The sequence below is a fragment of the Heteronotia binoei genome, chromosome 17, assembly GCF_032191835.1.
Source record: "Heteronotia binoei isolate CCM8104 ecotype False Entrance Well chromosome 17, APGP_CSIRO_Hbin_v1, whole genome shotgun sequence".
NCBI lineage: Eukaryota > Metazoa > Chordata > Lepidosauria > Squamata > Gekkonidae > Heteronotia > Heteronotia binoei.
In genome coordinates this window covers 20392576-20514859 of record NC_083239.1, presented here as the reverse complement: position 1 = coordinate 20514859, position 122284 = coordinate 20392576, and the positions used below count along the sequence as shown (strand labels likewise).

The following is a 122284-nucleotide window of genomic DNA, read 5'->3' as shown; positions in this document are numbered from 1 at the left end:
GGAGGCTCAGCTAGCAGGACAACTGAGCAGTTAGCAAGCCTCCAGGAAGGCGTGGCTGCATTCAGTTTGGCAGGCTGCAAATCATACCAGCCTGGAAGTGGTCTTTGCTACAACCTTGTGAGGTTGGTCGGTGTAAAAAGAAAGATGGGAAACTTCAGATCCTTCACCCACCAGCAGAATTCATGTGAAGCCGTAAGGTTACCTAATAATGCATCAGACCACCCAGCCATCTCTCCTTAGCCCCTCAAACATCAATGTGACTCGCCCAGACCTAGATAGCCCAGGTAAGCCTGATCTCATCTGATCTGGGAAGCTAAGCAGTAGCTTCTGGCCAGTACGTGGGTGGGAGACCCCTTGGAATACCAACAGTTAGGAAGACAGGGACAGGCTTTATTCAGCCACCTCTCTGAATATCCTCCAGGCCCCCAATAGGGGTCAGTCACAGAGGTCGCCATGACTTCCAGGTGCGTGCACACACACACACGCACACACAAATAGAAGAATATCAAAATGAAAATAATATTAAAAAAAAAAGACAATGTGGCCTAAAGGTTAAAGTGCCAAGCTAGGCTTGGGCAGATCTTGGTTCAAACTCCCATTCTGCCACGACTCATACACTCTTTAGCCTACCTTACAGGGCTGCAGTGAAGACGAAATAAAAGAGCAGCGCAGGAGACCCTCTGCCCGGACAGAAGAGTAAGCTACTAAATAAACAGCCCTTTGCTATGGGAAGAGGCCAGAAATCGGAAGGGCGCCTTCCTGCTGAAGCCTGGACCACCCTCTCTCTTCCCTTACCTTCCAGCTGGATTTGCAGTCCCCTCGCCTGGCCAGCAGGATCTGGAAGGGCTCTCGCGGGGCGGAGCTTCCCAGTCGCTCCCGTCGTGCTGTGGCGGAGGGGGCGGCGTGCCTGCCACGGACTCCACCAGCAGCAGCCACAAGCCCGGCCACAACTGGCCCCGGCGAGGAGCCGCCCGCGTGCTGGAGCGCGGCTTGGGCGGGGGAGCGCCGCCGGGAACTGCGCGTGCCCCGGGCGAGGAGAGGAAGCGAGCTGCTGTTGCTAGCCCGGGACGGATGCGGGCTTAAGGTCGCCCGCCCGCGATGCGACCACTGTCGAGGGCCTGAGCGAATGGAAGGCACCGTAGACAATTTCGAGAAATGGGCAGCCCGAGGAAGGAGGTGGTGAAGAAAGCCCGAGGGCGAGCGAAAACGATGCTTGGAAGAGAAGCAGAGAAAGCGAATAGAGCACTGGCGACTCCTAACCAGCCTGAGATCTTAGGTTGCCAGCTCCAGATGGAGAAACTCCTGGAGGTTTGGGGGGTGAAACCTGGGGAGGGCAGAGTTTGGGGAGAGGAGGGGTCTCAGCGGGGTATAATACCACAGTCCACCCTTCAAAGCAGCCATTTTCTCCATCAGCTGGAGAACAGTTGTTATTCTGGGAGATTCAGGCCCTACTTGGAAGATAAACAAACACTAGATAACACACAGTATAAAGTTAAGCAAGCACAGAAATATACCTTGTCTCTAAATAATCAGCCATGCATTTTACTAGACGCAATGCTTATAAACTGTAATATTCTCTAGAGTATTGAACAATTTCATATCAGCATTGACGCAACCCTGCCTGGAGGATGGGAGCCCTAGCTTTGGGCCTGGGTTGATCTGGCCCAGGTTTCCTTGTTCTTCAGTTCCGTTGAGAAAGGCAGGGGCTTCACTCTCCAAAGCAAACCACGTTTGCTATGCAATGCTATGCAATCAAGGGGATGGAGACCTGCAAATTTTTGCATGCCTCCTCAGAAGTATATCAGGGTAACTGATTTTAGTCTAGGACTGCAAAGAAATAATACCTTCTAAGTTCATTGACTCCCACGGTGGGGATTGAACCTGTGACTTTCTTCATGACAAGTAGATGCTGTGCCACTGAGCCACAGCCCAGCCCAGTGCAAGCTCAAAAACTGAAAACTGCCATCCAGGCTGAAGCCCTCTCCAGCTTCAGAGAGCTGCAGCGGCTCTCCAGTGTGTTAGGCAGAGGTTTTTCACATCACATTTGAACTGGGGATTGAACTTGGGGTCTTCTGCATGCCAAACAGATGCTGTATCACTGAGCCATGACCCTCTCCTCTGCTTAGGATGACACTGTGAGTGTGTTTACTAGTTGTGATTTACTGTTTTTTTGTGCTGTGGCATATTTGCATTCTTTTAAGCTGCATTTTTATCACCTGTTAATTAAAAGAATGCTCCAGCTGCATCTTTTAAAATATTGGAAACAAATATTTTAATATAGAGTAGTTTAAAAAGAAGAAAAACAACTGCAGTGGGGCAAAGAAAACACACTGTCCTCAAGTGGAGATTTCAACACCTGAGAAAAGAAGACCATCTTTGCAGGCACTTTAAAATGAACCCACAAGCAGGCTGGGCAGGCATAGTGTGGCCTGGCTCCTCCAGAACCACAAGGTCTAATTTCTTGAAAAGGAGTGAATCAAACCAAGGCCTCTCCCCTGTGGTTCTCAAGGTTTGGGGAAGGAACTGAAGGCATCAAATTCAGCTCATCAGCCTCATGTGTCCACCCCACAGAATGCAAGCCACTGTAATGTGGGCGACAGGAGCAGAGACAGGTGACATCATCCCCATGAGGCTTTGCCTGAGCAATCATGCCCCATGAGTTGAAGAAATGAGCCTTTCCCACAATACATCAGAAGCCACAATTTAGTATTGCCAACTGACTAGAAAGAATTTGGCCTGGTGTAGTGGATGCAGTGAAAGTCTAGGATCCTGCATGACCCAGGGTTGAATCCCCACTCCTACCATGGAAGCTTGCTGGGTGACTTTGGGCCCATCACACACAAACTCAGCCTGGCCTACCTCACAGGGTTTTTTGAGAAAATGGCAGTGGGAGAATGATGTTCTGTTGCTCTGAGTCCCAACTTGGGATGAAAGTGGGCTTATAAATAAAATAAATGCAAATGTGTGCCTCCTCTTATGTGTTTGTGCCTGCAGCAGTCAGCATCTGAACCTTTGCGTAACCAGGAGTTACCCATAAGAATCATGCACGCTCAAATGTCTGCAAATTCTGTGAGACACAGGTTAAGGGGGGCGGGGGAGATGGCCATGCAAGGCCAAACTAGGGTTTGGTCTGAAACGTCACTTGGACTGGTTTTCAATGGTTTGAGCCCACCTTTCGGCATGTGCAGAGAACTACCACAATTCTCTGCAGCCCCACAGAAGTGGAGGGATCTCTCCCTCTTCTGCAGGCTGGAATGGCTGAGCCTTTCTACATGGCAACTGGGTGCTGGGCCAGCTCTTAATATAGCTCACATGGGTGCTCTTTCCCGAAAAGGAATATTTGTGTGTTATCTACACCTTGGTGGAAAAAGAGGCATGAAAGCTCTAGATCTGCATTTCACAGGAGAGAGCTCATCTCCGAAGGCAGGAGGACAGGAGGGTTGCCTTTTCTACTGACTCCATAACCTCTGCCTTTCACTTCCCAGGAGAACTGCAGTCCTAGACATGAACATCCATGTTGGCAGAAGCCTTTTAATAATCAGTTGCAGAGACAGTGGAAGGTTGCCCTTATTTCAGATCCTCACTGTCTCCTGGAATGGGTCTTGTTTTCATATCAACCAGGATAGCCAACCACTCCAGAGTATTAGTTGAGTTGGAATATTTCTGTTTTACTGACCTGTGATTGTCAGTTTGTAGCAGAAGGGTTAGAAGGGAACTAGGGCCAAAGGCCTTGGACCAATAGATGAAGGGTCTCCACCCCAGATGATCACTTGGGGCCCTGTTAATGCTTATCATATCCCTGTCTGTCCAGTCCAGAATGTCTGTTCCACCTTAAATGCAATGCAGCTGTGCAGCTGAAAAATATAATTTTGGAAATGGCCTGGCCAGATGCCCCAAGGCCCAGCTGGAGATATGTGACCAATGAGAACTCTTGCTACGTGGGACTTCTTATAGGAGCTGCAGTACTTCAGCAGCCCTCTCTAGACTGCCTGCTGGACATGGGATTTTAATGACCCTCCCCCTATCAGGGAGGAGCAGAAAGCAACCTTTCCCACACTAGTTGTGCAAACTAGCCTGGCCAGAGCTTTCTTACTCTGATAACTGCATTGGATTCCCCCTGAATACTGCTGTTCTTACATCCCAATCTGGGGACTGGGTTCAGGGATCTCTCCCATCTTTCCACAGTTCCAGATGGGTTAGTCTGTAGCAACAAAATAAAATTGGGGCTCACTTTAGTAGCACTATAAGGGCTATTGGGATTTATTCCAAGCAGAATTTTAGAAGCAATTCTGTTAGCCTCTTAGGCTGGGTTCCCCAACGAGCACCATGGTACCCATTAGTACTCTGCTTGGCACCTGTCAAGCTTTTCAGAAAGTGAGTGGGGCCACTGTAAGGCAGGGCATGTTATTGGCTGCCCTCATTCAAATGAAAGAGTTTTCCACTGGAGGGTGAGGACGATTAAGTACCTGGGTTTTCTTTTGTCAATGTGTGGTTCAATTTCCGCTTCAGGCTTTCCTTCTTCCCATTCCATTTGGCTCTACCTCCTGCAGAATCTATTTGGGACTTGGCTTCACTGTCTGTGAAAACTGATTTTGGGGTGGCGTTCAGCAGCCTCTCAACATTTCAAATGTGGCTGCAGGCTCTAAAAGGTTGGTGACCCCTGCTCTAAGGTGCTATTGGACTCCTGATTTGTTTTACATGCCCAAGAATCACTTTGCCGGATCTATGCAATGGTCTGTCTAGTCCAGTGATCTCCAGTGTGGCCCCATTGGCACCAATGTGCCCAACAGAGCTTCTCCTAGTGCCCACCCATGTGTTTGAGGAAGATGAATGGGGCCATTTCCTAGCAAGCCCTGCCCAGGAAAAACTCACAATTAATTCAGCTGCAAATTGACTGGGCAGCAAGACCAGGCTGCTGTCACCTAGCCGATGGTGGTGCCCACTACCCTCTCTCAAAAGTCATCTAAGCTAAGGACTTCACATGCAGAAACATAATGTACACATTGGCAAAGCAGCCCACAGGCATTTCTAAAACATGATCATGGGAAATGCTACTGGTTCACACATAAGATCAAGATGAATAGGATATGTAATTCAAAGAGTACTAAAGGTAACTGAAAAGCATCAAGCCACATTGAAATTCATAGGTGGCTGTTCTCATGAGTCAGCAGGTGGTGCTGGTGCTTTACTTTCCTGTGTTGCACAGGCAAGTGGGTAAAGGAAGGGATTTATTTTATATAAAAGTGCCCTGAAACCACCAAAGTGACCTTTCAACCCTGCCTCCATTTCATACTTGGGTGGAGGATCAATGTCCTTTCTCCACTGATACTAGAGTCGGGAAAAGGAGGAGTGCCAAGTGGGATAAATTACTTTACACTCTTTCTGGCTTGCATGTCCTTGCTGAAACTTCCTTTCAAAGAACAGGGTGTCTCCTCCTAGCTGGAGACAATAATACAGTTTTTTTTAAAAAGTATCTGGATAATTAAAGTTCCTGCTTTTTTTTAAATTCCAAGAGCTTTATTGTTCCAAGAATAAATAGCTTTTGTATATGCACGCACGCATACACGCACATATATATATACTCAATTGGAAGCCTGTGAGTCAGTTTGCAAACTGCCCCCAGAAACCTCTACTATGTCCCTGGTGAGGTTCAAGGAGTTGGGGGAAGAGGAGTCCAATTCAGAGGAGGAGAACCTGGATAGTGTCAAGGCCTTGACAGCCAAGCTGAAGCTGCAAACACGCCGTCCTTCCTACCTGGAGTGGAAGGCCCGGGTGCAGAGCCTGTCATGGAGAAACAGCTTGAAGGATGGGGCCCTCCGAACCTTGAAAGAAAAGCAAGCCAGAGAGGTGGAGGAGGAAAAGCCCCAGACCCAGGAGTCACTGAAGACCATCTGTGGGTTCCCCACCATTGACGATGCCTTGGAATGGCTCCGGGTAGAGTTGGTAAGTACTGATGGGACAGGGAAAAAAAGAATGTGTCCAAAAGAGAAATTATGGAATTCCCCTGCTCCAGACTCAAGAAGGTATGGAGCACCAGGCAGGAGAATCACTCCTGCTGATAAAGCCAAGCATCATCTATGTATATTCCTCACCTTGCTGGTGGTTAGCCAAAAGTTAGTTTCAGCTATGGCAAAGAGTCCCATGGCACTTCAATTAACACATTTATTGTGGCAGAGCCTTTTGTGAGCCAGAGGTTTATGCCCCAGTGCATTCAGTAGCATTTAAAATGCCACAAGACATTGTTCTTTTGGCTGCAGCAGATCAGCACAGCTATCCATGAGCTAGCCCCCTGGAATTTGTCTGTGCTGGAGTAGCTAAGAATCTGAGTCTGTGATTCAAATCTCACCGCAACCATGAACTCACAAAGTGGCTCTCTGCATCACTCAACCACCCCTTCCCCAATGTAGTCTGTGAAGAAATAATAATAATAATAAGCTACCTTATGGGGTTGTTGTGAAGACTGCTGAGCTATTGAACATGGAGTATTTTGATTATTCTAAAGCATTATATCCATTCTGACTGCAGTTACTGGTATTCTTTACAACAATTGTTTCTTGGGGTTGTCCTTGGTGGATGGGGTGAACAGTTGCCTCCAAACACTTCACAATCCCGACATTCGGCTTCACAACAGCCTTGCAGGCTGACAACCTTCTTCCTTTTACAGAAAGAATGATAAACCAACTTGTTCTGAAAGCTGCTAAAATTAAGCTGGGTGAGCATTTCTGAATGCATTTCTCAATTTTTAAAAAAATCAGCACTTACTGAAAAAGAAAGAGAAACAATGAATTAAAGTAAGCACACAGAGTATTGATTATCATAATGGAATTCTTAGGAAGGAATTAAAGCAGTTCTCAGTGTCCTCTGTTAATTTGTTGTTTTGTGTTTGCCACATTCATTTGATTTTGTTTATTTTAAACTTCTATGTTGCCTTTCCACCACATTCAAGGCTCCAAGGTGGCAAATATTGGAACATTTCCAGCAGTTCAATATTGAAAAAACAGTTAACATATATACACACATACTAGGGTTGCCAGCCTTCAGGAGGGACTGGAGATCTCCCACTTTCACTACTGATTTCCAGCTGGCAGAGATCAGCTCCCCTGGAGAAAATGGCTGCTTTGAAGGGTGGACTCTATGGTGTTGTACCATGCTGAGGCCCCTTCTCTCGCCAAACCCCACCATGGGTATCTGGGGCTCGGGAGGGGCTGTTTTTTGAGGAAGATGCACCAATTCTATGAGCCCCCAAAGAAGGGGCCCCTATCCTTCATTATTCCAAATGGAGGGAAGGCATTTAAAAGGAGCATGGTTCTTTTAACAGTGATGGCCAGAACTCCCTTCAGAGTTCAGTTGTCACACCCTTGCTCCTGACTCCACCCCCAAAGTCCCCTGGCTCCACCCCCAAAGTCCCCAGATATTTCTTGAGTTGGACTTTGCAACCCTATCTGGGCTGTCTAGCTCAGGGCCAACAAAGGCATAAAACCACACAAATGGGGAAGAAGGGCTAATGAGAGGTTAGTGAGGGAACGTCAAACAAAAGAAAAAAAGTCTTAATTGGCTTGACATTCCCAAATAAATTTTAAAGTTATTTATATACTTAAGTATTCTGTCATGCCTTAATGTGGTTTTGTTGTGGCAGGGTGAGGATTGGGAAAACATACCTTTCTGCCTAGAGCCAACCCTGGCACATAGCCCTTCCACCCTCACCTTCTTTTCCCTCTCTTCTCCAGCGGGAGATGAAGGCCCTGGACCACCAGCTGGCCCGGCAACTGATGGGCCTGCGTGGGCAGATTCACCGGCTGAAGGTGGAGCAGGCCTGCCACCAACACAAGGAGATGCTGGATGACGCCACCTTTGGGCTGGAGGACTGTGAAGAGGACTCTGACCTGTTGTGCAACATTCCACCAAAGGCTGCTTTTCTGCTCTCCATGCCCCTCAAACATATTGGGGTCACACGTATGAATATCAACTCACGCCGTTTCTCCCTCTGCTAAGAAGCTGTGTCCCCACCTAGGCTTGCTTTGGTCTGAACGTACTTTCATGAGGAACAGGCATCTTCCTGGGCCTAGACCAGCATTAGCCAAATTCCTGCAGCCTTGCTTGGGGTGACAAAATACCTTGACTCCGGCCTCCCCCCCCCCCCCACACCTCAACTGTAGGCTAGAGGCCAGCATTAAGTAGTGGGAGCAAGCTTTTTTATAGAGCTGCCATCTCCAGGTTGGGAAATACCTGGAGATTTTGGGGGTGAAGGGTGGATTTTGAGAGGGGAGTAGGGTTGCCAGCCTCCTGCTGGTAGCTGGAGATCTTCTGCTGTTACAATTGATCTCCAAGTGACAGATATCAGTTCACCTTGAGAAAATGGTCACTTTGGAAGGTGGACTGTATGGCATCATACTCCACTGAAGTTCCTCCCCTTCTGCAAATCCCACCCTCCTCAGTTTTCATTCCCCAAATCCCCAGGCATTTCCCAACCTGGAGCTGGCAACCCTAGCAGGGATGGCAAAGAGATAACAAGTCAGACGCCCACACTGGGTACATTACAGTGAGTAAGCCAACCTCTGCAGTAAGGCAGGCAAGTAAACAAACATGTGCTCTACTGCTGTGTTGTAAAAGATGGAATTCACTCTGGTATCTGGAAGGTTGTAAGTAAGGCAAATTTGGAGAAGGGTCAGCAGCTTCTAGGTCCAATGGGGAGTGTGCATGTTGGTGGCAGTGGCCTTTTTGCTTATTTGCTGCATTTCATTTTGTGCTTTCTTTTGCTGAGGCCATTTGATAACTTTGCAAGAGTCCCCAAGACAGCCAACAAGTGTCTTGCTTAAGCTGCTGGTAGTTGCCTTCTCAACCTGTAAGGTTGCTGCTGTACATTGAATTGTATGAGTTATGTTGTCCTTCTCCTTTTACAGAACTGTAGGGAATTTTGGCTGCAGCTTTACAGAATCCTGAAGGCTTAAATGATAACGTCTGTGTATTCACAAATATAGAGGGCAGTCAGTAGTGAGCAAGGAGACACACAGGCTGGGGGTGGTAGCGCTAAGACAGTCTTCAAAAACCACAGCAGCCCCCTAGACTAGTGGTTTGTCACAACTTTTTCTTTGGCCAGATTCAAATTGTGCAAACTGTTCTCTGCAGTTGGCCCTTACAGCTTATTACTCAGGATCTTGCCTTCTAAGGTGAGACTGTACAAAGCCCTAAAGAGAAGGCTCTTATACAAGTACTGTACAAAGCCCCTTATACAACACAGTTCCAACACTCACTGGAACTTTCCTGTCCATTTTTCTTCCAGCATCAGTTGGATTGCTAATTAAATTCCGAATATCCTAGTACTATCAGAGCAGCAGCTTGTGGGCACGTCTGCTTGTAATTTTTGCAGTCATATACCTATTAAAGCATGGTGTTTTGGAAGTACTGCTTGTTTCTAGCCTTCTTGACAAGACTGCAGCAGATTAAGCTGTGCCTCTTATTGGAAATGTAGTGGGTTGTCCTTTACCCTATATACAAACTTTTGTTCAGAGTTTCCATTTCCAAAACTGATCGTTGCACTGCATTCAATGTAACATCTTTCCTGCCCCATTTGAAGACTGGTGAGGGGTTGAACTACAATTTGACCTGGAAACGTAGAATTGTGCCTGGGATGATGAGGGCTGGTTCAACTGTTTTTGCTGCCCCGGTTGAGATTGTTGCAATGTGTGTGTATAATCATAGAAAAAAGGTTGCAACCCATGTGTATAACCTGTGATCACAATAATGAAATAAATTTCTAACCAAGAAATTAATATGAAAATTACAAAAGTGTTAAAGTGCTCATCATTTCACTCCGCATATACAGTTCCCATTAGAACAATATATTCTTGTGCAAAGTTGTAAAAAAATCTGTGTTGAATTGTATGAAGGAGAAACAGTTGTTTCTGGAGAAGCCGGATCTTGCAATACTTGGTGTTGGAAAATTCAAAGTGTTTGACTTGGAAGGTTTCTGACACTAAGTCTTGCAAGATCCAGTTTCTCCAGAAATAATTGTTTCTGCTTCATACAATTCAACCCAGATTTTTGTGACTTTGAACAAGAATATACTGTTTTAATGAGAACTGTATATGTGTGAGAAGAGTAGATTGGATTTATACCATACCCTTCACAGGGCGATTTACAATTTCCTTTCCCTCCTAGCAACAGAGACCCTGCGAGGTAGGTGGGACTGAGAGAGCTCTTTGGAGAACTGATCTCGAGAGAAAGCTCTGAGAGATTGTGACTGACCCAAGGTCACCCAGTAGCTGCATGTGAAGGAGTGGGGAATTGAAACCAGTTCTCCCAGATTAGAGTCTGTGCACTTAACCACTACACCAAACTGGCTGTGATGAGCACTTTAATGCTTTTGTAACTTTCATATGAATATATTGTGTCAACAGTTGATATATAAAAATTTGTTAGAAATTTATTTTGTTATTGTAATCACAGGTTATAAACACAGGTTGCAACCTTTTTTCTGTAGTTCTCTCTGTGGTTTTGGGCTGATACTGAGTTAGTCATGCAATGCACATGTACCATCCTACCCCACGCCCACATTTGATAGGACTAAGACAGCAAGGGCATTTGAGGTCAGAAAAGCTCAGAGTGGCCCAATAGATACACTGATATAGCTGTGGCCTCCCCTCACTGTAATTTGTGGATTAGGCTGGGAAAGCAGAATTGGAGCAGGTGCCAGTGCATCAAATGCTTTCTCCTCTGTACAGCTTGCTCAGTTTAATTCTACTCTTGAAGTCACTATTTCCCTGTTAGGAGATGCTACCTGTTACTGTTATGAAAGCTTACGTTCTAAATAAAAATTGGTTGGTCTTAAAGGTGCAACTTGACTCCTGCTTTATTTATCTGTTACTGTGTTACCTATTTGCAAGGGAAGGGTCCCTGATTCAAGCCCTGGCCAAAAAACAAACAAACCAGTTAAAGGATCTCAGGAGAGGTGCTAGGAATGAGCTCTCATTGCCCCAGACCCTGGAGTGCCACAGAGGAGGCAATACGGAACTCTGTGGGCCAGTTTAAGTTGACTGGCTCTGAAGCCGGCTTCCCCACCCTGCTATTAGCATTTTTAAAAGCCCTTTCAAACAGAATTTTCCCTTTAAAATGCCAACCTCCCTGGCAAATTGAGGCTGCAGAAACTGGCAGTTTGCATTTGATCAATGGATGGAAATGCATGGTACTTATCCTGTCTGTTTTTGAGTCCACATTCTGCTGCATTGGGACAAAACAATAGGATCTTTGGAAGAAGTTGGACATTTGCAAAATGGCATGGGAAAAAAGGGTTTCACCACCAATTCTGCATCCCTGACTCAGATCAGGTTCTTCCAGCAGCTGTTTAGCCCTTTAAAAAAAAAAACCCATAAGGGATCATATCTGAGATCTCCTACTTGTTGCTCTCCTTAGGTGTCTCCTGACTCATTCAGAAACAGTAGTGGGTGAGTTCCTCTGAGACAATCATTTTTTCTCTTGTGTGCTCTAAAAGAAACCCTTTGGAGAATACAGCTTACGCCTTCAAGGTTTACATGGCTGTCAGTAATTTGGAGGAGGCTGCCTTTGGGGCACCTCTTGGCTGATGGAGATATTTCTGGCACAAATATGGCCGCTGCTTCCATGTACTGAGTTTCATTTTGTAATAAAAATGAAAGCTCAGAGCCCCCTGGCTATTTATTCAGTTTGAAAAAGCGAGCCCTCCAGGTTTTAACTCCAGAGCATCAAGTGGAAGTAGATCAGGGGTCCCCAGCATTTTGCACCTATAGGAACCTTTGGAAATCTGACACGAGGAGGATGCATCCTGAAAATGGCTGCCACTGGAGGTGAAATCTACCACAAAATGCAGGGGTTGTTTTGTAGAAAAATTGGTGGTGGAGCTTGTAATGTACTGAGAACCGAGACGGTTTGAAGGCAACATGGTTTATTCAGTAGCACATCACAAGAGAGAGAGCACGCGGGCCGGGTCCCGCTTATATACATTACCCGGAACTGCCCCCTTGTCTGACCAGTTCAATCCTGGTCAGTCAAACTTCCCGCCGCAGATCTTGATGGGCGGGGTGTTTGGCGAGCTACATCCGGGGACCCACGGGTCGCCTTCTGTAGCGATCGCCATGCGGTATAATAGCTTTTGCTCAAGACACAACACTCCTCCCCCCCTAGCTCAGGACACATAATCCTGCAAGTAAGCGGGGGCTGTGCGCTCCCTAGTCGACCTCCTTGGGATCGCTAGTGGAGTCGGAGCGGTTACCAGGGCCACGACAGCCATGGCGGCCGGGGCGGCGGTTTCCCCGTGTGGAAGGAACGCTGGCCTATGATGGTCTGCGCCCTGCTGCTCGTCAGGTGTCCCTACTCTTGGGGAGTCGCCCTTGCTTCGGTCTGGCTCTACCGCCCGATCGACCGGAGCGGTCGGCAGGGGTGGGGCTGCTCTTGGCGTGGGCGTGGCCGTAGGTTCCTCCTCGCTCCGTATTGCAGCCGGCTCTTCCGGCAAGGTGCAGCGGCGCATTTGGTCTATATGCCTCTGCAAAATCCTGCCTTCCTCTGTTGATACATCGTAGTGGCGGGACCCTATTACTTGTACCACCCGGCCCACTACCCACTCAGGGCCGCTAGCATAGTTCCTCGCGTACACCGGATCCCCTGGGAAGAACCCCCTGGCCGCTTCTCTGATTTCTGGGGAAGTGCGGATGTCAGTGGCCCGGTCGGGGTGCAGCCGATCTAATCTTGTGATTAGCTTCCGCCCCATTAACAACTCGGCTGGGCTGACCCCAGTTACTGGATTGGGGGTTATCCTATTATCGAATAGGAAGGTGGCTAGGCAGTGGTCCCAGTCCCCCTGCACGATGCGGCCCAGGGCTTCTTTAGTGGTGCGCACCATCCGCTCTGCTTGGCCGTTGGTGGCCGGATGGAAGGGGGCGGACCGTATGTGCTGTATTAGGTATCTCTGCAAGAACTCCCGGAATTCCCGGGAGGTGACATTATCAGAGACGATGGTGTCGGGAATCCCGTGCGTGCTCAGGACCCTGCATAACGCCTGGATCGCCGCCGCCGTTGAGGTTGAAGCAACCGGAATGACTTTCAGCCACTTGGTGTACGCATCCACCAGGATGAAGAACATTTGGCCCTGAAAGGGCCCCGCAAAGTCGATGTGTAGCCTAGACCACGGATTCCTGTGTGCTTCCCGGCGATGAACGGGGGCGCTGGGGGGGTTCGGGTCGGGACTCCTTGTCAAGTCGGCTGACTCAATAACGAGACCTTTTCGATAAAAAGTTTCTAGTTTATTGATATCATTGTTTCCAACAGCTAAAAGATTGAGAGACTGAGGAACATACAGTAAAAGGTAATCATATAAGGTATCCTTCAAAGGAATTCTTTAGGGAGGGGGTACTATGCAGGGCACATTCACACATTGATGTTACAAATCGTTCTCAGGCCGGTTGGCCTTGGGCAAGGTGCCTCTCCCCCGGTGCCCAGTCTGAGAAGGCACTATAATCTCTTTCACATACTTCCATTTCAAAGCAACACTACATAACAAAGGAAGGGAGGGGGGAGGAAGGAGGGGTAGAGTTAGCAGCATTGGCATACAGTATGGCTTTTACCCAGAATGCTTTCCCCTGAACCAAAGATGACACACAGGCTTGGGCAGAGTTGAAGCAGACTTGACATGCTGCCCCCCCTAAGCCCCCGCCACCGCTTGTGGCTGCGGGAGAGGCGGATGGGTTTTAAAGTCCTGGACCTCAAGGCCCGAGCGGCCCTGCCCTCCCTTCGGCGGAAGGGGTGTGTGTGTTGTAGATGAAGGGTGCCAATCCAAACAACCAGGGTCTCAACGCAGTAAGCTGCAATGAAATACAGGGTGTACTTTACCAAGGGCAGGAGGTAGCTCTAGTTCCACAGTCACTGGGTTAATGACCCTTTTGATTTTAAAGGGCCCTATGTACTTATATGCCAGTTTCTTGGAAGGTTGGGGAAGAGGTAGGTTCTTGGTTGACAGGTACACTGAGTCCCCTACTTTGAAATCCCACGCAGGGACATGGGACTTGTCATATTGTTTTTTGTAAGTCTCTTTTGCCACCTCTAAGTTTTCCTGGATGGCCGGCCAACTCCGGCTCGGCCCTTGCCACCATTGCTCAAAAGTTGTGAGGGTTTCCTTTGCTTCCCCCCCCCCCCCGGGAGGAGGGGGATGGGCTTCCCCTCATACCCAAAGACAGTTGCAAAGGGAGACGCTTTGGTGGAGCTGTGCGCACTGTTGTTGTAGCAATACTCTGCAAAGGGGAGGAGGTCCACCCAGTCAGACTGGCGTTGATTAACAAAACACCTTAGGTACTGCTCCAGAACCCCGTTCACCCACTCCGTCTGTCCGTCAGTTTGCGGGTGGTAGGCGGAACTTAGACCCTGCTCCATGCCCACTAATTTACAAAACTCCCACCAGAAGGTGGCAACGAACTGCGGCCCGCGGTCGCTAATGACCTTGTCCGGGAATGAGTGTAGTTTTACCACGTGATCAAAGAAGAGGGCCGCAAGTTTCTTGGCTGTGGGTAACTGGGTGCAAGGAACAAAATGGGCTTGTTTCGAAAAAGTGTCCACCACCACAAGAATCACTGTTTTCCCTCGGGAGGGGGGAAGCTCCACTATGAAGTCCATAGAGACTATCGACCAGGGCCGCTTGGCGGTCTCCAGGGGCTGCAAAAGGCCTGGCGGCTTTCCCCCCCTCCTTTTTGCCATGATGTACACCGGGCAGCTAGTTACAAACTCCGATACGTCCCGCCGCAGGGACGGCCACCAGAACTGCCGGTTTACTAAATGAAGCGTTTTTACGTAGCCAAAATGCCCCGCCAGTTTGGAGGAATGACAGAGTTGTAAAATTTCCCTCCTGAGCCCGTTGGGACGTACAGTTTCTCCCCTTTGTACCAGAGCCCGTCTTTCCCCTTCTGCACCCCCTCGGGGCGGTCCATCCCCTCCCGCTCAGTCTCTGCGGCAATTCACTCGTGGCTAATTCCCTCCAGCTCCCTCCTCTTTTGGGATCGAGTGGTCGCCATGACCGCCACTTGGGAGGGAAAGATTAGAGAGTCTACTACTTCTTCCCGCTGACTCTCGTGTTGCGGGAGGCGGGAGAGGGCATCAACTAAGAAATTCTTTGTCCCCGGAATGTGCCTCAGGGTGAAATCAAATTTGGAAAAGAAACCCGCCCACTGGATCTGCTTTTCGCTCAGTTTTCTCTTCCCGGTTAGGGCTTCCAGAGTCTTGTGGTCCGTCCAGACCTCGAATGGTACCTTGGCCCCCTCTAGCCATGATCTCCAGGTTTTTAGGGCAAACATAACTGCGAACGCCTCCTTGTCCCACACTGACCAACTCCTTTGCTCATCGGAAAATTTCCGGGAGATGTACGCACATGGCCGTAGTTTCCCCTCCCCGTCCCTCTGCATGAGAATGGCTCCTATGGCCACGTTGGAGGCGTCACATTGAACCACGAAGGCCCTCTGCTCATCTGGGTGACTAAGGACCGGCTCACTAGTGAAAAGGCGCTTCAACTGATCGAATGCCGCCTGACACGCGGGAGTCCAGTTTAACCGCGCTCCCGGCCGTTTGGCTTCCGGCCCCTTCCCTTTCATCTTTAGGAGCTCGGTCAGTGGCAGTGCAATTTGGGCGAACCCCTCTATGAACGCCCTATAAAAATTTGCGAACCCGAGAAATGATTGTAGCTGTCTACGTGTTCTCGGGGGAGCCCACTAGAGCACTGCCTGTACTTTCGCGGGGTCCATGGCTAGCCCTTGCCCCGACACTTGGAAGCCTAGATAGTCTAGCTCGGTCCGATGAAACTCGCACTTGGAGAGCTTAGCATACAGTTGGTGCTCAAGCAGGGTGCTCAACACCTCTCTCACCAGTTTCACGTGGGATTGCTCATCTTGTGAATAAATAATGATGTCATTCAGGTACACCACCACCCCCTTGTACAGAAATTTTCGGAGCACCTCATTTATAAAGTTCATGAACACCCCCGGCGCCCCCTGCCACCCAAACGGCATGACCAGGTACTCGAACTGGCCCATCGGGGTATTGAAAGCCGTTTTCCATTCATCCCCCTCCTTGATGCGCACTTGGAAGTACGCATCCCTCAAGTCCAACTTAGTAAAAAATCCCCCCCCCCCCGACATGGTATTCAACAAGTCCCGGATGAGGGGGATGGGGTAGGCGCTGGACATCGAGATCGCGTTTATCCCGCAAAAATCTGTGCAAAGTCTAAGCGAGCCATCCTTCTTCTTGCGGAATAGCACGGGGGCGGCGTGGGGGGCCGTAGCCGGCCTAATGAACCCCCGCTCCAGGTTCTGATCTAAGAACTTGCGCAGTTCCTTCTTCTCGGCCCACCCCATCTGGTACAATTTGGCTCTGGGCAAGTTCTCCCCGGGGAGCAGCTCTATAGCGCAGTCTGTGCTCCGATGGGGGGGCAACTGGTTGGCCTCTTGTTCGCTAAACACCCCCATCAGGTCGCGGTAAACGCTTGGGACCGGGTGCACCTCCTCTACTGATACGCACGCCCTTTCCCTGGCCACAGGAGCCCGGGGGCCCCACGCTGTGTCCCACAGGTGGGTCTTGCACAAGGGGTCTAGAAATCTGATTGTCTGGGCTCTCCACCGGATTAGCGGCTGGTGCTTTTCTAGCCAGCCCACCCCCAGGACCACCGGATAGGAGCACGAAGGGGCAATGACAAAGACCTCGTGGTCCCAGTGTTCCTCGATCCCCATGGGGCATGCCTGTGTTTCCCGGGTGCAAGGCTCTCCGCACATCACGGACCCGTCCATCTGCTCGAACAGCATAGGGTGGGGTAGCTGCGAGCTCTCTAGTTCCAGGGCCTCCACTACCTTCGGGGAAATCAGCTCTCGGTTACACCCCGAGTCTATTAGGGCCCGGATCTGTAGGAACCTTCTTAGCTTGGGGTTTAAAAGCTTCACGTTGACAAAATACAACTGTCCCGTTACTCTCACTGTCAGTGGTGCCTCTTCCCGCTCAACCTGCTGGTTGGCACAGTTCAGAGCAGGCCGGCTTCGTTTCCCGCCAGTTCCTCGACCCAGGCTAAGTCAGCCAGCTCCGTGGAGAGCAGCACTTCCTCGTCCAGTGGCTCTTCCACTACCACCGCGCCGCTTTTCGCCGCATCCTTAGGGCGGCCGGTCGCCTTCTTCGGTCCCGGGGTACTGGGTTTCGCTGCAGGCGGAAGAGCCCGGGCGGGGGCCGGCAACGGGCAGCTGGAGGCGAGGTGGTTTGCGTCCCCGCACCGGAAGCATCTGCGGGGTCCCACCGGCACCGCCGCGGGCGGTCTCCTGGCTTTCGGGGGCTCGGGTTTTCCCGGGGTCCTCTTCGCCTGGCTCCTCCCGGACTGATGTTGGCGCAACATCGCCACTCTCTTCAGGTTGGTTTCCACCTCACCCGCCAGTTGGATCCACCCCACTAGGGTGTCTGGGCTCGCTTGGGTAAAGGCCCGATCCAGAATGCGGGCGTTCAGCCCGTTAGAAAAATGCTCAATTTTCATCAGCTCACTCCACCCTCGCACCTTGGCCGCGTTCGCCTGGAAGTCCGCGGCGTACTCACGGATGGAGCGGGACCCCTGCTGCATGTTGTGGAGGGCCGCCAAGGCGCGGGTCTCTTGCAAGGGGTCTTCATATTGGATCAGCAGGGCTTGGAGGAAAGTATGCACATAGTCCAGATCAGGGCTCATAGTTTCGCCCAAGCTCACGTACCAGCGCTTGGCCGCCCCTCTCAGCTTCGAGCCCAAGTAATCCACCCTGCTGAACTCATCTGGGAAGGAGTTCCCCCAGTAATACATGAAGCTATTCGCTTGAATGGCGAAGTAGTTCACCTCCTCCGGGTCCCCATCAAAGGTCGCGTCCAGCTCGCGCCCTCGGCCTGCATCACGGGGAGCCGCCGGCACTGGTGGGGCCGCCGGTGGCTGGGGAGCCGCTCCTCTTGCAGGGTCTGCCGCCTGGGCCGGTTGGCCCGGGCAGCCTCGGGTCGTCGGCTGAGCAGGTTGTTGCCGCCTGGACCCGGTCACCCCTAGGGCCCTCCCCAGTTGAGCCGTCAGGGAGTGCATCTTATCCTTCAGGCCCCGGATCGCTCCGTCGACCTCCCGTCGGACCATCGATCGGAACATCTGATAGTCCTCATCATGCCTGTCTTTGGGCCTCGGTTCCCCGCTCTCGGCCCCTCTGCACTCAGCACCCCCGTTGTCGTCCTCTGGGACCTGGACGATGACGATGCTGTCCGCCTCCCCCGACTCGATGGGACCCGGGTCGGCGGTCTCTGCTGCTGCGATCCGGACTTGCTTGGTGTGGCGAGTCAGAATAGCCTCCCGGCGGATCGGGGCCTGTTCCATTATGGTGGTAGAGGTCCTCGGTTGATACTGCCGGGGAGTGATCACCAGCTGGAACTGGGGGGGGTGACTCCGCGGCTCTCCTGGAGTCTAGGATGTGCCACGGCGCCTCAGCCCCTTCCAGATCCACGTTGATGGGAAGTTCTCCGTTGTCCGGAATCTGCTCGGCCATAGGGCTTTAAAGTTGCCGGAAAGGTTGAACTTCTAAGGGGAGTCTCTCAAAATGTCAAGTCGGCTGACTCAATAACGAGACCTTTTTGATAAAAAGTTTCTAGTTTATTGATATCATTGTTTCCAACAGCTAAAAGATTGAGAGACTGAGGAACATACAGTAAAAGGTAATCATATAAGGTATCCTTCAAAGGAATTGTTTAGGGAGGGGGTACTATGCAGGGCACATTCACACATTGATGTTACAAATCGTTCTCAGGCCGGTTGGCCTTGGGCAAGGCGCCTCTCCTCTGGTGCCCAGTCTGAGAAGGCACTATAATCTCTTTCACATACTTCCATTTCAAAGCAACACTACATAACAAAGGAAGGGAAGGGGGAGGGAGGAGGAGTAGAGCTAGCAGCATTGGCATACAGTATGGCTTTTACCCAGAATGCTTTCCCCTGAACCAAAGATGACACACAGGCTTGGGCAGAGTTGAAGCAGACTTGACACTCCTGGCATGCTTTGCACCTCTGGACCCACCCCTCTATCTCTTTGTCCATCCCTGGCCACCAAACATAGCTGCGTGCTAAGGCCTTCATCCGTACAATCCCTGGATGTGTTTCATGAAGGGCCTCCAGCACTTGTCTCCGCAGTGGGGGGGGGGAACCACCACCCTGCTGCCCCATAAAAGACATCCCTTGTGGGAGGATAGTTCTTCCCTGCGTGTTGTGTATGCCCTGAACTCTTCGCCCTGTTTTTCCTCTGGCCATCCCCTCACCACCCAGTTGAGAACCCGCGCGAGTATTCTGTCGCGCCCCGTGGGTTTCGCTACCTCTGCTGCGTGAAGGGGTCTCTCTGGTAGCGTTTCGATGAGCATCACATGGTGGGCTGGGGCCGGGTCGGGGTCTGTGGAGGGCAGCGGTAGGCGACTGAGAGCGTCTGCGTGTCCCACCACCTTGCCTGGCCGGTGGACTAGGGCATATGTGCGTCTACCGCAAACCCCAAGAACTCTACCCTTGGTACCCCGAAGGAACATTTTTCTCACTTGACCTTCAGACCGGCCTCTTGGAAACGGCGGAGTACTTCTCGCAGCCGGTTGCTAAACTCCTCCGTGTCTGGTGCGGCGATCAAAACGTCATCGAAAAACAGTTGCACCCTGGGGATCCCTTTGAGGAGAGAATCCATCAGGCTCTGAAACACCCCTGGGGCCATGCTCACCCCAAACTGCAACAGTCGTACCTTGAATGCCCCCCTGTGGGTTACTATGGTCTGTGCTTCTGCCGTCGCGGCGTCCACGGGCAGCTGCTGGTACGCCTGGGCCAAGTCCAGTTTTCCAAAGATTTTGGACCCCGCTAATGCCGCCAGAATGTGGCTGATTACTGGAACGGGGTAGGGGTTATCTTGTAGTGCCTTGTTAATGGTGCACTTATAATCGGCGCATATGTGCACCTCCCCATTTGGCTTCACTGGGGTAACTATCGGGGTTTCCCATGCAGCATCGGAAACGGGTTCAAGCACTCCCTGGGCTGTGAGGTGGTCTAGCTCTGCTTCAATTTTAGGCTTCAGAGCGAACGGAACCCGCCTAGCCTTCAGCCTCACGGGTCGCACGTGGGGATCGAGGGGTAAGGATATGGGAAGATCCTTGTAGCACCCCAGGGCCCCATCAAACACCTCTGGGAACTCCCGGCACATGTTTTCAAATCCCCGCGTCCCCAGCTGCTACACCCCCATGATCTTTATTCCCAGCGGCCGGAACCAGGCCAGGCCCAATAAGGTGGTGAGCTCCCTAAACCCGTTATACTCCACCCCCACTGTTGCCCATCCCAGGATCTGAACAGGGTTTTTTTGAAAGTCCCATAGCATGAAGCATGCCGGTCGCAGGCTGGGCCGGCCACGTGGGCACAGCTTCCTCAAGGATTCCTCCGAAATTATGGAGATGGAGGAACCCGAGTTCAGTTCCATCAGGCAGGGTTTGCCCTCAATCCTGACCGTGACTTTGAACTTTTGGGGGGTATCGTCGGGAAAGTTCATTACCTGCACGCTGGTTGAGGTGGTCGAGTAGTCCCCGGTCGATTCCTGGTTGGTAGGCTGGTGGTGGCGGGTGGCCTTGGCTCGGCAAGCCCTCGCAATGTGGCCCATCTTGCCGCAGCTCCTACAGACCACGTTGCGGTAGGGGCAGTTCCGTCGCTCGTTTTGGTCTCCACAGCTGGCGCACTTGGTGGCGGCTGGTCTCTCGGTCGCTCGGGGTCACTGGGTCACTCGTAGGCCCACCCCTGTTTGGCGGCGTAGCTGGTGCGCTTCCTCCTCGTCAGGTTGGCTTGGGCCCATCTCTTCCCGATGGACGGCTTCGGCCCTCATGTTGGGGAAGGTTTTCGCGGTCCGCTCAAACAAAACGGCCTCGTTGAAGGCGCTTTGGAGGGTGAGCTCTTTCCTTGCGAAGAGCTTTTGTTGCAGTCTTTCGTCCCTCAGGCCCCAGGCGAAACGGTCCCTCAGGGTCTCCTCTAGCTTATCGAAGCTACAGTTGCCCGCGATTTGGCAGAGAGCAGCCAGGTAGTCTGCTGTCGTCTCTCCCGCCTCTTGGTCCCTCTTGTGGAAGAGGAATCGGTGTGCGATGAGTGAGGGTTGGGGCAAGAAGTGCCTGGTGAGGAGTCTGACCATCTCCTCGTATGTCCTCTCCGTGATCCTCGCGGGGGCCGAGAGACCCTTGGTGATCTCGAACGTGGCCTCTCCGCAGACACTCAGGAGGACGTCTCTCTTTAGGGTATCCTCCATTATCCTGTTCGCTCGAAGGTAGCACTTGACCCGCTTCGTGTAGGTCTCCCACCTCTCCGGAGTAGCGGGGTTGAACTCCTCAAGATGGCCCGTGGTTCTGCTCTGGTTAGCCATGGTGGCTGTGGCGGCGGGCGTATCAGTCTCCAAACGGTTTGCCTTCTTCGTCTCCGACTGGATCCGCAAAGCCCCTCTCGAGTGGGTTGGCTAGGATCCCATCCTCGTTGCTACTATAATGTACTGAGAACCGAGACGGTTTGAAGGCAACATGGTTTATTCAGTTTATTATCACAAGAGAGAGAGCATGCGGGCCGGGTCCCGCTTATATACATTACCCGGAACTGCCCCCTCATCTGACCAGTCCAATCCTGGTCAGTCAAACTTCCCACCGCAGATCTTGATGGGCAGGGCATCTGGCGAGCTACATCCGGGGACCCACGGGTCGCCTTCTGTAGTGATTGCCATGCGGCATAATAGCTTTTGCTCAAGACACAACAGAGCTCATCCAGGGATTGTTATGCAACTGCACATACTATTCAATGGACAAGGTAGGAAGGTGGGAAGGAGGGGGGGGGGGTCAGAAAAGTTCAGGAGCTGCACTCCTGTGAGCTCTTGCTGAATTCGCCTGACAAAATGTCTGCCACAAGAGGTGAATTCACACACAGATGAAGCCCAAGTGCCAGGGACAAGAGGAGTAGTATAAAAATATACACAAGGAAAGAGAAGTGAAAGGGAGAATAAAACTAGCATCATGTTGCCCCTGAAACAGGATTATTTTAATCTACTTAGCTAATAGGGTTCCCAACCTCCAGGTAATAACTGGAAATCTCCCACTATTACATCTGGTCTCCAGGCAATAGATGTCAGTTCACCTGGAGAAAATAGCTGCTTTCAAAGGTGGACACTATGGTATTATACCCCATTTAACTCACTCCCTATCGCAAACCCCATCCTCCTTAGGCTCCACCTCCCCAAATCTCCATGTATTTCCCAACTGCATGCATTTCCCAACAGCTAGGGTTGCCAATCCCCAATTAGGGGCAGAGGATCCCCCAGTTTGGAGGCCCTTCCCCCACTCCAGGGTCATCCATTATTCCCTATGGAGACTGATTCCCATAGGGTATAATGGTGAATTGATCTGTGGGTATCTGGGGCTCTGGGAGGGCTGTTGTTTGAGGTAAAGGGACCAAATTTTCAGCATAGCATTTGATGTCTCTCTTCAAAACACCCTCCAAGTTTCAAAAAGGTTGGACCAGGGGGTCCAATTCTATGAGCCCCAAAAGAAGGTGCCCCATTCATCATGGAGGGAAGGCATTTAAAAAGTGTTCAGTCCCTTTAAATGTGATGGCCAGAACTCCCTTTGGAGTTCAGTCATGCTTGTCACAACTTTGCTCCTGGCTCCACCCCCAAAATCTCCTGGCTCCACCTCCAAAGTCCCCAGATACCAATCAGATCTCCAATTACTACTCAGAAACTCTGCTGGTCAGAAAGCCCACATGGTCCCATGCACTTTCTAAAGCACTTGGCAAATGCCAAGAAAAACATTGCTGGGCGCTATGGCACTCACGGGCACCACACTGGGGACCCCTGACCTAGGCTATAGCCATCTTCTGATGGACAATGGTTTACAAATACTCTTAGAAGGTAAGAAAAGTCCTCCAGAGATAAAAAGAGAATGGGTTCCACTGATCCATTTCAGGAATGCTGGTAGTGGTACCTTCCCTCGCATGAAGAGCTTTCCCCAGATTTGCAGAATAAGGATCTACACTATCCAACCAGAAATCTACCCTCCTCCCCTTTTACATTTGGTAGAAAACTGCTACTGTTAAAGGGTATGTGTGCTTGTTTCTCACTGTTTCCTGCCTGCCCCATCCCTTGTTGGGCTTTTTCCTTTCAAGCCACAAACAATGCTTTTATGGTCCTTTCAGTAGCTGAAAGGTTAGGCTTAGCAAGAGAAGGGAGCCAAGCAGCAGAGATTAAAAAGAATCCTTCCCACACACACATTGTGATGCACCTGTTTTGTCCTTTTCTTCAGACATGAATAATGCTCCCCCCCCCCCATTTTTATCTCTTTTGTACTGTCATCTTTTCTACCCTTTCTGGCCTAGCTATCCTGCCTCCACCCACTAACTCTCTCCCACACTCTACGTCTGTGTTTGAACTTCCTGCTCTATACGGGTCGAAAAAGCTCTTATGGTGCTATTCAAAGCAATTATGGATGTTAGCAGAATGACTCGTCCAGCTCCTTGCCTCTTGAAACAAAAAGTAGAGCCCTCCAGTATCAAGCCTGATCTTGAAACAAAAAGGAGAGTCCTCCAGTATCAAGATTCATGGAGCAAAGGTCTCTTTTGCAGCCATACCGGATCAAAATCAAGAAAGAAACCATGGTCCACTCCACATAATATTGTTATTGAGACCAACTACAAAGACATAACAGCGTGTGCAAGCATTCAAGTTTGTGAGAACTCTTCTTCAGGCTAGATGTACAGAAGCAAAAAACAGAAAAAAGGAGGTTTAATGAGCACAAGAAGCCTTCCAGAGCTGGAGCCCTCAATATTAAATGCACAGTATTTGCATCTCTTTGCCTAGGAAAGTTTCTGCTATGATAATTAGTAGTCTTGAAGGCACCTAAGGTTGTCAACCTTCAGGTGGGGCCTAGAGAGCTTTCAGAATTACAGGTGATCTCCAAGCAACAGACTGCTTTGGAGCATGGACCCTATGGCATTATACTTAAGGTTACCAGCTCTGAATTGAAAAATACCCAGGGCTTTTTTGGGCAGGAACGCACAGGAACATAGTTCCAGCTGGCTTGGCACCTGGGGGTGTGGCCTAACATGCAAATGAGTTCCTGCTGGGCTTTTTTTTTTAAGCACTGGAAATACCTGGAGATTTGTGATTAGGACTGCCAAACCCCTGGTCTGGGCAGGGGTTCCCCTGCCTGGGAGGTTCCCAACCCACCAGCCTACATTGGGCCGGCGGGGGGAACCTCCCCTATGTCGCCGGCGCAATGATGTCACCTGGAAGTTACGTCATCACACCGACGTCACGCGGTGGCCACTCTAGGCATTTTCGGGGAAACTCTATGGTATAATAGAGTTTTCCCCTCCCAAATGGCTAGAGTGTCCATAGAGTTTTCCTGGAAATGCCTAAAGCAGCTGCATGCAACGTTGCCAGCATGAGGACATCACTTCTGGATGACATCATTGCATCCCGCGTGCAAAGTTCCCTGCTGGAGAATGCAGGGGACATGGCAACCCTATTTGGGATAGAGAGGGACTTCAGCAGGGTATAATGCTATAGAGTCCACCTTCCAAAGCAGCCATTTTGTCTAGGTGTCTTTTCTACCCTTTCTGGCCTAGCTATCCTGCCTCCACCCACTAACTCTCTCCCACACTCTACGTCTGTGTTTGAACTTCCTGCTCTATACGGGTCGAAAAAGCTCTTATGGTGCTATTCAAAGCAATTATGGATGTTAGCAGAATGACTCGTCCAGCTCCTTGCCTCTTGAAACAAAAAGTAGGTGTCTCTATTGTCTAGGTGTCTCTATTGCCTGGAAATGGTATAATCCTAGGAGATCTCCAACCACCATGGTGGTTGGCAGGGTTTGATTTGTAGAAAAATAGATGGTGGAGTTCATTAGCATAACTCATTAGCATATGCTGCCCCCCACCAGCCAAAAGCAACCCAACGCAAGAAAGGAAAGTCCCAGGTGAGCAAGAGATCCAGCCAGCCCAAGCAGACCTCGCTCACCTGAGGCTCTCCTTGGCTGCCCCCCCTCTCACGGTCAAAAGACCAGGAAGTCATCCACCACCCAAAATCACATAAGAAATGGAGAAACGGTGACGTGGACTTCTCCAGCGGTTAATGAGGGCTGCTGGGGGCATGGCAAAGCCCCTGGTGGCTGGCTGGTTGTCTGCTCTCCTAATCCAGGGATTGTTATGCAGCTGCACCTACTATTAAATGGACAAGGTAGGTAGGCAGGAGGAGGGGGAACCCTCAAAAAAGTTCAGGAGCCATGCTCCTGTGAGCTCTTGCTGAACTCAGGGCCTGGTGGTTGGTAACCCTAATTATACCACTGATGCCCCTCCTCTCCCCCTCCCCTGGTCGCCCCAGGCTCCACCCCTAAATCTCCAGGAATATCCCAACCCACAATGGAGAAACCCTAGACTGATGTGTGAAGTTGGTTAGGCTGAGTGTGAGAGAGTGACTGGCTCAAGATGGCCCAGTGAGGTTTGTCGCCAAATGGGGCATTTGAACCTCAGTCTCCTAGATGAAGCTTGGTGCTTTGTCTGTCCCACTCACTGGGTTGCTGGTAGCACGGAAGTCTTCATAACACTGTTTGTTAAACTGATTAATTCAGTGCTGGTCAACTCATCCCAGAGACTCCCTGGGGATCCACATAGTATGAATTTGGGGGCCAACATGGAGCCCCTGGCCTATAGCATCATATTGTTCTAAAGCTGCATTGCAAAGTCTGGGGTTGAGGCAGGCAGGAAGCCTTTGTGTTTTTCTATGCAGCTTTGGAACTTTTGTGGTCACACTAGTGCTGAGAACAATCTTCTAAGGGCTCTCTGTGCAAAGCCCTCAAAGGGAAGGAAACCAGCAGGGAAGGTGGCAAGAGAGACAGAAGGTAAGGATCTGGGTTTGAGATACCATGTTGTTGGAAGGAGGTGTCTGAGCTCCAGATTTAAAAAAAGAGGATGAACCCCATCAAGTGATCTCCTCCCATTTCGAGTTGGAATCAAAAGGAATCTGGCCTCCTTGGTAACAAGTAAGTGTTAAAGTTCAATGCGGTCCTTGTGATGCAGAGAGGGGACAAGACAGACAATGTTTCTGAACCCCAGGAAAGGGACTCCCATTTCTGTGAGTCCTTCCTGAAGAAGATATGCTGGATCTGTTGCACTGGACCTTTAAGGCCAGGGGTGAATTAATTTCTTTTGGGGGAGGCCTTGTGAGATTATGAACAGATGTCAGCTGCAGCTTTTAAATATCCTTGATAGTTTCATCATACTTTAAATTTTGTATCAATGTCCTTGTTTCAAGCATGTTTTATGCATCTTTGGGGTTTTTTTAGGTTGAAAAGTCAGGTGTAAATCAGGGGGGGAAAGCCTTTAAAGCTACAATACTTCTTCCTTCTTTCACCTCTCCCCCTGCTTTAAAATATAAATTAAAATATTAAACAAATCCTTGCTATTTCACACATGCATAATATCTGCATCTAACTAAAGTCTAGGTTGTAAATTATAAAGTGACATCAGTACCAAAATAGATCTTCTTCTTCTTGGCTTGGCTTCGCGAACGAAGATTTAAGAAGGGTGCAATAGTCCACGTTTGCTGCAGGCTCGCTGGTGGCTGACAAGACCAATGTGGGACAGGCAGGTCCAGCCACAGCGGCTGCAGGGAAAAGTCTGATTTAGGGTTGGTCCTGTAGCAGTGCGATTCTTCCTCAATCTCCTTTTGTCCTCAAGACCAGCTATGCATGCGTTCTCAAAGGAAGAGACAGCCTGGTGGATGGTGTGCCTCCATGCTTTGCGATCTGAGGCTAGGTCAGACCACTGGTGATGGTGGATGTGTGTACCTTTAGTCGCCTCAGGTTGAACAGGCTGCCATCGGTGCGATAGCGGATGTATACACCATTGTCATCATCTAGATCTACTGCGGCTCTTTGAAGCATCAAAACAGATACATCACTGACAATTAAAAGAGACAAAAGAAAGTTAAGGAGACAGAAAGAAAAGTTGACAAGCCCAACATGAACCATTAAATCATTGTAAATACTATTTAATATTTAACTACATTAGCCTAAATAGGAATTCTGGGCATTTTATAGCACTTTAAAGTAGTCAAAGCATTTCCTGTACCTCTTGTAACTCTTACAAAAACCTCGTAAGGTAGGGCTGTATTAGTATTCCTATCTATATGACACGTGGAAGGGTGATGGTAGGTCTGAGGCCACCAATTGCAATTATTGCAGAGGTGAGATTTGAACCAGACACAACCTGATCATGGCTTGGTCTCTCCATCACTACATCATATTGACTGTTACTGACCATAGTAGTCAAAAAATCACCTATCCTTCTCTTGTGTATGATACAGTGCACATTCACAGATAGTTGCTGCTGAAACACCATCTAGCCATTGTTTTTTTTCTGCATTGTTCCAGCTTATTTCTATTTTGTATTAAAAACCAAACAAAGAAACCTCAGGGTGGGTGGGGGGAGGACTTAAAAAATAAGCCATGGTGTGGGGGGAAACCCTAGAAAGGACCACAACAATTGAACAATACATTAAACATAATGCAAACATGTGTCTATTAATCCATGCATATACACACACAAACACAGAATCAAACTGATTATAATGAGTATGATCAAACCAAATGCAAGAAATGACAATATTGTGAAAATCCACAAAGAAGATAAACGTCAACTATTATCTAATTGAAAAATCTGGAGATTTTCAATGCTTATATTAATATACTTATACTAATAGTAAAAGCCTGTTCACCTGTGATGTTCAGTAGGTATTATAAATCTATTTACTTTGTTTATACTTCACCTTTCACCCAATGGAGACTCAAAGTGGCTTACATTGTTCTCCTTCCCTCCATTTTATTTTCACAAGAACCCTGTGTAGCAGGTTAGACTGAGATCATGTGACTGGCCCAAGGTCACCCAATGAGTTTCCATGGCAAAGTGGAGATTCAAACCAGGGTCTCCCAAATCCTGATCTGACACTCTACCATACTGGCTCTCCAAGTTAATGTGTACTAGGTACAGATGAACAATTTTCAGAGATTCAAACACAGGGTCACTTCGGGATACAATTGTATGTACATATATATAACGCACATTGTGAAATTTAAAGCAAACTAGGCAAACTATCAAAAACTTTTTTATGAATTGCTTGCTGGGCACCTGTTTTTCCTCAGCCGAAAACAGAATTGCCAGTGTTTTTCTGATAGAACCTCTTATAACTGCATGAGAATTCAACAGTTGTGGGGAGTACAGCAACTGGAAGAACATATTTGCTGAATTTCTACCTGCCGGGCAACTTTTAAAGGCCCAGAATCCTTGTCAGGAAACACAGCTACAACTGCTGCTGAGAACTGTGGCAGAACTGCATGAAAAGGAGTAGCCATTTTGTTTATTCTTCATGAATCTGACAAATTTGTCTCTGGGTTTCAGCACCCCATGCCACCAGCCAACCAGTTAAGATCATTATAGCAAATAATCACAAATGTATATGTGGTTGGACCCAACAGGTCTATTTCATTGATCAAATGATCAAACCCCTCCAAATTAATACTTCAGGTTTGGTTTGTACGAGAGCTTACTTTACAGCTGTATAAGCAAAACTGGCTGTATGGTTTCTACTATCCCAAGTACTCTCTTAAGAAATAATTACATTATTTTCCAACAGAGAGAAACCCATATTTATTCAAGACAGGCATTACCTACTTTCCCCATTAAAACTGGGCTAGAGGGCATTTCAGAAGGCAATGTGGTAAATCTTCAGGTCACCCAATTCCACTAACTTAGAACCTCAAATATAAAATATTTAGTTGAAAACTATTTTCCGATACTTTTGATTGCATGGAATGATCTTTGAAACCCAGAGGAAATAGGACAGATATCAACGGCAGACATTCAGGTACCTGTCTTGCAATTAAGATAACTTCCATTATCATGTAGTTCTAAAATATCTTGAATTCTACTTTTTATTTCAGTGCAGAGTACACTGTTCAGTGTAGTGATTAGAGTGCTCAATTAGGATTTGGGAGATCCAGGTTCAAATCTCTGCTCTGCCAATGCCAATGGAAGTTTGCTGTGTGAGCTTGGGCCTGTCACATGCACTCAGCCTAGCTTACCTCACAGAGTTGTTGTGAGGGTAAAATGGAGGAGAGGAAAACAATGCAAGCCCCTTTGAGTCCCCATTGGGAAGAAATAGAGGGGGTAAAAATAAAGTAAATGACCTTTGTCATGCTAGCTTTCTTCCCCATTAAGTCATCAAATGATAAACCATATCCATAAGTGCTGTGATTTGTACTACTTTATACAAGAGCAGCATCTACATTTTCAGCAAATTTACTTGCTGGTATTCATTTCCCTGTTTTAGTTGCTCAGGGTCATTACAAGCGCATCTCCTCAAATCACTGACTTTGTGGTGAAGAGGTGAAATGTTGCCCATGGGCTGTTTTGTAATTTGTATAAACGATATTATAATTGTTCCACTCTTGGATAATGTATCAGGCTGTTCAGAACTGCTTGTTACCCTTGACATATTGCTGTATCAATGTAGTCATGGAGACCAGGTCCTGGATTTTGAAAGAACTCAAAATTGTTGTACATTTACTATATTTTGCATATAATTATTGTATTACCAAAAGATCTGCTGTCTGTATAATAAACTTCATTGTGTTGGCTTATTTCCACTACTTTATGGTAGAAAAACCTTAAATCTATCCCAAATTACCCACCAAATAAGAACTTGGGTCTGGGAGCTTGGAAGGGGGGGATATCCCTAACACCATTGTTTATAAGTTCCCCATCATCCCGCCTTGAGGTTCATATTTTATTTACCTTACTTTCCCTTAGGCAAAAACCATTTCTCTTTACCCAGGCTTTTAATGAAGAAGAAAAACATGATGCCAAGTCACAATCGACTTGTCCCATGGGACATTCCAGTTAGGAGCAGGCCCGTAGCCATGAGAGGGCCTGTGGAGGCACAGCCTCTGACTTCAGGCTGGGGGTGTGAATTGGCCCCCCCAGTGGCTTGAGGGCTGTGGGGGTCCTTCTCCAGCTCCCCAGCCTTCTCTTCCCTCCCTTCCCCACCATTTCAATGCCTGGAAAGGGGCAGTGGAGCAGCCGCGGCTTCCTGAGCGATTTAAAGGTAAAATGGCTCCAGAGGCTTGCGGCTCATATCAGTGCGGGGTGAGGGGGCAGCAGCAGCAGGAAGGACAAGCCACCGAAAGAGCAGCTGCGGCCACTGCTGCCACCATCTCCTCTGCCCCTTCCTGGGCATTGAAATGATGGGGAAGGGAGGGAGGAGGAGGCTGTGGAACATAGCCCTCAAGACAGCTGCAGTGGGGGTGGGGCATCAGGCAGGGGGGAGCTTGAGTGCCCCTCAAAAACCCCAGCACCCCCTGACTCCCCAAATCCTGCCTACGGCCCTGGTCAGGAGATGAGAAGAGTTGGTTTACTAGTGCCATCTTCCAAATAGCAAACCTGTCTTCCAGAGAGCCAGTTTGGTGTAGTGGTTAAGTGTGCGGACTCTTATCTGGGAGAACCGGGTTTGATTCCCCACTCCTCCACTTGCAGTTGCTGGAATGGCCTTGGGGTAGCCATAGCTCTGGCAGAGGTTGTCCTTGAAAGGGCAGCTGCTGTGAGGGCCCTCTCAGCCTCACCCACCTCACGGTGTCTGTTGTGGGGCGAGAAGATATAGGAGATTGTAAACTGCTCCGAGTCTCTGATTCAGAGAGAAGGGCAGGGTATAAATCTGCAATTCTTCTTCTTCTTCCTGGGTGGTCTACCATCCAAGTTCTGACCTTGTCCTGTCCTGCTGAGCTCCCAAGCTCTGATCCAACTTTTTCTGCTCTCAGACTATTTAATCTGTTTTATCAATAACATTATAGACTATTTGGTTTGTTTTATACCGTTTTTGTGCCCTGGTATATATTTTACTTCATTGAGAGGTGCTGGGCTCTCCTTTGGAGATTTTTAAAGAGTCTAGATGGCCATCTGACAGCAATGCAGATTCTGTGAACTTAGGCAGATCATAAGAGGGAGGGCAGGAAGGGTTGCATCAGTGCTTAGTTCTCATGGCCCCTTCTTTCACACCCAAGGAAATGCTGATAGCCACTTTGGGGTCAGGAAGCAATTTTCTCCAGGCCAGTTTGGCCAGAGATCCTGAAAGTTTGTTTATTTTTTTGCCATCTTCTGGGCATGGAGCAGGGGTCACTGGGGGTGTGTGGGGGGGGGGAGGTAGTTTTGAATTTCAGTGTGTAGGGGGTTGAACTAGATGACTGTGGTAGTCCCTCCCAACTCTATAATTCTAGATAGCCCAGGCTAGCCCAATCTCATCTGATTGTGGAAGCTAAGCTAAGCAGGCCTGCTCTTGCTCTGTATTTGGATAGGAGACTACCAAGAAATACCAGGGTGGCAATGTGGAGGCAGGCAAATGCAAACAACCTCTGAACTTCTCTTGCCTTGATAAGCACATCGGGTTGCCGTAAGTCAGCTGTGACTTGAAAGCCAATAATTTTTTTTTACTGATTTGTTTTTATTTGTTTTATTGTTGTTATTGTTGTTGTTGGTATAGCTTTCCTGTGTTAGTTGCTGTGAATTGCCTTGGGCATTTTTTAGAGAGGCAGACATGTTGTAAAGAAATAAATATTGCCTTTGCATATGCCTCAGGATACCACATTTTCCCAATATTTCAAAGCACAAAGGTATGTTGCTTTTTTGCTGGAGTTTTGCAATGTCACCTTCTGTGTCATTGTCCCAACTAATACATCCATTGCGAGCCTGAAATGTTATGTGAAATTCCACAAGCCAGTTTCTGTGACATTGCCTATGATGGCTGATATACATTTTTCACCTCTCAACCATGCCTGTGCCATTTTAAGATCTTTCGAAAAGTTGTGTTTTTCTTTTCCTGAGTGATTTACAAAAGTCACCTGTAGCTGAATAGGGATTTGAAATGGGGTACCTTTGTCTCCACCTCCCCCCCTGGCAGAGATGATGGGTTGCTGCTACAGTTCAGAGGATGAGTGGATGGAGAATATTGAAATTTGTGAGATCTGCCACTACCCAATCGACCCAAACTCCAGGGCAGAGGTGAGAGACCCTTCTATGCAAACTTCCCGCAGCTTTCCTTACATTTCTGCATTGGCTCCTTGCCATAATGCTTTGCGCAAAGTTCCGGAACATTCCCCTGGCCCTGGGAGCCAAACCACAAGTTACAGCTTCTCACTGTTAAGATTTCTTTCTTCCCTAACCTGCCCTGTCTCCCCAGCACAATGCACATTTTTGTCTTCAGCTGGACAAATACCAGAATTTAAGTTTGTAACTGGACTCTTATGTAATTTCAAATCTGGGTTGGAAAATTTCTGAAGATTGAAGGGGTGGGGCTTGGGAAGGAGAGAAACGTTAGTGAATTATAGTACTGTAGGGTCCACCCTCCAAAGCAACCATTTTCTCCAGGGGAATGATCATTGTTGTCTGGAGATCAGCTGTAATCCCGGCTTGACCTGGAGGTTGGCAACCCTACATGAGACATGTGATGGTCACACTCTTGAAAAGTGCTGCCAAATGAGCTTAACATGGTCTTTATTTTCCCCTCAGAGGCTGACGGCCAATGGCTCTGAAGCTTGGAATCCTCTGCTGTCTAATGAAGTGGTTCCTCCTCCCAGTTCCCCTCTTCAAGGTTAAGATTTTACTCTCTTCCCCACTTCTGACTGCAATGTAGGCAAAAAAGCCTATCTGGATTCCCCGGTGACAACCTCTTGCATTGTCAGGACAGGACTTTGGGAACTTGGAGTTAAAGGCTGGGGACCCCAAACATAGACTGTACCTAGAGATCTGTAAACTCCTCCCCAGCACTCCTCCATCTTTAATCCTCTATTTATATAATCTCATATAGTGCATTCTGGGAATTGTCCCCAGAATGCCTGACATTAACTATCAGATATCTGACAGCTACAGTTCTCAGAATGCCCTGGGATTGCCTGAAGGTGTATTATGGGAATGTAGTTCAAAAATGTCTGAAAGCCCTGTTCACAAGTTACAGTCCGTACATATACAATCCACATGCAGTGTACATGTTTCTCCTTTATATGTACAACAGTAATAATGATGATGTTACATTCAATATGTGTATAGCTGAACATGTCATAGGGTACCCACTTCAGGTTGGGAAATTCCAGGAGATTTGGGAGCAGAGTCTGTGAAGGACAGAGTTGGGGAAGGGGCTCAGTCAGCAGAGATATATAATGTAGAAGAGTCCACCCTCTGAAAGTTGCTATTTTCCCCAAGGAAAGTGATCTCTGTAATGTGGAGATTGGTTGTAATTCTGGGATAGGGTTGCCAGGTCCTCCCTGACTACCAGAAGGGAATGGGGGGGTAGGGTTGCCACATTCAGGTTGGGAAACTCCTGGAGATCTGAGGATGAAGCCTGGGGAGGACAGGGAACTCAGTGAGGTTCAGTGCCACAGAGTCCACCCTCTAAAGTATCCATTTTCTCCATGGAAACTGATTTCTGTAGTTTTGAGATGAGCTGTAATTCTGGAAGGCCCTCAGGCTGGCAACCCTAGAACTCCAGTCCCACTTGAACCTTACAAATCCAATACCAATCCAGGTGCTGGTCATTAGTTTTTCATTCATAAAATGGGCCCCTGTTGGCTCATGCATACAAACTGGGTTGCCAGCTTCCAGGTGGGACCTGGAAATCTCCTGCTTTTACAACTGATCTCCAGCTGGCAGAGATCAATTCCCCTGGAGAAAATGACTGCTTTGAAGGGTGGACTCTATGGCATTGTATCATGCTGAGGCTACTCCTCTCTCCAAACCCCTCCCTCTCCTGGATCCGCCCCCAAAGCCTCCTGGTATTTTCCAGCATAGCAACCCTAAAAACAGATGCATGTGCCTTAACGATAACATGTGAACAGGGGTTTTATGCCAGTTGTTCTATACAACTTATAGTTTCCAGAATGCACTGGTTAGTGGTGGTGGTGGGAAATGGAGGTGTAAAGAAAGATGAAGAGGAAATAAGCCACAAGAATTTTCTCTCTTTTCAGGTTCCTCACATAAACGCTGCATTTATTTTCATCAGCATGGTGGATGAACTGGGGTGGGGTAGGAAAAGGAGTCCCTCCCCCCAGCTCAGATTTACCATCCCAGCAAAATAAGGTCAGCTGGAACCACTGCTTGTGCTTGGAGCCAGCATCTTTCAAACTAGTCAGATCTTCTGCTGGGGCGGGGGGGAGGAGAACATAAAGTCCAGAGTTGAAAATTGCTTGAGTGCTCCACTGGGAACATAAATGATTGTTGCGGTGTCTTGAAGCTCAGGCTGGCCAGCAAGCCTATCTAGGGCAGAGGAAAGAGCAAGGAGACATTCCCAGGGTATAGATAGAGGAGTGGATGCCCCAGACTGGCTGGGAGAAGTGTGGGCAACATCTTTGGAGACATTGCAAATGATCTGAGGATAAATTCTCAGCCTGCTCTACGATTGTCCCTAAAAAATATTGCATCCCTTCTCAAGGGACAGCTTTGATTGCCTGTGCAATTGGGCTGGCTGTTGTTTGCAACATGCTAACCTTTGGGAATGTCAGATTATCTCCAAGGAGTGCCCCAGTTGTGCAAGCCAAGCTTGAAATATCTTTCACTTGTCAAGCAACTCTGAATGTCTTTTAGAGGTGTACTAATTTTCCTTTCAGATAAACTAGTGGTTGCATTATATGATTACCAATCAACCCACGATGGAGACTTGGTGCTTCGGAAAGGGGAACAGCTGCGAGTATTGGAAGAGTAAGTCTGTTCCCACTTTACCTATGGGTCTAGCATGTCAACAAATACTCTAGACCAGGGGTGACCAAACTTGTGGCTCAAGAGCCAAATGTGGCTCTCAAAGCTCCCACCCCACCCCATCAGCCAGCTTGGAGAAGGCATTTTTCTTTTTAAATCACTTATCCAAGCCAAGCTACCCAGAGGATTGGAGAAGGCATCTAAAGTTCATGTTGCTTTCTTTCCACATCTCCCTCCCTCCCTCCTCCCCCATCTATTTTCCTGCCTGCCTGCGGCTCTCAAATGTCTGATGTTCACGTCTTGTGGCTCTCAGACTTCGGACGTTTATTCTATGTGGCTCTCACATTAACCAAGTTTGGCCACCCCTGCTCTAGACTCTCATATCCAGTAACAAAATGAGTTGCATTGTGGGCTTGCATCCCATTATGCCATGTTCTCCTACCATTCTATTTCAAGGAAAGATGGACCTCCTGGCCAGGATTGCTGCAGGCCTTTGATAACTAGAAACAGAGAAAAGCAACTTTGGGGTTCACACCTGTATAGCAGCTGCCTGGAGTAGGGTTGCCAGTTCTTGACTGGGAAATTCCTAGAGACTGGGGAGGGCAGGATTTGGTGAATATAATGCCATAGGATCCACTCTACAGAGCAGCTGTTTTCTCTAGGGGAACTGATTGCTATTGCCTGGAGATCAGTTGTAATTCTGGAAGATCTTCGAGCCCCACCTGGAGCCTGCACAAAACAAGAAACAACACAAATTATTGTTGAACAAGACAGCAAACAAACCATGTAAATACATAACTCAAAAATGTGCAAAGCGCTTCAGTGCTATAAATATATTAATTAAAGTTCAATATCACAGTTAAATCAGTGTACATCATATTTGCTGCTACTTGGATGAAATTTCAGTCACTGCCACACACAGCCTTACAAAACTCTTGCTGGGGAGTTCTCACAGTTTCTAATTCACAAGGAATGAATGTACTTGATGTCCAGCCAGGAAAAATTCTCACAGGCTTGTACAACATTGCAGGTGTGATGACATGTACCCTGGGTTACTAATTCTGCATGTTCCAAGAGAATGTCTCTTCCTCCATTCACCCTATTTAATACGGAACCACTGCTCAAGATATTTCAAACACACGAGTCACAACACAAAAGTACGCAATATAGCTCACTTTATTGGCGCTCCATCTCACCACAGTAGCTCTTGTAGCCCAGCTCTCTAGCTTTTTTCTTCTCCTTGTCTCTTTGTTTGCTGTCTTCCTTCAGCATCTCCCAGCTTCTCACCTTGCTGGCCCAGGCCTTTAAACCAACCATCTCTTGTGGAATGAGAACAGGCCATTCTAGGAACTCATAGGCATGGAGTTGGATTCCATAGATCAGTTCTCCTAAGAGGTACCCTTCCCCCACACCAGGGAAAACTGTTGTCATTCACGGGACAGATCCAAGGCATCCAGCCCATGGTTCATTTTTTCCCTTTCTCTGATGGGACAAGAACCAGGACTTTTTTTGGTTATGGTTTTCCCACTCCTCCTCCTCATCTAGGAGCTTCGGTAAAGGATGCAAAACTCCCTTTGTTTCCACTGGAGTCGGTTGAGGCTGGTATAGTTGGGCTTCTGTGTAGTGACCGATACCTTGCATTTGTTATTGTGCTGCGTTTTTTTTTTTGTATTTGATTCTTTTAGTGAATTGGTGATTAGATTTTCCTGTTCTCTCTGAGCAGGAAAAGTGATACAGAAATATTTGTTGAAGAAAATAAAATTACAGAGAGAAGGGGGACGACTGATCTTTATTTTTTCGGTTCCAGGAATGGAGAGTGGTGGAAAGCCCAATCCCTTGCTACGGGTCAGGTGGGCTTTATTCCATGCAATTTCGTTGTGAGATGTAACAGCTTGGAACAAGAACCGTGAGTAGAAATTATTGTGTTTTCCCTCCAAGTATCATTCATAAACAACCCTCTACAGGGATGTTGTAAGGCGGGCTGGATCTGACTCAAATGGGACTTTGTGGGGCCAGGCCATTTGTGTCATAAAATGTAATGTGAGGTAGCTGAGATAAAACTTTATAAAGGACACAAACACAATTAAAGAAATTATTTTTAACTTAAAATGCAATCATGCTTAAAAACTCTTGCAATATTTTGTTTAAAATTGAAAGGTGGGGAAATAGTAGGATTTGGCAATGGAATTTTAAAAATAAAACATCAAGAAAAAGCACAAGGATCATAGCAGAAATCAAAACTATAAATTGTTTTGAGCCTGGGGGAACAATGAAATGGCTTTGCAAGTGTCTCCCTGCCCCTCTCCCCCGGGTCTACTCAGATTGGCAATGGCTTTACAGTGTAATATCCCCCTTTAGCTGTGGGTTCCTAGGCTACAGCACTCACTAGGTCAGGTCCGTTGAGCAGAGACAAACTGGCTCTAAGTATCAACCCTTTATTTGCAAGGACACATCTCCAGAAAGCATAAGCTTCAGCTGGCTATAGGAAAGCTGAAAGTGAAACTGCTCTCCACTCCATTTAAACACATTGCAGCAGAGACAAAGCTGCAAGGAAACTGTGGAATAGATTTTCTGTTAAGGTCTCTGAGCCCTAATCTATGTATCCATTACACGTTTTCCTTGCAGCTTTGCTTCCTGCTACAAACCAGCAAAGATAAGGCAGAAAGAGCAGCCTTGAGCTTCAAAGGGTGAGGACAGGAGGGGGAGAAGTGGGTGGCAGGGGAGAAAAGAGCCCTGTGGGCCTGATTAAAGCCCTGACCAGCAGGTTCTAGCCCATAGACCGGACATCTGACACCCCTGCTCTACATTATTAGAAACATGCCAAAATAAAAGGAAAAGGCCAGCTCTGGAAGAGTAGATTTTATACATGCCAAATCTTGCATTCTGTCCCTTTGTCATCTTGGAGAATGAGTGAGGGATGGATTCCAAGGCAGAGTTATGTGAATGCAGTGAAGAAACCACACAAATAGGGTGGCTAACCTTTCAACAGTCCTACTGAGTTCTAGGGGACAAAGTCAATCTGTGACATACAGCCCTGATTTAACCATTAAGCAAATTAAGCATGTGTTTAGGGGGTCAAGGGAAGGGAGGCACCATAGACTTATTTTGCTTATATTGCTTACTGCTATTTAGGGTTAAATGATTTTTTAAAAGTTTATATTTAGTATAGCAGTGGAGTCTGGCCTGGAAGAAAACTGAATTTTTAATCTCTAAATTCACCTTCAGCAACAGAAGAGCCGAGTGGCACCTTTGTTGGGCTGTGTTTAGGGCATCAGTTGGCCTTAATCCAGCCCTGGTGACACAGTTTACTGGGAGCAGAAACTGACCCTTGCTCCAGAAATTGGGCAGGAGCAAGTCTAGCACCACTTCAATGGCACATTCATACATCCCTTTACTTTCCCCTACCGAGGCAGTTGGCTGCCTCTCTCGCCTATGCGAAGACGTTAAATGTTACACTTGGAGGCAGATCGCAGTGGAAGCAGTACCTATTCCTGGCCATTGATGATGGGTACCATAGAGGGTTGCCAGCTCCTGGTTAGGAAATTTCTGAAGTTCTGGGAGCAGGGCCTGGGGAGGGTGGCTTTGGGGGTGGGAAGGGAGCTCATCAGTGATGTGATACCCATTTTCTGAAGCTTTTTCTCTGGAAAACTGATCTCCATATCTAAAAATCAGTTGTAACTCCATGAAGAGTTCAACTCCCACCTTGAAGTTGGCATCCCTAATCTGAGAGGACAACAGCGGTGTTGTCTTGTGGCTGGGCATGCCACAAAATACAGCAGGAATCCTCCAATGGTGCCAAAGTCTTTGCTCCATCTGATTGTCACTCACTATTTTAGATGCATCCTGAAGGCTAAATCTAGAACTGACCTGTAAGCACTTTGCACCATAGCTTTCTTGTGTGCCTGGTAAATTCCTCCCCACAATGAATGCTCGAATGTTTTGGGACACTGATCCACTGGTGCAGAGAACAAGGATATTAATCCCTATCATAGTGTATTGTATACTAAGGTTGCCAACTCCATGTTGGGAAATTCCTGGATATTTTGGTGTGGAGTTTGGGGAGGGCAGGATGTAATGCCATTGATTCCTCCCTCCAAAACAGCCATTTTCTCCAGAGGAACTGATCTCTATAGACTGGAGATCAGTTGTAACTCCAGGAGATCTCCAGGCCCCACCTGGAGGCTGGCAACCCTAGTTTCTATTGTGTTTATTATTTGTGAACTGGGGCAAGTCTCTCTCTCTCACTCTGCTTGAACTTGCGAGGCAAGGGACAGGTTGGGGGGTGCTTTTTTGGAATATTTTAAATGTGTGCTTTCATGTTTGCGGAAGTCTTTTCCTGCACATTTAAAAACCTGAATAATCAAATGTTCTTTGCTGCCTTTTTAAAAACTAATTGCAAATGACTTACCTTGAGTGCAAACTAGGTGGTGAAGAAGGCATTTACGTGCTTTTTGTTGTTCCTTGCAGGTGGTTTTTCAAAGCCATCAGCAGGAAGGATGCTGAACGGCAGCTTCTGACCGCGGGCAACACGCATGGCGCTTTTCTCATCCGGGAGAGTGAATCCACCAAAGGTAACCAACAGCCATGTTAAATGTTTTGTGACACTGGGGGCACAAGGTGGTACCCATATTGCTGATTCTGACTAAACTGTCATTCATTTCCCCCCAGGAAATGCTGGAAACTCTAACAGAAACTGTTAGAAGGCTGGAGTTGAGCAGAAAAAGTTTTTGCTTGCCTTGAGGCACACAGATTACTTCTTTTGTCTTACTTCTGGTCAGACAGGTTTTTAAAACAATACCAAGTGGGATAAAAATGTGTGCCCTATAAACTTCATCCCCGTTCCATCTGCTTTCACCTGTCTTGAGAAGAACAATTTGTGTGCTTCCAACTGGAAAATTCCAAGCTCCCTCATTAAACATGAGTCTTTGGGAGGAGGCTGAAGTTGGCTCCTTATTCCCAGTTCCTTATTCATTCATTATTTGTGACTTATTCATGAATTCAACCAAAATAACTGCAGAGATTATAAAGCTCTGGACCCCAGAATAAGGACTGCACTACTGTATGTCATACATCCCCATATTCAGGGGACTCTTCTTCTGGTTCCTGGTCCAAAGAGTGGTTCTCATGTCAGCTGCTCCAAAGCAGGGTACCCCCAGGACACTCACACATGCAGACACTGAGACCATGCTGTACACCAAAACAATCTATGGACCACCCCAAATGACACATCCCCACACTCTGAAGACTGTCCCCTGCAAGAAGACATACAGTAGTGTCCATCTAAACACTGGTTCTGGCACCATGAGCTTCTATTTGGAGTGCCACCAAGAAACCTTTATTCTGGAGGACTTTTGAATAAAGAGCTGGTTCAACTTTTTGCCCTCTACACCCCAACATAAAGTCTGGGCTACCACATGTCATACACCTCCATATTCAGGAGACTCTTCCCATCTAGGAGACATGTGCTGGTTCCTGGTCCAAAGTGTAGCTCTTGTGCCAGCTGCTCCAAAGGAGTGTGCCCCCAGGACACCCACACAGGCAGACATTGGGGCCAGCCTGTATCCCCAAACAATCTTTGGACCACCCCAAATGACACATCCCCACACTCTGGAAACCACTCTTTGGACCAGGATCCAGCACATGTCCCCTTGAAGGAGAGCATTCCCTGAATGTGGGGGTCTATGGTATATAGTGGTGCTGCAGTTATTTTGGGGTTCAGAGCTTTATAACTCTCCTCAGTGTTTTTGGTTGAATTCATGAATAAGTCATGAATAAGGAATGAATAAGGAACTGGGAATAAGGACCAACTTCATCTCCAGAGAGTGAAACTGGAATGAAACTTTTGGTGCAAATGGGCCCTGAGATTTAAGAAGATACTAATGCTTTCTGGTCCTTGAATCAAATCCAGCCTCTTTCAAAAGTGTTGCTATGACATGCTGAAGTGACCAGAATTGCTAGGAAAGTTGGCTCTCTTTGTGTCAAATGTATTTATATATTAAAACATACCCCACCTTTCCTCATGGTTCAAGGTGGGGTATAAATTTGTAGATTTCCAGGGTTTTTTTGTGGTAGTAGTCACCAGTACTGAGTCCTGTCGACTGTTCTTTGGGATGAGCTCTCCCAAGTTCTCAGGAGAAATCAGTGCAACTTTATATATGACTATTGGTTCCTCCTTTCTAACAAAAAGAGCACTGGAGATACCTGTTGGGATGAAACAGGAAATCTTGAGATGAGTGGGGAACAGCATCCTCACAGTCCTCCTGGGATTCATCAAAAATTATATCTGCCTCTGATGAGCCCTGGATTTTCTTTTGGGACCCCAGCTGCTGAAACAGCTCCCCATACATAGCAAAGGTGGTAATAGCTTAGGTGGTCTGCTGATTCTCACTGAAAGCAAAATTTCAAGCACATTTGGAGGAAGAAACATATTTTTAAAATGATATGGGAGGAAGACAGTATTTCAATAGTGAAACTTTTGTGGGGGCATGCTATGACTCAATAGTAAATCATGTGCTGTGCATGCAAAAGGTCTTGGGTTCAAATGCTGAGCATCTTCAGTGGCAAGTGCTAAGACACAAACCCCTTTCTTTGAGACCTGGATAGCCAGCAACAACCAGTGTAGATAATACTGAGGAAGATGAAAACACCTAACAGGTCATTTCTAGATAGAAGTACCTGATCTCCCTTTTTCTTGTGGTTCTCCTAGGATCCTTTTCCCTCTCCGTGCGGGACTTCGATCAGAACCAAGGGGAAGTAGTGAAGCATTACAAGATCCGCAACATGGACAACGGTGGCTTCTACATCTCCCCTCGCATCCCATTTGACAGCCTGCACAAGCTGGTGGAGCATTATACGCGTAAGGCTAAAAGTCACTGACCAGATGTGGAAGCCTCTCCATCTTTCTCTGCCTGTTCTGGCCATTGGTGGGAGTAGGACTGTCAGCTCCAAGTCAAAAAATCCCTGGAGATTTGGGGATGAAGTCTAGGGAGCCACCTCAGCAGGAATCTGATGCCATAGAGCCTCACCCTCCTAAGAAGTCATTTTCTCCTGGGAACTTTAGCTAGTCCAGACCCCCTTCTACCAATATATTTGGTGATCTTTATCATGCTGTGAGACTTGTTAAGACTGGGGTGCCCAACTTTTTTGAGCTTGTGAGCATCTTTGTAATTCAGACACAGCATGATGGGCTAGGGTTGCCATTTCTCAACGGGGGGCAGGAATCCCCTGGTTTGGGGAGCTTCTGCTTGCTGCTGGCCAGCTGGTTGGCAGGGAGAACCCTGTCCCCAAACAGCTAAGTTGCCGCACAACATGTCCAACGCAATGGCATCATGTAGAAGTGATGTCATCACTTGGGGGATGTCTTGTGGTGGTGCTCTGGTTTTTGGGCAAACCTTTATGGCAGGGGTGGCCAAACTTGTTTAATGTAAGAGCCACAAAGAATAAACGTCAGATGTTTGAGAGCCACAGTACATGAACAAATACTACACACATGTTTTTTAAAACTCTTATTACTGGACTTGGTGGCACAGCCTCCTTATGTGCTCACTTTTCTCCCTCAGCTTTTGTGCTCTCTTTCCCCGCTCGAGGCATCTGGGTGACCTCTGTGGTGGAGGAGATGAACGTGCAACCCTACCTATTTCCTCCTCTTTCCCCACTTCACACATGGTAGAAATAGTTGCCTACGTATGGGTCGGCACTCAGAGGCTAACTGAGGTCCTGATGCTATGCACACTTACTGAAGAGTAAGCCTCAACCTCTGGGAGCCATATAGTATGTGTGAAAGAGCTGCATGTGGCTCCCAAGCCACAGTTTGGCACCCCTGCTCAGTGGTTTGATGCTGATTTTATGATAGAGTTTTGCCCCAAAATCACAGCATCTCTATGCAACATCCCTAATGTGATTATAGCACTTCCACATGACATCATCGCACCTGGGGATGTTCAGTGGAGCCTCAGCCCACTCCCAGAAGGCTCCCTCCTACCCCCCACCGGCATGCCATCGGCACCTGGCAACCCTAGGGTACAGGCACAAAATGGCTGCTACAAAATGGCTACTGAAGGAGATGGACCCAGTCACAAAATGGCTGCTGCAGCTTGCCTTTACTTACAAAGTGAAGATCCTTGTGCAGTTATGGCAGCTGCTAAAAAAGCAGCATTTAAACAAAAATTGCACATCCAATCAAATCTTCAGTTGCCAGTCAGAAGCCTTGCTAGGCAAAAGCCCCGCCTGGTCCTCTCTGGTTTCTAAAAACACTTGGTGGGTGCCAGGAAAGATGTCACTGGGTGCCATGGTGCCCATGGAGACCACATTGGGGATCCCAATAGGGATCCTTGCATTAAGGGATTCTGTCCCAAGGGATAACCATGTCAATTACTTGCAGCAAAAATAAGCCAGACTCTTGTGGCACCTTAAAGGACTAGCCTGGGCTATCCAGGTCAGGGCAGAACAGACTGTAAAAGGTAAAGGTAGTCCCCTGTGCAAGCACCAGTCGTTTCCGACTCCGGGGTAACATTGCATCACGATGTTTTCATGGCAGACTTTTATGGGGTGGCTTGCCATTGCCTTCCCCAGTCATCTACACTTTACCCCCAGCAAGCTGGGTACTCATTTTACCGACCACGGATGGATGGAAGGCTGCTTTTTCGCCCCGTGAACGTTTTAATTGCCACATGGGTTATACCCCTTCAACAGAACCTTTGCTCCTCCTCTTTGCTTCATCCTGTCTGCTTTGTTTCTGTCTCCCACATGCCAGACCACACTGATGGGCTGTGCACCCTCCTTGGCAAACCCTGCCAGACCCAGAAGCCACAGAAGCCCTGGTGGCAGGATGAATGGGAGGTACCCCGGGAGACCCTCAAGCTGGTGGAGAAGCTGGGAGCTGGGCAGTTTGGAGAAGTCTGGATGGGTGAGTGTGGTGCTGGCTGGGATTGAAGGAGATGGTGGTTCGCATTTTCTGCTCTTTAACATTTTGGGAGTCTGGGTTTTTTTTTAATCCAAGAAATGCCTAGCTATTATGATTGTGAAGATAAGTGTTACAGTGGGTTGGATCCTGTGCAAAGTCTCTTCTGATGGAAGAGGAGTAAACAGGACTTCCCAGTCTTCATTCTCCCTTCTCACTTCATCCCAGAATGTCCCCCTGAAATGCTGCTCCTGGGGGAGAGGGGACCCCCAAATACAGCATGGGGGGTAGATATATTTGGTGAAATCAGCTTTTTGTTCTCCTCCTTGCTGGAAGAAACAAAGCACATCATATCATGTAAGCAGATGTTTATGGGCATTTTCCCAAACTTGATAAACTGTTCACATGATGGTAGCATGTGAAGGAAGTTGCCTTCTACTGAATCAGACCATCAGTCCATCAAGGGCAGTATGTCTACTCAGACTGGCAGCAGCTCTCCATGGTCTCAAGTGTTCTGGAGATGATGGTGATTGAAGCTGGGGCCTTCTACATGCCAAGCAGATGCTCTGCCACTGAGGCACAGCCCCAGAACACAAACTGATTGGCCTATGAAGAACCCATGATGAATTTTAGGAATAATTCTTTAAGAGTTCCCTACAAAAAAAATAGGAAAAGAACAGAAAAAAGAAATGTATATGACTATGTTTTACTTGTTATAGATTAATTCTTTTTTCTCTAGAGGTCTTTCACATCACCTAGTCCTTGATCTTTACACTATACATTTATCGTGGGATCTTCTACATGCCAAGCAGATGCTCTACCACTGAGCCATGACTGCAGTCTTGAGTTCTGTTATTCAGTTGGCCATCAAATGGATTGCTTTTTAAAAAATTACAACAATTAATTATGTTGCTATAACAATAATTAAAATTGGTAAATAAAATTGCTTTGGTGGTAAAGTGAAAAGCAGTCCTTAATCTCTCCTCCCTGCCGCCTCCCAAACCCCAAGAACCAATAATTAAAGATTGATTCATGAATGCCAGAAGGCTGGAGAGAACAGGAAGCTCAAAAGAAAGGGAAAGGAGAAAAATTTAAAGGGACAATACAACCACCATCACCACACCAATTTCAATAGCCTTCTGGTGGTCAACATTGGACACCAATTACACTGGTTTTTTAATAACCACAAATCAGGTCTGAGAAAAGTGGAGAACAGTGAAAACACATGAATGCAATAAGCTTGCCAGTTATGTTTTGTGGATTCTGTTAACCTGAATGAACAAATTATAGAATTCCAGACAAAGAGGGGCAATTCATGTTAGACACAGTTCTTTTCAATGGAGCCAGTTTATCCACACTTTCACTGACTGTTGAGTGTATATTAAACTGACCTTTGCAGGCCTCACAGCTGAATATATGAACTGACGCCTATAATAGGGTTGCCAATCCCCAGGTGGGGGCAGGGGATCCCCCGGTTTGGAGGCTGTCCCCCCGCTTCAGGGTAATCAGAAAGTGGTGGGAAGGGAGGGAAATATCTGCTGGGAACTCTATTATTCCCTATGGAGACTTATTCCCATAGAAAATAATGGATAATTGATCTGTGGGTATTTGAGGCTCCAGGGGGCCTGTTTTTGAGGTAGAGGCATACAGTATAGCATGCAGTGCCTCTCCTCAAAATACCCCCTAAGTTTCAAAAAGATTGGACCAGGGAGTCCAATTCTATGAACCCCAAAAGAAGGTGCCCCTATCCTTCATTATTTCCTATGGAAGGAAGGCATTTAAAAGGTGTGCGGTCCCTTTAAATGTGATGACCAACATTCCCTTTGGAGTTCAATTATGCTTGTCACACCCTTGCTCCTGGCTCCACCTCCAATGTCTCCTGGCTCCACCCCCAAAGTCCCCAGATATTTCTTGAATTGGACTTGACAACCCTATCCTATAACCATAATTGTTTGAAGATCCTGTATTATTTGCACATCATGTTAGCCACCTCTTGATGGCTTTTTGACCTTATTTATTCCCCTGCCTTTCTCCCCAGTAGGGACCCAAAGTAGTTTATACCAGGAATCCCTAGCATGGTGCCCATTAAGCGATTTTAGAAAGTAGGTGGGACCAGATAGGGCTTTTATCATTATAATAGGGCTTTTTATAACAATATGTTCAGTTTAAAAGGCAACCTGTTAAACAGAGCTTATGCCTGTTATCAGGGCCTTTTTTGTTAAAAAAGCCCAGCAGGAACTCATTTGCATATTAGGCCACACCCCCAGACACCAAGCCAGCCAAAACTGTGTTCCTGTGCTTTCTTGCTCAAAAAAGCCATGTCTGTAAGGCTGAAGAGTTACTATTAGCGGGGCCTTTTTTGAGCAGGAATGCAGTTCCAGCTAGCTTGGTGTCAGGGAGTGCGGCCTAATATGCAAATGAATTCCTGCTGGGCTTTTTCTACAAAAAAAAAGTCTTGACTATTAGAGTTATGCACTGCGCTGTGAGGGACATTTTGTGGTTATACCCACCACTCTTTGTCCAAATCCCAAAGGTGACCACAAGATCAAAACTGTTGGGAACCCTGGTTTACATCATTCTCCTCTTCTCCATTTGTTCTTCACAACAACACTGTAAGATAGGTGTCAGAACTTGGACGAACTTCAGACGAGTCCAATACTTGTTACAAGTTAGGATCTTTATTGAAGAACTACAGTACTAGAGCGACTAAATAACAGTAATGACAACTCCTGGCAGTTGGTTACATTTTATGCCATCAGTAAAGCACAATAAAGCAATCATTCACACGGTTTCAAACCAGCATTTCTTCTTCCCAGACTCCGTTATCAGAAAGGAGGATGCCCCCCTGTTGTGAAGGCCAAACGGCCTGTCTTCAAAGGGCACCTGTGGATGTTAAGCAGAGACTATCTGTCGTCCGTCCTACTGCCCTAAATATTTGGCATAGCACAGGGGCCAGGGTTAATTGCAGTGGTTAGGCACTCTATGTTATTACTAAGGTACAGCATGGAGTCGGTTTGGCTAAGGCACATAAAGCAAAAGTTACAAGTTCTGACATACTGCCCCCCCTAAGCCCTTCGGCTTGGGCTTGTGTGGGTACAGTAGGTGAAACCTTTTCAGTAGTTGCGGGGCAGACACATCGCTAGCTTTCACCCATTCATCACAGCTCGGGGGGAAGTATTTCCACCTGATAAGGTAGTACAGCACACCCCGTTGGACTTTGGAGTCCAGAATTTCCTGCACTTCATGGTGACTCTGACCCTTCACTATTGTCGGAGGCGGCTCCGGGGGGCGAGGATGGAATGGCGTAGCTCCAGGATCTTTGCGAAGAAGGCTGCAATGAAAAACAGGGTGGATCTTACTCAAGGATTTGGGTAGCTCTAACTCCACAGTCACTTTGTTGATAACCTTTTTTATTTTGAATGGACCCAGATACTTCAGAGCGAGTTTGCGACACCCCTGCGGGAGGGGCAGGTTCTTTGTGGATAGGAACACTGTCTCTCCCTCTTTCAATTCCCATTGGGGGGCGTGCTTTTTGTCAAAGTGCTTTTTGTACTCCTTTTTTGCCTCCTCCAGGTTTTCTTGAATCACCCTCCACCCCTCTCGTATTCCTTCCCACCATTGTTGGCATGAAGTGGGCTCCGGGGACCCGGATTAGGGAACGGTTTCCCTTCATAGCCATTGACTATTTGGAAAGGGGAGGTTTTGGTGGAACTATAAAGGCTGTTATTGTACCCATATTCTGCAAAGGGGAGTAGTTCCACCCAATTCGTTTGCTGGTAGTTGATATAGCATCGCAGGTACTGCTCGAGAAGCCCGTTCACTCTCTCCGTCTGTCCGTCCGTCTGCGGATGGTACGCGGAGCTAAGTCCCTGCTCAATTCCTGCCAATTTGCAAAACTCCCGCCAGAAGTTGGCAACGAACTGTGGCCCGCGGTCACTAATGACCTTCTCTGGGAAGGAGTGTAGGCGGACCACGTGATTAAAGAAAAGCTGGGCCAATTTCTTGGCTGTGGGGAGTTTCTTGCAGGGGATGAAGTGGGCTTGTTTAGAAAACGTATCCACTACTACCAGTATCACTGTCTTCCCTTGCGACGGAGGGAGCTCCACTATGAAGTCCATTGACACTACGGCCCAGGGGTGGCTCACGGTGGGGAGTGGAACCAAGTGGCCCGGTGGTTTTCCCCCCCTCCGTTTAGACATGATGCAAGTGGGGCAGGCGAGCACGAATTCAGAGACATCCCTTTTTAGCTTGGGCCACCAGAATTGTCGGGTGATTAAATTGAGGGTCTTAACATACCCGAAGTGGCCGGCTAGGCGGCTAGAGAGGCTTCGCTCCAGAACCTCTTTCCTTAAGGACTTAGGCACGTAGATTTTCCCTTTGTGAAACCAAAGCCCTCCTTCCCCCTTTTCGAGCCCCTCTGGTCGTTCTGTTCCCTCTAATTCGGCTTCTGTGGCGAAGCGGTCCTTTTGTGGTAGGTCAGGGGCCCCGGTCTGCTTTCCTGAACGGGTGGTGACCCCCCCCCCCCGCGATGGCGGAGGGAGGGATGAGGGAATCGATCACTTCCTCCCTCTGGCTCTCGTGCTGAGGCATGCGCGATAGTGCGTCAGCCAAAAAGTTTTTTGTGCCGGGGATGTGTTTCAGCACGAAGTCGAATTTGGCAAAGAATCCCGCCCACCGGATTTGTTTTGCAGTCAGTTTGCGGCGGCCGGTGAGGGCCTCCAGGTTCTTATGATCGGTCCAAATTTTGAAAGGGACTCGGGCTCCCTCCAACCAGGATCTCCATGTTTTGAGGGCAAACATTACTGCAAAAGCTTCCTTGTCCCAGACCGACCAGTTCCTCTGTTCATTTGAGAATTTGTGTGAGATGTAGGCACAGGGACGGAGTTCCCCCTCCTCGTTCCTCTGCATCAATATGGCTCCCACGGCGACGTCGGAGGCGTCGCATTGCACCACGAAGGGTTTTAATTCGTTAGGGTGAGCCAGTATTGGTTCAGAGGTGAAGAGTTGTTTGAGCTCTTTGAAAGCTCGGTGGCACTCCGGCGTCCATGTTAGGCGCGCACCGGGTTTTTTCGCCTCATCTCCTTTCCCCTTTGTTTTGAGGAGTTCCGTGAGGGGGAGCATTACCCGGGCGAACCCCTTAATGAATCCGCGGTAAAAATTTGCGAACCCGAGAAATGATTGTAGCTGCCGTCGGGTTCGAGGGGGTTCCCAATCTAGAACCACTTGAATTTTGGCGGGATCCATTGCTAGTCCCTCCCCAGACACTCGAAATCCTAGGTAGTCAAGTTCTGTCTTATGAAACTCACACTTAGACAGTTTAGCATACAGTTTGTTTTTGCATAAGGTGGTCAGCACTTTTCTCACCAGGGGCACATGCGATTCAAGATCTTTAGAATAGATAATGATGTCATCAAGGTACACCACCACCCCCTTGTACAAAAATTCCCTCAGTACTTCGTTAATGAAATTCATGAAAACCCCCGGCGCCCCCTGAAGCCCGAAAGGCATCACCAAATATTCAAATTGTCCCATGGGTGTGTTGAATGCCGTTTTCCACTTGTCTCCCTCTTTAATCCTCACGCGAAAGTACGCGTCTCGGAGATCGAGTTTGGTGAATATTTTACCCTCGGCCACAGTGTTCAATAGGTCTTTTATCAGTGGGATCGGGTAAGCATTAGACATGGAAATCCCGTTTATCCCGCGAAAATCTGTGCAAAGTCTAAGCCCCCCATCCTTTTTCTTGCGGAATAGGACCGGGGCGGCGTGGGGGGCTGTGGCCGGTCGGATGAAACCCCGCTTCAAATTTTTGTCAATGAATTTTCTCAGTTCGGCCTATTCCGCCCACCCCATGGAATACAGCTTTGCTTTGGGTAGTGCTTGCCCAGGGATCAGTTCGATAGCACAGTCTGTAGGGCGGTGTGGGGGGAGTTCGTCTGCTTCCCTCTCACTAAAGGCTTTCCTCAAGTCCCTGTATTCTTTGGGGATCGATCCTATTTCCTCCAGGGTGAGGCAGAGTCTCTCGTTCTGGGGAGGTGCCTTCGGGCCCCATTCAGCTCTCCAGTGGTGGTGTTCGCACCGCCAGTCCGGGAATCGTACAATTTGCTCGGCCCATCGAATATCCGGTTGGTGCCTGGCCAGCCACCCTGCTCCCACCACCACGTCAAAGGAGGAAGACGGGGCTATGACAAATGTTTCTATCCCCCAGTGCTCCTCCGTCCCTACAGGGGTAGCTTGGGTTTCTAAGGTACAGGGTTCCCCCCTCATAGTTGACCCGTCCATCTGTTCAAACTGGATGGGGTGGGGAAGGGGGGATGTGGCCAGTCCCAGCGTTTCCACTAGGCGCGGGGTGATAATGTCTCGGGTGCACCCAGAGTCAATCAGGGCGCGGGCGTGCATAAATCTCTTGAGGTTGGGGTTCAGGAGGGTGACTGCCATGAACAATAAACCCCCGGTAACTCTCACCGTTAGTAGTGCCGGCGTTTCTTGGACCTGCTTTGCGGCACCGATTAAAGCAGGTCGCTGTCGTTTCCCGCCGACTCTTGGTCCCAGGACTCCTCGCTGGACTCCTCTATGGTGGTAACATCCTCGTCAGTCGCCAAGGAAGTGGTGACGGCGCCCCGACTGGGCTCCTTTGAGCGACCGCCTTTCTTCTTTTGTGCGGTGGGCGCCGGCTTGGGTTGAGTCGGGGTCGGCGTTGGTCTCACCGGGCAGTTGGCAGCTAAATGATTCGGGTCCCCACATCTGAAGCACTTCCGCGCCGTGGCGGTGGGGGTCGAGGTTGCAGGGGCCTGCTTCCCTTCCGTTTTGCCGGGAGAGGGACTCGGCTTCCCCCCTTTCTTGCCTTGTTGTTGGCGCCGCATCCCGACATGCTGGAGGTCGGTTTCCACTTCCCCCGCCAGTTGGATCCATCCCACCAGGGTGTCCGGTCTCCCTTGGTGGTAGCACCGATCTAGGATGTTTGCGTTCAGGCCGTTCTTGAATGCGGTGTATTTCATCACCTCATTCCACCCTCTGGCTGCTGCGCAGTGGCCCATAAATTCAGTGGCGTACTCGCGGGTAGTGCGGTTCCCTTGTTCGATCCTCTGTAGGGCCTCGATAGCTTTCTCCTCCCGCAGGGGATCTCCGTACTGTCGGAGCATCGCCTGCAAGAAGTCGGCCACCGTGGCTAGCTCGGGCTTCCTCCTGGTGTAAAGTCCCACGTACCACTTCCGAGCCGGCCCTCGCAGTTTGGAGGCGATGTGGTCGACCCGACTCGCTTCTGTGGGGTATCCCTCTCCCCAGTGCGTGAAAAATGTGTTGCACTGGATCGTGAAGTACTCCACCTCGTCTCCGTCTCTGTTGAATGTAATCTTTAGTTCTCTGGTCCCCCCCCCCCCGTCTCCCCCAGCTGGGGCGACAGGGGCCACAGGCACCGGTACTACCGGGGCGACCGGCCCTCCGGGTGGTGGGACCGGAGGGCCTACCGGCGGGCTGGCCGGGGGACCCACTGGCGGACCGGCCGGGGGACCTGCTGGCGGCCCGGCCGGAGGACCGGCCGGAGGGCCCGCGGGAGGGCCAGCCGGGGGGGGCGGCTGGAGGGCCCGCTGGACCACCGGCCCCCAGGATCTGGCCCGCGGGCATGGCGCCCTGGAGCGCGCGTATCTGGTCGCGGATCGCTCCCAGGTTCTGTTGCATCTCTTCTGCCATCAGGGTTCTGGAGGCGTGGACCTCATCGTGGATCTCCTTCACCCAATCGAACAACTCGTTGCGCAGGGTTCGGATCGGGTCCCCTCCGCCGTAGGTGCCGAGCCCCTCGTCCCTGGCTTCTCCCTCCTCGCCTTCCCCGCCGCCCGTGGCGACGATTCGGTATCGTTGCTCCGCGGCCTCCATGGCTGCCGTAGATTTTCTCGGGCTCCAGGTCCGCGGGGCGAAAGTGTCAACCGAGAAGAGTGCGGGGACTTTAAGTTTCCTTCTTGCCCCGGTTACCTTCGGGTCGAGAGGTTCCTCGTCGGGTGGGATGTTGGGCTCTCCGTCGTCTGGAGCCTTTGCCGCCATCGGGCCAGGTTGCCAGTACAGATAAGTCCAATATAAAGATTACTGTTATAATGTCAGAACTTGGACGAACTTCAGACGAGTCCAATACTTGTTACAAGTTAGGATCTTTATTGAAGAACTACAGTACTAGAGCGACTAAATAACAGTAATGACAACTCCTGGCAGTTGGTTACATTTTATGCCATCAGTAAAGCACAATAAAGCAATCATTCACACGGTTTCAAACCAGCATTTCTTCTTCCCAGACTCCGTTATCAGAAAGGAGGATGCCCCCCTGTTGTGAAGGCCAAACGGCCTGTCTTCAAAGGGCACCTGTGGATGTTAAGCAGAGACTATCTGTCGTCCGCCCTACTGCCCTAAATATTTGGCATAGCACAGGGGCCAGGGTTAATTGCAGTGGTTAGGCACTCTATGTTATTACTAAGGTACAGCATGGAGTCAGTTTGGCTAAGGCACATAAAGCAAAAGTTACAAGTTCTGACAATAGGTTAGGTTGGGAGTGTGTACTAGTCCATAGTCACTAGCAAACTTCCATGGCAGAGTGAAGATTTGGTCTGTGGCTTTCAGATCCTAATCTGACACCTGAATCACTAGGAGACATTGCCTCTCAGAAGGCATGTGAGACCTGGCCTAGGAGCCAGTGAATTACAAGTGCTTTGTATGGACATGTTCAGCCATGGAATCTAAAGAAAGACATTGACAGGATTAGAGATGCATTGTTTTGTAGTGGTTGGAGCACTGAACTAGGATCTGGAAGGTCCAATTTCAAACCCCCAGTCTGCCAGGAAAGTTACTAATTCTTTCTTGGCATAACCTACTTTACAGGGTTATTGTTGTGAAGGTAAACTATGGAAGGGAGAACCATGCCCTAAGCTCTTTGGATGGCAGATGAGATAGAAATGCACTAGGGTAGACAGATAAGGTTTCTTGGACTCAGCACTTTATTCTGTTCCTCTGTAGGTTTCTATAAGGGTCACACCAAAGTTGCTGTCAAGAGCCTGAAGCAAGGCAGCATGTCCCCCGAGGCTTTCCTTGCCGAAGCCAATCTGATGAAGAAGTTGCGGCATCAGCGACTGGTGAGGCTTTATGCTGTGGTAACACAAAAGCCTGTGTACATCATAACGGAGTACATGGAAAAAGGTGAGAGGATAAACTTCACGCTCTGGGTGGGGCTTTCTGTAGAGGCAGGATTCACCTGGGCTGCAGAATCCAGCACATTTTTGACCTTCTGACATTCTTGGATGTTTTATGTAGTGGTGGGGGTGGAGTCAGAAGCCAGGTTGTGATTAGGGATGTGCATTTGGTTCGGCCGAACTGTATTTACAGCTGAATCACCACTGATTCGGCTGTATACGGAATAGGCTGCAGCTGATCCCCATAGGCGCCCATTATACGGCAGCCGAATACGGCTCGCCGTATACTTACGAATGGCTATTCGGAAGTATACAGCTGTCAATTCAAAAGGCGGGAAAGTAGCTTCTGCAGCCTCAAAGGAGCTGCTTGCCTACTTTCCCGCCTTTAGTTGCCTTTTCCCGCCTCTCCCATAGCCTCCCTGGGATCAGGGAGGGGGGGAGGGGGAAGAGGAGCCCCAGCAGCCAATCCAAAGCATGCATTTACAAAATGCATTGCAAATGCATGCTTTGCAGGGCTTTTAAAGGAGTCTTCCTTCCTGGCTGGACTCCTCCATTGCTGCTGTGTGTGAGAGATTGTGCTGCTGCTGGCTGGCCCTTGGCTTCAGCTGCTGCCTGCTGCTCTCTCACTCAGCCTTACCAGACTTCCCTGGACTAGAGAAGACAAGGTAAGACAGTCTTGGGGTTCTTGTTTTTATTTATTGTTGGTAAAAGGACTTTTTAAGACTTAGAGTCCCTTTACTTATCCAGATTTGGGTGGTGGTGGTGGTGGGGTAGCTTATTTGGGGTTAGGGGGTTAGGGGTTTCTGCTTGGGGAGGGGGCCTGGGGTGGGGTGGGGTTTGCCAATTTGCCCATATCTTAATTTAGTGAGAGGACTTTTAAAAGTGCAGTGTCCTTTTACTTCTCCTGATTTGGGTGGCTTGGATTTCTTGGGGTTAGGGTGAAGGGGTTTTTTTGGGGGGGGAGGGGTTGGCAAAGTTCCTGTATTGTTAAAAGTTAATTTTTTTACTGTTTTAAAAGTATTCAGTGTTTGATTTGTTGCTGCTGTGTTGTGCTGCTGCTGTTACTCTTCTCTTCGGGTTCTTGGGGGGGGTGCTGTTTGGCCTAATTTCCATTGTTTAAAAGGCCACTTTTGTCCCCCTTTTCCTGGTTCTGGTTTTAGGGGGGGGGGTGTTGTTGACTGATTTGGCCTGAGCTTTCTTGTTGGTGAAAAGGCCACTTTTTAAACACTTTTGTGATTCTGCTGGTTTTGTTTTGGTTTTTTTAAATTACCTCTGGTTGGTGTGGGGGTTGGCGAGGGTGTGTGTGGGCTGGGACACTTTCTTGTTTTTATAGAGTAGATTATGTGTTCTGTGGCAGGGAAGCTGGCACCTGGGTGAGAGACCCAGAACCAGCAGGCTTGTTGTGGTTGGCCAGCTCTCTCCGTGTTGTTTGGGGCAGGGCTGGAGAGCTGGCATCTGTAGATTGTGTGTTCTGTGGCAGGGAAGCTGGCACCTGGGTGAGAGACCCAGAACCAGCAGGCTTGTTGTGGTTGGCCAGCTCTCCCCGTGTTGTTTGGGGCAGGGCTGGAGAGCTGGCATCTGTAGATTGTGTGTTCTGTGGCAGGGAAGCTGGCACCTGGGTGAGAGACCCAGAACCAGCAGGCTTGTTGTGGTTGGCCAGCTCTCCCCGTGTTGTTTGGGGCAGGGCTGGAGAGCTGGCATCTGGGTTTGCTGCAGCCAGGTCTGCAGAGCAGACCTTGAGCAGATTGTGTTTTGTATGGCAGTGACGTTGGCAACTGGGTTTATATTGCTTCCAGGCCTGCAGGGTTCATAGAGTAGATAGAGGGATGTAGTGCATTTGGGTCCTATAGAGATTCTCTGATGTGGTTAGGTTTGGCTTTGGGTGCCCCAGGAATTGGACCCCCTGGTCCAATTTTTTTTGGCCTTGTGGGTTTTGTGTGGGACAGTGCCCTGAAGCTGCACAGCAGTTTGGGGGGCTCTCCTCAAAACCCCCTGCTCCCCAGAGCCACTTTTCCCACGACAATTACAGTGAGGAAGTGGCTAATTGGGCTTTCCACATCATTGTTGGCAATGGGCCTTTTGGGGAGCCCAAAGACAGGGACCCCCTGGCCCAATCTTTTTGGGACTTGGGGGTTTGGAGGAGAGAGTCCCCTGCAGGTCCCCTGCAAATTTGGGGGCTCTCCCTCAAACCCCCTGCCCCCCAGTAGCCTCTAATTATGCCCTATGTTGCCATTGATTTCAATGGCCTATGGGGTATAATGATGGAATAGGGGCACCCTCTTTGGGTGCCCCTGGAATGGGATCCCCTGGCTCAATCTTTTTGGGACTTGGGGGGGTTGGAGGGGAGAGTCCCCTGCAGGTCCCCTGCAAATTTGGGGGCTCTCCCTCAAACCCCCTCCCCTCCATGCAGCTTCAAATATACCCTATTTGCCATTGATTTCAATGGCCCATAGGGTATAATAGGGCCGTATATTTGGTAATAGCCGCACATCTACCGTATATGTGGCTATTCCGAATGCGGTATTCAGGAGTATACGGGGATTCCGAATCCCCCCCCCCCCCATATACTTCCGAATCCGTGTAAAACCGAATTTTTTTTTTTTTGCACATCCCTAGCTGTGATAAGCACAATTGAACTCCAAAGGGAGTTCTGGGCATCACATTTAAATGGACCGTGTTTTAAATGCCTTCCCTCCATTGGAAATAATGGAGGATGGGGGCACATTTTTTGAGGGCTGATAGGAAAGGACCCACTGGTCCAATCTTTTAAAAACTGGCAGTGGAGGTTGAGGAAAGGCACCAGATGCTGAAAATTTGGTGCCTCTACCTCAAAAAACAGCACCCCCAGACTGCCAGAGATCGATTCTCCATCATACCCTATGGGGACCCTGAAGCGGGGGGTGGGCAAACCTGGGGATCCCCTACTCCAACTGGGGATTTGCAGTCCTAGCTGGGAGAGCTCCTGGAATTAAGACTCATCTCCAGATTACAGAAATCAGTTTCCCTAAAACAGGGGTCCCCAACATACTGCTGGTCGTTGCCATGGCACCCACAAACACTGTTCCTTGTGCTCACTGCTCACCAAGTGTTCTTAGGAGGTGTCTGGGGCCAGGTGGGGCTCTTGCCCAGCAAGGCTTCTGATTGGCCATTGGAGATTTGGTTGACTGTGCAGATTTTTTAAAATGTTAGCTTGGCAGAAGCTGCCAGCAGAGCACAAGGATCCTCACTATGTGACTGAAGGTAAGCTGCAGCAGCCATTTTGTGGCAGGCTTTGCCTCCTCCAGCAGCTATTTTGCGGTTGCACACACCCCATTGTGTCAGAATTCCAAAGTTACCTCCAAGCTCAAAAAGCCTAGGGACCCCTACCCTAGAGCAAATGGCTGATTTGGAGGGTGGACTTAATGGCATTAAACCCCATTAGTGTCCTCAACAACCTTTAGAAACTGTTTGCTGGCCATCAGCATGCAGGTGAAAGATAGTAACCTCTTTTCATGTGACAAGCTGTCTCATTCAGCTTTTATTGCTGCCCATTTCCTCTGCTTCTCTCCTGCTCTCTGAATCAGGAGACATACACAGTTCTTTTGGACCAAGGATCATGTCAGGGTTTCTGCCTGGTTCTGAGGGTTCCTGAATTGTTTCCAAGCACAAGTTACAGGAAGACCATCCCTTATAAAGCCCTCTGAAATAGGCAGAGACCCACATGTGGGCCTTTCTCCTATTCTGTCCTTGCACCTCCTTTCATTTAAAAAGTTTTTAGAAGCATGCATTAGGAGTGCGGTGCTGATAATTGATGCTGCCATCAAATAGCTTCAGGGCTGGAGGAAAAACTCCCATGGGCAGGATGCAGTCCCTGGGCTGCAATTTGTCTACCTCTGTTCTAGATAATGGAGGTCAAGACCCTCTTTTACAGAATCTGAAAGAAGGAGGTGGAGGGGAAAGAGGAATGGGGAAAGAAGGAAATTAAAGGCTGTCATGGCACAGCTGCAATCAGAGTCGCCTGCCAGGGATACAAGAATAGCCAGAGGATTTGGGAGGGGTTTCCTTCCTCTCAAAGTGGGGAGGAGAGGCTTGAGCGCTGGATCCCCTTTCTCAGACACACCATAGGCAAGCTGCAGCAGGGCTCTAATGCCTTGGCTAGATCTCACGAGCAATAAGGGAGACCCTTTTAAAGGTTGCCAGTTCTGGGTTGAGAAATATTGGGGAGGTGGAGTCTGGGGAGATGGAGTCTGGGGAGGGGAGGGACCTCAGCAAGTATCATGCCATAGAATTTACCCTTCCAACTTCCAAGCAGCCTCCAGGGGGGACTGACCTTTGGAGTCAGCTGAGATCTCTAGGCCCCACCTGGAGGTTGGCAACCCTAAGTCCTGGGCCTGAGCTAAGTCAGTTGAGGTCATCGTCTTGTGCACCTAGAGTATGCAGCTGAGGTGACGGCAGGGGAGAGGTGGAAAAGTCCTTGATATATCCCAGTGCTGAAGCAGGGAATGAGCTGGGCAGAGCCTTCTGCCCATGCTGGTTCAGACCATGGACAAGGTACCCTCAGTGGCGCCCTTAACCTGGAAGAGGCAGGGCATGCAAATCAAGAAGCAAGGCTTCTGACCTTTTGGATGCAATAATGTGAGAATGGTGACCTGGCTGGAGTGGCAGGCCCTTTGCCAATCTTGGGAGCTCAGCCAGTGCCCAATCTTGTAACCCAGTGGAGCTAGCCTTAATATTTGTGGAAATCAAGGATCACATGCCCCACAGTGGAGTGAACAACGGGAATAGGGCTGTGTTCCTTCCTTTGAGAGTTTGCAGCCACATTCCAGGAGCCTGGTTATGAATCCCACATGGCCAGGCATGCAAAAGTTTGTCCTCTTGCCAAAACTTGGGTTATTTTTGGTCTGTTTCCATACCTGCCTGGTGGGCGGGTCATGAACAGGGGAATTAAGCATTTTTTTCAACTGCACAGATGGTAATTTTTTAAGAAACAATAGAACTCTCTAGCTCCCCACCCACCCCATTTCCCTGTCCACATTAATAAGGAAGTGTTTGCCTTGGAGGAAAAAACTTCATAAATCTTTTTAAAATTGATAATTTTACAAGAGGGGGAAAGGAGGAATTGTGTCCCTTATGGTTGGTGGTGGCATAGGCACTGATCAGTCGGTTGCTGATATGTGTTACTTAGTAATCCAGCAACACTAGATATTCTAGCCAAAGGGAGAACAGAGTGGGCTGTTTTAGTATGTGAGATGAAGATTAAAAATATATGGTTTATTTTTTATTTTTATTTATTTTATTTTATGACTTCTATCCCGCCCTTCCCAACAAGTGGCTCAGGGCGGCTTACAACACAAGAATATAACATAAACAGAAGTTAAAGATAAAACATTTAGATTTAAGTATTAAACCACTGAAGACATTAAAACATTTAAAACATTGGGGCAGCGGACGTCCAGTATAGCTACACTCAGTTTCTTGTACCAGCTAGTCATAGGCCAGCCGGAAGAGGGTTGTCTTACAGGCCCTGCGGAACTGGGCTAAGTCCCGCAGGGCCCTCACCTCTTCCGGCAGTTGGTTCCACCAGGAGGGGGCCATAATAGAAAAGGCCCGGTCCCTTGTCGATTTTAAGCGGGCTTCCTTTGGCCCGGGGATAACTAGGAGATTTTGTGTTCCTGATCTCAGTACTCTCTGGGGAACATGCGGGGAGAGACAGTCCTTCAGGTAGGCAGGTCCTAGGCCATATAGGGCTTTAAAGGTAATAACCAGCACCTTGTACCAGACTCGGTAAGCTATTGGCAGCCAGTGCAGGTCCCGGAGCCCCGGCCGGATGTGCTCCCTTCTTGGGAGCCCTAACAGCAGCTGGGCTGCGGCATTGTGCACTAGCTGCAGCTTTCGGGTTCGGCACAAAGGCAGCCCCATGTAGAGAGCATCGCAGTAGTCCAACCTCAAGGTGACCGTGGCATGGATCACTGTTGCTAGATCGTCACGTTCCAGGAAGGGGGCCAACTGCCTTGCCCGCCTAAGATGAAAAAATGCGGACTTGGCAGTGGCTGCTATCTGAGCCTCCATCGATAAGGAGGACTCCAATAGTACCCCCAGGCTTTTGACCTTGTCCGCCGCTATCAGCGGCGCACCCTCAAAAGCTGGTAGGGGGATTTCCCTCCCCAGGCCCTGACGACCCAAGCAAAGGACCTCTGTCTTCGCTGGATTTAGCCTCAGCCCGCTCAGTCTGAGCCACCCAGCCACTTCCTGTAATGCCCGGTCTAGATTTTCTGGGGCGGAGGCTGGTCGGCCGTCCATAAGTAGATAGAGCTGGGTGTCATCAGCATATTGGTGACAACCCAGCCCATACCTTCGAGCAATCTGGGCAAGGGGTCGCATGTAGATGTTGAATAACATCGGGGAGAGAACCACCCCCTGAGGCACTCCGCAATCAAGCGTTCGCCTCTGGGATAGCTCACCCCCAATCGCGACCCTTTGTCCCCGACCTTCGAGGAAAGAGGAAAGCCACTGTAAAGCCAACCCCTGAATCCCCGAGTCGGCGAGGCGGCAGGTCAGTAACCGATGGTTGACCGTGTCGAACGCAGCTGACAGGTCCAACAACATCAGCACCGCCGAGCCGCCCCGATCCAGATGCCGTTGGAGGTCATCCACGGCAACTCCTTGTTGGAAAATTCCTGGAGATTTGGGTGTGGAGTCTAAGGATGTCAGTGTTTTGGGAGGGACCTCAACAGGGTATAATGCCATAGTGTCCACCCTCCAAAGCATCTATTTTCTCCAAGGGAACTGATCTAAGAGTTGTAATTCTGGGAAATCTCCATGCTCCACCTGGAGGTTGATCACTTGATTTAATGGCAACCTCCCACAGATTAACATGGATCACAATCCACCCATGGCCTATGCAGCTCCTATTAATTACAGTGGGGCTGGCACAGTAGAACTTCCCAGTGGATTCTGATCATTTATTGACCTCGCATTAAGCCACTTTGAATGGCATGCAAAAGTCATTTGCAGCGGGTGCTGTTGCCCCTTCTTGCTAATACTTTGCATGTTCTGATCAGTGGCTTTTTTCCTTCTTGAGGAGGGAAGATAGCAGGATATAGCCTGATCTCATCAGATCTTGGAAACTAAGCAGGGGGTATAATGGGAGACTACCAAGGAATACTCTGCAGGGGAAGGCAATGGCAAACTGCCTCCTCTTCTCGGTTGCCTTGAAAGCTCCTTGTTGGGGTCACCATGATTCAGTTGCAAATTGACAGCAATGACATATGTTTTTTCTTTCCTGGCAGGAAACTTGGTAGACTTTCTCAAGGGTGAAGAAGGACTCCAGCTAACGATTTATAAACTCCTGGATATGACAGCACAGGTATGAAATGGGGGTAGGGGTTATGAGTTAGGAGGGAACAAAACCTAGCAAGACAGCAGGAGAGAACATGGTGATAGGGAATTAGGGTTGCCAGCTTCCAGGTGGGACCTGGAAATGTCTAGGAATTAGAACTGAACACCAGGGGACAGAGAGCAGCTTGCTTGGGGGGAATGGCTGCTTTGCAGGGTGGACTCTAAGGTATTATATCCCACTAAGCATCTGCCCCTCCACAAATCCCTACCTCTTCAGGTTCCACCCAAAAAATCTCCAGGCATTTCCCAACCCAGAGATGGCAACTCTAAGGATAATTTTTTTTTCGGGGGGGGGGGGAATGGTAGGGAGAGTCAGGGCTTTTTTTGTAACAGGAACTTCTTTTGCATATTAGGCTATACCCCCCCCCTGATGTAGCCAATCCTTAAAGAGCTTACAGAAGGCCTGTAAGAAGAGCCCTGTAAGATCTTTGAGGATTAGCTACATCAGGGAGGTGTAGTCTAATATGCAAAGGAGTTCATGCTATTAAAAAAGCCCAGTGGCAAGTTACTATTCTCCAGGAATCTCTCAAGCTGGATTTGGCAACCTTACCAAGTTTATTTTGGCCTTCTGCACCCTGATGCAATAACAAGTCCATCCTCTTCCCCAAAAAAGGTAGCTGAAGGAATGGCTTTCCTGGAGAAGAAGAATTATATCCACCGTGACCTGCGAGCAGCCAACATTCTTGTTTCCGAGACTCTTTGCTGCAAGATTGCCGATTTTGGCTTGGCCCGTCTAATAGAAGATGATGAGTATACTGCTCAAGAGGGTGGGTCATCTTCCCTTATCATTTCCTCAAGGCCTTTTTGTGAGATGCAGAGGAATGGAGGTCAGCTGGCCTAGCCAAGGAATGCTGACTGGTATCCTCCAATAATGGAGGATGGGGGGCATCTTCCTTTGGGACTCATAAAATTGATCCCCATGGTCCAATCTTTTTGAAACCTGGGGTTTTTTTCAGGAGAGGAACAAGATGCTATGCTGAAAATTTGGTGGCTCTACCTCAAAACACAGCCCCCCAGAGCCCCAGATACCCACAAATTGATTCTCCATTATACCCTATGGAGTGCCCAGCAGACATTCAACCCCCCATGCTTTCTAATAATCCTGAAACAGGGGGAGGGCCTCCAAACCAGGGGATCCCCTACTTCCAACTGGGAATTGGGAACCCTAAGTTACATCAGCAGCACCCTCACTGAGAAACTGCCTCATAGAACACCACCCAAATGAATCTATAACAAAATGTGCTAGCACAAGTGTTTTTCTTTCCTTGTCCATCTGCCTAATTTTTATTAGTTATGCTAGGAATAGTACAGACACTCACAACAAACTCCCACAATCTGAGGGGTTAGCATCCTAGTACTGTTAGCCCTCTTCTGTGTCAGGTCATAGGGTTACCAGCCTCCTAGAAATCTCCTAGGATTATAACTGATTTCCAGATTACACAGATCAGTTTCCCTGGATAAAATGGCTGCTTTGGAGGGTGGAGGCCATTGACATTCCTATCTTTCCCAAACCCTGTCCTTCCCATGTCCCACCTCCATAGCTCCAATAACTTCACAGGTAGCCCAGGGTTGGTAACCCTGTGGCTCAGTGGCACAGCATCTGCTTTATGCAAGGAAGGTCCCAGGTTCAGTCCCCAGCATCTCCAGTTAAAAGGATCAGACAGAGTTGGTTATGTGAAAGACTTCAGTCTGACACCTTGGAGAGCGGCTGCCAGTCAGAGTAGGCAATACTGACCCCGACAGACTACTTGTCTGGCTCTGTGAAGGGTGGCTGCTTGTGCATCCACCATATATTCCCTAGTCTGCTCACCGTAAAACTAAAGCCATTTCTTACAAGAGTGAAGGTCTAGTAATAGCTTCAGGTAAATAGCCATGCTGAAGAACAAGATTCAACTCCAATAGTGCCTTAAAGACAAACAAGATTTCCAGGGCATAAGCAGGACTTTTTTTTTAAAAAAGCAGAAACTAATTTGCATATTAGGCCACATCCCTTGATGTAGCCAATCCTCCAAGTGCTTACAGTAGGCCTTGTAATAACAGCCCTGTAAGCTCTTGGAAGATTGGCTACATCAGGGGTGTGTGGCATAATATGCAAAGAAGTTCCTGCTACAAAAAAAAAGCCCTGGATAAGCCTTCAAGAGTCAAAGCTTCTTTCTTCATGAGTGTGTGTGTAAAGTGCCATCAAGTCACAGCTGACTCATGGCGACACCAGGAAGGGGCTTTCAAGGGGAGAAAGAAGCAGAGGTGGCTTGCAAGTGCCTTTCTCTGCAGAGCCTTCCTTGGCTGACCTCCATCCGAGTACTGACCCTGCTTCACCTCTGAGATCTGACAAGATTGGGCTATACCATGCTGTTATGTACTGGACTTTATGTTTGGCAGGAAGCTTTTGTGCACTCAGGCTACAGCGGGAACGCTGGAGACCCTGGGGTACATTCTGAGTTCTGGACTCTAAACGGGAACCAATGAGCAGTTCTGGCGCAAAGCTTGACTGCTGTGATTTGGTATGAGCAGGCCTTTTTTTGTAGCAGGAACTCCTTTGCATGTTAGAACAACCCCCCCCCTCGATGTAGCCAATCCCCCAAGAGCTTACAATATGCCCTGCAAGAAGAGCCTCGTAACCTCTTGGAGGATTGGCTACATTAGGGGGGTGAGACCTAACATGCAAAAGAGTTTCTGCTACAAAAAAAGCCCTGGGTATGGGTGTGTGTGTGTGCATATAAGTGAGGTTGCAGCCCCGCCATGTTGTCTCGTTATGTAGTTACAATAAAGCATGTTCCTGTTTGAACAATAATGCATCAAACTCAGTATTTAACATTTCCCTCCCCTTCTTCAGGTATTGACTCTAATCAAGTAGTGAGGGAGAGGCTGTAGGGCAGCTCTGGCAGTATGCCCAGACTTTGGCAAATCAACTGCTGGGAACAGGGAACGAAGCCCTGGGAAGGGCAGTAAGTTGCTTGCAAGGAAAAGCTGACTGCTGGGGGAAGTGTTGCCCAGAGTACCCCCATCCCCCTGTCTTCCACTTTCCTTCCCACCAGCAAAGGTGGCTGTTGGGAAAACATCAACTTTCTGCCTGTGCAAAAAGTAAAAGTGAATCAGGCAGCCCTTTTCCTCCCCTTTTGTCAGTTTTGCTGCACTGAAAGAGTGAACATCAAAGGAAAAGTGGAAAAGTAGCAGGGTAGGGTAGGTAATGCAAGGTCAGGTGTGCAGCCTGTCCTCCAGGTATTTCCCAAACTGGAGTTGGCAGTCCTTTATTCAAGAATTGACCCTGCTTAGCCTCCCCTGGAGAAAATGACTGTTTTGGAGGGTGGACTCCAGGGCATTATATCCTACTGAAGTCCCCCCACCCCATTCCTAAACCTTGCTGTCCTCAAGCTCCATACCCAAAGTCCCTGGAATTTCTTAATTTGGAACTTAGCTGGCAACCCTAAGTGAGTATTTATTTCCTGCATATATGAGGAAGTGAGCTGTGAGTCACAAAAGCTCATCTTGAAATAAATGTTGTGATAATAGTTTTTAAGGAGCCACTGGATTTTAATTTTTTTTTTTTTATTTTCCATACCCTGCCCGTTTCCACAGTCAGCCTCTCTTAAAGGAGCAAGACACTTTTCTTCAGGCCTGCTGGCAACTATAATAACCAACACTAAGCTAGTACATTTTGGGAAATTATTTACAAGAGAAGCATAGGGAAAGGTGTGCTTGCATACAGTGGAGCCTGTCTTGGCACAAGAACTGGCAGCTGGGTCCCAGCTCTCTGATATATTGGGGAGGGAAACTTTCCCGGTTTTCCAGGTTAGAGAATTTACATGAGCATCTTTCCTAGGGTTACCAACCTCCAGGTGGTGGCTGGAAATCTCCTGGGATTACAACTGATCTCAGAGTGACAGAGATCAGTTCATTTGGAAAAAATGGCTACTTTGGATGGAAGGTGGAGTCTAGGGTTGTCAGGTCTGTGTTGGAAAATACCTGGAGTCTTTGGAGGTGGATCTGGAAGGGGGCAGGGTTTGAGGAAGGGAGGGGCCTCGGCATGGCACAATGCCATACCGTCCACCTTCCAAAGCAGGGGAACTGATCTCTGTTATCAGTTGTAAGGAGATCTTCAGGCTGCACAAGGATGGTGGCAACCCTACAACGTAAGAACCATTTTTACCTCTTGTGGGAGCCTATTCCTAGGGTTGCCAGGTCTGTGTTGGAAAATGCCTGGAGACTTTAGAGGTGGATCCAGGTGGGGTTTGGGGATGGGAGGGGCCTCAGAATGGCAAAATGCCATCAAGTCCACCCTTCAAAGCAGCCATTTTCTCCAGGGGGGCTGATCTCTGCCAGCTGAAGATCAGTTGTAAAAGCGAGAGATCTCCAGACCCCAGCTGGAGGCTGGCAACCCTAGCACTGGACTCTGGCATTATACCCAGTTAAAGTTGCTTGCCTCACCAAACCCCACCCTTCTCAGGCTCAATTTCCCAAATCTCCAGGTATTTCCCAACTTGGAGTTGGCAACCTGGATCTCTCCACCACCATCTCAGAGACAGCCTTTGTTTCTCTCGTTTGGCTCTTGCTTGACACAACAGCCTCACATACTGGAGGAAGCTGAAGCCCACAGGAGGCCACTTTGTATGCTTGAGGGGAGAAGTGTGAAAAAATGCTTTGTGCACACTGTGTATGAGGGGGCCTGTGGTTTTGAGTTGGAGCTGCAGGAGAAAATTTTGCGCATTACAGTGCATGATGGGAACACAGGAAGCCCACTCCCTTTCTTGGAACTGCCTGGCTATTTCCTCCCCACCCCAGTTCAGTAACGGTGGGCGGAAGGATCACAATTGTGGATAGTCCAAAGGGCAAAACAGTCTTGAAATGATATTCCTGAACTATGTTACTTTAATGATTTCTGTTTCTGTTTTCAGTGGAGTGGAGAAAATAGAAAAATATGCTTCTTTTTAAACAGAAGGCAACACCCTGCTTCTGGAGTGTTGGGTCTTATAAATATTGAAGCAGTTTTTAATACTAATGTCCATAATCAACTTATGGAAGTCATCACCGCAATGTGTGGCAACCATCACTATTTTAATTAAGATTTTAATTAACCATAACACAGCAGGAACTCATTTGCATGTTAGGCCACACCCCCTGACATCACCATTGTTCCACACAGGGCTGTTATGTAGCAAAAGCCCAGCAGAAACTCATTTGCATATTAGGCCACACCCCTGACACCAAGTCAGCTGGAACTGCGTCCTTGCTCAAAAAAAGCCCTGGGAATCATCACCATGTGCAGTTGCAGTCTACCAACTGTAATCTTTCCCAAAGCTGGTTTGGTACAATAGTTTTGGAAAAATAAAGTGTCTTTGGACACTATGTGGATTGTAAGCAGTACATTTTTGCAAGTCCTGTCTACATTATGCTGTTTTCCTTGCTCCAGCCCCACCCCCTCCATTGTTGCTATTCATCCCCAGTGGAGGGCTTTATCCCCAGGCTTTTATAAAATATTGGTAATTGCTAGATTACTACAGTGAGAACATAAGAACATAAGAGAAGCCATGTTGGATCAGGCCAATGGCCCATCCAGTCCAACACTCTGTGTCACATAAGAACATAAGAGAAGCCCTGTTGGATCAGGCCAATGGCCCATCCAGTCCAACACTCTGTGTCACACAGTGGCCAAAAAAACCAGGTGCCTTCAGAAGGTCCATCAGTGGGGCCAGGACACTAGAAGTCCTCCCACTGCCCCCCCTGCCACCCACCCAAGCACCAAGAATACAGAGCATCACTGCCCTAGGCAGAGAGTTCCATCAATACGCTGTGGCTAATAGCCACTGCTTGCTGAGGGGAAAGTGTAGATGACTGGGGAAGGCAATGGCAAACCACCCTGTAGAAAGTCTGCTGTGAAAATGTGAAATCAATGTCACCCCAGAGTCGAAAATGACTGGTGCTTGCACAGGGGACTACCTTTACCTTTTTAATAGCCACTGATGGACCTCTGCTCCATATATTTATCCAAGCCCTTCTTGAAGCTGTCTGTGCTTATAGCCACCACCACCTCCTGTGGCAGTTAATTCCATGCATTAATCACCCTTTGGGTGAAGAAGTACTTCCTTTTATTTGTCCTAACCTGACAGTTCAGCAATTTCATTGTTTTTACAACTTTTAACATTATAATGATACAACCCACTAGTTCTCAGCTCTCATTTTTAATAAAGTATGTCTCTGGCAATTTTTGTCACAGTTATAAAGGGAAAGATGCTTCACATTTTCCCTTTTAATTCCACAAAGAAAAGGGCTAGAGACTTAGTTTTAAAATAACAACTGTATGCTGAGATCCAGTAGATTTCAGCTGATCAATCATTATAACATCATAACACACAGCAATCTAGCATCCGGAACTTAACATCATTCTGGATTTCCTACCACGCTATGGCGATTTGGAGTCCCTTCGGAACATCTAATATTGACTATCCAGTAATTCTGCTACCATCAAAATTTAACTGCATCATGAATCATTGTACTAGTATCTATTGTTATATTGTTTTTATCTGATATTTTAAAATTGTTTTTATGTCTTATGTCTTATTGATGTTTTATCTTGTTTGGTCATTTTTTTGACCCTAACCTGTGAGCTGCCCTGAGCCTGCCTTCGGCGGGGAGGGTGGGATATAAATAAAATAAATAAATTACCTTTTGAAAAATCCCAGGGGGAGGGATAGTGGCTATGGGCAGCTAAGACAAGGAAAATACATGGGAAATCAGGTAGAAAGAAAACAGGGACCCCTGTGATATATATAAAGACCTTGCAAGGGTTGAGCTCTATGGCAGTTTTATTCCCAAGGATCTTGCCCAGTGTGATAGGAAGGCACGTTGGAATCAACAACTTTGGAGATTGCCCACATGAGACAGAACACAGCATCCTGTTGTGCTTTATAGACAAGCACAGGGCTTTTTTTGAAGCAGGAACGCACAGGAACACAGTTCCGGCCGGCTTGGCACCAGAGGGTGTGGCCTAATATGCAAATGAGTTCCTGCTGTGAAATAATGGTGACGTCAGATGTGTGTGGCCTAATATGCAAATGAGTTCTGGCTGGGCTTTTTCTACCAAAAAAGCCCTGGACAGGCACATATACCTAAACTCTTGTGCGCTGCTTTGACAGATATACTAAGTGGATCAGAGGGTCTTAGTGAGGGCCATGTTCATGGCCTCTCTGTCATGCTCAGAGACATTTGTATTTTTATCCTCTATTTCCTGAATATGTTTACTAAATTTTTCAAACATAGGAATCACCATTTCTTTCACATGTATGCAGACTTCATTAGGAAGGTTCATAATGTGCAAAGTGTGCATTTGCTCAGGACAAGGAAGTGGGCTTGCTTTGTAAGGTCTTTTGACATCAGATGGAGATAGAGCCCCTTCTTGTGGCCAATGCAAGTCAAGGCAGCAGAAACAGCACAAAGAAGCAAACGTCTGCCCATGTTGTCAACCTAACATTGATCCTTCTGTTGTATATTCCAGGAGCAAAGTTCCCAATTAAATGGACAGCCCCAGAGGCCATTAATTATGGGACATTCACCATAAAATCAGATGTTTGGTCATTCGGGATTCTGCTTACGGAGATCATTACCTACGGCCGGATTCCTTATCCAGGTCAAAATTTTTCAGCAGCAATATACAGTCATTTTCCCTCTTATAGGAAAGCCCTGCATCATTGCTATTTTTTTTAAAACAACCCTTTCCTGGTCTGCATTTTGATATTTCATAATCTCTGTACTAATTTATTATTACCACTACCATTACTAATATTATTACCGCTGTTGCTGCTACTATAGCTGTTATAATGTCTTCTTATAAATTCTAAAAATATGTAGCTTTAGGATGCTGCCTGTGTTGGTCCGCAGTGGAACAGCTAGAGTCAAGCCCAGTAGAGACAAAAAAGATTTTTGGGGTATCAGCTTTTGAGAGTCAAAGCTGACAAAAGGAGCTTTGACTCTTGAAAACTCACACCCCCAAAACCTTGTTGGTATCTAAAATGCTGCTGTACTCGAATCTAGCTCCCCTCAAAATGCATTTATTTATTGGATTTATCTTCTGCCAAGCTTAAAAACCTATTGGCATACAAAAATGATCAACCATAAATCAGATCCGTTAAAATATCACTGTAAAAAAATCACACAAACCAGCCTTCCACATTGTCCATAACTCCAGAAAGCTTAGCCAAGCAGAAAAGTCCTTTGCATCTCCTTTGACCAGAGTTGCAATGTAATCCTAAATAAAGCTACTTCTGCCTAAACCCCATTGATTTTGGTGGATTTAGAGTGGCATAAATCTGCAGGGGACTGCATTGTTGAGCCAAATGAAGTGTGTTTTTTACAGGAAAGAGGATCCCATGACCTCAGTGATATTCTGGCCCACTCTACTTAGAAGTCAAAAAGACAAGTGGATTCTAAATCAAATCAAGCCTGAACTCTCCCTTGAAGCTAAAATGACTAATCTGAGGCTATTGTATTTTGGTTACATAATAAGAAGACAAGACGCATTAGAAAAACCAATAATGTTAGGAAAAGTTGAAGGCAGCAGGAAAAGCGGGCAACCCAAAACGAGATGGGTTGGCTCGAAAAAGGAAGCCATGACCTTCAGCTTGCAAGATCTGGGCGAGGGTGTTAATGGTAGGGCATTATGGAGGTCAATAATTCATAGGATCACCATAAATCTTAAACTACTCAAATGTAAGTCCCATTTATTCAGGGGAGTTTAGGGTTGCAGCCTTAAATAGCATATTTTTTGTAAGCACCTGTTTTCCTGCTGTTATTCAGCAATGGAACACATATTCCCCAGTATGCTCATCCTGTTCCACTGTGAATCTGGATCTGCAATCAGATCAATTTCCTGGATACAGTGTTGGGGTTTAAGCAGGGTTGCCAGCCTTCAGGTGGCATCTAGAGATCTCCCACTATTACAGTGGTTCTGCAGGCAAGCAAGATCAGTTTTCCTGGAAACTTCCTGCCTGCTTTGGAAGGTAGGCTTTATGGCATTATACCCCATTGAGGCTCCTCCCTGCTGCAAACCCTGCCCTCCCGAGAGTCCATGCCTCAATTCTGCAGGTATTTCCCAACCCAGAGCTGGCAACCCAGGCTTAAGCCTGCATGGAAGCCAGCCCTTCTGATCCAGAAATTCCGTTCCCCAGAATACCAGATGCACTGTGGGATTCAGTAGTGTCCAGGTACAAATTAACCGTGTTAGTTTGCCAAGATTCTCCTGAGTTACCAGATTAAGGGCTTGTCCACATATGTGTTTTATGATTTTCTTGACAGTCAATCCACAAGCATTGGAATTGGTTTGAGCAAGGTTCTTCTGCACATCTGGCCTTCCTCTGCATTTTAACAGTTCATTTTCTTCCACATGTACCTTAATTTGATCAGGATTTTCTAGGAAATACACTGTTGTCATTGGTGGCATCACAGCACCCCCTGCCCCTTTTCATCTTTTGTACATCCTTATACTGATGTATTGATACCATGGCAGGGTTTCTTTTAAAATTGGCACTGAAATATTTTTATATCACTCTACCATTGTAATGATAGGTTTAGGGGGTTCTCAGGATTCCCAGCTTCCATTTTCTTTAAATGAAGTCTCTAAGAACATAAGAGAAGCCATGTTGGATCAGGCCAATGGCCCATCCAGTGTCACACAGTGGCCAAAAACAATATTATATTTATACACACACACACACACACACACACTGTGGCTAATAGCTACTGATGGACCTCTGCTCCATATTTTTATCCAATCCCCTCTTGAAGCTGGCTATGCTTGTAGTCGCCACTACCTCCTGTGGCAGTGAATTCCACATGTTAATCACCCTTTGGGTGAAGAAGTACTTCCTTTTATCCGTTTTAACCTGACTGCTCAGCAATTTCATCGAATGCCCACGAGTTCTTGTATTGTGAGAAAGGGAGAAAAGTACTTCTTTCTCTACTTTTTCCATCCCATGCATTATCTTGTAAACCTCTATCATGTCACCCCGCAGGCGACATTTCTCCAAGCTAAAGGGTCCCAAGTGTTTCAACCTTTCTTCATAGGGAAAGTGTTCCAACCCTTTAATCATTCTAGTTGCCCTTTGCTGGGCTTTCTCCAATGCTATAATATCCTTTTTGAGGTGCGGTGACCTGAACTGCACACAGTACTCCAAATGAGACTGCACCATCGATTTATACAGGGGCATTATGATACTGGCTGATTTGTTATCAATTCCCTTCCTAATAATTCCCAGCATGGCGTTGGCCTTCTTTATTGCAATCGCACACTGTCTTGACATTTTCAGTGAGTTATCTACCACGACTCCAAGATCTCTCTGTCAGTTCACACCCCATCAACTTGTATTTGTAGCTGGGATTCATGGCCCCAATGTGTATTACTTTACACTTGGCCACATTGAACCTCATCTGCCACGTTGACGCCCACTCACCCAGCCTCAACAGATCCCTTTGGAGTGCCTCACAATCCTCTCTGGTTCTCACCACCCTGAACAATTTAGTGTCATCTGCAAACTTGGCCACTTCACTGCTCACTCCCAACTCCAAATCATTTATGAACAAGTTAAAGAGCATGGGACCCAGTACTGAACCCTGCGGCACCCCTCTGCTTACTGTCCTCCACTGCGAAGACTGCCCATTTATACTCACTCTCTGCTTCATATTAATCAGCCAGTTTTTGATCTACAAGAGGACCTGTCCTTTCACTCCATGACTCTCAAGCTTTCTAAGAAGCTTTTGATGAGGAACTTTATCAAAAGCTTTCTGGAAGTCAAGGTAAACAACATCTATTGGATCTCCTTTGTCCACATGCTTGTTCACCCCCTCAAAGTGAGGCAAGATCTTCCCTTTAGTGAGGCAAGGTTAGTGAGGCAAGATCTTCCCTTACAGAACCCATGCTGAGTCTTCCTCAATAACCCGTGTTCATCAATGTGCCTACTCATTCTGTCCCTGATAATGGTTTCTACCAACTTTCCCAGTATTGAAATCAGACTGACTGGCCTGTAATTTCCTGGCTCTCCTCTGGAACCCTTTTTAAAGATGGGGGTGACATTTGCTACTTTCCAGTCCTCAGGAACGGAGGCAGATTTCAATGAAAGATTACAGATTTTTGTCAGAAGATCCACAAGTTCAACTTTGAGTTCTTTCAGAACTCTTGGATGTGTGCCATCCGGACCCGGTGACTTATTAGTTTTTAATTCGTCTATCAGTTGTAGGACCTCCTCTTTTGTCACCTCAATCTGACTCAGGTCTTTCAACACCCCTTCCAAAATTAGTGGTTCTGGAGTGGGCAAACACTTCTCATCTTTCACAGTGAAGACAGAGTCAAAAAATGCATTCAGCTTCTCAGCCATTTCCCTATCCTCCTTCAGTAATCCTTTGACCCCTCGGTCATCCAAGGGCCCCACTGCCTCCCTGGCTGGTTTCCTGCTTCTAATATATTTGAAGAAATTTTTATTGTTGGTCTTTATGTTTTTTGCAATATGTTCCTCATAGTCCCTTTTTGCCTGCCTGATCACAGTCTTGCATTTGATTTGCCACAGCCTGTGTTCCCTTTTATTAGTCTCACTTGGACTGGTTTTCTACCGCTTAAAGGAGTCCTTCTTACCTTTTACAGCTTCCATTAATTTGTTTGTTAACCATGCAGGCCTTTTCTTATACCTGTTTGTGCCTTTCCTAACTTGTGGTATATATTTTATCTGAGCTGCTAGGATTGTAGCTTTAAATAGCCTCCAAGCTTCCCCAAGGGTTTTGACTGTATTTACCTTTCCTTTCAGTTTCCTCTTCATATGCCTCCTCATCTTAGAGAATTTACTCTAGTTCCTTCCATGGAGATATAAGGAAAAAGGCATATCTCCTCAAGGGAAAGGACTGGAGACTGACTTAAAAAAAGAAAGAAAAGAAAGCTGGGAATTCAGAGAACCTGTTAAACTTAATTTTTGGTGCACATTTATAGCACTATATTGCTACAAGGCTTATATTTTTTTAAAGAAAAAAAGAAAAACAAAACCACTTTTCTTCAGAGAGTGGGAGGAGAAGGAGTGGTTTGATGATGACCACAGTCCAAATATTAAAAAATGGACTGAAGGTGGATGGGAGTGCCAAGCACAAAGAAAAGAGACAGAAACATTATGCCTGGGGGGAAAGGTGGCTCAAAATCAGCTTCCAGAAAATGATTGAGGTAAAAGCATTCTCAAGAGAACTAGAAAAAAGCACACCAAAACCCACACAATTGAAAACTAAAGCCATAAAAATGAGTGCAGAAATCGGTGGAGGGGGGGAGAGTAAACTGCAGCAGTATGGTACTGGAACCGACAAAAAAATAATATGGAAAGGCCCTAAGTGTGAACATATTACAAACTTGTGCAGCTTCTATTCATGTCTTCAACTTCCGTTTTTACTTCCATTGGGCTTCAGGAAGAGTTCTGTGTAACCTGAAAGCTAGATAACTGTGTTGTGGTTCTAGTTAGTCCTAATAAAACTGTTCTGCATGCTTTCCTGTTTGGATTAATTAAAGAATCCTGAGGTGTGCCTTGGACCTTTAAGAGGACCCAAAGATGCTTGGGGGAACACCCCCATCTGCAGTCTGTATATCTTTGTGCATTCCCAGCCTTTTCTGACTCCATGCTTTGTATTGTGACCCACAGGAATGTCCAATCCAGAAGTCATCCAGAATTTGGAGCGTGGCTACCGCATGCCCCCACCTGACAACTGCCCCGATGAGCTGTATAAACTGATGCTGCAGTGCTGGAAGGACAGCCCAGAGCAGAGGCCCACCTTTGAATACCTGAAAGCTGTCCTGGAGGATTTTTTCACTGCCACGGAGGGACAGTATGAGCAGCAGGTGTGACTGCAGTGCCAGACATATAACCCTGACCAAATCTCCAAGCACGCCAAACCCTTCTTAAGACATTTTGCACTGGCACAGCCTGGAAAGGCTCAGTGCAGTTGGACGCTATGCCCTCTGAGACTTGAAAGGCTTTCCCATTAAGCCCCCATTCTGTGGGGAAGGCTGTGGATACATCTGGGAGATTATTATTCCCTCTATTACCATGGCCCCGGGGCTAAGCTTGGCTCCAAGCAAGCCTGGCCCTCATTGTCTTAATCAATGCTTCATCTGTAAAATGTTTAAATGCATTTGGACAAAGCCACCTAGGGGCAGCTTCCTGGCCCCACCAAGCTCCATGGGGAACAGCAGCTTGGGGGTATCATAGAGAGAGTGACCAGGTTGGGGAATTCCTGGAGATTTGGAGTCAGAGCCTGGGGAGGACAAGGTTTGATGAGGGGAGGGACCTCAGCAGGGTATAATGCCACACATACATAATGCCACCCTGCAAGGCAACCATTTTTTTCCAGGTGAACTGAGCTATGTAATCTGGAATTCAGTTGTAATTCCAGCATATCTCCAGCCTCCATCAATAATGGGCGTACCCACCCTATAATCCTAGATGCAGCACTTTCTTAGATTGTAAGCTTCTTGGGGCAGAGCCCTACCTTTGTTTTTTGGGTTTCATTTTGCTTACATTGCTCTGCAAAGCACCATGTACAAGGATAAATATAAATAATCCAAGAGAATCATGACCATTTTTAGTTGTGAGAAGGTCCTTTGTGTAGTGACTAACGCACAACACATTCCAGCATTGGGTAGTGGCCACCAAAACCAAGCTCTGTAGCGAATCCTGGGTGAGACCCCAGTGCTGTAAATACCCAGCAAAGATGTTCAAGAAGCAGTTGCTTTCGAAATCTTCTCTAGCAGGGAAAAGATCACGGGTTGTGTGTCTGTGCTTAGGTTTGTGCTGTGAACTTGGTAGTTCCTAGGGTTTTTTTTTTAAAAAAACAACTTGGTAATTTCTCTCTTTCTAAGGGAGCAATTGTGGCTCAGTGGTGCAGCATCTGCTTGGTATGCCAAAGGTCCCAAGTTCAATCCCCAGCATCCCTAGTGAAAAGGATGAGGTGATAGGAGATGTGAAAAATCTCTGCCTGAGACCCTGGAGAGATGCTGCTGGTCTTGTGGACAAAGGAGACCCGATAGATGTTGTTTACCTTGACTTCCAGAAAGCTTTTGATAAAGTTCCTCATCAAAAGCTCCTTAGAAAGCTTGAGAGTCATGCAGTAAAAGGACAGGTCCTCTTGTGGATCAAAAACTGGCTGAGCAATAGGAAGCAGAGAGTGAGTATAAATGGGCAGTCTTCGCAGTGGAGGACGGTAAGCAGTGGGGTGCCGCAGGGCTTGGTACTGGGTCCCATGCTCTTTAACTTGTTCATAAATGATTTAGAGTTGGGAGTGAGCAGTGAAGTGGCCAAATTTGCGGATGACACTAAATTGTTCAGGGTGGTGAGAACCAGAGAGGATTGTGAGGAACTCCAAAGGGATCTGTTGAGGCTGGGTGAGTGGGCATCAACGTGGCAGATGCGGTTCAATGTGGCCAAGTGCAAAGTAATGCACATTGGGGCCAAGAATCCCAGCTACAAATACAAGTTGATGGGGTGTGAACTGGCAGAGACTGACCAAGAGAGAGATCTTGGGGTCGTGGTAGATAATTCACTGAAAATGTCAAGGCAGTGTGCGTTTGCAATAAAAAAGGCCAACGCCATGCTGGGAATTATTAGGAAGGGAATTGAAAACAAATCAGCCAGTATCATAATGCCCCAGTATAAATCGATGGTGCGGTCTCATTTGGAGTACTGTCCGTTCTCTCTTCCCCACAGGCGGTCCCGCAGCGGCTGAGAGCTGGCCACATAGTTTACACTTCAAACCCCCTTACAGCCCTTGGCGCCAAGCTTCTCTTCTCCCCTGCACTCCTCCTGCTCTCACAGTTGAATTATAGTTACAGTTCACAGGGTTAGTAAGCAATACAACAGTTTAGGCATTCTGGTTAATATCAATTTGAACACAAGCTGACATACTGCCCCCCCTAAGCTTGCGCTCGGGGTTTGTCTGGGTGCAGTAGGTAAAATTGCTTAAGGAGCATCGGGGCGTTCAGATCCGAGGCTTTCACCCATTCATCACAACTAGGGGGAAAGTAACGCCACCTCACTAAATACTGCAGCGCACCCCGGTGCAGTCTGGCGTCGAGGATCTCCTTCACTTCGTGGTGTTGTTGGCCCCGCACCTTGATAGGGGTCGGCTCGGGGCCCCGAGGATGCCATTTCGACCCCCCCGGGTCTCGACGGATCAGACTACAATGAAAAACAGGGTGCACCTTACTAAACAGCTTGGGCAAGTCTAGTTCCACGGTCACCTTGTTAATCACTCGTTTTATCCGAAATGGCCCCAGGAACTTATAGGCCAATTTCCGGGAGGTTTGGGGGAGCGGTAAGTTTTTTGTGGACAGGAAGACCGTCTCCCCTACCTTAAAGTCCCACCCCGGGCTGTGTTTTTTGTTGAATTGGGCTTTGTAGCCTCTCTTTGCCTCTTCTAGGTTTTCCTGTATACTCTTCCAAGAGTTTTCTAATGTTTTCCACCATTGATGGCACGGGGGAGAGTGAGGGTTCACTGCCCCCTGGTAGGGTAGGTAGAGGCTTTCCCTCATACCCGTGGACCGCCTGGAAAGGGGAAACCTTGGTGGAGGTGTGGAGGCTGTTGTTGTAACTGTACTCCGCAAAAGGAAGCAAATCCACCCAGTTGCTTTGTTGGAAATTTACGTAGCACCGTAAATATTGTTCCAAGAGCCCATTAACCCTCTCGCTCTGCCCGTCCGTCTGGGGGTGATACGCTGAGCTCAGGCCCTGCTCCATGCCCATTAGTTTACAAAACTCCCGCCAGAAGTTGGCAACGAACTGTGGCCCGCGGTCACTAATGACTTTGTCAGGGATCGAATGTAGGCGGGCCACGTGAACGAAAAATAGATGGGCTAGCTCTTTTGCGGTGGGGAGCTTTCGGCAGGGGATGAAGTGAGCCTGTTTGGAGAACGTGTCAACCACCACCCAAATTACGGTTCTCCCCCTTGACAGGGGTAGTTCCACTATGAAGTCCATGGAGATGACCGACCACGGCCGTGTCGCGGTGGGGAGGGGTTGCAGTAATCCCGGAATCTCCCCCCCCCCTTCGCTTTGCCATGAGGCAAGTTGGGCATGTTTGCACAAAATGGGAAATGTCTCTCTTCATTTGTGGCCACCAGAACTGTCTGTGGGCCATGTGCAAAGTTTTGACGTAGCCGAAGTGTCCAGCCAGTCTGCTAGCGTGGCAATGATGTAGCGCTTCTGCCCGGAGGGATTCGGGGACGTAGAGTTTCCCCTCGTGGTACCAGAACCCCCCTTCTCCCTTGGTCAATCCCTCTGGTCACCCTTCCCCCTCCGCTTCAGTCTCGGCAATCAGCCTGCTTCCCCCCCCCCCCCGGGCCCTCGGCTGGGGTTTTTGACTTCGATCGAGTTTGTACTGCCCCCGCCACTGCCTGCGGGGAGATCAGTGAGTCTATAACCTCCTCCCCTCTCGCTTTCGTGTTGGGGTTGCCGGGACAGAGCGTCAGCCAAAAGGTTTTTGGCCCCAGGGATATGGCGGAGGGTGAAATCAAATTTGGCGAAGAACCCAGCCCACCGAATTTGCTTCCCAGTCAGTTTCCGCCGCCCGGTTAGGGCTTCTAGGTTCTTGTGGTCTGTCCAGATCTCGAATGGGACTCGGGCCCCCTCCAACCAGGAGCGCCATGTTTTTAGGGCAAACGTGACGGCGTAGGCTTCCTTATCCCAGACCGACCAATTTCTCTGTTCACCGGAGAATTTCCGCGAGATGTAGGCGCACTGTCTTAAGTGCCCCTCCTCATCTCTCTGCATGAGTATGGCTCCGACGGCCGTGTCGGAAGCGTCACATTGCACCACAAAGGGTTTGAGTTCGTTAGGGTGCACGAACACGGGTTCGCTCGTGAAGAGGCGCTTTAGTCTGTCAAACGCCTCTTGACACTGGCTGGTCCAATTCAGTTTAGCGCTTGGCTTTTTTGCCTCCGGACCCTTCCCTTTCGTCTGCAGCAGGTCTGTGAGGGGAAGGGCCACCTTAGCAAATCCCGGTATGAAGGATCTATAAAAATTGGAGAATCCGATGAAAGATTGGAGCTGTCTACGCGTCCTCGGGGGTTCCCACTCTAACACTGTCTGGACCTTAGCTGGATCCATGGCCAGCCCCTTCCCCGAGACTCGGAACCCTAGGTAGTCAAGCTCCTCTTTGTGAAACTCACATTTTGAGAGTTTGGCATACAGTTTGTTTTCAAGTAGGGTGCTCAGCACCTCCCGGACCAGTTTCACGTGGGAGGATAGGTCCTTCGAATAAATAATGATGTCATCCAGGTAAACCACCACCCCCTTATATAAAAATTTTCGAAGGACCTCATTGATAAAGTTCATGAACACTCCCGGGGCCCCTTGAAGGCCAAACGGCATCACTAGATACTCGAATTGCCCCAAAGGAGTGTTGAATGCCGTTTTCCACTCGTCCCCTTCTCTTATCCTGACACGGAAATAGGCATCGCGTAGGTCCAGCTTGGTAAAAATGGACCCCTCCGATACTGCACTTAGCAAGTCTTTGATTAGGGGGATGGGGTAGGCGTTTGACATAGAAATCCCATTTATCCCGCAAAAATCTGTGCAAAGTCTAAGACTTCCATCCTTTTTCTTTCGAAACAGTACCGGGGCGGCATGGGGGGCCGTCGCGGGTTGGATAAACCCCCATTGGAGGTTTTTGTCCAGAAATTTTCTCAATTCGGCCTTTTCCGCCCACCCCATCGAATACAGCTTGGCTTTTGGCAGTGGCTGGTCGGGCAGGAGCTCTATTGCACAGTCAGTGGCCCGATGGGGGGGTAACTCGTCCGCCTTCCGTTCGCTGAACACCCCCTTCAGGTCTCGGTACTCCCTAGGGACGGGTTTCACCTCCTCTATTGTCACACAAAGTTTCTCATTCTTGGGGGGAGGTCGGGGGCCCCAGATCTCCCTCCAGAGGTGAGTGACGCACCTCCGATCCGTAAAGTCTATGGTGTGCTCGCCCCACTGGATATCGGGTTGGTGTCGAGCCAGCCATCCCACTCCTAACACTATGTCGAAGGAGCAGGAGGGGGCTATTACGAATACTTCCATGTCCCAGTGGTCCTCCACCCCCATTAGTATCTCCCGGGACTGCTCCGTGCAAGGTTCTCCCCTCATCCTAGTCCCATCCATCTGTTCGAATTCAAGGGCTCGGGGCAGTTTCGCTTGCCCTATCCCCATTAGGTCCACCAGCCGCGGGGTGATTAGTTCCCGCGTACACCCCGAGTCTATTAAGCCCCGGGCGTGGATAAACCTTTTTTCCCCAACGTTCAACAAGGTCAATGGGATATACATTAGTTCCCCTGCTATTCTCACCCTCAGTGGTGCCGGCTTCTTTCGGACCTGCCGCGGGGCACCGTCTAGCGCAGGTCGGTCTCATTTCCCGCCGGCTCCAGGTCCCAAGCCTCCTCCCCGAGCTCCTCCAGTGTTGTATTATCCTCGTCTAGCACCGCCGACAGCGCGGTGCTGCTTCGCTCCGACTCTCTCGGTTTCCCTGCTTGCTGGGTTTTGGGCGGGGGACCCTTCGCAGTGGGCGCGGGGGCCCGGGCCCTCTCTGGGCAAGTAGAGGCCAGGTGGTTGGGGTCCCCGCATTGGTAGCACTTCCGCGCCCCGGAGGGGGGCTTTGGGATTGCTCCCCCCGTCTTCTTCGCCTCCGGCTTGGCTGCACTCTTGGTTCCTCGGCTGGGCTTCCCCTGTAGTTCTTGGCGCTGGATCGCCACCTCTTTCATGTTGGTTTCGATCTCTCCCGCCAGTTGGATCCACTCGACCAGGGTGTCAGGCCGGACCTGCTGCAGGGCCCGATCGAGGATCCCGGGGTTCAGCCCCTTTCGATACGCCCTGATTTTCATCGCTTCACTCCAGCCTTTGATTTTGCGGCTATGGTTCCTGAACTCTAGGGAGTATTCTCGGATGGATTTGCTCCCCTGGCGGAGCCCTTCGATCGCGGCGATGGCCAGGGTCTCCCGCAGGGGGTCTTCGAACTGGGATAACAGCGCCTGTAGGAACCCGGCCACCATCGTTACCTCTGGCCCCCGGGTCTCGAACAGGGTTACGTACCACATCTGCGCCTCGCCCTCCAGCCGGGAACCGAGGTACGCCACTCGGCTGTGCTCGTCGGGGAAGGATGTTCCCCAGTAGCGCATGTAGCTGTTGGCTTGGATCACGAAGTATTCCACCTTATCTGTGCTCCCGTCAAAAGTGGCGTGTAGCTCTCGGGTTTTGACTTTTGCTCCCGGGGGTGGAGGCCCCGGGGGTCCGGGTGGTGGCCCCGGGAGTGTTCCCGCCAGCCCCGCCGGCCCTGGGGCTGGTGATGGCTGGATGGGGAGTGGCGGGGTGCGGCCAGTCTCCTCTCCATTGTCGCCAGGACCCGATCCACTTGCTTCGCCACTTCGTTCAGGGTCAGATTCATGTTGCTATGCATCTCTCGGCGGAGATCACACCCCAGAATCTCCATCTCCTGCCTGATTTCTTCCAGGGGGTCGGTCTTCGGGGGGGATGCTCGCAAGTCGCCCTCGCCCTGGGAGTCTTCCCCATTGTCGCCGTCGCCTCTGACGGCTTCGCCGTCGTCGGGTACTCCCCTCCCGCCTTTCTCTGGCTCACCCGGGTTGCCGCTGCCTTCCGGGTCCTCCGGGGTTGCGGAGGATATTCGCATGCCTTTGCGCCGTCTCGCCCATCAGCTTGGTGGAGGCTCGGGGCTTGCACGGTGCCTTCGGGGTGAGGAAGAGGGTTTGGCTGCTCACCCTTTGGGGTCTCCTCTTTTCGGTGATGTACCACGCCGGTGACCCAGGCAGGCTGGGTATGCAGGGCTCTCGGTCGTCTGGTGCTTCGGCCATCCGCCAGAAGTAACTCTCGCCGATAAGTCCCGTTAAATAGGGATCACTTTCAAAATGTCAGCGTAGGGTTCATGGACGTTCCAACAATGGACAGACTCTTTCCATTTGAAAATAAGTTTCATTTATTGGATACATGCATGTTATTACTACAAGAGTTCTTTGAAAGTGATAAGGTACACACAAACCAGCTTGGCCTTTATGGCCCAGGATCAAAGCTAGGGGTTTTAAATCATTCACACAATACCGTTGCATTCTACTTCTAAGAGGTGCGAGGTTCCCACACTGATATCTTGCATAACTAGCCGCGTCCGTTCTCTCTTCCCCACAGGCGGTCCCGCAGCGGCTGAGAGCTGGCCACATAGTTTACACTTCAAACCCCCTTACAGCCCTTGGCGCCAAGCTTCTCTTCTCCCCCCCACTCCTCCTGCTCTCACAGTTGAATTATAGTTACAGTTCACAGGGTTAGTAAGCAATACAACATTTAGGCATTCTGGTTAATATCAATTTGAACACAAGCTGACACAGGGAGGCAGCCTGGCTTGCTCGCTCCATGCCACCTTCCAGTGCGGCACCCTGGAAGCTGTGCACAAAGGCCTTGATGATGACAGCTGCACTGGCCAGGTAGCCACAGGCAGGCGGAGTGGTTCCTCAGCCACCACCTCTTCTCTGGTATGTGTGAGAGACACCTAGAAAAATAAAATTGCCTCAATCACACACACTCTCTCTGCCTGTCTATGCTGGGCCAGGGAGCTGGGGAGAGCAGGGAGGGCAAAGCAAAGTGCTGACAACCCATTCTGGGGCAGAGAATGAAGCCCTCCCCAGCCTCTGGAGGACTCCACCTGCCCCAGGAGGGAGGCTGAAGACAGGACACACCGGCTGGCGGCGACAGGGTGGAGGCACTGGTACTTATTCCTGCTGCCTCCCTCCTTCTGCCCCCATCCACCTGGGGTGGTAACTAGCGGGGCTGGGCCTTGATGCTTATGTGGTGAGGCCAGGACCCTGTGGGCCCCATGATGGCTATGGGCCTGATACCGACCTTGATGGACCAATGGCCCAGTTCAGTATAAAGCAGCTGTATGTGTTCCTCCCCACCATTGGCAAGATAGGGTGGGGAAATACCTGGAGATTTGGGGGTGGAGAGCAGGGTTTGGGGAAGGGAGGGACCTTAACCCTCAAAAGCTACCATTTTCTCCAGGGGAACTGATCTCTGTTGTCTGGAAATCGATTGTAATAGTGGGAGATCTCCAGGCCCCACCTTGAGGTTGGCAACCCTAGGATATTTTGAAGAACAGGTTCATAAAAATCCCCCTAACTCTGGTCTAAGGCAGGTGACACATGGGAGGAAAAACAGGTTGACTTTCGATCAAGACTGGGAGGAAAGGGCTGGGAAGTTATGAGAAGTGGGGACTTTCATGAGTCACAGCTCACTTTTTTGGATATGTTCTGAAATCAAACTGAGAAGCCTTATTATATGAAGGGCAGGGTCCAGGGAAGAGAAGGAAAGGCAGGGAATCAATTACGTTATCTTTCAAGTGTAAATTCTCTGTATAGGGGAAAAAAGGTGAGTTTGCAGGCCATGTCATAGGCAGTCTGACTTCGCCTGCTTTTCCGCTGTGTGTTCAGGCCAAATCTCTTAAAGCTCGAAATATTTTTGAGAATTGTTTAAGGATTTCTACTCTATCGTTCTCACAACTAAGTTAAAACCACAAAATGCAACGTATCGAACTATTTTTCTTTTTAAAAGCGGCAATGAGAGTCTAAAAACAGCCCCAAAGCAATGAAACCGGTAAGAACCGTCAAAGATATCAAAAGCATCGGAATAAAATATGAAATAAAACGAAGGGACACAAAGAGATCGCAACTGGCTGGCCGAGGGGAACGCAACGCAAAGGTCTGTTTGCAAAATCCATTGACACACACATTATTTGGCAGGCAGTGGCAGCTCAGGTTTCTTAGGAAACTTGGAGGAAAGCGACTCGAGGAGAAAGTTTTGCTGGCTGGAAGACAGGGCGTCCACGCTTAGCCTCCCCCGCTATGGTAATAGAACGCTCGTGCATGCAATTTTGCACTGCCTCCGTAGCCGGGGGGGGGGGGGGGATCCCGTCTCCTCATTGGGAGTCGCACCCTGCCCAGCCACAGCCTTCTTCTTCCCTGGAAATGGTACGAGCCTATTCTTCCTTGCCCACCGCCCTCCTGCGATGAAATGGTACAGGCCGAGCAACTCCTCGCCCGCTCTATCTAACCTGTTGGCGCGAATCGCTCCGCCTCCCTCGACTTCTGATTGGATAACGCGACAGTCATCGGCGCTGCGATAGGTCGGAAAGGTTAGAAAGGGAGCGGGGCGAGCGCTGGAGGAGCCTTTCCTTTCCCCACCCGGCGCGCTCGGTTGTGTGGCGGAACTTGGGTTCGGACGGAGGAGTTGTCGGGAGGCGGCGGGAGGAGGAGGTGGAAAATGGCGCTGACCCAGGGGACCAAGCGGAAAGTCTGCTACTACTACGACGGTGGGTAAGGGGGGAGGGGCCTGGCGAGGAAGGGGAGGGGCTGGGGAAGGGAACGGCGGGGGCGATGAGGGCTTTGGGGGAAGCGAGGGAAAAGTTGGAGCTGGGGGAGCTTCTCATGACTGGGGTGGTGGAGGAGGACGGTGGAAGGGAGAGGAAGGAGGGAGGGATGCAGGAGGACCTGGGGATCTCAGGGGTCGGTGAGGAAACTGGGAGGGAGGGAATGGTAGTGAAGACTATGGGGGAAGGAGGACTCTGGCAATGGCATTGGCAATTGTATTTATTAAGCTGTTTATACCCTGCTTTCCTCCCAATGGGGAATCTTTCCCTCCGTTTTAATCTTGTAGCAACAACCCTGTGAGGTAGGCTAGTCTGAGAGTGACTGGGACGGCTGCAGGCCACCCAAGTGGGGATTTGAACCTGGGTCTCCTCGGTCCGAGTCTGATGTTCTTATCACTGCACCAAGCTTGGGCGGGGTGACGATGAGGGTGGGACAATGAAAGGCGGAGGAGGGTGGGGCAATGATGAATGCAGGGTGGGAGAGAGGAGACAAAGTGCAGGAGGGAGGGGAAGATCTCGGGACAGTGTAGTGATGATGCCCACCAGTGATTAAAGCTCTACTGCTGGAGGAGGGGGAAAGGGGATTATCACTAGAGAAAATGGGCTGGTTGCAGAGAAATGGGCTGGTTATAATCATACCCAAGTGTTTATGTTGCCCTCATTTGGTATGTTTGATGTGACCTCAGTAATCCATACAACAACCTTGGCAGGTGAATTTACTTCCATACTACAGGTGGGAGGGAAAGGAAGCTGAAATACAGTTGGGGTTTCCTTGTGGCCATTTCTTGGATTGCACTGTTGGCTGCTGCGCTGGCTAGAGAAGCGTTTGGAGGACAAGGTTGTTTGGGGCTCATGGAAGCCTCATGTCTGGGCTGTGGGTTCGATTAGAAGGAAAGAATCTAAGTGGCAGAGGGTGATTAGTGGCTGGAGTAGAATGAAAAAACAAAGGTGTGCAGAGGCTGCAGTGAGGGGGAAATACTAGCGCTAGTTGGAAGGAGCAGGATGCCTTTGTGAAGATGCTGAGGGAAGAAACTTGGAGATGAGCAGCCAAAGACTTGGGCCAGGGTCCGAAACTTGTTAAAGCTGTCTGCAGCAGTAGAAAAAAGCCCAGTAGCGCCTTAAAAACTAACAAAATTTGTGGCAAGGTATGAGCTTTCATGAGCCACTGCTCACTTCTTTGGCAAAGTTATTGACCTGCAGAACCTTTCATTGGTATGCATTCCCACAAATAAGAACATTCATAATCCTTTATTTCCCCCTAAAATGGTAAAAAGCCATAACTGTCTTCTAGTTGAGAGCTAGTTTGGTGTAGTGGTTAAGTGCGTGGACTCTTCTCTGGGAGAACCAGGTTTGATTCCCCACTCCTCCACTTGCAGCTGCTGGAATGGCCTTGGGTCAGCTACAGTTCTCGCAGGAGTTGTCGTTGAAAGGGCAACTGCTGTAAGAGCTCTCTCAATCCCACCTACCTTGCAGAGTGTCTGTTGTGGGGCGGGGGAAGGTAAAGAAGATTGTGACTGCTCTGAGATTCAGAGTATATAGCAGGATATAAATCCAATTTCCTCTTCTTAGTTGACCAAAGGTTCCCTCCCAGCTTTCATGAAAAGATTTCTCCTTGGCACATCTTTGAGACTGGGGGCAAGGGGTCTGGAGGGTTAGCATGGATGGCCTAAGAGTTGAATGCCATCTCAGGAAAAATGTCTTGCAAAGAAATGGGGGCTGCAAGAGATGGACTTTATTGGCTGTAGATAGGAACTGTAGCTAGGAAGTGCTATTGGAAGGCCTCAGAAGAGAAATGATTGAAGTAGTGGGGCTAGGAAGGAAAACTCAGTTGGGAGAAGCAATGACAATGTTCTTCTGTGTTGCCAGCTCAGCTGGGAAGATCGTGTGCCTTAAAAATCTACTGCTCAACCATAAGAACAATCCTCCCCCCTCCCTGCCTCTGATTTCTTTCCCATTCTTCCCAGGGTAATTTCTTGTGACTGTGGGGAGGCAGACAGCTTTACACAATGGGGTGGCAGGAAATGTTTCAAGCTGGGTGCTTTCCTGAGTGCTGGGGCCCTCTCCCCCTGGCTGCACTTCAACCAAAACTGTTTCTCCTCTGCCTCTTGGCTCTTCTCTTTGGCATAGTGTTGGCTGAAGAAAAGTAGGCCACCTTCCTACTCTAAGCAGCCTTTTCTCCCTTTTCCAGACTATCGAAGGCCACGGGTAGCTTTCTTGACTGATGGTCACATGACTTTGCAAGTTCTCTAAGGTCCAAATTCCTTAGTTTGCTGCATTTTTAAAGAGCCTCATCTGCTAATAGCCATAATTTTGAAATAGAAGGGTCTAGGCCAGAGCAGATTAATTGTTAATCTAATTAAACCTTCAGTAAGAATTGAGCTTTATGGGCCTGTCTCCTGAGAGACGTCCTCACAGCAGTTGAGGTTTCTGGGGTACACCAGTGCTTCCTGCATTGACCAGTTAATGTATGAATACAGCTGCAAGTACACCTGTATGGAGCCCCGGTTGGGCCACAGCTTTCAAACAGTGCCCTGCTGGATTGGACCAACAGTCCATCCAGACTCCAGCATCCTGTTAAGGGGTGCAAGCACACCGTAGCCTTTCCTCCTAGGGAACGGGTGTCTCCTCCTTTGATTGTGTTGGTGGGTCTTTTCTGTAACTCTTTTTTATTCTTTCCTTTTGGATGATTGTATTTGCAGTGGAGTTTCACCATACAGGGTCGTGTTTCTGTAGCAGGAAGCAGTTATGCTCACAGCTAGCATGATTGCTTTCTAATACATGAAGCTGCCCCGAGACTTGAGCAGTGACAGATGTATGTGTGTGGTTAGTTGTGTGCTGTTAGCTATTGGAGTGCCTTTGCTGTGCACAGATTCCCTTTCTGGACATTTTGGTTGCAACGTCTGCAGCTGCAGAGAACTCTAAGCTTTTATAGAACTGCATTCACAACCCTACCTTTCCCTGACTTAGACCATTGTTCCATGTCATGTAGTTTCACTTAAACCCTCTCTGTGCCTGGAGAGCTGTGGGAAGTTGCACCTAGTTAGATCTTCCAGCCTTAGTACCCAAGAACCCAGCAGCTGAACCACAGTTCCTGCTGAGCTGTGGCTCCTCCGTTCCATGGTCAAGGGTGGCTCATTGTGTCACTGTTTTGTTTTCATCTCGCCTCTCAGGGGACATTGGGAACTACTATTATGGTCAAGGCCACCCTATGAAACCCCACAGGATCAGGATGACCCACAACCTCCTCCTCAACTATGGCCTTTACAGAAAAATGGAAATCTATGTAAGTATAATAAATAGATCTGTTTTTAAATTTGACAAATAAGCCAGGGATGAGACACATCAGTCAAGAAGCCATGTTCAAGAAACAAATGTTCTCAGTCTATCAAAAGAATTAGATCTTCTTTAAAAGAAATCTGTAATCAGGATGTCAAGAGAGCACAGTTCCTGGCTCAGACCGCACTGTGCCACATTGTCAGTGATCTACAGCGCATGCTAGATACAGATACTTGTGTTTTGAAAGTTTGGGGCTGTAGGTTTTACCTTGTTTCTGAATAACTCCTTAATTTAAACCAATTACTTACCAGAGGCAGGAGACTACCTAAGAGAAGGTAGGCCAGGAACCAGTGATATTGGATTTATATTCCGCCCTTCACTCCGAAGAGTCTCAGAGCGGCTCACAATTTCCTTTACCTTCCTCCCCCACAACAGACACCCTGTGAGGTGGGTGGGGTTGGAGAGGGCTCTCACAGCAGCTGCCCTTTCAAGGGCAACCTCTGCCAGAGCTATGGCTGACCCAAGGCCATGCTAGCAGGTGCAACTGGAGGAGTGGGGAATCAAACCCGGTTCTCCCAGATAAGAGTCCGCACACTTAACCACTACACCAAACTAGCTCTCCACACCAAACTAGCTCTAGTGATGAGGTGAAATGTCAACTTTCTTCCATTATTTCATACAACACTACTACTTTGGCCCTCCCAATTAGGGGCTCATTTGTCACTCATCCTAGAACTTAAGTATGTGTCAACGGCTGTCAACAATGTCATTCTTTAGTCTCTGTGCAAAAGAACACATGGAGAGCAATTTGTTGTTAAAAGAATAACAGTATTTAGGAGCCTATGGGAGCATGTTTCTGTTTTCTTAAGCTGCCGCTGACCTTAAAGTCTCCATGTGTCAACAAAGTAAAGGGAGACTCTAGCAGAAAATTGCTGAATTAGAATTAATAAGTTTAACTGTATCAAGCAATGTGTCAGAACTTAAGAACTTCAAACGGATCCCATACTTGATTTCAAAGCTAGGATTTTATTAGAGAGAACTAAGCACTGGAAGAGACGAGATAACAGTGATGGCGGGGGCTAGCACTGGTACAGTTTTATACACTAAAGAAAACACCTCACAAAGCCACAATTCACACCAGAGCAAGCACATCTGTCTTCCCACCATCACTATCAGTGAGGAGGTTGCCTCCTTGTTCTGAAGGCCACACGGTTTGGCTTCAAAGGGCATCAGTGTGAGAATGTGCAGAGATACACCATAATTCAGTCTACAGCCCTAAATATTTTGGATACCAGTGGGGCAAGGTTAATTACTACAAAGGCATTCAGGGTTGTTAAGAGGTTACAACATGGAGTCAGTTTGGTTCGGTTACAATCTGAGCATGAGCAATACTGAAAGTACAAAGCAGGTACTGGTTACATTACAGTTAGGCCTCAGCAATAGTTACAAGTTCTGACATACTGCCCCCCCTAAGCGCCCCCCCCACGGGGAACCGACTTGGGCTTGTGTGGGTACAGTAGGTGAAACTTTTTCAGCAGTTGCGGCGCAGATACATCCTGTGACTTGACCCACTCGTCACAGCTCGGAGGGAAGTGTTTCCATCTGATCAAGTAATACAACTGGCCCCTCTTAACTTTGGAATCCAGAATTTCCTGGGCCTCATGGTGACTCTGACCCCTCACTGTCGTCGGAGGGGGCGGCGGGGCCCTGGGATGGAATGACGTAGCACCAGGGTCTTTCCGAAGAAGGCTGCAATGAAAAACAGGGTGGATCTTACTTAGAGACTTGGGCAGTTCGAGTTCTACGGTCACCTTGTTTATGACCCTTTTGATTTTGAAGGGCCCCAGGAACTTTAGAGCAAGCTTGCGGCACGTTTGTGGGAGGGGGAGGTTCTTTGTAGATAGGAAGACCGTATCCCCCACCCGCAATTCCCACTCGGGGGAATGTTTCTTGTCGAACTGCTTTTTGTATGCTTTTTTCGCTTCCTCCAGATTTTCCTGAATACCCTTCCAGCCTTCACGAAGGCCCTCCCACCATTGCTGGCAAGAAGTGGGCTCGGATGGGCTGGCGGGGAGGGCGAGCGTGGGGAATGGCTTGCCCTCGTAGCCGTTAATGATTTGGAAGGGAGAAGTTTTGGTAGAGCTGTGGAGGCTGTTGTTATAGCCATATTCAGCGAAGGGGAGGAGGTCAACCCAGTTGGACTGTTGGAAATTGATAAAACATCTGAGATATTGTTCTAGAAGGGCATTAACCCTCTCAGTCTGTCCGTCCGACTGGGGGTGATAGGCGGAGCTGAGACCCTGTTCAATGCCAGCAAGTTTGCAGAACTCCCGCCAGAAGTTGGCAATGAACTGAGTTCCGCGGTCACTAATGACCTTGTCAGGGAACGAGTGTAGTCGTACAATGTGAGTGAAAAAGAGCTGGGCGAGCTTTTTTGCTGTGGGGAGTTGCTTACAGGGGATGAAGTGGGCTTGTTTAGAGAAAGTGTCGACTACAACGAGAATGACCGTTTTTCCCTGGGAGGGAGGAAGCTCAACAATGAAATCCATGGAGACTACTGACCAGGGCCGGTTGGCTGTGGGGAGGGGAACCAGGTGGCCGGGGGGTTTACCCCCCCTGCGTTTTGCCATGAGGCAAGTGGGGCAGGCGAGAACGAATTCGGAGACGTCTTTTTTTATTTTTGGCCACCAAAACTGTCGGGTGAGTAAGTTGAGCGTTTTGACATAGCCGAAATGGCCGGCCAGGCGACTAGAATGGCAACGTTGGAGGACTTCTTTTCTGAGGTGGTTGGGCACATAGATTTTGTCGTTGTGCAACCAGAGACCGTTTTCACCCTTAGTTAGGTTAGGTGGACGGTCAGTTTCTAGGTTTGATTCAGTAAGGAGCCGGGATAGAAGGTCTCCGTCTGGAGGGGAGGTCTGTTTCCCCGAGCGGGTGGTGACTCCCCCCGAAATGGCTGACGGGGGAATGAGTGAATCTACGATTTCCTCTCGGAGGCTGTCATGCTGGGGCATGCGAGAGAGGGCGTCTGCCAAAAAATTTTTTGAGCCTGGAATGTGCTTCAGCACAAAGTCAAATTTTGCAAAGAAGCCCGCCCACCGGAATTGTTTTGCAGTCATTTTGCGGCGTCCGGTGAGGGCCTCGAGATTTTTGTGGTCGGTCCATATTTCAAACGGCACCCGTGCTCCTTCAAGCCAGGAGCGCCAGGTTTTAAGGGCAAACATGACTGCAAACGCTTCCTTGTCCCAGACAGACCAATTTCTTTGCTCGTTAGAAAATTTTCTAGAAATGTAAGCACATGGACGAAGCACCCCGTTCTCTCCCCTTTGCATCAATATGGCTCCGATTGCGGCGTCGGAGGCGTCGCATTGAACCACGAAGGGTTTCAACTCGTCAGGATGCGCTAACACGGGTTCTGAAGTGAAGAGGCGCTTTAGTTCGGTAAAAGCCTTTTGGCAGTCTGGCGTCCACGTTAAGCGTGCGCCTGGCTTTTTCGCCTCCTCACTTTTGCCCTTGGTTTTTAGGAGTTCGGTTAGGGGCAGCATGACTGTGGCGAACCCTTTGATGAACTCGCGGTAGAAATTTGCGAACCCGATAAAACTTTGGAGCTGTTTGCGGGTTTTGGGGGGTTCCCAATCCAGCACCGCTTGGACCTTTGCGGGGTCCATTGACAGTCCCTCCCCCGACACTCGGAAACCCAGATAGTCAAGTTCAGTTTTGTGAAATTCACATTTTGCCAGCTTGGCGTACAGTTTGTGTTTACACAGGGTGCTCAACACTTTCCTGACTAGCGGAACATGAGATTTGAGATCTTGCGAATAGATAATGATGTCATCAAGGTACACCACCACCCCCTTAAAGAGGAAGTCCCGTAGCACTTCATTGATAAAGTTCATGAATACCCCTGGGGCCCCCTGTAGTCCGAAGGGCATGACTAGGTACTCGAATTGTCCTAAAGGGGTGTTGAACGCTGTCTTCCACTCATCCCCCTCCTTGATGCGGACGCGGAAGTACGCGTCCCGAAGGTCAAGTTTGGTGAAAATCTTTCCTTTCGCTACAGTGTTCAACAAGTCTTTTATCAACGGGATCGGGTAGGCGTTGGACATCGAAATCCCGTTTATCGCACGAAAATCTGTGCAAAGTCTAAGCGACCCGTCCTTCTTCTTTCGGAAGAGGACGGGGGCGGCGTGGGGGGCTGTGGCCGGGCGTATGAACCCCCGCTTAAGGTTTTTGTCCAAGAATTTTCGGAGTTCTGCTTTCTCCGCCCAACCCATGGAGTATAGTTTCGCCTTGGGGAGCTGTTGCCCCGGGATCAATTCAATGGCGCAATCCGTGGGGCGGTGGGGTGGTAGTTCATCTGCTTCCTTCTCGCTAAAAGCTAGTTTTAAGTCCCGATACTCCTTGGGAATCGAAGCGACTTCCTCGAGTGTGAGGCAAGCTCGTTCGTTTTGGGGGGGAGCGTGCGGCCCCCATTCGGGGCGCCAGTGGTGGTGTTCGCACCTCCAATCGGGGAATCGGACGATCTGTTCCGCCCACCTTATGTCGGGTTGGTGGCGGGCGAGCCAAGCCGAGCCCACCACCACATCGAAAGAGCAGGAGGGGGCGATTACGAAAGTTTCAATTCCCCAGTGCTCTTCGGTTCCCACCGGGACCGCTTGGGTCTCAAGAGTACACGGTTCCCCCCTCATGGGTCCCCCGTCCATCTGTTGAAATTGCATCGGCTGAGGTAGAGGCGAGGTGGCTAGTCCCAGTGCCTCTACTAAGCGGGGGGTAATTAGGTCTCTGTTACACCCTGAGTCGATTAACGCTCGGGCGTGCATGAACCGCTTTAAGTTTGGATTAAGGAGGGTGACTGCCATAAACAATAAACCCCCAGTGGCTCTCACCGTGAGGAGTGCCGGCTGTTGCTGGACCTGCTTTGCGGCACCCATTAAAGCAGGTCGCTGTCGTTTCCCGCCGACTCGGTCTCGTCCGACTCCTCGGTCGATTCCTCCACGGCCGTCAGGTCGGTGGTAAAATCCTCGTCAGTCGCCAGGGAAGTGGCGACGGAGCCCCGACTGGGCTCCTTTGAGCGGCTGCTCTTTTTCTTCTTCGGCCCCGAGGCGGCAGGTTTCGCCGAGGGTGGTGTTGCTCCTGCTTTAACCGGGCAGTTGGCGGCGAGGTGATCCGGGTCTCCACATCTGAAGCACCTGCGCGCGGCGGCGGGGGTTGAGGTCGCTGGGGTCTTCCTCCCTTCCGCTTTAGTCGGAGTGTGTTTGGCCCCCTTCTTCCCCAACTGCTGCCGACGCATCCCCACATGTTGGAGGTTGGTTTCCACCTCCCCGGCCAGTTGGATCCATCCGACCAGAGTGTCGGGTCTCCCTTGGCTGTAGCAGCGGTCGAGGATGTTCGGGTTCAACCCGTTGCGGAACGTGGTGTACTTCATGACTTCGTTCCACCCCCGGGCCGCTGCACAATATCCCAGGAACTCAGTGGCATACTCGCGAGTAGTGCGGTTGCCTTGCTCGATGCGTTGGAGGGCAGCGATGGCTTTCTCCTCTCGAAGGGGGTCGCCGTACTGGCGGAGCATCGCGTGCAGGAAACCCGCGACTGTTGCCAGCTCGGGCTTCCTTCCCGTGTAGAGCCCCACGTACCATTTGCGGGCCGGGCCCCTCAGGCGGGACGAAATGTGGTTTACTCGGCTGGCCTCCGTCGGGTAGTCGGCGCCCCAGTGGGTGAAGAACGTGTCGCATTGTATCGTGAAATACTCCACGTCTTCTGGATTCCCGTCGAATGTAATCTTCAACTCTCTGCCCCTGCCGTCGCCCCCACCAGGAGCCGCAGGGCCAGGGACCGCCGGGGGTCCCGCTGGAAGCGGGGCTTGGGGTACTGCCGGCGGCGGCACCGGTCCTGGCGGGGCAGGCAGCGCCGGGGCGGGTGGCGCCGGTTGCACCGGTACGGGTGGTGCCGGTGGCGCCGGGGCAGGCGGTGCGGGCGGTGGCGGGGCCGGCGGAGCCGGGGCGGGTGCCACCGGTGGAGCCGGGGCTAGCGGGGCCGGCGGAGCCGCGGGCGGTAGCCCCAGCGGCAACCCTCCTCCCAACGGCGGGACCCCCAGGACCGCAGTTTGCAGGGTGCGGAGCTGGTCGTAGATCGCGGCGGATCGTCTGTAGGGGTGGTGGGCTCTCCGCTGTCTGGAACTTTTGCCGCCATCGGACCAGGTTTCCAGTTCAGATAAGCCACGAAACAATGGGATCACTGTTATAATGTCAGAACTTAAGAACTTCAAACGGATCCCATACTTGATTTCAAAGCTAGGATTTTATTAGAGAGAACTAAGCACTGGAAGAGACGAGATAACAGTGATGGCGGGGGCTAGCACTGGTACAGTTTTATACACTAAAGAAAACACCTCACAAAGCCACAATTCACACCAGAGCAAGCACATCTGTCTTCCCACCATCACTATCAGTGAGGAGGTTGCCTCCTTGTTCTGAAGGCCACACGGTTTGGCTTCAAAGGGCATCAGTGTGAGAATGTGCAGAGACACACCATAATTCAGTCTACAGCCCTAAATATTTTGGATACCAGTGGGGCAAGGTTAATTACTACAAAGGCATTCAGGGTTGTTAAGAGGTTACAACATGGAGTCAGTTTGGTTCGGTTACAATCTGAGCATGAGCAATACTGAAAGTACAAAGCAGGTACTGGTTACATTACAGTTAGGCCTCAGCAATAGTTACAAGTTCTGACATAATGGTTAAACAGTAAAGGCATCTTTTTTTAGCTTCTTTGGATGTTAAATGAATAAAACTAGGTAGACTGTTATTGCCAGTTGAAAATGTTGTGAATGTTTTTTTGGCACTTATTGTGTATTATGTATATTACTTTTATTTCATGGCCACTTCACAACTTTGTTCAGAGTTTCCTCTTTGTGTGTTTATATAAATCTGTGTTTGAGAATTAATTTTATGCACCTGGCAAAGGGACCGTAGCCCATGGAAGCCTTTGTTATAGTAAATCCGATAGTCTTTAAGATGCACTTACAGTTCCATGTAATGAAAAATTTCAATCTTGAAATAAGCGTAGAAAGCGCTCCTGATGATTTGAGCTGTGTTCAGATGGGATGGCCATTACCAAGGCATCATGAACTGGTCTGTTATTGCAGCGCCCTTACAAAGCAAGTGCTGAAGAAATGACCAAATACCACAGTGATGACTACATCAAATTTCTGCGGTCGATTCGCCCAGACAACATGTCTGAATACAGCAAGCAGATGCAGCGATGTAAGTTACAGGGGTGATATTCTGAAGCAGAAAAGCAGGGCAAGCACTTCCTGTCTGAAAGGGGACCTTCCCAGCACTATTTTCATTAGAAAGAATAGTCAGACTTGAGCAGGGATTTTAATAAGTTGTAGGCCCAGGTTCTCAGAAGCAGCAGAGAGAAATTGTAGGCAGCTGTGTTGGTCTGAAGCAAAATAAAAAACCAAGACAATGTCCACATAATACCCTTTGCTACAGCCAACCAAATGATGCCAGTGTACAAGGGTTTCGAATTAACTGGAATTCTTCATCAAGGTGGATGTTATAACAATAAAACAGGAGGGGGGAGGGGGCGGCAGCTAGATGCCTTGGATCATGATTGTAAGAGCTTGTTTGGTGGGCACCCTCTGCAAAATGCTGAGCAGACATGTAAATTTAGAATGGTGGTGGTCATGGGCCACACCCCTGACTATCTGGGATTGAGAAGCAGTTCTTCCCAATGGAAACGTAAAGGACATCAACAGTCCAAATCAAAAAGGAATGATAAAGCTGGCACTGACCTGCCATGCTGAGAGAGTGCCTGTGAGGCACTTGAGAATCTCTGTACAAATGCACAGTGTTGTGATCATTCATTCAAGTTCTTGCATTCAGTTCCATGTGACTCCTGCATATGAGAGTGCTGGCTAAGCCATCCCCCTGCATGCCTCAGTGTAATTTCTTGAACTGAGAAGAGGTTGGACTCTCTTTTCTGTAAACCACCCTTTTGCTGTGCATTTGCTCTCCTCTTATGCAGTGCACATCTAAACTACATGGATTGATTTAAAGGGGAAATCTCACCTTTTCTCCTGACGCTTTACAGTTTTTTAATATTACTGCCAGATCTTCCTCTTCTCCATCTGTCTCTCCTCATGCCCCAGCAATTGTTTTCCCAACTAAAGAACTATCCTTGTTTTAAACAGAAGCTGGTGTTTCTTATACATCTCTCTTGTTCTGTCGAGTCTACTTACTGCTCAACTTGCCAATGTCCTTTTTCCCCCAGTCAATGTTGGAGAGGACTGCCCTGTATTTGATGGCTTGTTTGAATTCTGTCAGCTTTCTACAGGAGGCTCTGTTGGTAAGTGTTAGTAATTTTTAAAAACTCAAAGGATGCTTGAACATGTGTTAAGGGGGGAAAGTCCACTTTGAAGAGGATTTCTGTTTCACTATTGTTCTGACCACCTTCTGCCTTGAAAGGGATCTTGCAAATTACAAAGTGATGAATAATGATAAGCAGCTCTCACAATTAGTGTCATTAGGTATAGGTGCATGTGTGTTTTTTTTACAGATACATAGCATATGAGGCTATGTGTTTAAAATCTGTAGCAACCTGAGTGGCCCTGACTAACTCAATCTTGTCAGAGCTTCTGAACCTAGAGCAGGATTGGCCACAGTTAGTACTTAGATGGAAGACCACCAAGGAAAATTAGGGTTGCTTTGCAGAGGATGGCAATGGAAAACCACGTCTGCCTGTCTCTTACCTGGAAAACCCCATGGTCCTTGGGTCTCCATGCGCTGGTTGCAACTTGATGGCACGCAATTATTCTTATTAGTTGAAAACCTTGACTGCTTATATTAAGGGGTGCATGAGATGGTGTGATACTGAAAATTTAAAGTACAAGACATTGCAAGAATACATAATTTGCATTTGTGTAAGTATGATACAACAGTCAGGTTTCTCATGAGTATGGTGGATTTTTTTTGTATGTGTATGCATGCTTGGAAGTCATGGTGATTTCTGACAACCCCAGCTGTGGCATTGAGGGTGTTCAGAAGAGTAGCTTGATACATCCTTCTTCTGCATCCCAGTCCTGGTATTCCAAGGAGGTCTCCCACCCAAGTACTTGCCAGGGTCAGCCCTGCTTAACTTCCAAGATGAGAAGTTAAGGAATGATATGAGAATGGGCTTGCCTGGGCTATCCAGGTCAGGGCAAGTATAGTGGCTTTTTGAGCTACTTCCACAATTTTAGATCAGCGGCTGGTACCAATTACCCCTCTACTATACAGCCTGAATGCTGACTTCAGCAAACTTTTGCATGGAGCTGCGTTATGGGAATCCTGAGTTCATCAGCACAAGTTGTAGATTGTCTTCTGTGCGGAATTCTCAGTTTTACTGACTCTGTACAGCTGACTGTGTCCTAGGGCTCTTTGCAAACTTGTCTTGTGTCATGGGCTCACAAATCTCTCCACAGCCAGTGCAGTGAAGCTGAACAAGCAGCAGACGGACATCGCTGTGAACTGGGCAGGTGGCTTGCATCATGCCAAGAAGTCTGAGGCCTCTGGCTTTTGCTATGTTAATGACATCGTCCTGGCTATTTTGGAACTGCTCAAGTACGTAGGACAAGCTGTATGTTCCAGAGCTCATAAAGAAATCAGATTCTGGTAGAGAAAACAATAACACCTTGTCAATAGAATGCCTGTCAGTACTGGTTTTTATTAAATCTTTGGCTTATGTGATGTAAACAGCCGATAAGGCAGTAAAATTGTTCTTGGACTCTGCTATTTCAGCCTGCTAGTGGAGAATCACATGATTAAATGTTGGCAACCACAGAAAACTCCCTTGCATGTAGAAAATGGGGTGTCAGGGACACTGGTTCTAGCATAACCTCCTTCCTGAATCCTGAGTGTTTATAGTTTCCAATGGGAAGCATTCATTCAGTCCACTCTCTTTTTCCCTCCCAGTCCTCCAGGAATTCTGAAATGGCTAGCTGCTGTTTGGGTGAACTAGGCTCAAGGCAATGTTATTTTCCTCTTTGGGCTAGCTCGCAAGGGAGCTTCTCTCATCATGAGATGTTCCTTGGGGGTGGGGCAAAAGCTGATACGCATAGAAGCTTCTGCTCTAAGTCTTTTCGACTGTTTCAGGCATAATGTGCTATAGCAGTTAACAATTTTCCCAAGACAAGGTCCCTGTGAAAAATGGTGTCCCCTCAGATGCTAGAAGTATCAGCTTTTATTTATGTACCCTGCTTTTGGAGGAAGCTTGACTTCCCAGATGGTTTTGAACCCATGTCTGTTGTGCTGGATTTTAATATTGCATTTCTGTGTGGAGTTGGAAGAGGAAGAGACTGGGACCCTGATTACTTTCTCTCCCAGCTTCATTTTTGTTTCCTTGCTTGTGATTTCAGTTGCTCTTGCCCACTTGGCCAGTCACTTCCCACTCTAGATTTGTGCAAGAAAACCAATTGCTGAGATCCAGAGTTGCATTTGAAGTCCCATTTGCAAAAAGTTATCCACGTGTGGCTTCTTTTTTGGGAGGGGCGGGGGAAGAATGTGTGTCCTGCTTTCCTGAACTTGACCCTCATGCTACATATCCAGTTGGCTGGTATGTTTACTCAGACTGGGTGTGTCAGGGTAGCAAAGTAATTGACAGCCCGTGTTCCAGGCAATGCTCGATCTCTTTGGAAGTTCATCAGGGGTTCCTCAGTGGTAACAAGCAGTAAACCATAGTAGACAGGACTTCTCAGACAGGCAATGCTGCATAGTGTCACTGATCTTCCACTGGAATAAGCAGTTTTAAGGGGGAGAGAGTTTGGCAGCAGGGTTCATATGTCTGTTCATATGGGATGATGGTGAGACCTCACAAGACTGGCCAGTGCCATGTAGGAAATGGACTGCCAGTTCTAGGGTACAGGCATTTCCCTCCCCCCCCCCAAAGAACTCCTCTGCATTGCTCAGGGGTTCCTTGGCTGACTAGTTGATGTGGGAAGTGGTCTCCAAAGGTAGAAGTAGTGGAATCCTTATAGTCCTGCCTATCCAAAACAGTGCAGAAAAGGAACTGACAAGAAGACCTCATTTGGGTATCAGGTGACCAGCTGGACAACTGTTTGCCATTCCAGGTACCACCAGCGGGTGCTGTACGTTGACATTGACATCCACCATGGTGATGGCGTGGAAGAGGCCTTCTACACCACAGACCGCGTCATGACAGCATCCTTTCATAAGTACGGAGAATACTTCCCGGGAACGGGGGACCTGCGGGTGAGAATGGAGGCTGGAGCAGAAGCTGACCTGGAAAACCCCAATTAATTTCTGTTTCCCTTAAAATCTCACACTTGTTCTTACTGAACAATCTTTTGCCTCTTTTTTCCCCCTGGTGGAAATATATCCCAGGTGGACCCTATTTATGTGCATCCTCTTTTTTCTGAAACCATGGTTTAGGGCCCGTTAAAAGCATAGAACCCTCTGAATGCTGTTGTCAGAGCAGCAGCCTGTGCTGGAATCCTCAATCTGGCTTTATGGCATCTGTGAGCAGAAAACTCTCCTCTGTGCAACATAGGAAAAGGGACTGGCAGCGGCATTCGACTCTCTGAGGATCTCTTAACTTTATTTATTTGAGCCACACTTCTAGTCAATATGGGAGCTTGAAAAATTGAGAAGCCTTCAAGTGAGACTTTGGAAGCTGACAGGGGTGCTGGGGGTGGGGGTGGTCCTGGTAGCAAAGTGGGGGGCATCAGCGCTTTCACTCCCTTGTCAAGGGCCTGCAGGAGCAGATTACATCTTGCAGCATAAGCCAGCCTAAAGATTTTGAAAATGCTACCCCCAGTGCTGTTTTGTCTTAATTCTGCATACTTGCATAAAATGTACACTGCCTTGCTCAGAAAGCATATACAGTTGCCTTGGCTCCCAAGAATGAGGAAGGCGGGTTAGTTTTTAGAAAATAATAATACAATGTCTAAAGTGTTTTGCTATTCTGGGGTGAGAGAGAAAGTCTAGGTGATATTATGATCTGTGATATATCCTTTACCCCACTAGGACATTGGTGCAGGAAAAGGAAAGTATTACGCTGTCAACTACCCTCTCCGGGATGGAATAGACGATGAATCCTATGAAGCCATCTTCAAGCCAGTAAGCTTCTCTCCCTGATGCATCTCATTGGGAGTCTTCTCCCCCCGCCCCCCCATTGCATGCTGCAGCTCTTCTGCCATTGTCATGATGTTATATTGCTGTAATACTGTTCTGGGTGGGCATCTGACCAGTCTTTCCCTTTTTTAATCAGGTCATGTCTAAAGTGATGGAGACATTCCAGCCTAGTGCCGTCGCATTGCAGTGTGGGTCGGATTCTTTATCGGGGGACAGGCTGGGTTGTTTTAACCTGACCATTAAAGGTGAGAGGGGACTTTGTTTCCTGTAGGTGGGGTGGCATTTGGTTTTATTCAGGATCTTCTCAAGAAATATTTCCACTTTACAAGGAGAATTTCAGGATCTCTGAAGTGTTGCAGAACATGGCAGGGTGCAAGTTTTGGAGCACAGACCGTTACTTGCAAGAGATCCAGGTGCATCTGAAGAGAGCTGTGTTTCTCAGAAGCTTATGCTACAATGAAATTTGTTAAGTCTTAAAGGTGCTACTGGACTTTTTACTATTTTGCAGTAACAGACTAACACGGCTAACTCCTCTGGATCTAGATCCAGGTGGGCAGCCAAGTTGGTCTGAAGCAATGGAACAAAGTTGGAATCCAATGGTACCTTTAAGACCAACAAAGTTTTATTCAGGGTGTGAGCTTTCATGTGTCAAGCACACTTCCTCAAACAGAATGAAATGGAAACAGAATCTTACATATATATATGGTGCAGAATAAATTAGCATACTCACAGTTACTTGAATAACAGTCGTATTGTGCTCGAGTGTCCGGGGAGGCCTAGTTCTGGAATTTTTGATGCCCCTACATGAGTGAATTTTAAGCAGCCACTTGTGCAGTTGGGTGTGGTTCCTCTCCAATCCTGCCAGTTCTGCATGTCTCCCCAGGGATCTAACCCTCTTTCTCCTTTCCATAGGTCATGCTAAATGCGTGGAGTTCATCAAAAGCTTTAACTTGCCCATGCTGATGCTTGGAGGAGGAGGCTACACAATCCGCAACGTGGCCAGGTGCTGGACATATGAGACTGCTGTGGCATTGAACACTGAGATCCCAAATGGTAAAGTAGTATATATGTAAATGTAGGGTTTTTCCCCTCCCCTGGAGCTCTTACAACGTCTTTAAAAATGAAGCTTGTGGTTTATTGCTGGATCTCCATACAGTAGATGTATTGAGATGTGACAACTGGCTTGTCTGCCTATTTCCTTGGTCCATTGGAGGTTTAGAAGGATACATATGACACTGTTTCAATTAGTGTTTAACTGAAATGCTGACCACCACCACCAAAGACGCTAGATCCAATGGATGCTTAAGATCATTGAACACCATCTTAAATCTGTATTGAAACTATCACCAAATTATTTTTAAATGCTTTTAATGTAAATGTTTTTTATTGTAAGCTATGTATTGTGAGCCGCCCTGAGCCTGCTTTGGCGGGGAGGGCGGAATATAAATCCAGTAAATAAATATGCATGGATCTGCTTCCTGTAGGTTGTGCTCATCCAGTGTTCTTCCTCTATGACAGGAAACGCAAATATTTATTTATTTTTATTTCTTTCTATTTGTATCCCGCCCTCCCTGCGAACAGAAATAGATTCTAGGTGTTGGTCTGAAGTGGCCAAACTTGCTTAATGTAAGAGCCACATAGAATAAACGTCAGATGTCTGAGAGCCACAAGACATGAACATCAGATGTTTGAAGGAAGGAAGAAAGGAAAATAGATGGAAGAATGGAGGGAGAGGTGGAAAGAAAGCAACTTTAAATGCATTATCCAAGCTGCCAGCTGGCTTGGCTTGCAGAAGTGATTTAAAGAGACAAATGCCTTCTCTAAGCCTGCTGACAGGGCAGTGGGGGCTTCAAGAGCCATGCAATATGTGTGAAGAAGATATTGGATTTATATCCCGACCTCCACTCTGAAGAGTCTCAGAGCGGCTCACAATCTCCTTTATCTTCCTCCCCCACAACAGTCACCCTGTGAGGTAGAAGACGATATTGGATTTATATCCCGCCCTCCACTCCGAAGAGTCTCAGAGCGGCTCACAATCTCCTTTATCTCCCTCCCCCACAACAGACACCCTGTGAGGTGGGTGGGGCTGGAGAGGGCTCTCACAGCAGCTGCCCTTTCAAGGACAACCTCTGCAGAGCTATGGCTGACCCAAGGCCATGCTAGCAGGTGCAAGTGGAGGAGTGGAGAATCAAACCCGGTTCTCCCAGAAAAGAGTCCGCACACTTAACCACTACACCAAACTGGCTCTCCACATGAAAGAGCCACATGTGGCTCCCGAGCCACGGTTTGGCCACCCATGGTGTAAAGTAATTACTGCTAATGCAAAGGTAATCTGCTTGGAGAATGCCTCTGCCTAGGTGCCTCTTGAAAAAAGCTGTTTTCTGTTTGAGAGGAAAATGACATTATATTGACATGAGAAATTTTCATTAAGAGATTTTTATGATCCCTCCAACACATGCACATCGCAGCCTGAACAAGCCTACTTGAATATAGTAGTAGATTGAATAAATTGGTGTGCATTTGCCCATATGGAGCCAGATCCCCCCCCCCCCCCCGGGCAATGTCTGTTTTCACGCACATTTGAAAATGCACTTCAGTGCAGCTGGTTGCAAGCAGATTTTCCTGTTTCACACAGGAAAATCCAGTTGCAGACAATGGCTAAAATGGATTATCTAGTGTGTGTGAAAGCAGCTTTTATGGCTTTTCTTTGTGCACACTTTTAATTGCCTTGGTGCAGACCCAGTCAGGTTTCAGCATTGTGTGCTTTTCTCTCTTGCAGAGCTTCCATACAATGATTATTTTGAATACTTTGGCCCTGACTTCAAGCTCCACATCAGTCCCTCTAATATGACCAACCAAAACACCAATGAATATCTGGAGAAGATTAAGTAAGTCTTGTTCAGCGCTGGTGAGGTTCTACTACATCTCTCTGTCCTTTTGCTGGTTGTCCGCTGCCCTTCTTCTGATAAACTTGTATGTGTGGTGGGGTGTGTATCTTTGTTTGGCCATAGGCAGCGCCTCTTTGAGAACCTGCGGATGCTTCCCCACGCTCCTGGGGTCCAGATGCAGCCGATTCCAGAGGATGCTGTGCTGGAGGACAGTGGGGATGAAGATGAGGAAGATCCTGACAAACGGATTTCCAGTGAGTGCCTGGCTTATGTAGATTGTGGTGCCTTGTTGGAGTTGCTTCAGCAGATGCGTTGCTTGAGCAGTTACTCATTTTGGGTCCATTTGGCAGCTCTGGTTGACTGTTCCTGCTCCTGTAGAGAGCTGAACCTCCTTAGCAAGACACAAAGTGTTCTTGGCTGTAGTCCCAGGACTCTGAAATGGCCTGACTGAGAAGGTCCAAAAAGCCTGTTGCTGCCCTTTAGCCCTGACCTGGGTAGCCCATGCAAGCCCGATCTCATCAGATTGCGGAAGCTAAGCAGGGTTGACTTTGGCAAGTATTTGGATGGGAGACCTCCTTGGAATACCAGATCCAGGAGGCACGGGCAGGCTTTATTCAACCACCTCTGTAAATATCCTCCATGCCCTTAGTAGGGGTCGGTCACCAGAGGTCACCATGACTTCCAGGTGCACAAACAAGCACTCACACATAAATTCCAGAAGAGCACTTCAGAGGAGCTTATGGGGCATTAATTGATCAAATTGTTGCTTTTGGGGATTTGGTGCATATCAGTTGTTTTAATCAGGAGGTTTTATTGTGTGTGCAGACTGCTTTGTTGCTGGTCAGCTACCTCAAATGCAGCCAATGCTATTCTGCATGAAGCAGCCTGAATAAGCCAAGTTCTTAGGGTTCAAATGCTAAGCAGAATCTTCTCTGGTTAATACTTGGGTGGAGGGGCCGCCATGGAAGAAACGAGTGGCTATGCAGAGGAAGCCGCTTCTGCTGATCTCTTGCCTTGAAAACTCCATGTGGGGTTGTCATAAGTCAGTTGTAACTTGATGATGCTTAATTATTATTATTAATCTGTTTATTTACTACCACTTCCTGGGTTGGTATCCTTGATAACCTGAGAGATACATGGAGATGTTGGTCCCTTCCTAGCCAGTGAGGGCTCTATCTCCTACTCAAGCATGTAACCCCAGGCTAGGAGAAAGTGCCACCTTTGGGTTTCTGTAGAGGTCTAGTAAAGTGGGGAAGATCCAACCCTCTGGTGCTCTTCCGCCACTCTTGGGACCACACACTTAGCAGGGTCAGCCCTGGTTGGTACTTGGATGAGGAATTACATAGTTGCTGGGCAGAGGAAGGCAGTGGTCAGCCAGCTGCATCTTTCGCCTTGTTGGCTGTGATTTGATGGCAAACAAAATATTTAAAGGGTTGCCATAAGTTGGAAGCAACTTGATGGCACATAACGCACATAGCCCTGTATAGTCTTTAGTGGAGATAAGTTGTAGCACAGTGCCATTACCTTGATATTGTACAGTTCTCTGTGTGGGTAACCTACATATAGTTTACCACATTGTTTGAAACTCTTTTCTCCTCTGTGTGAAGTCTTGCATTGCCCATGTTCTTTTCTGCTGTCCCACAGTCCGCTCCTCAGATAAGAGAATAGCTTGTGATGAGGAATTCTCTGACTCTGAAGACGAAGGGGAAGGTGGACGCAAAAACGTGGCAAACTTCAAGAAGGCCAAACGGGTGAAAACTGAAGAGGAGGAGAAAGAGGAAGAGAAAAAAGGTGAGGATGAATTTGAAGTCAAATATGATTTTATATATCTAGTACTTGGGGTTTGCAGACCCTTGGTAAGTTCTACTCAGTATGGTCAAGGTTTTTTTTTTTTTTTTTACAAAAGTTATTTCTTGTCTCCTTTTTACACTGCTTTCTTGATGGCTACCTCAATTCAAGGGACTGCTGTGGGTTCGGTCTGCTTAACTTCAGCTGCCTTGCCCCTGTTCTCTGGGCTCTGAGCATGCCTTAAGGGCAGGCATCACCTTCCTTAGAAAGGGAGATGCATTGGGAAGGGAAAGTTCCCTGAAAGTGCTAGATTTGAGTTCAGCAGCACCTTAAGAGACAAAAAGATTTTCAGGGTGCAAGTTTTTGAGAGTCAAAGCACCCCTCATCTGTCTGACAAAGGGAGCTTGCCCTCTTAAAATCTCATATCCTGACAATCTTGTTGGTTTCTGAGGAACTACTGAATGCAAATCTGGATTTTCCACTGCACACCAGTGCATGGCTATTCTCTGAAACTATCTTTCCTGGAAGTGTGCACAATACACTGGTTTAGAAGTCCAGATAGAAGCCAAGATCAGCACAGGATTTATTGGTATCCTACTGAAAGAAGATGGTGCAAACTTAACTTTAGAAAGGGGGGAGGCAAACCAGCATGTTGGATTGAGAGTGTGGTGTTCCAAAGTCTTGACACCATCACTAAAAAGTCCCTGTCTCAAGTAGCTTCCCGCTGCACCTGATGGGGGGATGCAAAGTATGATCTCTGTGGTGCTTTTATTGGGAGAACATAGTCCTCGAGAGTCCCCAAGCCATTTAGGATGATAAAGGGTCCAAAGTCAGAAGCTTGGAATTGGGTGCCAAAATGAATTGGAAGCCAGTAAAATTCATGCTGGAAGCTTCAGAGACTTTTCTGAAGGCACTTCACAGTAGCTCAGTTTGAAAGCCAAAACATGCAGAAATGTGGCTGAGTCAGAATTCTCTAGGAAAAGAGCAAAGAGAAGGCAAAAAATGCTGTGCCCTTCCCCACTGTGAGCAGTCCTCTGGTTTTACAAGTCCCAGCCTTTGGGGGCCAGGGTGGACTTCCTGTTTCAAGAAGTTTTTCTGTTCTTGGATAGTTGCAAAAGAGACTGGATCTTATATTGCAGCTATTTGTAGATCTTGTAAGAACAGCCTCCCTGTGCAGAAGCATCTATGCCTGCTGCTTGATCTTCATCATGGTCTCTGTGCAGTCCCATACATGGGTCTTGCCGCTGGCAACAGATCCGTACCTTGGAGTCTCCAGTAGCTCGCCTAGAGTGTTTTTTGGCACGATCTCCCGCTCGCCCTGGGGAGCAGGCATCGACTGCGCATGCCCGGAGCAAGCGGGAGGCGCCCCTCCCACTCAGTTTCTTCCTAACCGCCGCTCAGACAACACCTACCTGCTGCATTCCCTTCTCAGCTTGTCTTTTTCACCTGTGGTATATTCCTTCTCTTATTTTCTTCTTTCTTCATCCTTAGAAAAAAAGAAAGCCCTTATTTCTGCGCTTTCCTTTACCTTTTTCCCCTCCCTTGTTCGGAGCATATGGAAAGGAAAACTACTTTTAAAAAATGCCGGAGCTGTGGGACTAAAATCCCTACTTCTGATGGACATTCTTACTGCCTTTTTTGCTTGGGTAAAGCTCATCGGGTCGATACCTGCCCACACTGCGCCAGTTTCGGAAAACAGGTGCGAAAAAATCGAGCAGCAAGGCTCCAAAGTTTTCTGCTTGAAAAATCTCTCCGGTTCATGCCTTGTTCCGATTCGCTGCCTCACCTACATTGAGCGGGAGATTTGGCTGCTGTGCAATCCCTAAAAAAGCATAAGTCTGGCAAGGGAACATCTAAGCACTCCGATTCGGGATATAAGTCCTGGCACCACTCCGACTCATCAACTACAGCTCCAAAAAAACCTTGTGACCTCGTGATGGCCAAGTCGACTCCTGACGGCCTTATCGACCCCGACAGCTACCATCTCCTCGACTCCTATGGCTTCAGTTTCTAACCAACCTGGACTTCCTTCGGCTTTGACTCAACCACTAATTCCTCCAGAGCTCTTGGCAGCGTCCAACGTGATTTCGGACATGCCTCAACTCATTCCTAATGTTCCTATAGAGGTTATTTTGATTCGGTCTCGATCACCTTTGGTCCTCAGTGCTGTCCCCTTGGACATTCTCGAACCCGACCCTCTTACTGATCCTCTGATCCTCTCACAGGAGCATGCACGGTCTCTACTCCAACTTGGGTCTTTTCGGGAAATTGGGGTTTCTCCCCTGTACCGGGAGTCTTCCACTCAAGTGTCCATTCAGCATCTCCACTCTCGTTCCCCAGTTCATCGCCGCGATTTCCACTCCCGCTCTCCATCTCATTGTGAATACCGTGACTACTATCGCACCGGTCAGTATGAATACACCTCTGTCTCTAGATCTCCCATCTCCTCGACACCATAGAGTCCATCGTCGCTACTTGTGCTCACCTTCAGATGAGGGATTCAGACGTTCTCGGTACCGTGGACTTGATGTCACTTCTCATAGAGACTTTGAAGCTGCACTTCCTCGACTCCATGATCTCAAACCTGAGACACTGCCTACCTTTTGTCTTGATACCGTGAACCTTCTCGAATCCAAGACATCAAATACCTTTCATCTCGATAACATGAACCTTCTCGGTGCCGTGAGTCACATGCCACCTCGAATCCATGATGCTCCAATTTGCTCTACTATGCCTGCGGTACCTGCCACGACTTCGAGCACTCTGCCATCACGACCTAAGCCTCTTCAAACCACTAATACTATTCCTCCTCCAGAGGACTCTGAGTCTGCACCAACTAAACCCAACACACCACCTCAGGAACCAGATGACTCTGAATCCGAGAAGGACAGTTCATGCACTTCCAATTCTGAACATTCACCGGGCTCCCCCGGCTCTGACATTACTTGACCAAACCGCCTTTCCCCGTCTGATGGATCTAAAGTCTATCTCAACCTCATCACCACTATGGATGAGGCCCTGAATGTGACTCTCCCATTGGACTCACCCAAGATTTCAGATGTAGTGCATGATCTAGTTCAGGCTGATTTTCCTACTGGATCACTCCTTCCTATGCTACCAGTGCATTTGGAAGGACTTCGTGAGGCTTGGGACAAACCTGCCTCTGTTCCACCTACTTCAAAGCGTTTTGATTCCTTGTATAGAATCCATGCTCCGGAATCAACATTTTTAGGCTCACATCCAGCTCCAAATTCCATTATTGTCCATTCCAGATCTAAAGTGAAACCTTCAAGACATCCTACACCTCCAGATCGTGAGGGCCGTAAGTTGGACACTCTAGCCCTCAAAATTTACAATCTTGCCTCTATGAACTCAAAAGTCAATAATTACTTGACTTACTTCTCTGCCTAAGCCTTCAATCTTGCTAACCAATTCACACCACTCATCCCTTCTCTCTTGGAGACTTCTCAGAGGGTTGCTTCCAACTTAGTTTCTGAACTCTCCAGAGTGTCTAAGCAGCAAATAAATACCATCAGGCATGCTGTTTCGTGCTCTTCTAGAGTTTTTGCATCCTTGGTTGTGTTAAGGCACCATGCTTGGCTCCGATCCACAAATCTGCAACTGGATATCAAGCAGAAAATCGAGGACCTTCCCTTTGATGGTCTTGGACTGTTTCACGCCTCCACTGATGAGGTTCTCACATCTGTTGATGACGGCCGTAAGAGAGCTAAGCGGCTTGGAGTCACTCAACCCGTTCCACAGCAGGCAAACCGGCTGAGACCTTGGAAACCAGCATATCAAAGGCGTCAACGTTCTCCAGAACAGTCTGAATACTGGAAGCAGAAAGCCCCTCAATCCAAGCAGCTTTTCCACCAGAAATCACGCTCTGAACAAGCCAAAAAGTCTGCCTCACCATCCAAGCAGTCTCTTTGACTTCGCTCCGTGCCCCTTTCGACAGCTGGATCCTCTCTATCAGACCAGACTTTTCCCTTTCTACTAGACTTGGCATTCGATCAACACGGACTCTTGGGTGCTCACCATAATTCGTCTAGGTTATGCCATCGAGTTCATTTTGCCCCCACACCATCACCACTTCGTTGTCACTCCGCCGTCTCTTCATCTCCAGCAAGAGATCTTGGACTTGCTCCAAAAAGATGCGATAGAGCCTGTTCCCCATCAACACTGTGGAACAGGTACTTTCTGGTTCCCAAGAGGGACGGGGGCAAGAGACCCATTCTGGATCTCAGGAGACTAAACAAATGGATAGTCTACAAAAAATTCAGAATGAACTCTGTTCAATTGATCCTGCCCTTAATACCTCAGGATTCATGGATGGCTTCCCTGGATCTCCAGGATGCCTATTTCCACGTGACCATCAGACCTCAACACTGCAAATACCTGTGTTTTGCCATGGGACAACATCACTTCCAGTACTGAGTTCTTCTTTTTGGGCTGTCCACCACCCCAATAGTGTTCACGAAATGCATGGCAGTGGTGGCTGCTGCCCTGCGTCTTCGCAGCATCTCTGTTTTCCCATACAGAGACGACTGGTTGATAATCGCCCCTACAGCACACCAACTAGTGAAGGATCTCAAAATGACCCTCTCTCTTCTGGCCTCCTTGGGTCTGCGTGTGAATCTCATCTAACCCCAAGTCTCATCTAACCCCAACAAAGGATCTACAATTCATAGGTGCTCGTCTTTGCACATGCCATCACCTTGTCTTTCTTCCCTTGGATCGGGCTCAAACTATTCTATCGTTGGCCCAGGATGTCATATGAACATAGGAAGCTGACTTATACTGAATCAGACCCTTGGTCCATCAAAGTCAGTATTGTCTTCTCAGACTGGCAGCAGCTCTCCAGGGTCTCAAGCTGAGGTTTTCCACACCTATTTGCCTGGACCCTTTTTTGGAGATACAAGGGATTGAACCTGGGACCTTCTGCTTCCCAAGCAGATGCTCTACCACTGAGCCACCGTCCCTCCCCTACTTTCTCTGACACAACCTGCAATCATCATTCAGCGTCTTTTGGGCCTCATGGCTGCAACTACTTCAGTACTCCGTTTTGCCAGACTGTGTATGTGGCCCCTCTAGCTCTGGTTCGTTCGCGCCTACCACCCTTATGTACAACCTCAGAGCACCATCCTTACTATTCCTCAGAGAGTTCTACTCTCCCTTTCCTGGTGGACCGTTCTGAACAACCTGCTCTGTGGAATGCCTTTCGTTCTTCCCCCTCCTTCTGCTGTTGTAACTACAGATGCCTCCAAGTGGAGATGGGGAGCCCACTTAGAGGACAAGACTGTCAGAGGTGTGTGGACTGTCTCGGAGAGCGCCATGCACATAAACTGTCTGGAACTTATTGCTGTTCACAGGGCTCTTAAGTCCTTTCTCCCATCTTTAACCGACCAACATGTTCAGATTACAACGGACAAAAGGCTACAGTTTTCTATGTGAACAGGGCAGGACCAAGTCCGTCCGTCTGGGTTGACTAGCCATAGCCCTGTGGGAGTGGTGCATCAGGAATGACATCTACCTGACTGCTGTCCATTTGCCAGGGGTAGAGAATGTGTTGGCCGACTCTCTCAGCAGGATTCGCCTGGACGACTATGAATAGTCCCTCAATCCACGCTATCTGTATTACATCTTCGCATGCTTCAGGGTCCCACAAATAGATGTCTTTGCAACGAGGGCCAACTTAAAATGCCATCGCTTTTACTCCAGGAGAAGCAACGATGCCTTTTTTCATGTTTGGAAAGGACCACTACATTACCTTTCCCCCCCAACTCCTCTAATTGCTCGATCTCTTTTCAAGATCGTTCAGGACAGTACAGATTGCATCCTAATAACGCCATGGTGGCCACGGCAACTGTGGTTCACGAGACTCCTTCAGCTGTCTCATCACACCTACCATCGCCTTCCTTTGGCAGACCACCTTCCCACCCAGAATCAGGGCCAGATATGGCACCACAACCCCCAGATCCTGGGGCTCACAGCATGGAGAATACGGCAGTAGACTTGCCATTAGATGTTGCATAGGTTATCGTAAACGCCAGGAAACCCTCTACTAGACTTCATACCAGTGTAAATGGAAGCGCTTCTGTTCTTTTGCGCTTTCTCAACAATTTGATCCAGAGACTGTACCTCTCCTGTCGAACTTAAAATACCTTTTGTCACTAGTTTCTGGACTCAGTTATTCCTCTTTGAAGGTTCATCTTTCAACCATCTCGGCTTTCCATAAGCCTGTCGACGGTCAGACTGTTTTGTCCCATAGACTGTCCAAATCATTCCTCAGGGGCATGTTACACCTTCACCCTCCTGTTAAACCTATTGTGCCCATTTGGAGTCTGTCACTAGTTCTTGCACAACTTATGAAACCTCCGTTTGAGCCCTTAGCTACCGTTGATCTCAACCTTCTTTCCTGGAAGACTGCCCTGTTGGTTGCACTCACCTCGGCAAGCGAGCTAGTGACTTCTGTGCATTCTGCTCTGACCCTCCTTATACAGTTTTTCACAGGAACAAAGTGGTCCTAAGAGCAGATCCGGCCTTCCTCCCAAAAGTTGTTTTGAAATTTCATCTTTCGAGTTCTACTTCGTTACCCATGTTTTTCCCCGAACCTAAAGATTCTGGACAAAAAGCTCTACACACTCTCGATGTCGATGTGTACCTCTCTCGTACACAACCCTTCTGTAAGAACCCTAACTTGTTTGTGGCCTATGGCAATCCCCACAGAGGGTGTAAAATTTCTACCCAGAGACTCTCTAAGTGGGGATCCAATGCATTTCGGTTGTGCTACGAAATTGCTAAGCAACCTTTACCTGAGGGTCTCAAGGCTCATTCGACTAGAGCGGTCTCGACCTCCTCGGCCTTCCTGGAGGGCGTCTCCTTAGAAGACATTTGCTCTGCTGCATCATGGTCCTCTCTGTCCACGTTCGTCTCCCACTATGCTTTAGACGTTCGTGCCAGACGTGATGCCTCCTTCGGCCAAGTGGTTCTCAGGGCCATCTTCCACTGAAGCCATCCCAGGTGAGTGCCTGCATACATGGTATTTAATTTTTCTTGCCAGCACCCACCTCCTTCTTTGACCTTCAGCTTGCTAATCACCCATATGATCACTGCACAGAGACCATGATGAAGATAAACAGGTTGCTTACCTGTAACATATGGTCTTCGAGTGGTCATCTGTGCAGTCACACATGCCCACCCAGCCTTCCCCTCTGCTGGCTTTTCTGCTCTGGTTTTGCCTACATAGACTGTCAGCGGCTGGAAGAAACTGAGTGGGAGGGGCGCCTCCCGCTTGCTCCAGGCATGCACAGTTAATGCCTGCTCCCCAGGGCGAGCGGGAGAGCGTGCCAAAAAATGCTCTAGGCGAGCTACTGGAGACTCCGAGGTATGGATCTGTTGCCAGCGGCAAGACCCATGTGTGGGGACTGCACAGATGACCACTCGAAGATCATAAGTTACAGGTAAGCAAAAACAGGTTGCTTACCTGTAACTGATGATCTTCGAGTGGTCATCTGTGCAGTCACACACATGGGTCTTGCCGCAGGCAACGGATCCGTACCTCGGAGCTCCAATAGCTCGCCTATAGCGTCTTTTGGCGCGCTTTCCTCCCGCCCTGGGGAGCAGGCAGCGACTGCGCATGCCTGGAGCGGGGGGAGAGCGCCCATTCCACTCAGTTTCTTCCAGCCGCCGTTGGCACTGACACTATACCAAGTTAAGCAACGATTACAAGAGGCCAGCAGCGGGGAAGGCTGGGTGGGCGTGTGTGACTGCACAGATGACCACTCGAAGATCATCAGTTACAGGTAAGCAACCTGTTTATCTTCTTCGTGGTCTCTGTGCAGTCCCACACATGGGTGACTAGCCAGCTAAATGTCCTGGAGGAGGGTGCTGGTAAAAGAAAAAAGTTAGTCACGTAACCCAATCACATCATATTATGGAACATAGAGATGGAAGCGGATGCACTCACCCCTGACTTCAGTGGAAGATGGATCTGAGGACCGCTTGACCGAAGGAGGCGTCACGTCTCGCACGAACATCTAAGGCATAATGGGAGATGAACGTGGATGGTGAGGACCACGATGCAGTCGCACAAATGTCCTCTAGGGAGATGCCTTGCAGGAAAGCTGAAGACGTCGAGACCGCTCTAGTAGAGTGGGCCTTAAGACCTTCGGGCGGAGGCTGTTTAGCCAGTTCGTAACACAACCTGATGGCACTAACTACCCATTTAGATAGTCTTTGGGTAGAGATTTTGTGTCCTCTGTGAGGGTTTCCGTAGGCCACAAACAGATTAGGGTCCTTACGGAAAGGTTGTGTACGATCAAGGTAGAAAGATAAAGCCCTTCTAACGTCCAGAGAATGCAGGGCTCGTTGTCCCTGGTCGGATGGGTTGGAGAAAAACGTTGGTAGAGAAGTTGAAGTCGATAAGTGGAACTGGGAGACAACCTTCGGAAGGAACGCAGGGTCCGGTCGCAAAACAACTTTGTCCTTGTGGAAAATAGTGGAGGGAGGATCGTGGCGGAAGGCGCATAAGTCACTTGCCCGTTTACCTGAGGTAAGGGCTACCAGCAATGCTGTCTTCCAGGAAAGAAGGTTAAGGTCTATGGTAGCCATAGGTTCAAAGGGAACTTTCATCAAGCAGGAAAGGACTAGCGATAAACTCCAAGTCGGGACGAAGGGCTTAACAAGTGGATTGAGGTGCAACATGCCCTTAAGAAAGGACTTAGACAAGGGATGGGAGAACACTGTTTTGCCATCAACCGGGTTATGGAACGCAGAAACTGCAGAAAGGTGAACCTTTAAGGAGGAATAACAGAGTCCTGATTTCTGTAGAGAAAGTAGATAATCAAGGATCAGGTTAAGGGGTGCTGACTCTGGCTGCAGGTGATTAGACGTCGCGAAAGAGCAGAAGCGCTTCCATTTGCGTTGGTACGAAAGTCTAGTGGAAGGCTTCCTTGCGTTGAGGATGATGTTGGCTACCTCTGTGGAGAGGCAGGCGGATGTATTCTCCAGGCTGCCAAGGCCAGAACCCGAGGGTTGTGATGCAGAACCTGACCACTGGCCTGTGATAAAAGATCGCCCGCCGGAGGAAAGTGGCGGTAAGTGTGGCGGGACATTTGTAGAAGCCTCGTGAACCACGGTTGCCGAGGCCACCATGGAGCAATGAGGATGCAGTCCGTGCCATCTCGTGCTATCTTTACCAACACCCGTGTCAGAAGGGGGGTTGGTGGGAAGAAGTAGTGAAGAGGACCTGTCCAGCTGTGAAGGAAGGCGTCGTTGCCCCTCCTGGAATAAAATCGAGGACATTTGGCATTCTCCCTGGAAGCAAAGACGTCCACCTTGGGCGTTCCGAAGCATCGGAAGATACGACGAAGGTAGGTCGGATTGATGGACCATTCGTGGTCGTCTATGCAAACCCTGCTGAGGGAGTCGGCCAGAACATTCTCCACACCCGGGAGGTGAATGGCAGTCATGTAGATGTTGTGCTTGACACACCATTCCCAGAGCAGTACGGCTATACGGCACAGGCGGAGGGATCTGGTGCCTCCCTGCTTGTTTATGTAGTAAACTGTTGCCATATTGTCCGTGGAAATCTGAACGTGTCGGTCCCTTATCAGTGGGAGGAACGATTGGAGGGCCCTGTGCACAGCAATCAGTTCTAGGCAGTTTATGTGCATGGCCCTCTCGGGGGGAGTCCAAAGCCCCCTGACGGTCTTGTCCTCTAAGTGGGCTCCCCATCCCCACTTGGAGGCGTCTGTTGTCACGACAGCCATCGGAGGAGTCGGTAGAAACGGCATGCCTGCGAGCAGATTGTCGGGTATAGTCCACCATGTGAGAGATAGAAGTGCTCTCTGTGGAACAGTGAGTAAAACGCTCTGCGGTTGCGCCTGAGGATGGTAGGCTCGTACAAACCAGAGCTGTAGTTGTCGCATCCGTAGCCTGGCAAAGTAAAGGACAGACGTTGTGGCGGCCATGAGGCCCAGCAGGCGTTGGATTGTGAATGCAGACTGACGAGGCTGTTGTTGAACTGACTTGGCTAAGGCAATGATAGTTAGTGCCCGATCCTCGGGGAGGAAGGCATGATGGAGAGAAGTGCACAGAAGGGCCCCTATGAACTTGAGGTCCTGGGTAGGTGTGAGGTGAGATTTTGAAGCATTCACACGAAGGCCCAGGGATTTCAGAAGGGTGAGAGCTGTGTTGAGGTTGCTCTGCAGTTGATGTTGAGTCAGAGCTATGAAAAGCCAGTCGTCGATATATGGGAAGACTGGGATGTCCCGAATGCGAAGAGCAGCTGCCACCACTGCCATGCACTTGGTGAAAACGCGGGGTGCAGTGGAGAGGCCGAATGGCAGGGACACATATTGGAAGTGGTCCTGGCCCATGGTGAATCGCAGATACCTCCGATGTTGAGGTCGAATGGTCACATGGAAGTAAGCGTCCTGAAGATCTAGAGAAGCCATCCAGGAATTTCTGGGAATAAGGGGCAAGATGGACTGCAGGGAGATCATTCTGAACTTCCTGTATTCGATGTGCCGGTTGAGGTTTCGCAGATCTAGAATGGGACGCTTGCCTCCATCCCTCTTGGGGACCAGAAAGTATCTCGAATAGAAGCCTGTCCCTCGATGTTGAGGAGGGACGGGTTCTATGGCATTTTTCTGGAGCAAGTCCAGGATTTCCTGATGGAGGAGTGTAGACGGGGGGGTAGCAATGAAGTAGTGGTGGCGAGGTGGAGAAATGAACTCGATTGCGTAACCTAGGCGCACGATGGTCAGCACCCAGGAGTCGGTTGTGATCAAGTTCCAAGTGGGAAGGAACGGAAGGAGACGTGTGCTGTAAGCCGGTGGGGTTTGGAGAGCAAGTGGGGTTTGGAAAGAGTCAAAGAGACTGCTTAGTCTGGAGGGAGGCCTTCTTGGTTTGTTGGGGCTTAGGTCTCTGCTGGAAATGAGGTTTTTGTTGTGGACCCTTTCGCCTCCAGTAGTCACTTTGTTTTGGTGACCGTTGTCGTTTCTGAAATGATGGTCTCCAAGTTTTCGATCGATTGAACTGCTGGGAGTTTGGTTGGGAAACTCCCAGGCGCTTTGCACGTTTGCGGCCATCGTCAACAGAGGTTAGCACTTCGTCCGTGGACGCATGAAAGAGGCCTAGGCCGTCGAAGGGGAGATCCTCTATCTTCTGCTTGATGTCGGGCTGCAAGTTAGTAGAACGCAGCCAAGCAACCTATTTTTCCCTGGACAGGACCCAGTGAGACATGATGGAACCCATTTTGTGTTTGGTAACTTTACCCCCCAAAACAACAAAACAGGTTTTTCTAGTTCTAACAGTGGGCATTCTTTCAGATCTGAGAATCTGTGTGTGATCCACAGGGGTTTAATTTATATGTTTAATTACAACCCTTCCTTCTGATCTGTAATAGACCCTGGGACAGTTTACTTTAAATAATAAAAACAGAGCTGGCATTGTGCAGTGGTCAGAGTATCAAGTTGGATGACCCAGGTTTGAATCCTCAGTGTGCGGCAGAAGTAACCTTGGGCCATCACACACTCATGCTAACCTAAAACATTGAGTTGTTGTGAAGATTGGGGGTAGGGGGAGAATACTTTCTAGAGCTCCTTGGAAGAAGGGTAAAATGCATACCTAGAAACACAGACTCTTTTCAGCCATTGTAAACATCCATTTTAAAACCTGCATTTAAAGCCATCAGTTGATCCCAACTAACTTATTTCTGGACTCTTCTTCTGTTGGCTTACATGGCCAACTATGTTTGCCCCTTTGTCTCTTGAGGCTTCCTAAAAGTCAATGGAGAATTGATGTGGTGGACTTTCTTGGATAGGAAGCTGCCAAGGAGTGGGGCGGCCCTAGGAAAAGTCCTGCTTCCATTTTCTCAGTCTTTGTGCCCAGTGCATGATCCACAAGAGTCAGGGAGGAGCATGCCTTCCCTTACATGCCCTGGCCCCAAACATTTGAGGCTTTAAAGGCTAACATCAGCATTTTTGTGCTGCACTTGTCAAGCCCTGCCTTGGGAGTCCATGGCGCTTTCAGCCTCGGACATGGTTTCAGTCCCTGGCTTCTGAGTTTTTTAAAAGACATTCATTATTTTCATAGCCATAAGAACTAGAAACTGTTCATTTTCATTCTCTCTCTCCCCCCCTCCCCTCTTCCACTCTGTGGAAGCCAAATTCTACACTCCTGTGCCTCTGTGGCATTCTGTCCTTGGAGCAGAAGAATGGGAGTGAAAAAAGGAATGATGTACTATGCATGTTAGAGGCTTTGAATATGTGCATTTTCTGCACTTAAATCTTCATGGAGGTAAAAATGTGTGTTCATGTTTCTCTTCCAGAAGTCAAGGAGGAAGAAAAGGCCAAAGAAGAGATGGCAGAGCCCAAGGGGTGAGAACTCTTTGCCTGGACTGGCAGGGGCTGCTGTTATTTATACATGTGGGATGTTGGTATTTTCCAGTAGCCAGCTGTCAGGCAGCTTGCCATTCAGGCAACCCAGTAGCTGTGTGTGTCACTACATGGACAAAGTTTGACCGGTTCTCTACCTCTGGCCTGCCTTGTGACTTATCAGGCTTCGGACACCACATGCTTAGCTTCAAGCTGTGGCCTGCTAGGTGCCCAAGAACTCTTTTGGCAGTTTCAGGTAGCAAAGTCAGGAAGCTGAATATGTTTGTTCTTATAGGAGCCCCGTGGTGCAGAGTGGTAAAGCTGCAGTACTGCTGTTCAAGCTCTCTGCTCACAAGCTGAGCTCGATCCCGGCGGAAGCTGGGTTCAGGTAGCCAGCTCAAGGTTGACTCAGCCTTCCATCCTTCCGAGGTCGGTAAAATGAGTACCCAGCTTTCTGAGGGGGGGAGTGTAGATGACTGGGGAAGGCAATGGTAAACCGCCCCATAAAAAGCCTGCTATGAAAACATGACGTGACGTCACCCCCAAGTTGGAAACGACTGGTGCTTGCACAGGGGACTACCTTTTTATGGGGCCACCATACACCAGCAGAGTTGCAACTTTCCCAGGAGTTTGGGGTGACAGAGTGTCTTGCTCTCCGTGCACTTCTTTTGTATGCTGGTGCGTTCCCGCAAGCATGGCCATGCTTAATTGAAGCTTCATCCTGACCGTTCCTTTGCTTTCTAGGGAGGAAGCAGCACTCTCTTGGGGGCAGTGGTGCCCTTGGGAGGAGCATTAGCAGACCCCACTTGAGCAGTTTACCCTGAACAAAACCCCATTTGATTGGTGATATGTTTATAGAGACAAAATGGTCACCTCACTATGGTGTTTTTAAAATCCATGCAACGGTTGGAAGAGGCACCCATTGGGTGAGGTAAAGGGCCTTCTCTGGTGGCAGCATAGTTTGCTCTCCTGCACAGGCACTGTTGGAAGGAAAGAGTAGTGCTCACACAGGGCCTGAATGCTGACTTCACAATTGAGGAATCTGCTCTATGTGCTTGGAAAGGCTGGTGCCTGTACCTTTGAGGTTTCTTAAATAATGTGTGCCACCACCTTGCTAATGCTTGCTAGCTACCAGCTGCTGCTAACAATACCTCTTATTTTTTGCTTTGATTGAACAGGGTGAAGGAAGAGACAAAATCAACTTAAGAGGCTTGGCAGACGGGGAGCCGATGTTCCCAAGTTCTCTGCTCCCCCGCCTCTTCCGTTCCTTCAGAATTTGTATTTTATATGTTTCTGTAGATATTTCTATATAAATATATTGGGGGGCATCAGAGAGAGATTTGGGCAGCATTTCCTTTTGCCCCTCCTTGGATAAGCCATGGGGAGGATTCTGCTTGGCCCCAGCTTGAGAGAGACAGAGAGACCCTTAATCTCCTGTTCCTGCCGCTGCTTAATTGGGAACGTGTTCTTGTTTTTGTTCTTTAAAGAAAACAAACTCAGTTTCTTCTGCACTTTCTCTCCTTTTGAAATGACGAACCTCCTCTTCGAGCATTGTATACTCTGGGAGTTTGGTTTGCTCTCTTTTCTTAATTTTTTTTTTTTTAGGTGTGGATAGAGCCATAAAACTTTGGGAAACTTGGTGGGAGGGTGCGTGCCAGCGATATGAACTTGGCAATGCCTGTGAAAAGAACCCTCTTCACTTTGGGCAGCTGCACACTGATGCTGCCTCTTGGCATCTGCATGCCTGGTTAGTGCAGGGAAGCTCTTCAGCTTGTGTTTTAAGGACATGGGCCAGGTGAGTATATACACCATGGTGAGGAGAAGGTTTTTGGAAGGTGGCCCTGCAACTATCGCTTCCCTTCGTCTTGACTGTGGATCTCTCTGGAATCAGTGCTCCTTGTGTCAGGAGGACCTGCCTCTTCCACCTGCCACCATCTCAGTCCTTCCTGGCTTTGCGTGAACTCAAAAGCCCTATAATGTGGCAAACAACTCTGTGAAAGACGGTGCTCAGGCAAGGTTGCTTTCCAGAGTCTTTTTAGATAGCGGCATGGTTGTTTGATACTTGGAGAAGGACATCTTGCAGAAGCCAGCAAATGGGGCTGGAGTCTTTCAGGGGGGGCACAGAGTGGGGCAGTGTCCTTTTGCAGAGCGCCACAATAAGGGTTGGCCCCAGCAATGCTGCTACTTTAGCCATGTCACTCTAGGGGAAGGGTTGGGGGGAGAAAGGGTTTTTATTTTTTTAAGTCTCCAGTTTACTGGTTTTTAAGTCTCTTGGGAGCGAGTTCCGCGCAGATCTTCCTGCTCTTTGATAACTTGTATTTGGTGAAATGAAAGATCATTGTATTTGTGTGTTTAGGGGGGAAGGGTTTGGGGGAAGATATATATATTGTGGTTTTTTTAAAGATGCTTTTTATTTTTGTTTTCTTGGAGAAAGAAAAAAAATCTTTGTAATAAAATTGGTCCATTTCTCTGTTTGGGTGGTGAATTGTTCACTATTTGCCAGCAGTAGAGAGATCAGAGCAAGGGACTCAAGTTCCAAGCTCATTCAGGTTTTCCAAAGCCAGTCATTGCCGTTGGCTCATTTCTTCCTGTGGGGAGGTTTTGTCGTTCCCTGTACACAGAAGCAGACCCAAGTTATTTGCACAAGAAATCAGAGCAACTTTGTTAGGCAGGTAGTTTGTTCTCATTTATGCCACCAAGTTGCATCGCCTTAAGCTTCATTGTGCTGCTAGTTTCATGAAGGATGCATCTGCCTGCCAGAAGGGCACCTATATGGTGGCCAAAGGGAACCATTTTGGTAGAGGAAAGAGGGCATTGGGGAGATCTTGTGGAAGCTCCTGAAGTAATTTGGGGGAAAGGGCTGCAGATCAGTGGTAGAGCATCTGCTTGGAATGCAGAAGGGTTCAATCCCAAGCATCTCTAGTTAAGGATCTGACTTTATCGGACAAGTAGTCTGATTCCATGTAAGGCAGCTTCATGTGTGTTATTTGGCTGCTGCTGCTCTTCTACATCAAGATTTTGCTCTTTTACATCAGCACTGTGATCTTGTTCTGCCTCCCCTTACAGAAGTATAAAAGGGGGGGCTGAGGTGTAGGGTGTGTACAGAGCTAGCATTGACTGCACAGACAGCCCCGAATTATAGATCTTCACAGGCCTAATATCCTTTTTAAAAAGCTGCTGGGTCCCCAGGTGGGTGGGGAGCATGTCTTTCGAAATGGGGGTGGGTTGTAACCTTGGAGTGGGAGCCCACACAAAAAGATCTGCTCTTGACTAGTTTCTAGTACAGTCAGTTGCTTTCCTAATGTGAAGGTTCCTGCTGGTGAAACTTCCTTTAAACAAAATAGAAAGGCCCTGCTAATGTGATTTTGGAAGCTAAGCAAGATCAGTCCTGGGGAGACCATCAGGGAAGCCTAGGGTGACTTCAGAGGTAGGCAATGGCAAGCCGCCCATGTTCGCCTCTTGCCTTGAAAACCACCATTCAAATTCTGTTAGACAAACGCAGTAATAGTAGAAGCAGCAAGAGGGAATTACACTGCTTTATTTTACTGCTTAATCCCATGTTTCTACATTTCTAATGAGGTGTGAAATATGAATTGATAAAAGCTACTGAAGGCCCCCTTTTCAGCATCTTGGACCATCCTTTTCTACTAATACTGTGCAGGAAACTTATGGCAGGGCAGTAGTGACAGTCTACTAACCAATAAGGGATTTAGGGTGGGGCAGACTGAGTCTCAAGGAGAGGGCCAGAGGCATCTGCTCTGAGCCAGGAGTGAGCCCCCAACAGCACAGCTGCTACCCAGTGGGGCTGCATTCTGGAGGGCGGCTTGGGTTTGTTCTTTTCAGTCTGCCAGACAGAACAGTGCCTCCTGCCTGATGAGTCTGGGCTTAAGGTTGGTCCTTAAAGGCTGAAGTCCTGCCTTTCTCTCCTGTCCTATCTCCTTCCAGCTAGGAAAAGGGCAAAGGGTTCTGGTTTTGTACAGCAGGAGCTCTGGAGTTTCAACTAGCCACGCTGCTCTCCCTCTTCCCTCGAGTAGGAACCGCAGGTGCTTACGCCCTGGCAGGGAGAGCCATCTTGGCTGCTGGTCCCTGTTTGCTCAATCCGGCATTTCCTCCAATCCAGGAAATGAACTTCAGCCCCGCTTTTGCTGCTGCTCGAGGGCAGGGAACGGAACTGGATGCCAAGGGAGGGGCAGGTAGGGAGTTCTGTTTAAGTAGGCATTTGCCATACATATAGCCTTGTTGGATTAGCCCAGAGACCCTCATTGCCAGCAGTAGCCAGCCATATGCTTTAGGATGCTCACAAGCAACCCACGCTGTCCAGTCTGCAATGTGTCCCCCAGGGGGCAGTCTGCTGAACATGGGGGGGGGGGCCTCTCTAGAGGCTCTGGTGATCCATCCAAGCCTTTACATGAGATGGTTTTAAGCTAAGTGATCAGATCGCACTGTAGCAGTGACTGCACCCCACACACATTGGTATCGAGCACTGCAGCCCCTAACTTTTGACATGGTGCAAGGCTCCTTGATCTATGAGAGGGGATATTTTCTATACACGATATGCAAGTCTGAGCGCCTGAAACTTGATGGGGCACAGCAGTACTTGTTACTTGGCGAGCTCCAAAATACCTGCATATACCAGCCCTGCTTTCTGAATGGGGCACGGAAAATATTTTGGGGTGGAGGGGAGATGCTTAAAATTCCATGGTATGGGTTTCTTCGAGACATGGCAAAGGTAAGATAGCACACTTCTTGCCCTCTGGGGGAGTCATTTTTAACCACATCCATAGCTCATCCATAGATCGTGCCTTTTTTCATGCCTGCTGAATCAAAATGGAGATGCTGCTTCCACAGTTTAGCCATTGTGTGTGCACCTGGAGACTTAGCTTCCCAACATGTAGCAAGTTTGGTGTATGCACGGCCCCTGAACCATCCTTTTCCCTTCCATATTAATGGCCAAGACAAAAAACACAAGAGTCCTAGAGCATTCCTGCCTCTTGAAAAGCAGCCATGCCTGGAACCTATATTCTCAGCTCACAGTGAAACCCTGCTGGTCAACAGTTTCTGAAAGATCCTTTTTGCCGCTGTAGTTTGTTCAAATAGGGTTCTTCCTTCCTCACCTTTCACAATGCTGTTTGAAGTCATTGCCTTGACCAGCCACAGGGATCAAGGCAATACTTTTCCTTATGCAAAGATTGTCCCTGTTCAAACTCCAGCCAGGGCGTGCAGTGGACTTAAGCGCTACCACTTTTTAAGATCCACACAAATGGGGGGGGGGGGATTTTTCCAACTAGCCCTGCCTCAAGGACTCAACTGCAGGCAAGGTCCTGGTGTGGCACTCTTTGGAGTTCTGCAAATTCAATATTTAAGGTAGATGGCGAAACTTGTCTGTTTATTTGGGAGGAGGGGAAGTATGCAGAAACCAGGTTGAACCTACGATGTGCAGAAAAAAACCGTTAGCGGTAAGGCAAAATGGAATATGAGGACGGACTACAAGATTAAACCATTACTGGCTAACCATAAAACCTTGCAACTAAGGACACAAAGACCTTTCATAGCACTTGGAATAGTTAGAGGACATAATTTCTGTATGGTCCCCATTCTGGATAAAGGGCAGGGCACTGCTTCCACACAGCCAAGTTTAATGTGAACCACAGCTTTTAAGACATTACAAAAGCCAGGGGTGGAGTCTGAAGTTTATCAGAGCAAGTTACAGGCTTCAAGTACTTGGTTGGAGATTTAGCCAAAATGGCTGCACTTCGAGACTCGGTGAATTCACTTGGTGTGTGTTCAAGTCTGGGAAGCCTGGCTGATCTGACAGGGCTATCTGAAGAAGTGAACAGTGATTCCTGAAAGCTTATATATACCCTGCCACAAATTTTGTCAAGTCTTGAGGTGCTACTGGACTCTTGCTCTCTACTACTTTCAAGGCTATTCTGAAAGTTTCAAGATAAAGAGTTTGAGTGATCACCACAACTTGACTGTCTGATTAAAGTCTCTACCATTCCCTTACCAGTTATGCTGTCAGCCTAACCCACCTCACAGGGTTGTTGTGCAGGTAAAATGAAGGTAATGTAAGCTGTCTTGGGTCCCCACTGGAAGAACGTTGGGGTATAAATGAATTAACAAACCTCATCGTTGTGACACTGCATTACGTGTGTTCCTTTCGAACAGAACTCCCTGCTAGTCAGAATCCATACAACACCAGGACTTAACTCTGAAACACAAAAAGGCAGGGACAGAAGGCCCCTCAACAGGTGCAGAATGTTCCTCTAACCTGCCAGACCTAATTAAGGATTGGGGAATGGTGTTCCCTGCCAAAAAGCATTGGTCAAGCCCCGGTTTCTGAGAGAATGCATGCTGCCCACCTACCAGTAGAATAAGGAACTCCTCTGCAAAGGATAAAAAGACAAGTCTAACCAATGGGGGGCGGGGGGGGGGTTTCACCATTTATTCCTTTCAAATGTTACAATAAGACCCATACAACTTTTACTTAGGAGTTAGAAAAATGCAGATCAGAAGTCGGGTCATTAAAAAATTATTTACAAAGACAAGGGGAGAAACCCACCATATAGCTGGCACTCTCTCACCCCCCCTCTCCTCCCATTCCCCCTCCAAGTCCCCCCTCCCAAACCCCAAAGAAGTTCTCCCCTCTGAAGAGAAATTAAACACAGTGGACTTACACGTTTTTATGGTATTAAGCCAATAGCAAGACATTATAAAAAACTAACCAGATTAGCTTTTAAACTGTTGGTTTCTATAAAAAGCACAAAATACTTTTAAAGGAATTGAGAACCAGGAATGTAAACCGAGAGAGATTAAGAGAAATATCCGTTTGCTTTTTGAAGAACGGCAGATGCTGGCTTATTGGACTTTTTTGAGGAGAAAAAAAAAGCTGCTCTGAGGATTAGTAGAAACAGAAGATCCAAGAGACCAGAACTCGGTGTTAATATCTGGATTCTCATTAAACTGAGTAAGTTCCAGTTATGTCCAGGAAGTCTTCCTCCGAACAGTCTTAAGATTTAAGGAAGCTCACTCCGAGTGGCAACAGCGGCTGTGCAGAGTACCAAAAGTATCCCAGTGACTTTTTTTTTTTTGCTTTACAGTGTCTGATGAGGAATGGGGGAGGGGGGGAAAGAAAAAATAGGAAGGGTGAAAAAGCTTGTCAGTTCTATG

The 122284-nt window shown here is 48.4% G+C and overlaps 4 protein-coding genes across 4 annotated transcripts in view; 3 read left to right on the top strand and 1 right to left on the bottom strand.

Annotated features, from left to right (window-relative positions):
* Positions 1–5590: 5590 nt before the first annotated feature.
* Positions 5591–8053, top strand: FAM167B (family with sequence similarity 167 member B). Its single transcript, XM_060258050.1, has 2 exons — positions 5591–5943; positions 7728–8053. Exons 1-2 carry the CDS (start codon positions 5635–5637, stop codon positions 7989–7991), a joined length of 573 nt encoding a protein of 190 aa, XP_060114033.1. The 5' UTR covers positions 5591–5634; the 3' UTR covers positions 7992–8053.
* Positions 8054–25844: 17791 nt separating this feature from the next.
* LCK (LCK proto-oncogene, Src family tyrosine kinase) lies at positions 25845–73293 on the top strand. Its single transcript, XM_060258517.1, has 13 exons — positions 25845–25905; positions 32013–32113; positions 32621–32702; positions 34711–34801; positions 36606–36704; positions 39266–39369; positions 41505–41654; positions 43551–43703; positions 52692–52871; positions 60133–60209; positions 60855–61008; positions 67731–67862; positions 72895–73293. Exons 2-13 carry the CDS (start codon positions 32015–32017, stop codon positions 73095–73097), a joined length of 1524 nt encoding a protein of 507 aa, XP_060114500.1. The 5' UTR covers positions 25845–25905; positions 32013–32014; the 3' UTR covers positions 73098–73293.
* Positions 73294–82410: 9117 nt separating this feature from the next.
* Positions 82411–117588, top strand: HDAC1 (histone deacetylase 1). The gene is made up of 14 exons (XM_060258515.1): positions 82411–82588; positions 85816–85928; positions 93066–93183; positions 94199–94273; positions 95388–95526; positions 97032–97173; positions 97948–98040; positions 98192–98300; positions 98968–99108; positions 100835–100943; positions 101067–101197; positions 102588–102734; positions 115069–115117; positions 116293–117588. Exons 1-14 carry the CDS (start codon positions 82540–82542, stop codon positions 116318–116320), a joined length of 1443 nt encoding a protein of 480 aa, XP_060114498.1. The 5' UTR covers positions 82411–82539; the 3' UTR covers positions 116321–117588.
* A 4194-nt stretch (positions 117589–121782) lies between these two features.
* The window catches only part of MARCKSL1 (MARCKS like 1), a 3016-nt gene continuing 2514 nt past the window's right edge, over positions 121783–122284 (bottom strand). The window contains exon 2 of the mRNA XM_060258516.1: positions 121783–122284. This exon is cut by the window's right edge and continues 775 nt beyond it. The gene's annotated coding sequence lies outside the window, so the exon portion shown is untranslated.

What these genes read in the sequence shown, in the direction of transcription:
- FAM167B (XM_060258050.1), top strand. Translation starts at nt 5,635, where the DNA reads ATGTCCCTGGTGAGGTTCAAGGAGTTGGGGGAAGAGGAGTCCAATTCA. An exon ending in AATGGCTCCGGGTAGAGTTG is followed by an intron (nt 5,944 to 7,727) that starts GTAAGTACTGAT and finishes TCTCTTCTCCAG; the next exon opens with CGGGAGATGAAGGCCCTGGA.
- HDAC1 (XM_060258515.1), top strand. Translation starts at nt 82,540, where the DNA reads ATGGCGCTGACCCAGGGGACCAAGCGGAAAGTCTGCTACTACTACGAC. An exon ending in ACAGAAAAATGGAAATCTAT is followed by an intron (nt 85,929 to 93,065) that starts GTAAGTATAATA and finishes CTGTTATTGCAG; the next exon opens with CGCCCTTACAAAGCAAGTGC. An exon ending in TTCTACAGGAGGCTCTGTTG is followed by an intron (nt 94,274 to 95,387) that starts GTAAGTGTTAGT and finishes ATCTCTCCACAG; the next exon opens with CCAGTGCAGTGAAGCTGAAC.
- LCK (XM_060258517.1), top strand. Translation starts at nt 32,015, where the DNA reads ATGATGGGTTGCTGCTACAGTTCAGAGGATGAGTGGATGGAGAATATT. An exon ending in AACGGAGTACATGGAAAAAG is followed by an intron (nt 52,872 to 60,132) that starts GTGAGAGGATAA and finishes CTTTCCTGGCAG; the next exon opens with GAAACTTGGTAGACTTTCTC. An exon ending in TCCTGGATATGACAGCACAG is followed by an intron (nt 60,210 to 60,854) that starts GTATGAAATGGG and finishes TCCCCAAAAAAG; the next exon opens with GTAGCTGAAGGAATGGCTTT.